The sequence below is a fragment of the Gymnodraco acuticeps genome, unplaced genomic scaffold (assembly GCF_902827175.1).
Source record: "Gymnodraco acuticeps unplaced genomic scaffold, fGymAcu1.1, whole genome shotgun sequence".
Classification (NCBI taxonomy): domain Eukaryota; kingdom Metazoa; phylum Chordata; class Actinopteri; order Perciformes; family Bathydraconidae; genus Gymnodraco; species Gymnodraco acuticeps.
The window spans coordinates 3,925,998-4,068,966 of record NW_022990023.1 but is presented as its reverse complement, the minus strand read 5'-3'; the positions used below and the strand labels follow the sequence as shown (position 1 = coordinate 4,068,966).

Below are 142,969 nucleotides of genomic sequence, written 5' to 3'. Positions count from 1 at the left end.
TACAGCATTTCACAAAACACATCACCATTTCACAAAACACTACAGCATTTCACAAAACACAACAGCATTTCACAAAACGCCGCAGCATTTCACATTGGACGGAAAGGGTATTCCTTTAGGGAGAACACTTCTTGTTTATGATTGGACAGAGCCAGCCAGAGAAGCACTGCTGTGATTGGTTGTTTTTGCTGCCAGTCAAGAAATGACGCTTCGTGATTGGTCAACGCCCGACAGCGCAATATGTCCCAACCGGTCCCGTCCCAACACATCAGCCGTTAGCACACACTCAGAGCTCACAGCTCCTCATATCTGTTCAGAAACTGGACAAAAGTTAAACATGTACAAACCACAGACTGTCTGTGTCATGGCGAATACAGTCGCTGCTTTATTTATGTCTGTATGACGTTGTTGTGAGTGTGGACGGAGCAGCTACAGGTTAGTTTAGCCTGATGGATCCGATTCCATTCAGAAAACACGCATTTTAAAAGCTTTTCGCCTGCCGTCTTGTCTGCAAACTTGTCAAAGCGTTAATTCATGGTTTTTACTAACCGTTATCAGTATGTAGTTGCTTCGGCATCACTTTGAAACATGTATCACCATTAAATCACGGTCAAATATGTTCATTTTGTTGTAGTTGGTATCTCCCATAGATTTACATGGAGATACGCCACGCCCCCTCTCCAGCGCGTCTTGTTTGAATGACAGGAGCAAACACAGCTGACAGCCGCGTGAAACTCGAGTGATTAGAGCGATGCGAATATTGAGTAGTCTACCATAGTATTTACATGGAGATAAGCCCCTTAAAAACCATGAATTAATAAAGCATTAATTCTGTGTTTACTCCTGTCATTCAAACAAGACGCTGGAGAGGGGGCGGGGCGTATCTCCATGTAAATCCTATCGGAATCGGATCGATCAGGCTAAACTAACCTGTAGCTGCTCCGTCCACGCTCACAACAACGTCATACAGACATAAATAAAGCAGCGACTGTATTCACCATGACATAGATAGACAGTCTGTGTTTTGTATATGTTTAACTTTTGTCCAGTTTCTGAACAGATATGAGGAGCTGTGAGCTCTGAGTGTGTGCTAACAGCTAACAGCTGATGTGTTGGGCCAATCACGAAGCGTCATTTCTTGACTGGCAGCAAAAACAACCAATCACAGCAGTGCTTCTCTGGCTGGCTCTGTTCAATCACAAACAAGAAGTGTTCTCCCTAAGGAATACCCTTTCCGTCCAATGTGAAATGCTGCGGTGTTTTCTGAAATGCTGCGGCGTTTTGTGAAATGCTGTGGTGTTTTGTGAAATGCTGCGGTGTTTTCTGAAATGCTGCGGTGTTTTCTGAAATGCTGTGATGTTTTGTGATTGCTGCGGCGTTTTGTGAAATGCTGTGGTGTTTTGTGAAATGCTGCGGCGTTTTGTGAAATGCTGTGGTGTTTTCTGAAATGTTGTGGTGTTTGTGAAATGCTGTTGTGTTTTCTGAAATGCTGTTGTGTTTTCTGAAATGCTGTTGTGTTTTCTGAAATGCTGTAGCGTTTTGTGAAATGCTGTTGTGTTTTGTGAAATGCTGTTGTGTTTTCTGAAATGCTGTTGTGTTTTCTGAAATGCTGTAGCGTTTTGTGAAATGCTGTTGTGTTTTGTGAAATGCTATTGTGTTTTGTGAAATGATTGTGTTTTGTGAAATGATTGTGTTTTGTGAAATGCTGTTGTGTTTTCTGAAATGCTGTTGTGTTTTGTGAAATGCTGTGGTGTCTTGCACTTCAGGGCCACCGTAGTTTTCATTGAGAAAAGCATTAAAGGCTTAACCAGAGTGAATGAAAAACAAAGTTTCGGTGCAACACACTGATTGCCTCAACAAGAGGATGTGCCTGTACACACGTTATGATGTATATCCAAGACGTGTGTGTGTGTGTGTGTGTGTGTGTGTGTGTGTGTGTGTGTGTGTGTGTGTGTGTGTGTGTGTGTGTGTGTGTGTGTGTGTGTGTGTGTGTGTGTGTGTGTGTGTGTGTGTGTGTGTGTGTGTGTGTGTGTGTGTGTGTGTGTGTGTGTGTGTGTGTGTGTGTTTCAATAAAGACAATTTGTCTCCATGAAACATGTTGACTATGATGCTGGTCTAGTATTACTCGATGTAACAGCTAGTTGTCTTTTTATTGTGCTACCCTGTGGAACTAAACTTCAGTGTTATTATTTTATTTTAGGAGGTTTTAGCCCTTGTAAACTACCTTGCATCATACTATCATATTACCAAGAGCTGATATGTGTAAAGGCCATTGTTTTTTAGTTTTGTTGCTATAGCTGAAAAACTGAGAAATATCTAATAACTCATATTTTGCTCTTAGAAAAGTTATTAGTTCTGATGATTTTCAACACATTATGTCATTATGTGCCGTAATATAAAAGCGGCGCTGAAGGCAATATGAAATGTTCAATTTAACCGTTGAATTATAATTTCTGTTAATTTGAATACCCCACATTTAGATATCGATGTTACCCATCCTTTATACAGTATATGTTTTGGGCCTAAGAGTCGTTAAACATTCTGAGTCTTCAAGTGCGGAAATTTGTACTTTATAAAAGATATAACATGTGTAAATGTTTAATTGTAAAATGCAATCTTCTCCATGTTGTTATATTCCCCAAAAGTTGGACTCAGTATCTTCAACTATAGCCACAGCCCTCTGTACAACATGTTTGTTATAAGGGTTAAAAAGAGAAAACATAATTCTTTGAACTTTACCTAGGTATTTAACATCCTAGGATACAGAACCATCCCTTATTTCTGAAGCAACATCCCATGCAGAAATGAACCTGAAGCAGGAAATGAGCTACTGAATGGAATACTTATGTTTTATTTTTTATTTATCCTTTATTTATCCAGGAATGTCCTGTCCAGGAATGTGTGTAAACAAACCCTCTTTATGTGCTAAGCTGTGATGAAACACCAACATGTTTACACTAACTTATTTAAAAGATTAAGCTGATGGTAATGAGGATGATTGCAGCACGGTACAAAGCGCAGCGGTGCGTCGCTCCCTCCTCAACATGAGTGCAGTAGTGCTGCACTCTCATCAGGACCACATCAAAAACACAATTATTACATTTCTTAAGAGTGCAAAACTGTCCAGGGCTAATCAGCTTAGTACAAAACCCAGCACACTACTTACATCAATATATTTTGGGTTGTATATTAAAGGGTTTTAGAGAGACAGGATAAAACGGTTCATGCATGGAAAGAAAGGACATGAGGAAACATTTATGAAGTAGGGGACGTAGAGGATGCTAATAGTTTTTAACTGCTTTTGCATGCGTCTACCTTCTCCTTGAGAAGAAAAGAAACAAACAGAATTAACATGAGCAGGAAAATGAAGCACATCTATACCGTGAAATGGAGCAGATGCTATTTATTAACAGGGATGGAGAATTAATACACAGTGAATTACAATGACGCATGCAAAATGCTAATTCAATCCACTTGGTTGATAAAGCGCTTATTCATAATTGTTAGCATGAATTTATTGGCTAAGTTTTTGCAAAAAGGTACAACATTAATTAATCACATACAACAAATCTTATAAAAAGGGACACTATGTTTTATTCAAACTACAGGTAACAGCTAGATAGACAACTTCCTTTTTTACTTAACTTGCCACATGAATGTCTGGGAGCAAATTCATTTTATATGCTACACAAATATTGCCAGGATCCGTTGAATTTTCGGAATATTGTGTTGCAGATTAGAATTTTCAAAAGGGGGGTCCTTTTTAAATGAAACACTTTTATATAACTATTGGATAAGTTCAAAAAGAAAGTAGAAAGAAAGTCAGGTCAGAGAAAACTATTTCTGCTAAAAAGTTAGCAATGATTGAGAGTCAGACCTAAACATTTAAGATGTGTATCACGCTGCACTGTAACTTTTATTCATGTACCTTTGTTAATCATGTTTTATTATCTTTTATAATATGTTTCTTAATGCTCTTAATGTCTTTCATTTTTGTAAAGCACTTTTCCTTGTGTTGAAAGGTGCTGTATAAATAAATGTGCCTTGCCTTGGAAACCATATATCAGTGATGTTTTCATCATGATGGAAGTTATATCAGCAGAGCACCAAAGTCACGGTAGAAAATCCTCTGTGGATTATTACAGGCACCATGAAGCGAATAGATTTGTGCAGAACAAAAAGGAAAAAGCTCTATGCAGACTTCTTCCATTCATCCCAATAATTTATCCAAAACAGCGATGCCCACAGCTGCACTGAGGGTTCGCTGAGGAGAGCAAAGAGGAAGCTTGTTTTCTGACTTCTGCTGCTAGGCAACTTCATCTTTAAAGCTGTTGATTGGCAGCAGTGTGTGTGTGTGTGTGTGTGTGTGTGTGTGTGTGTGTGTGTGTGTGTGTGTGTGTGTGTGTGTGTGTGTGTGTGTGTGTGTGTGTGTGTGTGTGTGTGTGTGTGTGTGTGTGTGTGTGTGTGTGTGTGTGTGTGTGTGTGTGTGTGTGTGTGTGTGTGTGTGTGTGTGTCAGCAAGTCCATTTTACCCCAAAGCTACATTTCCTGTATGAAAGTTTCAAAAAATGCAAACATCCACTTGCCTGAAATGTAATCACCATCCATTAAGTGACGTTCACAATAGAAGCTCCTTCCAAATGAATCCTCTGAGCTCTGAATCTACTTTAATTTGGGCCAATGTTTTCCAAGTCAGCCAAGTTAGTCAGACACGCCAAAGTACTTTAAGAACGATTACAATTTAAACTCCTTTCCTGTTTCCTGCCACTGTACGTAGAGCGTCTGCAGCCCAGCATTTCAAGAAACGCTTACATAACGACGTGATAAAATTCAATCAACCACTGAGTGTGTTGCATAAGAAGCTTATAGCAGAAGCCCTGAACATATTGTAATTATATCTTGGCAACCTGAACCTGATGTAGAGGACATTATGGGTCATTTGATACTTAATCAGGTGCTGGTAATGCTTTCATTTTTATTGTGTGGACTGAGGTTATTCTCAGGTTCAGTTTGACCTTCCTGATCTCGGATCAAAACTGTAATCCACGGCTGTTCGAGGAGCTGGTATCTTTTTTCTGGTGTTACTGACGAAGTCTCATGTGAATTGAACCCTGTGAAACTTACATAATTAATCAGGTTAAGGCCATGTTTCTCATTATTCTTCAACATTAGCATAAAAGTAAAGCAGGATATAACATAATATAGTCCTTTACACACAATTTCAGTATAATGTCACATTTTACAATGTCACATTGTTATTCAAGACCTTTATCCAGTCTACTGGAAACTAAAGAAATATATAATTTGCACACAAATCCTATATGATATAGTTAATAAGGTCAGGTTGAATGAAAGTGCAAATCCACATACTGTATTTACTGTAAGTTGATAACAGTTAGTAGTGTTAAATGCAGAATTGAAGGTTAAATATTGTTATCAAAATCTGCTAAATGCACTTTAATTTATAAATGAAGGGCTCATTCTGCAGAAAAATGTCACCTTTTTTTCCTTTTCTCCAGCGCATTCAACACGATCAGCCTCGGCTACTGAGTGACAAGCTGCAGGCTATGAGGGTAAACTCGTCCACCATCTCCTGGATTACCAACTACCTCACGGACAGACCACAGTACGTCCGGCTGGGCAGTGTGCTGTCTGATGTGGTGGTTGGTAGTATTGGAGCCCCACAGGGGACTGTGCTGTCTCCTTTCCTGTTCACCTTATACACCTCTGACTTTCAATACAACTCAGAGTCATGCCACCTGCAGAAGTTTTCGGATGACTCTGCTGAGGTAGGGTGTATAAGGGATGGACGGGAGGAGGAGTACAGAGCGCTGGTGGGTGATTTTGTAGAGTGGACTGGAGGAAATCATCTGCTTCTGAATGTGGCCAAGACCAGAGAGATGGTCATTGATTTCAGGAGGAAGAGGACGACTTCTCCTCCTCTGCCCCTGTGCATTCTAGGAGAGGATGTGGCTGTTGTGGAGGACTCCAAGTACCTGGGAGTGCACTTAGACAATGGGCTGAACTGGAGGATCAACACTGACGCTGTGTACAAGAAGGGGATGAGCAGACTCTATTTTCTGAGGAAGCTGAGATCCTTCAACGTATGCAGCAAGATGCTGGAGATCTTCTACCAGTCTGTTGTGGCCAGTGCACTCTTCTTTGCTGCAGTCTGCTGGGGGGGGGGGGCAGCATAAGAGCCGGTGACACCAGCAGGATCAATAAACTGATCAGGAAAGCTGGGTCTGTCATCGGCATCAAGCTGGACCCCTTTGATGCTGTGGTGGAGAGGAGGACACTGAACATGCTGTTGTCCATCGTGGATAACCCCACCCTTCCTCTCCACCTGCAGCTGGACAGTCAACGGAGCTCCTTCTCTAACAGACTGCTGCAGCTCCGCTGTCACAAGGACCGATACAGGAACACATTCTTGCCCACTGCAATAACTCTGTACAACAAATCACCTCTGGCTGAAAGAGAACTCTCTGCTCCATAGTTTCTCTTGAAATAAAACCACGTTGTACATTTACACATATATAATCTGTTCAATATTTAATATTCCATATTCATATGTCATATATTTTTGAATATATATATTTGTATATATCTACATGTATATTTTCTATCTCAACATGTATATTTTCTATTTTCTTTTCTTTTCTTTCTATTCTTGTTTATTTGTAGTTTTGTTTTATTGTAAAATGCCTCAATAAAGTACCATCTTCTCTTATCTTATATAAATATTTCTATTGTGTTGTACCTGCTGGAGTTTGGGAATTTAAATCATGTCCAGGGGGTTTATACCTTGGTGTTCGGTTGTCTCTAAAGGGTCACTGAACTAACCTGGAGGGTTTTGCGTGAGTTTTTTGTGACCAATTATCTATTAATTTTTCAAGCCATCTTAACAGGATGACACAAACATACAGATACAAATTATGCAAAGGTTTTTTGCACGAGTTTTAATGATTCAAACACCTTCCCTTTAGAGAAAAAGGCTATTTATATCTCCTCCTCTTCTTGTGCTAGTGTCCTCAAATCTGATGCTTCTCACGAGAAACACTGAGTCAGAAAAACACAAGTTCACACACTTCTGAGTTTTTCTTTTAGATTTAGAGACTCAAATAGGTGACGACACATTGAACCATCATCAGACAGGTAACACATTTGGTACAAAACATCTTTCGAGATTTCCTCATTTGAACGACAAACCTGCATTTTCTCTAAATGTTTTATCCATCCCTGAAATGTCAACTTCATAAGCTCCATTTTGAGCTTGGTGACAATGGTATCTTCATAAACTCGGATGGTTTATTTACTTAAAATAGAAGAACTTTCTCATCTCATAAGGGAATACTTCTGAAAATACATCTAAATAAAGCAAGAACGCAGACATTCAAAGTTTTCATTCATCATCAGCTGTAATTGTATTCATGGTCCTTCTCCTTTTTGTTCGGTAGCCATGGTTTAAGACTTCAAAAGAAGGCGTTACAATTTAATTAACATAAAATGTATTGTAAAGTGTTAAATTCGTTTTCAGACATCTAAAAATGTATAGAATTTACTTAATTTAAAGAAGTACATGTCATGTCTTGTTTGATTTTTATAAAAGAGTCCACTGCTAAGACGAAGATACTGTATGTTCTCTAAGAACCTGTCAGTGCTAGAGAAGCAATTAATTGGACGCGTTTTACTTTGATATTAGTTCACTGTGTATTGATAACCGAGTGAAATTATTCATGTCTCTCTGAATCAAGCTCAAAGACTGAGCTCAGGCTTGATAATCAAAAAGCAGAAACTAAATGTCCTCCTTTCTCTGTGGGCACGTCACAGATATGACATTGGAAAGGAACATGTTTCTACCTTACATAATACATCTGTGTCTTGATGTGCTGCAGTGAGATTCTGCATTTACGTAAAAACTTGTTTTGATGAGTTCGGCTTTCAGATTTTTTCTTCAATTTGACCTTCAAATGTTTGGTGACCTCATCAGCCGAGCAATCTCCGGCGGTACTGAAGCAGACCCTCGGCTCGCTTTAATGATGTGGTAAAAGCGAAGAGTTAGCAGAGCTGTCTTAATTACAGTATACACAGTCAGATAATTAATGAGGTAGTGTATGCCGCATGTATTTTTTGTGTTAATGTAGTTCATGAGATATACTGTAGAGCTTTTGTGTCTTTCTTCTCCTGCCTTGAGAAGCAATTTTTCTCCTTTTATTAACACAAAACATTGTCAGTCCCTCAGTCAATAAGAAATCCTTCAAGCTGCTGCTTTTTCATCCTTTTTCATGATGTGTTATGTATTTGAGAAGGACTGAATGTCTGTCTCAGTGTGATTCCTGCTTGCTTCATAAAAGTAATATCTCCCCTCAGCCGTTTTAATGACAAACAACGAGCATCAGTCATATCCTGTTACCCACCACGGCGATGAATTGAGATTACCCTGGCAACATGGGCGGGTGTGTTTACGCCAGATGCAAAGCAACCACTTCAGGCTGCATGGGGCTCATTTTAATCACCTCTTGGAAACCGGCAGAGTTGTGTTGTCGGGCTCAATCAAACTTTGTCTTCGCAGGAACAACGCTGAGTTCAGAGGTTGTGACAAGAGATCCAGAGCGGCGTGAAGCTGAGAGTGAATCACTTCTTCACTTCATTCACAGGGGTGTAGTATGACTCACTCAGGCCTCAATCTGCAACGCGTCAACTCATAACTTTATTCACGTCTTTGCTATTTTCAGCCGCATCCGCATCTGCCTCCGCTCTAAACAGCAAGTGATATTTTATATGCATTTTATTATTGTATATGTTATTTTGAGATGCCTCAGGTCACTGTAGAGTATTGTTTTTACTTTATTTCCCGAATCTCCCCCTCAGCCGTTTTCAAAATGTACCATATTATACAAGATATTAACTTGGTTTGTTAGTGGTACTGTGTTTCTGTTGTCACAAGGCGCAAGTAAACCTGTTCCCAAATGTAGAATGGAGGGGAGGCAAGCGAGTTTTCTTAAATCAAAGCTAGTACAAAAAACTAAAACAGAAGGAGTAGGCATGGTAAAACTAAAGGAAAGTGACAAAACAATCCAGTATGACACAAGGCAGAGAGATCAGGGAATTGACAGCGAGAACACAAGGAATTGAGCAGAAACAGGAAAAAAAGAAAGCTAAACAAGGGTACGACATTGACCGGGACATTGATTGGCACATTGACAAGAGAATGACTAGAAAGCTTGGACAGACAGGCATATATAGAGACAGGACTAATTACTTTAATAAGACACAGCTAGAGAGGATAGGCGAAGACACCGCAGCAAGGAGATCAAAGACATGCAATCAGTGCAGGGCAAACACTTACAAAGGGGGGGGGGGAGACAAGGAGTAAACAAGATAAGACCCAACGAGAAAATGCAACAATATCATTTGCCACTTAAATGTGGAGTGCAAACACATTATTTTACCATAATTTCTGTAGTTTCATGGAAGTGATTTAATACTGATTGAGAAAACAGAGACTTAATTATGTTATTTCAGTTAAAGCTTAGTTACTTGCATTGGCTCTTGTGAGAAGTTGTTAAGAAGAAATCCCCCGATAGATTTGCTCCATTTCTTCCCTATATTGGACACTTTATTCCTAATACATGTTGAATTGTACACTTGCCTGTGTACAAATGTCAATTCTCTTCAGCTGGCCTGCTGTGAGCTAAACTAAGCAGTAAATTGTGATTATTAATTGGAAGTTAATCAATGTAATACTGTAATAACAAACCCATAAGAGATTAAGCAGTATTTGACAGCTGCTGTAGCTATATCGGATCATTGATTAAAATGTTGGATAATCTAATCATCTCCACGTGACTTCCTTAAAATATGAATTGATATGGAATAAACTAAGAAAGGATCGACCCGTGAAATAAATAAAATTGTTACCTGAGTTGAAATATTGGAAGCACAATACTTGGAAATGTTCTATAACCACAACGTTTAAAACAGCTATATAATGACAAAAGCTAGAATTTGACAAAAAAAAGTTAATCCTAACTAAATTAAGATGGTGCATTTTGACGTGAAGCAATACTTTTTTCAAATTTAGCCCTACAACTTAATTACATTTTTTTATTTAACCACAAATTCAAATGTATGAAATTCCATTCTCTCCTGGCTCTAATCTGCCTCCATAAGTATGTCACACGGTAATGGATCTGTATTTCCCTGGCAGTGACTGCATGCAGGCTGAATTATCTGCAGCAGACAGGAGAGTGTGGAGAGAGTGTGTTTCCCAGGGAGTGTCTCTGGTGCTCTCGTCTGATGGAGGTGCCGCAGGTCTTGAGGTGAGTAAATCTGGTGTGCGACATCAGCACTGAGGCTTCTTCATTAGCTTTTGGTGCAGCGGGGCACCGAGCTTCATCATCCAGCCTCATAAAAGCTGCAAGCACAGGAAATACAATAGCAGACAGTTATTTGATACGGGCGAGAAAGAGTCCAGTAAATGTGTCCGAGAAGGCTGACTTTCTCTGTCCATCCAGATCACTGCAGCTTTATTATGTGATGCAGTGTCGCTTCAGGCAACACAAACAGTCAGATCCAAAAGATATCTGCAGCTGAGCCTGGTTAAAATAGACTTAACCTAATTAAAAGATAATGTTTCAAAATCAAGGCAGATTTATTTTGCTGGGTGAAAAATGTTGCCTCTGTATTATATCACTACTTGTTAAATATGTGGAGCGGCTCCAGCTCCCATTTAATGTATTACGTGTATGAAAGTCACTTCGAGAGACATTACATTTCCAGCTCCCTTAGCCAATGTGTGAAAACATAATGAATCTGACGAACTTTTGACCTTCCCTCTAGAGCCACTTTGATGGCGAGACTTCAAACTAATTTGCTGTGGACATTCATGGCCCATGTGCTTTTGTGTTTATGTAACCTCCTAAACTGTACGCTTAATGTACGGAGAATTCATGGAGAGCAGGTTGGCGTGAATGACGTTTCCAACACGGCAGGAGCAAAAATAGAAGAATCAGGGAAAGGTGATAACGGTGTCACTTACACAAATCACAAAGCACATAAAGAAGAGGTTGGAAGATTTAAAACAAAATTACGATCCAGTTAGTTGATGCAGTGTTATCCAGGTCACGTCACCCCTAGATTTAGATCTGAGGACCACAGATGGAAATTAGCTAGTTATAATCTGGCATATTGCATCTCTTCTCTTTGCTGAGATTAATGTTTTTGTATGCATGGTCCTTCTATAAATAAATAATAAAAAAATAAAAAGACTTAATCAAACCAGGTATTTCCAGTAAAAACCCGTCTCACAAGGACAATCTCCTGTTGTGTTCAAAAGGGCATCTTTGAACAATGTGCGACCTGATCTCTAGATATTTTCTGAAGGTTCATTTGAGAAAAAGGGCTTTGGCCTCCCATTGCTTTGATAAAAGACAAATACATACAAGTCTGATCATGGAGCAGAAGAATAAACTGCTGTGGTGTTCATTCACAGCGGGGGGCATTCACAGCCTCACAGTGTTTCAGTGCCTTTCAACCACAGCATGCAGCAAGGAGACCTCAGTAAGAGCTCGGCCAACAGGCTGTTTTCTCAATAATATAAAATCCATGTCCCTGCAGGTGTCTTTAATACCCCTCTCACTAATTGAGAGAGTCACTGGAGGAGACTCACTGAATAGGCTGCAAATGAAAGCATTGATGGAAAGTGTTTCCCACCTTTTAGTTTGTTGGTAAATGTCACAGCTATTGAGGTGGGCAGCCCAAGGATTGGCTCCCTTACAGCAATGTGCTCGGGTCCACTGTAATCAGGGGGAATGATTAATCTTTGCTTGTTTTAGCCAAACAAGAAGCCATTGAAATGATCCAGCGGAGACAAAGCAGGGAATCATCCACCATGTCCAGCCGGAGTTGGCCGTTTGCTTTTCTGCTATCTGGGAGTCGGTGGACATGAATCATCCCCGCCGAGCTACAAGCTGTAAATCTTCTGTCACAGCTGCACCTCTTGTTTCCCCACTTGTTACAGAAACTCATTAGTAGATAATTGAAAGTAACGACACTGATTATGAGGAGCACTTCAGCTGCATCCCAGGGGTCTTTGCAATTTATACGCTGGCAATGACATGCAGACGACGCTATTGTCTACCACAAACCAAAAGGGAGTTGTGCTGTTTACAGGCAAGAGAAAATGAAAAAAAGTTTTGTCTAATTATTATGGCCTTTTCAATATCACCTCCAAGATTGGGGTGCCTTCTCACTTGTAAAAACCTATTTAAGTTAAGGAAGTGAAATTAAAACGCGTAGGCTACCATATGATAAAGAAAAAAATATCCCCAAGACATTCAAAACAGAAGAAAAGACTGAAATGTTTTTGGAAAACGTTGTTGTGCTCTTGCTACATTGAGATGAGAAGATCCCTATGTAAAACTTGAAAAAATAAAGTTCCAGTTCCAGCCAGCAGTTGGTTAGCTTAGCTTAGCAAAAAGAATAGAGCCAAAGTAGCGGTTTTCCTTAGTCTTTGTGCTACGCTAAGCTAAGCTAACATGCAGCTAGCTGTAGCCGTATGATTCTGGACAGATATGAAAGAGTGATATCAATTTTTTCTTCCAACTCACATCAGAAAAAAAATCTAATTTTCACATTAATGCTATTAGAGAGAGACAACTCCTTGGCAGTTCAAGATGACTTCTAGCTTACTGTAGCTAAGCAAGTGTTAGCTAACTCTAGATATCTGGTCACATACAGTCAGTCCTGGCAGTTGTCTACCGCCCTCCCAAACCAAACCCATCATTCCTCTCTGATTTCTCTGAATTTCTGACCCAGCTCTGTTCTTTCTCCACCTCAGTCCTCCTACTTGGTGATTTCAACATCCACATGGACTCCACTGACTCTACAATAACTACAGACTTCACGGACATGCTTAACTGCTTCAACCTCATTCAACATGTCAACTTTCCGACCCATAACCGTGGCCACATTCTGGATCTTGTTTGCTCGACTGGACTAAACCTTCACCATCTGTCTGGCTCAGACCTCTTCCTCTCCGACCACTTAGCCATCACCATGACCATCAACATTCCCACCCCACCACCAAAGCAAAAACGCAAAATCAACTTCCGTAAATTAAGCTGTGTTTCAGCTACCTCGCTCTCATCCTCCCTCTCTGAAAAAATATCCACCACTCCCTTTGTGGACCTCCATAGCCCCTCTGATCTCACTGACTACTACAACAACATTCTGTCCTCCTGCCTTGACCAACTTGCACCCATAAAAACCAAAACAGTTTCCTTCACCCACTCTGCTCCCTGGTTCACCCCTAAACTCCGTCTGATGAAAACCCGTGCCCGGCAACTTGAAAGACTTCGCAATAAAACAGGTCTCACAATTCATTCTCAAACCTACAAGGACCAACTAGCAATATAAAGATGCCCTCTCCCATGCCCGCACCACCTACTACTCTCAGTTAATCCACTCTGGCTCCGGCAACCCCAAAACACTCTTCTCCACAATAAACAAACTCCTCAGCCCCCTGGACACGACCACTCAGTCATTCACAGTAGACAAATGCAGCTCTTTTCTCACATTTTTTCAAAGCAAAATAGACAACATTTACAGCAGCTTAACCACTACCACACCAGCTCTCCCTCAAGCCACCTGCCCCCCCTTATCCTGCCAACCCCTGTCCCAGTTCTCCCCTGTCTCCCCTACTGACCTCTCTGATCTCCTCACAGGAATGAAAACTGCCACCTGCACCCTGGACCCCATTCCCTCCAGCTTTGTTAAGGCCTGCCTTCCTACTCTCTCTTCACTCATCACTACAGCAATCAACTCCTCCCTGTCTTCTGGCACCGTCCCACCGTCCCTCAAAATAGCTGCTATCACCCCTATTCTGAAAAAACCCGGACTAAACCCTGACAACCCTAATAACTTCAGACCAATCTCGAACCTACCCTTTCTGTCAAAAGTTCTGGAACGCGCTGTAGCGTCACAACTCAAGCATCACCTCTCTGACAATAACCTCTATGAAACTTTTCAATCCGGATTCCGCTCAAACCACAGTACCGAAACTGCACTCCTCAAAATTACAAATGACCTTCTCCTCTCCTCCGATGCTGGTAACCTCAACATCCTCATCCTCCTTGACCTCAGCGCTGCCTTCGACACCATCAATCACGCAATCCTCCTCACCCGTCTTGAAACCACCTTCAACATCACCGGCACTGCCCTCTCTTGGTTCACCTCATACCTCTCTGACAGAAACCAGTTCCTCTACATCAATAACTGCAAATCCCCCACCGCTCCTCTCCCCCAAGGTGTCCCTCAAGGTTCAGTTCTCGGCCCCCTCCTCTTCATCCTTTACCTGCTTCCCCTTGGTCACATAATCCGCCGTCATGGACTTCAATTCTACTGCTTTGCCGACGACATCCAGCTTCTCCTCTCCACCAAGTCCATCTCCACTGCTACCCACTCCATTCTGACAAACTGCATCACTGAAATAAAATCCTGGCTCCAACTTAACTTCCTGAAACTCAACTGCGATAAATCTGAAATAATAATCATTGGACAAAACAAGCTCACCACACCTATCCATAACTTCACCCTCAACATAGACGGCTTCCCAGTTCAAACCTCCCCTCACATCCGGAACCTATGCATCATATTTGACCAAACCCTCTCCTACAACAAATACATCAAACAGATCACAAAGACATGCCTTCTTCCACCTCAAAAACATCGCCCGTCTACGTCCATCCCTCTCTCCCACTGCTGCCGAAACCCTCATCCACGCCTTCATCACCTCTCGTCTAGATTATTGCAACAGCCTCCTCTACGGTTCACCTGCAAAAATCCTCAAAAAACTTCAATATATCCAGAACTCCACCGCCCGTCTACTCACCCACACCCGAATCCGTGAACACATTACACCCGTCCTCATCAAGCTCCACTGGCTCCCCATCCCCCAGAGAATTCAGTACAAGATCCTCCTGATGACATACAAAGCCCTCCATAACCTGGCCCCATCCTACCTGACTGACCTCCTCCACAGACACACTCCCACTCGCTCCCTCCGCTCTGCTACTGCCAACCTCCTGTCCCTCCCCACCCGGACCAACCTCAAGTCCTGGGGCGACAGAGCCTTCTCCGTTGCTGCACCCACCCTCTGGAACTCACTACCCCAATCCATCAGAGATTCTTCCTCCCTCACAACATTCAAAACATCACTCAAAACCCACCTGTTCAACACTGCATTCAACCACTGACCACCCCCCTCCCCCCCTATTTTCTGTTTTGTTTATCTCTTTTTGTATTTCTTTGTTATCTATTTTTTTATTTTTTTTGTTTTCTCTTGTCTTTATTTTTCTTAACTCTCTGTCAAAGCGTCTTTGAGTTTCATGAAAAGCGCTATAAAAGTCCCATGTATTATTATTATTATTATCTGCTGACCTGAATCAGTTTTCTAACATTATTTCTATGTGCGGTCATGCTTAATTACATTCTTTTGTTTACCATGATATCTTAATTTTCACTTTTCTCCATGTTGAATGTGAATAAACAACCGCAACCCTTATAAGAGGAAGTGAGAAGTTTTGATATCAGTCTCCTAGAATCAAACCACCGATTTTCGTTGAAGTCACAAATTGGACAAACATTTAGTAGAAAATTCATCCAAGAGGCAGGTTTATCATTTTTACTATTACGCCTCAGTAGACCATAATAAAACGCTGCCAGAGGCAGTGGCGGCGCTAGGGGAAGGCTACTTGGGCTCAAGCCCCGGATGTTTTCTGAAAAGCCCCGGATGTTTCACTTAATGTTTTTGTTGTTGTTGAAAACGTCTCGGGAGTAATGTGCAGTACCAGGAGTCCACCAGAGAGGCAGCCGCTGCGGGACAGTAGCCTGCGTAGCCTTCCCTGCCAAGAAGAAGAAGTGATCCTTCCTAGTGCCTGACGAGTTTTAAGCTAATAGCCTATAAAGTTATGGATATTAGAAAGTTATTTTCATCGAAGCAGGCGCCACAAGCTGCAGCAGCAGCAGTATCAGCAGCTGACAACAATGTCATCACCAGCAGTGAAGAAATGAATGATGTTTCAGGTTTGTGAATCTAATGGTGATATCTGCACTCTGGCTGACTGAGTAAGAAGTGAAAAAGAGTGATGTAACGTTAATGTTATAGCTAGTAAACATGGAGTAACCACACTAAGTATACCCTTATATGTTAGTTTGTATACAGAACATGACTAAAAATTATCCTAAAATGTAATGTTAACCCTTCATACCTCAGTCTACTTTTAAGACACTAAAATAACGTATTACAATTTTTATTTAGTTTTCGCGCGTGGAATTATACCGGCTCTCGTTTCAGTACACATAACAACGGAACCATAGCAACGGAACTGACAGGCAACGGAACTGACAGGCAACCCTCTGAATCAGACTCCGATTGGCTGTGACTGCATCCACTCAGAGTGTCCGATTCAGAAACGTGACTCTTACACTCTTTACGTCACAAACAAAGATGGTGGATGAGAATAGATCTATAAAACCATAGATATATATAAACACTAGATGGCTCATGGGAGATTTTCCAGCGTAGTTGACCGGCCGCCATCTTGCTACAGTTAACAGTTACTCTGATTCGCGTTATGGTAGCTGTTGTAAGGTGAGTGATCTGCACAAAAATACTCTTAACTCGCTGAAATCTTGACTGATTTACAAACGGTTTGGTTTATTATAAACATTATTAGCATGGCTATGATACAGGATGCTTGGACATGTTGAAAATGCAGCTTTTCTTTGTGTATGTGGTTGTATTTATTAGCTGGCTAATAACAAGAGGCTGTGAGTGAGACCTAGTATTACAAAGTTGACCCAGCAACTTTACACCAGTGGGAGAGGCAGAACTGCTCTTTCTTTTCAACATAACTTAAGTTACACATGATTTCTTCCAAGTGGTTTGGCTTGTTAAAAACATCTTGCATTATGATACAGGAATTTTCTGGCTTTGTGTTTACAGAAGTACCTGACTATGCCGGACTTTTGTGCAGCATACGGATGCTCTAATCACGGCAGTCTGCAAACAAGAACCCGTGGGATTACCTTTCACGTGTAAAATATGACAATATTATGACTAAAATTAGGAGAATCGTTAATTACTTAGTGGATGTATGTACCTTACAAGTCCTGCTACACAGGATCAGTGGGGCTATGTGAGATAATAGTATTGCAAGATTGTTGTTGACCCAGCCTCTTTAGAATATGTTGTTACCATTTCTTTACACAATTATTTAATGTTTCTTTTGGACACCTTTTTTTATTACTCTTAGTGTGGTTGTCTTATTCTTAAAGTAGGCTATACATACATTACATGCATACATACCAAAAATATGATAATTTCGGTGTGTATTTTTGTCCTTACCCTTAATGTTAAAGGAAAGAAGGGAGGAAAATGTTGACAATAATTTATATATCTGGCTACCTTTCTCATGTTTTTAAGGTTTCCCAAAACCGAAGAGAGGAGGAGGCAGTGGGAACTCGCCCTAAGAAGGGACGTTTTTTTTTCCTGTGACAGGACACTGCTCTGCAGTGAGCACTTCAGGAGTGAGGAATTTGATCGGACAGGGCAGACTAATGGCGAATCGCTACCACTAGGAGCATATATCGCCACCTGCTATGTATTTATTAAATCTTCATGTTCCATGAGACGCAGCACTATGTTCCCCACATATGTTTATGTTTGCTCAGTCTAATAAACCCATAACATGGTTGTGAAAGAATACCAAAGCTGAGGCTGGACGATGATTGATTGTTGGTGTGCCATGTGTCACCGTGTGTCTTATTGGTTTTGTGTTATACTGTATTTTATTGTGTGCAGCTGGTCCTTATCTCCAAGACACATTTAAAACAAATAACCTTGAACCTTGAAGCCCCATCTCTCCCCACCTGCTCCTGCTTCCTACATCCCCTCCACACCACACCAAGTTGTTCTTCTTAATAATAATAATAATACATTTATTTTGGGAGGCCGCCTTTCCCAAGGACACAAGGACACCTTACAGGGGCATAGGGGCAATATAGGGAACAATTTAAACAGTGGATTTTGTGATATATCAGCCGGGGTGAGACAAGACAAACCACAAATGGACTACAGAAGGACACAAAAGGACACATGGTACAGTTTATATTATTCTTGGTCTTTTTTCAACATATTTCAAAGGTTCTGGATTTGTTTACAAATCTAGAAACTAAATACAAAACTAGTATAGTAATATGAAGATCTCATGTCAAAAATAATTGTGATAAATTAGACAGAACTGGCCTGTCTGTGAGCACATTTTATGTTGGTTTGGTTCTTCTGATAAAGGTGTGAATATCTAAATAATATACCAACATATGCTATTGTCATTAGTTGTGTCCCTGTTCTTAAAGCTAAGGCATTGCTAAATTAACAACTCTTGGCTTACAGAGTGGTAACATGAGACCGATTTTTATATATAAAATATAAATGTATTTTAATTTTATAATTTATTTTAAATATTAACAATAAAATAAATGGAAATATATACACCGGCAAATATTTAATATAAATACCTTGTGTGTGTGTGTGTGTGTGTGTGTGTATAGCTATTGCTTTATCTGATTAATGTTATTTTCATATGAAAGTCCATGATTATAAGTATGCAGTATCATAACTACATCTTTGATGTTTATAAAAAACCAAACCGTTTGAAAATTGGTTGAAAATTGAGCAAGCTATGGTTATTTAAATAGTAAACCATAATGTTATGAATGAGAGAACTCCCTGTAGCAAGATGGCGGCCAAGTGGCAACGTCGGTCTCCATTGGCCAGCAGCGCGGGTGAGTCATCTAGTGTTTATATATATCTATGTATAAAACGATAAGCAATGCGCCAGAATCATCCTTTAAAACTCTACGCACATTCGTTTCACCGAAATAAGTAAACGACTGTATTTGAGTGAGCTGTCGTGGTTTTTTTGTTCACGACACTGTCTCAGGGGATCTTAATATTTAAGAACCTATTAATGTGTTATACCAGATTAACGGGATTAATCTCAACTAACTGACAATACAAACCATTTTTACCAAAACAAAACACAAGTCTCATAAGAAGCATCTAAATGACCCCTTAGTGAAAAATGCTAACGGACATTGGCACAGAACTCAAGATAAAAGTACCCTTATTACTTATCGTAGCTGCACATACAAGATATCCGATTAAAGTTGAGGTTCCACAGATTATTTAGGTATATAGTATCATCACTGAGTCATCCGAACTCGCGACAGGGGAAGCAAACACAGGCATCACAACACGTACCTTTACGGAGCTTTTAGGGAGATCGTCTCACCGTAGCTGTCAATCTGATCAAAAGACGTGTTCAATGGCATTAAAACGAGAAAAAACGCGGCTGAATCGGTTAATCCATAGGTTTTTAACGTCTCTGTATAAAAAAAGTATTTCATTTATAATCCATAATTCCATTTTTATGTAAAAATCGGAGAGCAAAAGTTAGCTGCTAATGGTAGCCACCAGAGTGGCTGCTGCTTCCGGTCTTGGCTATTCAGCAGTCTAACACACACACATTACCAAATAAGGACTATGTGGGAGTTCCCCTCGATTCCATTGGCTCTGATGGTTAGAAAGAGATGTCACATGTCAAAATCCAGCAAGGAGGGCCAGAGATATGAAAAATGGGTGGATTTTTTTGTGCTAAATCTGTCTAAAAAGGTCAAATATCACTTGTTTTGCATCAATCTTGATACAGGGCACTTATTATATGTTGTACTTTGGATTCCTAAAGCTTTTAGTCTACTAACCCATCATCCAAGGTTAGTTTTCACTATAAGTACAAAATATTTTTTGGACGAACACTATAATTTACAGATTTTTACCATGTTCAATCTGAATTTTCTTTAAAATAAATAAACATCTATATTGAATCTGACTTTTCTACATCCAACTCACAGGTTTATCATTACTTTGAGAAAAAAGATTATTAATTTAACCATTTTAGAAGGGAAGATATGGTCAAATGTTCTGGGAATGTCATTTTCGAGCCTGAAACCTGAAAAACAGGCTCGGGGCTTAACAGGTTTTTAAGGCATTAGTTTGCTTCATTAAAGGGTGTTAATTAATAAGTGTTCCCCAGTGCCTTTTGTCCGCTTTAACGTATTATTAAGGTAGGGTTAATGTTGCTCTCAAAGTGCACCAGATTGATGCTTTTAACTTCAAGATTTAAGCATACCCCCGGACCCCCCTAGAGGAGGCGATGACCCCCCTAAAGGATGTTCGGTCCACCCCCCACTTGTAAAAAATAGCACTTTACCCCTGCACCCCCCCCTCAACAACTCCTGGGCTAACCCCCGGATCTCCTACAATCCTAAATCTGCCACTGGCCAGAGGCAGCATATCCTATTTGCCTTTTCTCAAGTGGAACATGTATTGGTACTTGTCTGTCTCTCTTGAGACCTTACATGAACCATGCATAAATAAATGTATTATTTGAGGACTTAGAATCAGCATGTAATAGGTCCTACTCTTTTTGCATTTACTTGAATGGATCCAGTTCTCAAATACAGTTAATACCTATCATCAGATTTACAGAAAAGGATTATGGTAATTATTAAGATTTTGCAAAGCTTTATACAAATCTTTCTGATGCTGTGAGGTAACACTCAATTTTACTTATTTGAAGTTGTTTTGACTGTAAATTCTAACATCTCCTGAAATCAACAACTGAGACAAAAATACCTCTGATACTTCAATAAAAAAAAAAACTTTCCCTCCTATAATTTATTTCTTTTGTCAAATGTTTTCTTCCAAGTCTAAAAGCCTCATATTACTTGTTGTTTTTTTCACATTTATTTCAACTGTGCATTTAAAGATGTTCAGGTATACAGAGTGAAGAATGTATTAAGCTTAAAACCAATGGTGGTACCAAAGCCATGGATTTGTGGGCTTAAGTTAAACAGCTGAAAGTATTGAAGCATGGCAGATGACAGATGTTGTTGGGTAGCGGACGATAAGGCTTTCAAAGTGCAGGGATTATATCTGCCCCGAGTGGTATTGGTATAAATTAGGATGCTTTCTGGTGTCATGATTGACAGATTTCAAATGCGACTCCTGAATTAAAGCGAAATTAAGTTTGTTTCAATCTGAGCATATAACATATTTCAAGGGCCCTTTATTAACACTGCAGGACGCTTCCATATTGAATTGAAAATCCATCTATTAAACCCGCACAATCTGCAATCTGTCTATTCATATCTTGATTGTTTAATTTAAAGCATTACACTTATTGGTACATTTTTTGGCTATAGTATTTGATCACATTTAGATTTTTCATTATATATTTTTGGCCTGATTGTGGCGCTAGAGGACGGACTAGGAGGTCACACAAACACAATGATTCAAAGGGTCATTAAATCCATTATGTAGCATACACTGGAAATCATAGCAGATTTAATATGTCAATCTTCTCAGTAGTAGGATGATTGAAAAATAAATGTAATTCACCATGTCTGGAGGCTTTGATTTTGGTTGCATTTTGGAGGAAACAGCACATAATCTGCACAAATACTGAATTGTGTTGCCTGTTGATAACACCTGTTTAATAGGCTGATACTTTCACAGTCTGTTACTTCTCCTTACCTGCTGCACTTTAGTACTTTTCCAAAACCCCCACCTCCACCTCATCTCTGCTCCCAGCTGCATCTCATCTGCAATCAAGCCTATTTAAGCCTCTCATGCTCTCACACTCACTGCCAGATTGTTCTTCACCCTTTCATGCAAGACTCTACAGCATTTGGTTCTGGGCTGATTTCCCATTGCCTACCTCTGACCTGCTTTTCTCGTCTGATTCCCCATAAACCCGTAAATGTTTTTGCATTTAACCTGGTTTCACGATTCCTCTACTTGTCCTCGAACAACCCTCTGCCTGCTCCTTACTGGCCTGTCAGCTTGGACTTCTTATATATCTCTGCCCTGCTCTGTACCAGCTGAGTATTTTTAATTAAACATTATTACAAGCTGTTCCTGCTGCATTTGGGTTCAAACACTCCTTGTAACAGATACACTTCATAATGGCTGGTTTGACTGTACATAATCTACTGGATGCTTGCCAGCTTAAGCACGTTTTGTCCTGAGGAAGAGATTTGCTAATATGCAGCAAAAACAGCTTAATGATCCCTCCGTGCTGGAGAGAGAACACCCACTCTGAACATAAAGGACAAAATGTTTCAGTATCATTCACCGCATCAACAAAAATACCCAATGAAATACTCAGTAAGTGCTCATACAGTGGCTCCACACAGAGGAATATATTGGTGGTTTCTAAAACCAACTCTTCTAAACTGGGACCGTCTCAGTTGCTATAGCAATGGTGGCAGATGACCACACACTGTCTTGAGAGTTTATATCTGGCACTGACAAAATTTAGACGCATAGACATCACACACACAAAGAGGTTTCTAAAGGGATACAGGTTTGCAGCTGCATAAAAACTGAGAAAATTCAGTATAAACAAGATAATTTTTAATGACTCCACTGTTCTGAGTGTTTGATGTCCTTGTGTGATTTCTCCTCTAACACATTCGTCCCACTTGACAAATTTCTTCCTTTTCTATTCTCCCGCTCTCTTTTTTCCTTCTCATTCCCAGCGTTCCCGCTGTGATCGGACTCTATTTAGCATGATGCCTGAGTGTAGATCTGAGGAAGCGGGGAACTTCCCTTCTCAGTCAATCCCTGCTGAGAACACTATGCAAGTTTACAACATCTTTAAACATTTTCAGCTGCATTTCCAGTGTCATGCTTGCAGCTGTTTTTCTAAAATACATCAGGGACAGAGGAATAGTTCATGCTGCATACGAGGGTTTCGGAGTGATTCATCTGTAGGTGCAGAGGCAGGAAGCTGAAGTGACGCAGGAGGTTTTAATACTGTACAGTATGCTCCCTGTGGTGTTTCAATGAGCTAAAATTACATTACTCTGCAGTCTGAGAAGAAGAAAACTTAAAAATATCTCTGTTCTTTGTTTACTACTATGCATTCAACCTCTAGAAGAATGCCTTGCCTGCACTTGTTTTCCCACTTACAGCTGAATTTCCTTTGAAGCAAACCACATCAGGTGGTTTATGTAGGGCATACACAGCAGCTGCATATTTTTGTTGTTCACCAGCAAGACAGAACTGTTCAATAATTACATGTCTGTGACATCTGTTTACACAAAGTCTGTGTAAGATATACAGTATTTGAAGTGTTACCAGGCAGAATTTGGAGGTTGCTAGCTACAAGATGTTTGAGCTGACAGTCTCCGTCCAAAGTTACAAAGACATTTGAGAATTACCTTGTTTCATTTATATGTTCCTCAAAATGTTAAACAAATCAACTCCACATGCTGCTAGACCATCTAAATGATTTATTTCCCGCCCTTTGATTCAGGTACACCGGCGAAGCAGCAAGGATGTGTCAGATTCCTCTTTCTGACAAACATTTCATGCTGAGATTTCATCAAGATGAGTGAGAGTTGGTTTTGGGAGGCTGGCACTTCTTTGGAAACGTTGTCATATTTGTCAGCGCTGCACATCACAGAGATAATGGTGACATGAGGACAGTGAATGGTTTCTCCGTCAGTCACACAGTCGCCTCATGTTACCGACATCAGCCCTTGCTGAGAGAGCATGACTGAAGAGGATTTAACACTTGGTCTCACGGAGAGAGCTGCATCCAGAGGGATCACTTTCCTAACCGTCCACGCTCCTGGACCACCTACTGAAGGCTTTACATCCAGACTCCTCCAGTCCTGGGAATCAATTTGGTTTAGTTGATGGTCTTTTGAAACCTGCAGCAAGAAAAAATCCAGTATTGCTGACACTTCAAAGGGTCTTTTCAATGGAAATTGGCAGGGGGAAACATGTTCCTATTAAACCTATTGGTATTTAGCCATGGAACAAAGCTACATAATTATGAATTATCCTGAGAAATCTGATATTGTTTTCGGTATGATGAATCTTTATTGTTAATTGAAGTTGGAAATTGTCCTTGCGTCACAGCAGATTTATTTGCAACATCAACAATGACTCAAGAAACAAGAGAACAGACATTTAACATAACATTATAATCAATGAAGACAAATTAGTTCAAGACCTTTTTAACATACATTGGATCTGGGATTGAACCCTCTATTTAATTGTAACTTAACTTGACTGGTGGACAAAAGAGTGCTTTATTCAAACATGTGGCTTTGTATCTCATATTTGATGGTTAAAAGTCATATTCGCTGTTGAGGACATGGTTGAAGTCAGAGAAAATGTTGATGTCCAGCCTTTAATTTGTCAAAATGGAAAGATGTTGTAGGGTTAGGGTCAGGGTTAGGGTTGTCCCTTTTTCATGCTTTATAAACAGAGAAAAGTAGTTTTTTGACATAAGGGATAAATGGGGGCAATGTGCCTTTTGTGATTTAAGTGACCTTACCTTTTAAACCCAAGTGTAGCCTCTTTTAATTCCCTCCACTTGTTGTCTTAGCCTTAGTTCAGCCTCTTCAATCTTCATGGATCAAACACAATTAGGACTCTTACACTGACACTAGGCGGCTGTAGCCTTTAAGGCCAGGGAACAGGCTATCACAAAGAACAAGCTTCCACTCACTACACAAGCCCTGCGTGTCATGGCTGACCTTTCCGTCCTCTTGCATTGTCCGAGCTGATTAGCTTTTCTCCATGGCAGATACACCACAGCCTACTGCCACTGTATTGCCTCTGTCTGATAACAACTTGAGCAAACTCCGACACAACAGCTGAGTATGAAGGGGCGTCGGGCTGATAACTGTTCTCGTCTATAGTGCCATATTCGGGCTGTCCTTGAACTCATTGGAGGGCAGCAGATAACTCATACAGATGTGTTGATTGGGGTTTCAGAAATAAATCAGCATATTAAAATAGTCTGGAGGCTTGCTGGTAAACCAGACCAAAGCCTCGGGAAATAACATGTGATTTAAGCTGACCTTCATCATCGTACAGTCTGGGGACCGTGCAAAGCAGAGCTGAATTAGCCTTGCATACACAGGCAGAAATAAATACCACCACAGTAGTTATAAACACACAGAGAAATATCCCGGAGCCATGAGATGTGGTGCATCAATTTATTTATTTAACATATATGAACATTGTGTTTATTTAATTTTTTTGTTAAAGACACAGTACATTTAGTATTTACATGAGATTCTACAACAACACTTGCTGGCAGAAAACAGCTTGATCATAGGATCAGGATAAACCGGGCAAAGGGAGGCTACTCTCTAAAGCTTCAGTATAATAATGAAATAATTTGACACCCCATTATTAAACTTGACAATCCTGTCATAACAGTCCATGAGAAACAGTCTTGCACATTGCAACAACTGATAGTAGTCTAATAATCCTAATAGTATGATGTTTAACAAAGCCACAGCTGCTCACATCAAATCACTGTGACACGGGCTAAATGTAATGATAAGTCATGTAATGTGACATGTTATGAAGCGTTGTATTATAAGTCATGTTATGTTGAGTCATATAATGTTTTGTCCTGTCATGATGCTTTGTGATATGATTCCTTATGGTCGAATATGCCTTAAGATGAGTCATGCTATAATACTTAATGTTACAATACGTCATGTTATGATGCGTCAAGTCATGATGTGTCATGTTAGGAAGCTTCATGTTATGATACGTCATGTTAGGATTTGTCATGTTATGATGCAACATGTTATATTACGTCAAGTCGTGATGCATCAAGTCATGGTGCATCACGTTATAATGCTTCATGTTATCACTCATGTTATGGTATGCAATGTTGCACTCAGTATTGTTAAGTTGCATTATGTTGAATTGCATTACTTTTATATTATCTTTTTATCGTCCATCAAGTCTCTGTCTTTTTCTACTATGTAGATTCTACATCACACTGACAGAATGGCGAGATGTAAGGCAGGGCTAATTCACATTTCTCCACAATGGACTGATGGATTACCTTTTGACAGATCCCATGGGGCCTCTCTGCACACAATACATCCCTTTGACTAGTCTTCAGCCTCAATCAGGTCTCCTTTGCAGCATCAAGAGTAAGTATGGAAAGAGACAAGGGACTGATGGGGACTATCAAAAGCTTTGATTTAGCCTGATGAGGCTGGATAAAGACTGTGATGATAAAACGCAGGATAATGTAGTCTGGAGAAATGTGTCATCCAGTATAATAAGCTAAGCAGCTGTCATGAGGAGCGGTGGGTGACTTGGAGGCAGGTCGGCGACCAGTTGTTTCATTTGGGCTAAGTTAGACTCGGTTTTCAAGAAGAGGAGAGAAGGGGAACCAGAGGAGAACCAGCACTGTCCCTATAGCGACAGAGCTGATCATGGAAGGAGTGTAAAATGAAGACCAGCACACACAAATATGAACACACACACACACACACACACACACACACACACACACACACACACACACACACACACACACACACACACACACACACACACACACACACACACACACACACACACACACACACACACACACACACACACACACACACACACACACACACACTAAACTATAACTCATTCCAAGCCAAACAGATAATGGTACGCGTTGAAGCATTCACATTAATCTTACGCTTCTTTTTTAAAGCTTTTATCTTTATCAGGATCTTCTCTTTGGAAGCTGAAGCTGGTCAGGCTTAATCATCAGCTCCCAGAAATTCATACGTGACACAGAGGTCATCCATCCAGACAATAAACACCTGGGCTCTGCTGTTCGAGTGATACTTTTGGATGAATTCCCAGAGAGAGGCAGGAGAATAAGAAATAATGCCAACATAACAGGTGCAACAACATATTCTGCGCGGTTAGGATTGTGTGATAATGTCGCATCTTGATAATCAAATATTGGAACACCTTTTGTAGTGTTGGGAAATTAATTTGCCACTTCTCAAAGCAGCCTTTCTGTATCTTTAACCGATTGAATGAAGAAGAACAAGCTATTCATTGACAAGCGTGGAGCATGATGATTTGACACAGGAAATGAATGTTGCTCATGATGATAGGAACATTAGTGGTGTCTATTCACCAATTTGTGTGGCAGATCTCTAAAAGAAAACATGATAAAACAAACACAAAAACAATAAAAGAGCAGCTGCTGCTACCATATTCAACATTGTGATAGGCTCTTGATCATATTTCTATATATTTAATTTGTTGTCATATACTGTACATTCTGTCTTATTTTGTTGCTACATACAGTGCATTGCCCCAACATTAAAAGTTAAACCCTAAAACATCTTAATCGGTCATAGAAAATTAGTAGTGCTACATAGTTGAACTACCTGATAACACGGTGTACTCCTAGAAATATCAAAAATATTTACAATACATAGTGGTAGTTTTCACTAAGAGTTCTCCCTCTTTACAAAATTCTTGTGCTTGAGCATTTGAAACACACACACATACACACCCAAATAAACACAGCAGGTAAAAAAGAAATCATAAAAAACACATTTCTTCTCCCCGTCTTTGTTCACCTCCTTTTCACTCAGAAAATGCTCGGTCCCTGTAGCCTATTTTTTTTACATTGAATTGAATCTCACTGGGAGCAGTGCAGAAGTGGCAAAGATGTGTTTTTCAGCCAGTCAATCTATTTCCATTAATAATAAAACAGAAAGTGACCCACTGAGGTGTCCTGAGGTGATGCCTATCTCTAGTCTAGACACGGACATAAAAAAAACATCTCATACAAACTGCTACATATAGGTTTTTTTCTATTTTTAACACTTTTACCTTGAAAAAAGACACATTTTATGCATTGGGAATTGGAAGAAAATCTGAGAAATGGCAGTCGAATGAAGTTGCGTAGATTCCCCTCAGATCACCGGCCTCTAACATAACGTCATCAACAGATCATTTTGGCCTCCCTGGAGCTTGTACTTCGGGATAAATAAAGACCAGTAAAGAGACATGGAGGGATGAGTGAGAAAGAAAGTCTAATCATAGAATCATTAGCACCACCACAGTGTATGGACAGAAAACACAAAAGTCTGGATGGCAGATTGAGCTGCTGAGAGGAGCAACATCGGCGGACTCTTAAACCGCTTCTCAGCTCGGGAAGAAGAGTCTTTGGTCACAAATCAAACCTAAACGGCATGTGCCAGGGATAAGCTGTCCAAGTGTGTACCGCTGATTGATGATGTCCATTTCCGCAGGTGGGGATGTGATCCTGAGCTTCTCTTTCATGGTTAAAGTACCTCTCCTTTTTCACTGAAGTCTCAGTGGCTGTCATTAACACCTCTTCACAGCTTGTTATTACTGTGAGGAGCCAGCGAGTGTCCACTGCTAACATTTGTGTGGTCACACACAGATTTCGATGGCAGTTGCCATCACCATCTGGCTTTTGTTCTTGTCTCGGCCTGGCGACTGGTGTCCAGACTCCTCTCTGGGAGACAGCGGATCAGACAGGACGCTGCGTTTGAGCGGCGCCGGGCGGAGGCAGGTTGTTCCAGGGGGGGTGGAGGGCTCAGGGTGTCTGTGGGAGGACCGTGATGAGGTGTTGGACGAGGAGGGGGTGCAACTGCCAGTGCAAACTCCTGAGCTTGACCTCTCGCCTCTCTTGGCTCGGCAGGATGTTCTTCTCCTGAGCTCGCTCACCAGCTCGTACTTGACAAAGCAGAAGACGTCCTTGACTCCACAGCGTTTTTCTGGCTCAGCAGCGAGCAGGCGCTGAAACATGCGCAAGGCATCATCCGTGAAGCGGCGCCACTGAGACGGGTACGTCCCCACAGGACACCCTGCTTTCTGCCAGCGCCGGAACTCCTCATAGAAAGCATCAGCCGGCAGCGCGGCCTCCCAGGGGAAGTTGCCTGTCAACATACAGAAGACGAGCACACCGAACGCCCACACATCCAGACTGGTGGTGACAAGGAAACCCTCAACACGGCTAGCGCGGCACACCTCTGGCGCCGTGTAGGGGATGGTGCCACTCACTCTTTTCACACGGCTCCCCACTCGCCGGGTCATGCCGAAGTCAGCCAGCTTGATGCGACGGCACTCACGGTCAAATAGGAGCACATTCTCAGGTTTCACATCTCTATGCACCAGGTTTTTACTGTGCATAAAGTCCAGGGCCAAACCCAGCTGTTGCATGCAGCGCTTGACCATCTCTTCCGGCAGACCAGCCTGAGAGAAGAAGAGAGTGGAGGGAAGGAGAAAGTGTTGGAGAAAGGAAGGCAGAAAAACATAGATTTAGATTGATGCAGTCCAATAGATAATATATACAGCTGTGTAGGAGGTAAGATACCGGAGGCAATATCTGTCAAAAGTTTCATGGTGAGTAGGTTAGAGTTCAAAAGAGTAGGTGATGGTTATGTTGAGTTGAAGAATAAAAGATCATGGTAAAAAGTAAAAAGCTCAAAAAAGGGAAACTCAAACACAAGTTTTGAACCATTTTTAATGAGTCGTAATAAGAACCTTGAAGTCCTTCAAGCGCATGAACTGAAATAGCACTAAAGCAAAGAGAGACCCCTGTGCAGTGAGGAAACCGGGACAAAGACAAGGCTCCAATCCCAGGAGAGCTTGTTAAAACTGCTGTGTGTGAACAAGGCGGGTGATTGGAGCAGCTCTGGCTGAGTGAGGATGGTGATTGGTGGAAGAAAGGATGATAGCTTTACCTGTGGGGGGATGATGTCGAAAAGGTCCCCAGCGGGCGCATATTCTTGTCCAAACACATAGCTGTCCTCCGTCTCGAAGAGCACGTCCAGGATTTTGATAATGAAAGGGCTGCAGCTTAGAGAGCCCGTTAGACTGTACTCCCGCAGGAAACTCTTGAGCTTCGTCTTGTTCTTGGTAACAAACTTCAGCGCTATCTTGGTCCCTATAAAAAAAATCATAGAAATACATATAGATGGTCACATTTAAGCTCTGGTGTACTAAAGCCCAATGTAAATGCTAGCAGAGTGCTATTAAATTATGCATATTAACCAGTGAAAACTGTTAGACATGGAGGGCATGACGCAGATATTTAATGGCGTAAAGAGTAGCCAATAGCGCTACATGTCCATTACAATCCCTCCCAGCAAGTTTCAGATGTAATAGAGTGGGGCACACATCAAGTCATAAAACTCGTAAATAACTTAACATTTCATTACTTCCGGTTCCCTTGTGTCAAAGTCAGTGTTTTTTTGAACATGTGGTTAGAAGCCTGAAATAAGGTCTGTGGTTAAACCAGCCTAAGGGATTTTAACGTTTTGTTTTATATATCAGTAAATACCCCACTCGTGCATGTCTGAAGCTTCTATGTGTCATAAAAATGGCGGTTGCTAACAAGTGACTAGAAGACACTACACAACGTCATCTTGCCGATACGAGACCGCCTTTAGCTTAGTGGTGGTGATGCCATGTGACCATAAAGTAGTTTGTTTATGGACTAGCGATTTTCACTTTTAACATTTACGCTTCAAAAATCACAAAGTAGTGTTATGACATGGAGATTATCTTGCTGAACTAAACATGTTAAGTATCATGAATGTGTGTGTGACCCCTTTGCAATGCTAACTTCTGGGTCGGCCTACAAATGTCATCACTGCATCACTCTATTCATCTACTACTCAAAAAGGAAGACAGCCTCTGTCTCTCTCTACCTACGCCAATGGATTTAACTGACTAATCAGACAGGGATGAAATAAAGAAAGGCGACAACCATGAATAAGTCGATTTTGAACTAGGCCATACATGTGCTGCTGGTAGAAGTGAGACACAGCCTCATCACCAACAATTTTCTATCGTTTTTCACCAAATCACAAACTAAAATACAATCAAGAACTCCTTCTAAATGGGCCTGGTGGTATAGGCAGGGCATGTCCCTGTCCAAAGCATCGTAAGGGAATTTGGAAGTGTTACCTGACACTGTCAGGGAGTGGAGAGATTTCCAATCACCCAACCCTGTCTTTGCAGCAGCTGCTATAGCACATTCATTCATATAAACAAGTACAGTAAATGAATCTTATTCCCATTACACAACCAGCTGTTCCTAATCACAGCTGCAGAAAAACAGAAGCTTTTGAGAGTGCTCAAAATATCTACTGCCCCCTCAGCCCCTCTTCACTACTTTAAAGTGCTGAGCCTCACCGCTTTCAGGCTGCGCCAGCTCTCTAACCCTGATTTTCTTACAACCAAGGATTAAACATTAGACCTAAAAGAAAATCCTTTACAAAACCTTTTTACTGCCGCGACTTGATTTGCCTTAGCCAGTTATCTTCATACAGGCACAATGTGGAGATCTTAACACTGCTTTCCAAAATGACATTTTGTTTTTGTATATTAAGAACAGTGGTGTAAAGTAACAAAGTACTGTACTTAATTCAAGTGTTGAGACACTTGTACTTACATTTTTCGCTACTTTGTACTTCTAACCCACTATTCAGAGGCAAAACGTGTACTTTTACTCCACTACATTTATTTAATACCTTTAGTTACTTTTGATGATTTAAATTATATTTTATATTTTAGTTGGAGTAAACTCACAAGCTACCCTGCAGTATACAAAGTAAATAAACATGCTCAACCTTTACCAGCTTTGATAAACACATTAATGCATAGATAATTATAAATACATATTATTCTGAAATGGGCCAATTTGCATAATGAGTACTTTTGGCACTTAACGTATATTTTGTTTCCTGTCTGACTTGAGTAACATTTTGAATGCAGGACTTTTACCTGTAACAAAGTATTCCTACACTCTGGTACTTCTACTTTTACTCAAGTACAAGATCTGAGTCCCGTTTCCACCACTGATTAAGACCCTCTAATAAAGCAGGGAAACAGATAACTCACCCTGTGTCCGGTGTGCCACCAGGTCCACCTTTCCGTACGTCCCCTTCCCCAGTTCGCGGATGTGCTCATACTGTTTGGCTACATCTGCTGCCGACAGAGAGGTGATGGCCAGGGCCTGCATGTCCTCCACTGGAACCCCCCCGCAGTAGCCCATCTTGGAGGTAGGTGAGCCCCCACCGCTGCCCACCCGTCCCGGCCCAGATGGAGAAAGAGACAGGCACGCCTTGACGCTGTGGGGCAGACTAAATGAAGAGGAAAAAACATGGATCAGAGTCAGATTCTCTTCTGCTTTGATGATGGCAGGCGATGTAAATGTTATGCAGGATTGTGTTTATTACAAATCACTATTTTCAATTTTTGTCGGCATCTCCATGTGTCTGCACGTTGTATCCCAAAGGGTGGTTAAATCAGGGAGGCTTTAACAGAGCTTAATTTCCATACAATCAATTCAAAGATGGCATCAACAGGGGAACTGCTTTCAGTAAATGCATTGGACTCTCTGCTGTGCCTCCAGATTACTCTGGCCAGCTTTCAGATATAGCCGGTCTCAGACAGCACTTACTGGCAGACAGCTATGGGAAAATCAATATGGCCAGGTAGAGGGACTAACAAATGGAAAAATCTGGAAAGAGCTGACAGTTTCAAGGTAAACATGCACTGGTAAGGCGAGCCCCAGATCATCATATTCATACGTTTACAAGCAGAAACAATCACTGGTGGTTTCAGAAAATAGGTTGTTTAGCCTAGAAAACACATTTGGTTTGCACAGGAGGTGTTCGGGTGGAAATGCTGAAGAGGGAAAAAAAAGAAAAAACACTGCAAAAGAAAAGTTATCGCTGATTTTTCAAAAGTGCCAAGTTTCAAATAGGTCAAACTGATCCTAGGAGGGGGGGAATACAGCTGCATTAATTGCAAGCTCAGATGGAGTCAGACTGGCACCAAATGAACCAACTGACAACAAATTAAAAATCAGAGATCAGTGACTGTGCAGGTAAGCTTAATTTGCGGTGACAAAAATATTAAACAAACAAAATGGACCCTTTGGAGGAAATGAAGTGCATCACACTAATGATCTTACCCATTGTCTCTCGTCAATCCCCATACACACACAATCAAATGCAATCATGCAAAGCACGCACACCCATACGACGCACACTAATAGGCATCAAATCAGCACAAACAATTTCACTGATGGCCTTTTTCATCCATCATTCAAAGGAAAATGCTTTGTTCTTGTCTCCCTGCAGCCCGTTTCTCAGCATCACTGCTTCAGACAAGAGCAACCCAAACATGTCGACTGGCAGGAGCGTTTTTGGTAGAAAAAGGCTGAATTAATGTACGGTAACTAATGTGTAGATGATAAAAACATGGTTATTTTCTGAACTTGTCGAGTTTCCTCAGCTATACTGTTGGACGAGGGTGATGCAGCTATTAGACGGAGAAAACGAAAATAGGATGCAACCATTTTTAGCCCTCTGTTCTTGGCTCATCATATACTTTGTCCACTGGAAATAGAAAGTGCCTTGTGTGTTTCTCTGTAGATAACTTGATGTTATCACGGCCAGGGAGATGCTTATGTAAAGGACTATGAATATTGTAGCCTACTCAATCTCAGCGTGCCCACTGTGTAGCCTCCAGCGAGTCAACACACAATTTGATCATTATCAGGATGAGTTTGTGGTCAATGTTTGGAGATTAAACATTTAAACAGGACAGAGGGGCGGACTGGAAGCACATTTCCTGGAAGCACGTTTTCTATGCCTATAACACGTTGACTTTAAATAAATGTTTTATGTCAACAGATTTCACATAACTGTATTAGGTTATTTAAAAAGCAATAATATTAAGTTTAAATACAAAACAATTAGGTTCAACTTAATATTATTGCTTTCAACTAACCCAATACAGTTATGTGAAATGTGTTGCCAAAATACATTTAATTAAAATCAAAGTTTCAGTTTGAAACTTCAAGAGTGAATGGAGTGCTGGATCTTAATCACATTACTCAGCTCCCACAAAGACAAAAGCAACCCCCCCCCTACACACACACTCTCTCTCTCACACACACACACACACACACACACACACACACACACACACACACACACACACACACACACACACACACACACACACACACACACACACACACACACACACACACACACACACACACACACACCATGTATACATCACTTCAGGGGACATTACATTGACTTACATGCATTTCCTGGAGACTTATCCTAACCTTAACCATAACCAACACATGCCTAACCCTAACCCTTACCCTTAACCTTACCCTTACCCTAACCCTAATCCTAAACCTAACCAAGTCTTCACCCTAAAATTAATGATTCCCCTCATGGGGACCTCCAATTTGTCCCCATAAGGGAAGCCAGTCCCCACACGTGACTATGTAAACAGATTAGGTCCCCACAAGTATAGTAATGCTAGACCACACACACACACACACACACACACACACACACACACACACACACACACACACACACACACACACACACACACACACACACACACCACACACACACACACACACACACACACACACACACACACACACACACACACACACACACACACACACACACACACACACACACACACACACACACACACACACACACACACACACAGCGCAGGATGCCTTGCACTCACTTCCTCTGCAGAACTGGATTAAGAGTCTTGAAATGTGATGAGTGGTCAGGTTGTGATGATGACGCTGTGAATGGGAACCAGAAACTGCAGCGTAGTGCCCCTGAGGTGCGGGGATGAAGTTATGTGGTCTCTTTAAGTGTTTGTGAGGGGGGGGGACTGGTGTATCTGTCGCACAGTGACACTCTATCAAAGGCCCTTTGTGTTCCCACCTCTGAGAGGGAGCAGCTGTGAGCCTCAGCACGACTCAGCATTCGTGCTCGACCACACATGCCCCACTGATCTCCCACGCTGCCCTCTGCTCCTCCACTGTCCTCTGAGGCAACCAAAGACAAGGTAATAGCAACACGCTTCAAATGCAGATAAAGACTTGGCTTAAAAGAAAGAAACTGCTTTGGTTTTGAGCCAGTCCCACTCATTGTAGAAGATCTGTGAACATTTTCCTAACAGATCCCTGGACTTCTCACTTATTCCTCTATAACTGTTTTTGGGCAGACCTTGTAACTTCAATATTTGGGTGTTTTAATTGTGATCAAAAAAGCTCTGATATTTTAGTGTCAGAAAACCAAATTCAATAAACAGACCTTGACAAATAAATTAGTCCACCTTTTTAGTCCAGAGACTGAAATAACTCAACAACTCTAAGATGGGAACTTTTGTGACGAGATAATTTCAGTTTATAGACTTACTTTGGTGATCCCAGACTTTTCTTCGAGCACAAAAGGTAACAAAAAAATTGGTTTTGAACTACTGGGTGGATTGGCATAACATATGGTGCACACATCCATGTTTTCAGTATAAAGTGAGACTTTCAATTTGTCCAATATTTAGGTTTCTGACTTAAAATAGTGTAATTCCCATCAGCTTCAGTTGATTTGTGCTAACATGCCAAACTAAGATGGGAGTCTTGGAAAAGTGACAACTGCTAAACATCAGCGTGTTAGCTTTGTCACTACAGTATGTGCATGTAAACGTACTAGCATTTAGCATGAATCACAGCTTTGTCTAAGTGCAGCCTCACAAAGCTGTAGCATACTATAGAGCAGATGGTTGCATATTTAATGCATTCAATGTTGTCTTCAATGACAGGGATATTTGTTCTCCAGAGAATAACTGTCTCTACATTAAAAATGCATTAACATTGGAAGCTGAGATTGCAAATGGACAAATATCTGAAGTATTGTCATGTGACTCTTGACAATAAGTGTGTATTCAGGCAGTTTTCCCAGGGTGAACCTTCAGTTATACAGCTGCAATGAACTGTGACATGCTGATTAACCCATTAAGACTTCACAGAGCTCTAACATGTATACAGATTAATATATAGGAAATTAGCTAAATTATGTTGAGGAAAAATAATAACATCAATAGAGTGGATGTTCCACCTTCAACACATATTTTACAATTTCTACACAAAGCATATCAGCCGCTTTGGCCTTTTTAGTCCAGCCTTTCCTCCCTTTCTCTTGTCTGTTCCAGAAAAAGCAAATGAGGGACTAATGAAAGAAAGAAATAGATTGCAGAGCTCGCCTCATGTTGCTACTATGCTAATGGACTAGTTGCTTTGCTCTCGGCAGAAGAGTCATTATGTGTGAAGACTGATCTCCTGTGTCCAATTTACTGTAAGAATGCCCAGCGTGCCATGCCAAGGGGTCAACGTGAAAAAAGTGAATGAAATAGGATGTGACTGATGTGTTTTCTCTCACTGAAAAAAACAACACATGGATGTATTTGAGTTCTGTCTGTCCCCTTTCAATGTGGATGGGATACAGAATTGAAACAAATGACTTATATCAAACAATTTTTTTAACAGGATGAGTGAGGGTAGAATTACATTACATTCAAGATTTCATGACACCAAGAAATTAATTGACAACAACATTTGCCTTAAATGAGATAGTACCAATTAATACTTCATCCCTGCTCATTTTTTCAAGACAAACAAACACTGACCAAACCATATCAAACCATTTCTCATCTGATCAAAGACAAAAAAAGCGCTACCTTGTGAAAGCCAGTTGCAGTCGGGACACTCAGGTGAAACAAACTGGATGACCCTCCTCACACAGAACATCAGTTGGTCAGTTAGTAGGGTTAGCACACGGCTGAAGGAACACCCCCTGCTGTGCTGTGATAGATGAACCAGGGGCCCGGGCCACAGTCACTCACTTTAACAAATCACATGCTCTCAGCTTTGCCCGGCTGCCCATATGGAGGACCCCTGCTGTGTAACCCCTTCTCTGCTCTTCGCTGCTTTTCCCATCATGCCTCACTCTCTCTGGCTACTGTATGTCACACATCCAATGGATCTGCAGCCCGCTGGCAGGAGCACTGGCTGCTACCCGCCTCCTGCTAGGATGACCTCCACTTCGGGAAGGGATATCCCAAGGTTAAAGGGATCCAAACAATGACTGAGAGTGGAAATGTGCGACAGGAAGTGAAGGACACTCAGTTATAGTACAGTGCAGTGTCCACAAAAGCCTCACAAAGAAGAAAATGGGCACACTGATAAAAAAGAGACATCTCACCACAGAATAATAATTGCACTATATACTGCACCTCATTAAAGGCTACATTTATTTAAGTATAGTGTTAATACTGCTGCTACTTATCTACCTGAATGTGTCTTTATGATAATAGTGCATGCCTTTTTTATAATAGTGTTTTCGTCTCTGTCTATACTCTATCTTTAAATGTCCTTTTTGTGGGATGAATAAATAAATCTGATTCTCAATAAATCTAAATGTAATATGGGATTAAGGCTTCAGGATTACAAACTAGAGCATTAGATTTCAAATTTCATCATAAACATAGTCAACATTGCCATCACTGTGATCATGTCCTGTATAGGAATCATTCCACAGTGAAGCATCACTGCAATAAAGACTAAGGGAACATGTACTGTAACCCCCTCTCTTACAATCCAGTAGCCTCAAGTTTAAAAGGGAGGCTTCGTGTGACAAGAAAGTGAGAGAAAAAGGGAGAGTGAAAGAGCAGGATTGGGGAAATCCAGTGAGACTAAATTGGAGCATCCCTCCCTTTGTAGCACATGCTGAAGACCATGTCCCTTTGATGTCAAATACATGGGGAAATGTGACTCTGAGCTCCGGAAGAAAAAAATGGGGTATAAAAGGGGGCGTGGCAAAATGATGTAAGAGCCTCGCTAAGGAGGACACTGCTCCCGTTTTGTTTTTTTCAGACTATTTCGCCCTCCACTTCAAGGCACACTTTATGGTGATTTGCATCCGGCTCATATACCATAGCCTCTAACCACAATCAATGCACTAATGGTGATTGCTGAGGCTGCAATTAACCTCTCTGTCTCTCCCTCTTTCAAATCCAGCTATGCTTTGTTTGCAAATTGCTGCAAAATATGGACTACCCAAACAATCAAACAGTGGTAAATAACCATCTTAGGGAAGATATAAAATGTAAAATATATACCAGCATGGCTGCAAATTATGCATAACACACATTAATGCTCACACACACCCACTCACAAATGCATGTGCACATTATGTACATTGTGACTGGCAGGGGTGTCATTACGCAGCTGCTTTCTCACTAACATAATGGCAGGTTAGGAAGCAGATATTATGTGGTTCTTTATTTCCACCCAGCAGGGCGCATACTTTTATGGATGAGAATTAAAAACAAGTCCTCTACATGTGTTTGCCTCCTTTCTGTTCTCTGAGCAGCCATGCTTTCCTACAGTATAGCAGCTCAGCTATTGCCAGACTGTGATTTAGTCTGATTTCCTTTTATCAGACTGATTGTGTTTGGACCCCATTTCCCCATCATTTTTGTGAAACCGTGCATTATTTAGAGGTTAGAGTCTATGTGAGATGCACCAATGGGTTAATCGGTGTGTGTGTGTGCGTGTGTGTGTGTGTGTGTGTGTGTGTGTGTGTGTGTGTGTGTGTGTGTGTGTGTGTGTGTGTGTGTGTGTGTGTGTGTGTCAGCTGTTGGATTGGAACATTGTCTGGGATCTCCTGTTTCCATATAAATCCATAAAATCGTAGTCCTTTCATGTGTTAGCTGTGGTGGCAGATGCCCTCCTATTTCTGCAGACCATGTTTGATGGAGGATTTCGCAAGGAAGATTTGGTGAAGATGAAGTTGAAGTCAGATCCTGAGGCATATTTGTTTTCAGATTACTGCTGCTGTGTTATCAGTGCAGCAGCATTTTCTACAATTTTCATGTCCATTCAGGAGGAATTGAATGCTTCGTCTGATTGCTGATGTTCGAACAGTAGTTCAAAAATTAAACATTCCGTATGTTTACAGTTTGTACATTGTTTGGAGTCATTATAAGCTACACATACCTTTCATAAAAAAAAGCAACTTTGACTCTGAAATGGATGTGATTTTGGGATAAACTCCTTCTTTAAAGCTCTCAGCCATCACTGCTGCCTCTCTCCATCAAAACAATGTTTCTGAAAAAGCCCTGTGTATTAGGCTACCTCCCTTTCATTTAGAGTCCATTACCATCCTCCAGACTTTGCTTTTACGAGGTCTGCTCTATCAAGTCATCTGCTCATTTAAATGCATTAGACAGCATTAACGATGAGAGATATCACCTGTCTGCCCCGGGCAAATTATAAAGGGCCATTAAGTGGATTCCCACTGATGTCCTCACATCCATCTAGCACATGACCGTATCAGAAAAGCATGGGGAACGCAAAAAGGTGCTTGTTTTACGAGTACATGCACATTAAATCGCTTAATAAGCTCAACCATTAAAAGAGTTAATGATAGTTGTAAATAAAGCTGCTGGCATTGATGCTTTATGAGCTACACTGTATAAAGGTGAATGTATAAATATTGTCCATGAGTGGGTTCAGAACACAATAGTCAGAATGATGTGTTAAATTGAAGCTATTTAAATAAAAAACTACACAAAATGCAAAAAATGTGTGCATTAAAGATGGAAAAAAACACAGATTTTCACCCCTGTTTTGACTCAGGTTTTTTTTTTTTTTAAACATATATCAGTTTCTTTCAGACTTGCAGACACCTCAGGGTGCATCTAGGTGTTACACACTCACCTGCTGGCGACCTGTCTCTCTCCTCCATGGTCCTGCATCACAGCTGCTCTGCTCCACCGGGCTCTGCAGGAAGCTGACGGACGAAGCTCCTCTTTTATGGATCAGGTAGACTAAAGGTGCTTAAAAACACGCAGGTCCATTGAAAAAAACAGCTTGACTCAGATTTCTTCAGTGCCTTCTGCTGCCCGCCCAAGAAGAAGAAAGAAGATGCCCGTCCTGCTTCTGGAGATGCTCTTTTTTTTACTTTTTCTATCGGAGGCGGATTAACTCATCTGACGCTGGAGGCAGAGATGAGGAGACAGGCTGGGATCCCTCCTCTGAGCGCCCACCATCTCAACCTGCCAAGCAGCGGGAGGAGGAGGAGTGTTTATCTCTTGCTCCTCCAGTGGTCCGCATGACCCAGTTCAGCACCACACACGCGGAGGCAAACCCATTCACGCACATCCACGCATGCAACACCTCTGCGCCCTGCAGCATCAGCATGCATGGACCAATGTTCCCACTCTCTCCAAAAACGGTGTCTCTCACTGTCTGCGGGTCAGCCTGCTGTGTCTGTCAGTCCAGCGGGACTCTGAGGTTGAGTATGGGGAGGGTGGGGCGGGGTGGTGTTGGGGGGGGGGGGGGGGGGGGGGGTCTCGGATCCTCTGCTGGTCCTACCAGTCAGCTCCCTCATTGTTCACCGTCTCCACCCTCTGGCTAACTAATACGCGCACGTGTCCTGGGTCCTAGCGCCTGCCCAATTGGTGTAAAGTTATTAATTTACTCAAGTAGGCTACTTGTAAATAGGATTTTGAGTGTCTTTTAATTTACTGGAGTTTTTCAATTTGTTGCTACTTTGTACTTGGGTTAAGGTCAGATCTTATACTGAGGTGAAAGTAGAAATACCAGAGTGTAGGAATACTCTGTTACAAATAAAAGTACAAAACTATTGGGTTCAAAATAGACTTAAAGGGGACCTCATGCACTTTGTGATGTCTTTTATAAATAAATATGTGTCCCCGGTGTGTCGGGGAACTCACGCAGCGTCAGAAAATAAAACCCTCTCTCTTTTCCTCCGTACCTAAATCTTTTAAAACGGGTGTACAGCGAGCGGATACATATTTCCATCAGATTTCCATCCGCTTTGACGTCGGCGGACCCACAGAAAGTTGCTATCAGAAACAATGCCTGAGGTGTTTTGGACGTAATCTCGTCTTTGTTTACATTAGCAAGCCTCTCTAACACTCAGAGCTAACCTGTACTCAAGAGCACATGTGTTTAAAAAGCAGGAAATAAAAAAAGGAACTCACCTTGTGATAAACCTGCAAGAGAATAAGCATTTGAGCTCCATACTGTGTCAGAAATAATCCTTGACGTGGTTTGAACAGGATGGCGTTTTATCACAACCGAATTTAACTTTATCTCTGGTAGAATTCTGATCAGGCATGAGCTCCGCCTCCTCTTCTATTCTTTTTTCAAGCTAAGGACCCAAGATCCGCGTTTCTCTAACAGGGCTTCAAACGAGGGGTTTGAGCAGTATGAGGGATGGCTACGCTGGTCTGTTTGGTATTTTGAAAAAAAAAACTTCACAGACATGTTTTATAGGTATGGTGGCCCTACAATATATTTTTCAAATATAGCATGGGTCCACTTTAAAGTAGGCTATATGTAAAAGTACTCCTTATGCAGATTGGCCCATTACAGAATAATATTATATGTTTTGATTATAATTATTGATGCATTAAAGTGTTATCAAAGCTGGCGAAAATACAGCTAATTTAAATAACTTTGTATACACACGGTATCTTGTGAATTTACTCCAGGTGTAACTAAAGACTTATTTATGTGTTGATAGTATTTCACATCATTAATCCAAATCTGCAAAGTATGAGTAAAAGTACACGATTTACCTTTTAATTGTAGTCGGGTAAAAGCAGAAATTGAAATTCTCAAGTAAAGTATAAGTACCTTAAAATTGTACTTTGCGACTTTTCACAACTGCTTCCACCCCACTACAAATTAGAGGTAAATTGTATACTTTTACTCCACTTCATTTATCAAACACCTATACGTATATTTTGATTCTATAGAGTATTCCGACACTGTGGTATTTCTACTTTTCCTTCAGTACAAGATCTGAGCACTTTTCCCACCTCTGCCTTCACACAACCACCCAGCCTCAATGCCTCCATGAGGTTTTTTTCTTTACTTTTGATTCATGATTTGAAGGAACAAGCTGCTCCACTCTTGCATAATTCAACAGCTTATGGGCTAGGCTTATGGGCTAGGCTACTTCGCACTGTGACTTTGCCAACTGTCCTTATTAGGTAAGAGCCAGGCAAGACTTTCAATTAATTCAGCGCCCTGGCAGCCACCCGTATACTGTACATGTTTAACAACAGGCCTCATGCCAGACAAAGTTTGCCAAGCAGAACAGATTGGACTGAGAAAACAGCATCGACATAACAGGGCAAGGCAAGGCAAGGCAAGGCAAGGCAAGGCAAGGCAAGGCAAGGCAAGGCAGGCAAGGCAAGGCAAGGCAAGGCAAGGCAAGGCAAGGCAAGGCAAGGCAAGGCAAGGCAAGGCAAGGCAAGGCAAGGCAAGGCAAGGCAAGGCAAGGCAAGGCAAGGCAAGGCAAGGCAAGGCAAGGCAAGGCAAGGCAAGGCAAGGCAAGGCAAGGCAAGGGCAAGGCAAGGCAAGGCAAGGCAAGGCAAGCAAGGCAGTTTATTTATATAGCACTTTTCAACACAAGGCAATTCAGGGATAACCTTAATGCTCCATCATTAAACACCACTGATCAGAAGGGTTTATGGGTAATGCTCATTTAGATCCTCTGAAGAGATAAGTTTCTTCATCTTATTTTGGCCTCAGGCTATCAAATGTCAGTCACATAATACATACAGAGGAGCAGCTTTTTATTCCCTATATTAATGGATATACTTGTTCTGTTTTTCTCTTTTCTTCCAACCCAGATTTACTTTAAAGAGATGCAGGTCAGGCTCATGAGATCATGTCTGGATTACTGAACAGGTCTGACGGGCACAGGTCCAGGGAACCATATTGTCCCCCAGGGCCCCCCTTGGCCTTCACCCACAAAATGTCACTCAAAGAAACACATACCGGCCGGGATGAGACTCAAAATGGCCCGAAAGTAATCACATCATTACCACTAAGAGAAATAACTGGATCACAAATTAGCCTCTGTGGCTAAATCTGGCACATGTACATGATGGACTCAAGTGCTCATGTTAATTAATGTACATTGTCTCTTCTTAAATAAATACATTCAAATACAAAATGACCCAAAAAAAGACGTGAACAATTATTTAAAAATTACCAAAAATGTGTCACAAGGGACACAACTTTACTGTAAAGTGATCACAACGTGACCACACATAGTAAAAAAGAGACAACAAACATTCACTAAATGACCAAAAAGAGACACAAAGTAAATTAACACAAAATGACCTAAAATATATACAAAGTGACTACTGCTTCTATGTGGGCATTCAACATGCCCGGGGGCCTATTGTCTCACACTTTGCCCCTGGCTGAGGCTGTAAAAAAGATTGAACTGTTTCCAGAATAAGTCTAGTATCAGGAAGATAGGGAGAATGAAGCCTATGAAAAAAAAGAGAATTAAATGGAAATGGGTGGATATTGAATAGCTTAGTTGTCAGCACCTCTTTGAAACATTCAGGTGTCTCACACACTGCAGAACGGACTAACAGGCTGAGAGTTTCCTCGGGGTCCTCTCATAAATCACAGAGAAGGTCGAGCCCCGTGGGCTGACAGCAGAGAGCATCGGGGGTCAAACACACTTGGGGGACACACACCTCTGAGCTGGGAACAAATAGAGCAGAGCTGCTCCTCCTCTCTGCACTTCAGACACCACGCTCATGTCCTAGTTTTTACTTTTTTTGTGTCACCTCAAGTTTCTTGTTGTAAAGGGGTGGCCTTGTTATTTCACTGCTCTCAAATTCATCTTCATACGGAGGAAACTTTGTGTTCTAGCTGCCCTATAAACAGAGGGGTTGGGGACAGTGCTCTGTTTTTTGGGTTAGGGCTATCTATAACAAAAGTAAAGAATATATCTTGTTAAAAAAAAATTCAAGGTTCTTCACTTGACGAGAAAATCCAATGAACATCATTTTACTGCAAATAATGTATGGCCAAAACTGCCAGTACAGGCCACAACCCCAAAGTAAAGTGTCTGAAAGTATTCAAGTCTTATTTGTCTTATTTAAGCATAAGGAAAAGTGTGAAGGGAGTTGTCTAAAAGTTAACAAGCAGTATTTACTTAAAACACTTTCCCCTATCTTATTTGTGAAATGTTCCAAAAACAACACTGTGCAAAGAAAAACTGAATTCAACTAAATCTCTGGAGAATTTAGCAACATTTGCTCCCAACAGCAGGTACCTAAACTTTGAACAAAAGAGAGATTTATTTCACTTTAGCGAACATATGGCGTACCAGGAAAATAAAAAAATGGTAAATATTATTGCTGCTGGCGTACAGAGCACTAAAGCACCTGCTCCAACACCTCACACATTGGTGTTTGACGCTCCTCAGCTGCCCCTCTCCGTCTACTTTAGCTCGAGATTTAGCTTTTTCACTCTTTCAGTCTCCCTCGTTTCCTCAAAGGCAGAAATAACTTTCTGACTGTAGTCACAACATAATACATTTGACATTCGTCTTTAATATTCAAAAACAGGAGAAACAGTTATTTAGAGTCACACCACTCACTGAGTCATATGGTCCCCCTCTTATCTGTCTACATCCTTCAATAACCCTCCATTTAATTTTGAATTTCATAATCCCAATTGCGACAGACACAGTGAATTTCTCATAGAGCCAAATGTAACACATATAAATGCAATTGAGTGATACAAATGTACGTTTTTAATGATAAAAAAATAATAGTATATGCACAATAGGCAGTTTATATTCCCAGAGCTCTCATAAATATAATATGTTAAAGCAACCACTAAAAGTAATTGTACAGATTTGTTTCATCCTGAATACATTGTTCACGGTACAATTTAGTAAAAAACACACTAACATTTATTTTATTGCTTCTTTGATGTGTTTAATTCAATTGGGACTACATTTCCCACAATTCCACTTGGTATTTGCTCCTCGCTGTTGGTTGGCCCCAGTTGATGACTCTGAAAACATGCGCATGTAACCTTGTGCTAGTGTGCAGTGTTGTTGTAAAACCAGCTATTGAAACGGCACTAAAACATATTTTAATGTTATATTTAGCATTCAGAGATATTCGGTAGTTATGAACAAATATATTTTACCAGTTTCTGTCTTTGGGACAGTGTTTGGAGTTGCTGTTTTACTGAAGTGAGTACAAATGACTGTCTCTGTATCATGATGTAACTGTACATTTCACACTGCATGTGTCACATTTGCTGCTGAATACAGTGTTAGCTTTACATTCAGACTTAGTTAACAATATATTTACTTAAAATAATGTCTAGTTGTTGTACTGGGTTGAAGGTAGCTTAATTGGTTTAGGTTTTAAGTATGCTCAAGTAGTATGTTATTTCCTCCCATTATGAGTGATTAACACTTAAGCTGTTGTATACAGTCCAGTTCACAACATCTTCACAAAGAACAGCCCAGTTATATAAATATATTTTCTTCATAAAGGCAGCGTTTATAACAGGGTGGATGTATTGGATTGAATAGATGTAAAGGTGTTAATGACATTCTGCTCACTCATTCACAGTTAATAAGGATTGTGTGAACGCTGGGGAATTCTTTGTTTTTCTGTGTTATCTCACTTACAGTTATGAGCCTCAATAGTTCATTCAGTTCAAGTCAAGGAACAAACACCTTTTTTTGAAGGTGAGGTCAAAAGTTCAAGACTGTGATGAAAACAAAAACATTGTGTGTGTCAGTCACAAAACTGGATTCATGGCAGAATAAACCTATGAGGGGTTTTCTTGGATATAGTTCAGCTGGTTGGCCCCAATTCCTCCCCATCTGTATGCAATTTGAACAGTATTAATAGGCTGGTTGTCCCCAAGTTTGTTGTGCAACCAATTGAACATATCCAATATGAACCACAACACTGAAAAAAGGACCTTAACTTAGATTTTGACACAGGTAACTGCAATAAAGCTTGGCCCACTTTAAAAACACTTCACAGCCATAGTCAATCCGTAGGGGTTGTTTCCCTTATGTTTATGATTAGGAGTCATGCATACATTTTACACTTAGCTACAGCCCTTATTGCATCAGTTAATATTGTGATTAAGTGCTGCATATTCCCAAACCAATTAAATAGCACAAATCAGTGGCACAGTAAACCCTGAGCTGTACTGGACTGGATATAACTTGAGTATGACTTTCCTCAATATATGTTAATTTCAGCCTCCGGTACAATATTTTATCATTTCCCATCTGACACAGCTTGTAAAAGGAGCTCTCTATCCTGCTGTATAAAGATTGTCCTGAGTAAAAGCATTGGGCTGATCAATTGGCAGCTGTTATAGTATGTAAGCAGACCGGTAAGGTAGACAAGATATAAAAAGTTGAGTCCAGGCTCATTAGGAAGCAAGAGAGACAGAACTGACATTTCCTGGTTTCCATGCTGAAATAGGAGGCTTGTTTAAATGCAATGGCACTAAAGTAATTATTCTTATAGGGAACATATGACTGGAGGCCGGTGTACTAGTAAAGCTACCTTAACTGGGAAGACTGTGGTGATAACGGGAGCCAACACCGGCATCGGGAAAGAAACCGCCCGGGACCTGGCAAAGAGAGGTGTGGAGCAAATATCTGATTTGGTCATACAATCTTCAGTTATTATTTGGCTCACAATAACGTGCTTCTTTCTCCATTCTGGTATCATCAGGGGGTCGGATCATTATGGGATGTCGAGACATGGAAAAGTGCGAGACCGCTGCCAAGGAAATACGAGGGAATACCCTGAATCCTCACGTTTATGCTTGCCAACTCGACCTGGCCTCAATGAAATCCATAAGAGAGTTTGCAGAGAAAATCAAACAAAGTGAGGAAACAAAACAAGTCACCGTCACTACAGTTATGTGTTCAGTTATAGAGATGAAGCACACCATAAAAGCTTATTTAATATGATTGTAAGTTATAGTTATACCATTTTAAAATCATATGGCTGTTTTTATCAGTAAGTGATTTATGTCTGTTGTCAAGTTTTGTGTGGAAACCAGGAAGAGTGGCTTTACATCAGATAATGGGGATCCTAATAACTTCCTAAAATCGATGTTATTGTCTTGCAGAGGAGCAGCGTGTGGATGTTCTGATAAACAATGCAGGGGTCATGAGATGTCCAGAAGGGAAGACAGAAGATGGATTCGACATGCAGTTTGGAGTTAACCACCTAGGTACCTCATTTAAATCAGACTGAGTTTTTCTAAACTCTCCGAATGTAAGCTTTTTTGAATGTAAATATCTGAACTCGATCACCACCTGATTCCGATAGCTTCTGTCTTCCTCCAGGCCACTTTTTGTTAACAAATCTTCTACTGGATAAGTTGAAAGAGTCCGCCCCCAGCAGAGTGATCAACCTGGCCTCCCTCGCCCACATCGTTGGAAAGATGGACTTCGAGGACTTGCACTGGGAGAAAAAGAAGTTTGATACCAAGCAGGCGTACTGTCAGAGCAAGCTTGCCAATGTTCTGTTCACCAGAGAGCTCGCCAAGCGATTACAAGGCGAGTCCACTGGCTGCTGCCTATGTGGGCATGTGTGGGAGGGAGTATGGACTTGTTTGTAATTGGCCATTGGATATGTATTTTTAAAACAATGCTCTGTGTGTGTGTGTGTGTGTGTAACAGGCACAGGAGTCACGGTGAATGCTGTGCACCCGGGCGTTGTTGCCACGGAGCTCGGGAGGCACACCAATCTGCACCAATCACGGTTCTCCACCACTGTGCTCAGTGAGTATCCTGCTTCCTTATTGGAGTCTAGAGTTTAGAGAAATCAATAAATGTTAATCTAATGCAAATGCACAAATGACCTTGGACTGTATGAACTCTGTTACATGTCATTAGTCTATTCTCATCTACTCTGTATGTATAAATACACTTTAACAGACTGCACTGCTGCTATAAAAAGTTTCCTACTGTCAACCAAGTGTAGATGCTATTTGATTTAAAATTATTTCCATGGTTTAAAGTCAGTGTTGGATTAAGTATTTAGATTCTTTGCTGAAGTAAAGGCAGCAATACCACTTAAAAAACTCCATTAACCACCTTGAGATATCTTCAGTAACAAAGGTATCTGTTCATGTATTACATATGTATACATATACACATCATTAGTCTATAGTGTTTTGTTTTACAGTACAGTATTCCAGTACTTGTTACATCCTATATTTTCATACTCTACTCATTCCTGCATTTTATCATTGCATTAACTAATTAGGTATTCTCTATGTTGCATTGTTGGATGAGCTTTGGATTTAATATTGTTATGTCAACAACTATGCTCTAACTGTATGTGATGTAATAAATATAAATAAAGCATTTAAATGTTGAACCCCCCCTACAGGTCCTTTTTTCACGCTGTTGGTGAAGAGCCCAGAACTGGGGGCCCAGCCCAGCATCTACCTGGCCGTGTCCGAGGAGGTGGAGGGAGTGACGGGGGCGTACTACGATGTGATGACAGAAAAGGAGCCGTGGCCTCAGGCTCTGGACGAGGACGTGGCTCTCAGGCTGTGGGAGGTCAGCAGCAGGCTGGTGGGTCTGAAGGAGGAAGGACAACTGAAGCCCCCGACAGAGGTCCAGAGCAGAGCTGCCCAGCCGGCCCTCACACAGCCGAGCGGACAGAGCGCAGATGTGGGAGCTGAGGGGCTGTAGCTGGCCTCTGGACCTGCAGGGGATAATGGACCTTTTATGGCTTGAGCTGAAACAACTCTCTGTCTGAGTCTGAGTGTCTGCTTGTCTGTGTAAATGTATTGTTTTGTACAAGCCTTCATGTTCCTGCATCAGGATATTTTCTTTAACACATGGCAGCCTTTGAAAGTGGACTCTGACTTATTTTTTTAAATCAATCAGAATCAAAATACTTTATTTATCCTGGGGGACATTGGGTTTTGTGACAGTTCATTTATTTTGAAATTAAATAAATAAAACATAAGAAATATAAATGAAGTAAAAGTAAAAAGGTCCAAAACAAGATCAAATAAAATCAGCACATTGATATGAACATAAGAAGTTTATGTAAAAATGTGCACAGTGTACTCCAATAAAATGACACTATGTAATATATTAGCACTTTCATTACCCTGCAAATGAAAATGTCATAAACAAACACACTCTTTAATATACTCCGGGGTTTGCTTCTTCCGCCTCATTTGGTCTGATATGACCCGTAGCCTATAGAGGCTAATGTTGGCAATCTTTCAAACAGACATTGCCATGTAATGAACATTAGTGAGTCACTTTGTTTCTTTGACTTTTCTACTTATTTAAGGGCTACTTTTACACAATACATTGAGTGTTATGCCTCCTGGAGAATTCCTCCCTGAAATCGCATTATACATAAGCACAGATAGTATCTCACACAGACATAAGGAAAATGAGTGAGTCAAGTCTCAGTCAGTCATTTGAACCACATGTATTTACAGCAGAAGGCATTATACTTATTTACTGCAGGTTGAGAGAGTTGCAAATGGTTATTATTGTGGATTGAAGCAGAAAATAATGACAAATAGCGCCATCTGGCTGCTAGAGTCTAAATACAGACGGTAGTTTTATGTTTTTGTAATTTGTCTTACAGATCATGCAAACAACACTGCTCACCATGTATCTAGGTGTGCAGATTTGTTCAAGTGTGTAAATGTTTTCTTTATATTGAAAGCCTTTGATTGAATGTATGTAAACCTGATAAGGAAGTCAGTTTGTAGATTACTTTTTGTAATCCATAATAGAAATATGATCTGCTTTAAACGAAAATTAGATGTGTAAATGTTGCATTCAACATTGCAGATTGCATTATACTGCATTGGACTGCAAATCACTTCAGTACAATTTTATTATAATATTCACAACAAAATCAGAAAAAGCTAAATACTTTTTCTAATTTTCTGGAATTGTTTGTGTAATGTATTATACTTGACTACAAATATTGATATTGTAGAAAAAGCTAACACATTCAAACATATAACGGTAAGGTAAGAACAATAAGGTCATTTGAGGTAAAGCCACACTGTTTAACCTTTCTCTGGTATAAAATGAATTAGCACTAAACTAATTTAGTTAACTTTTTGTTTTGCTTTTGCTCTTGCCTCTTAAAAACAAATCAAGTTACAAAAGCACTCATCTCATTTTCTAATCGTCTCAGACCTCTCAGTGCACAGAAGAATACCCATCCCAAAAGTATTTGAGAGATCCATTGCATAGGGCTTTTTCCAACGGTGAATCCCAAAGTACAGATCAATACGGGACACTCTCTGCTCTAATGCACACCGATCATCATTTTCCCTGAAACTGTAAACCCTTGATCGTTTATTTCAGTGTTGGTTTACCAGTGGAGGCTCGCGCTGGTGCCTTCCCAGAGGATGATGGTTATTGTAGACGAGCAACACAATCACTGGGCTCTTCTAAACTGTCCAGACTGTTAGAGACTGTACACTCCCTGGAGCATGGTGCTGTCAGATATACTTTCTAGAATTAAATAAATCAACACTGACATCTAAAGTCTACTATTTTCTAACCCTGTTTTATGGGTGTATCCTTCACAAAGTCGACGAATAACTCAAATGGTTTACTTTTAAGTACAATTAGTTATACCACAGTGAAGAAATACTGTTTTACAATTAAAAGTCCTGTATTCAAATGTTATTTCAAATACGGCAAGAATGAGCAACTACAAAAAGAACTCATTCTGCACAACAGCCCATTTGAAAAAAATGTATATCTGAATACTCACTACTTTTTTTTTTACAATGTTCATACATACTGCTGGGTAGCTTGTAATTTTAACCTATAATAATACATGATCTGTTATGATTAGATTCTCCAAAGAAAGTAAAAAGGATATTATTTGCCTCAGATTTTCTGTGGAATACCTAGTATTTAGTAGCAGGAAATAGAAATACTGCATTAAAAAACAACTGTCTCAAATTGTACTTAAATACAGTATTTAAGAAAATATGTTTAGTTACTATCCAGCACTGACATTCTTCCTATATTAACTTTGTCTGAATCAACAGTTGGACAGTGAGGTGTCAGTGCTCTTGAACATACCCCTACCGGACTTCATTTCCCAGAATGCCTGGCTAAAGAGGCAAAAGTTAGCGTCCAAGGTACAAACAATGTCCCCTGCACAGAAACGCCTAATGAGTGAGTAATACATGTGAAGGTGGCTCGTCAGAGAAACGTCTTGCTTCGTGTGGAGGTCGTGTGTCTTTGAAAGGAGTTGGACGGTCTCAGCGCTAACAAACTAGCTTGGTTTTTTAAAGGTAAAACTACAGCAGCAGCTAGCTTCAACTAAACTTCACTGCGCAGTCCTTACATTTTAAAACCGTTTGCACTCTGCAGATGTAGAAAGCATTAAAATAACTTGATATGTTTACAGGGATAGACCAAATAAGACCATTACATTATGACACTTTGTGCGTGAAGTTGATTCAGTCAGTTGCTAAAGCCTTGAAGTGCATCGTTGTGATAACTGCCACCATAACCTTTTGTATGTAACTGGCTGCCTTGACTCACTTATTAAATATGAGTAAGTATTGTCACAGGAGGTGTTACATGTCTTCTGGACAGTTGCTGCCTCTGTGGTTTATTTAGTAGGTAAATGACAGAATGTGAACACAAGTGCTTCGAATCAGAAGTTTAAGAGGAAGTTATGCATTTACAGCCCAGTCTTATACTGCTTTGTGATTAAAGTCAATGTAATTGCTAAACATTTATATGCATTATCTATCAGCATGGCAGAGCCACAGAAAAAAGGAGAAATGCTCCCTGAAGATGTTGGATCAGATGACTGCCTGACTTCATACACACACATCTACAGTCCAGATTTGTTAAAGTACGTATGAAAATAATTGTCCATTGACTGGCCAAAGTGAGCTAGTTGTTGACATGTTTGTTTCTGTTCTAATTACATTATCTATGATGGTTTCCCCCTTATTTTCCAGAGATCAGGTGGCTTTTATCACAGGTGGTGGATCTGGAATTGGACTGAGGATAGCTGAAATCTTCATGAGGTGAGAACACGTATTGTTTTGCCATAACATGCCCAGTGCAAGAACATCACAAATATTTAAAGCAACACAATCACTGGGCTCTTCTAAGTCATACATGCACAGGTCTTATGAGCGCATGTGTTATATTAGAATACATCCATGTTAAGGAATAAATGCTCTCTCAGCAATATGTTACTATTTATCAACAGCAAAATGTGTGACTGAGATAGACTGTATGTACTTTAAACCTTCTGGTTGTGTTATCTCACAGCCTGACATTCATAATTATGCTTGAGTGACAAAGTTGACAATACCCTACTCATGTGGTAAAAGTCTCTCTTGCTAAATTGGTGGAACACTTTGTAACTTTTTACCTGTTGTCTATTTTACAACATCAAATGAAACTTCTGCTCTTGACACTAACATTTATCAATTATTGTTATTTTTTGTGTGCTTTTATCCTTTTTTTTTTTTTTACCTTTCATTCACTTACTTCTGTCCCTCACTCTGTTAACTATTTCATCCTAAATGAATCCCCCTGTCATCCCTTCAGCTGAATCTATTCAAGCATTACATACTTGTGAAAAAAACTTGTGTTGTTATTTTTAAGTCTTTCTTTTCTTTCAGACATGGCTGTGACACAGTGATTGCGAGTAGGAACTTGGACAAGCTCAAAGAGGTGATTCCTCTAACTTATTCTCCATAAATTCTGTATCTCAAATTATAATTAAATGCATTGGCCTTATACAATCTGATTTGGTGTAACTCTAGGCAGCTACGAAGCTGTCTGCAGCATCTGGACGCCGCTGCCTCCCTCTGTGTATCGATGTGAGGCAGCCTGAGAGCATCGCAGCTGCTGTGGAGGAGACCCTGAAAGAGTTGGGCCGCATTGACATCCTCGTTAACAGTATGTAACACTTTCAAACATGTCTGGAAATGATCACCTAGTTTGTGTTGCCAATACATTTAAAGTTGTCTAAATGGTGAATATGTGCAAATGACCTTTAAACAACTATGAACGTTTTGGTTTAATCAACTTTTCTGATTCTGTGTATCTTTATCTTCTATCTTTGCACCCTAATCTCCTTAACAAACTATTACGTCACTAGCTTTAATGGCTTTGGTTAAAGTCATGGTTACTATTGTTGACAGATGCTGCTGGAAACTTCCTCTGCCCGGCTTCGTCACTCTCCTTCAATGCCTTCAAGACAGTGTTGGAAATAGACACTATGGGCACATTCAACACCAGCAAGGTGGTTTATGAGAAGTGGCTGCAGGTACAGTATTCTTTCTATCTATGGGACACAATATGTCTCAGTTAAGGACACACTAGTCTTAGTTAAGTGTTATTGATCATTTCAATAAGATTCGCTATTGCAATTCAATTTGGTCACCAATAGAGGACAGTATGGATCAGAGATTATTGATTACCTTGTGTCTAAATGGGATTTAAAGTGCTGCTTCTGCTGTCTGAATCTCATTTTCATCATTTACCCATGGCATTGTTTTTGACACTCCCATCATTTTTGTGTGAAGGATCATGGTGGTTGCATCGTGAACATCTCTGCAACACTTGGATACAGGGGGCAGGCCCTTCAGGTGCATGCTGGCTCTGCTAAGGCTGCAAATGGTAAGAACTTTTTTAAATGTTATAAAATAATATTAAAATTAGAATCTAATGACTGAATTGTGCCGCTCTTGTCCCCCAGATGCCATGACCAAGCACCTGGCGGTGGAGTGGGGCCCCAGTGGGGTGAGAGTCAACACCGTGGCTCCCGGTCCTGTCTCTGGCACAGAGGGCTTCCGCAGACTGGGTAAAGATTTAACACTATATCGACAAAAAACAGCTGATTTATGGGTAATCCATTAACACTTGTGTCTCACGCTTAAGGAAAAATGGTCCCCATAAAAACCCATGTAAACCACACTTTGATTTGATCCCATGGCCATTACAGCATCATCAATTGTGTTACATCAAACTTTTAAATGAATGGCCTTGGCTTAAAAATGTTGCTTTTTTTTCTACTATTTCCTACAAGATTGATCCATTATATCATATTTTTTTAATTTATTGGACAACTACATGCTATATTCCTAGACACAAACAATGCATACAATTCAAAGTTTATGCTTCTGAAAAGAATCACACTAGAATATAGTAATAATAATAATAATACTACTAGTTATCTTTTTTAACCCTGACCCTAACAACAATGGTATTTTGTCAAATAAGTGGCATTTAAATAGATATTATTCATAAAACAAATGATCATTTGGTAGCTAGGATCAGCACATATGTTTGTTAAATGATTAAACTTGTGGAATAGGTATTTATATTTATAATATTTTTATGGCATGTTTAATTTAGAGGATTAATTAGCAGTCTTTTATAAAATAACAATAAACGGAAGCAGTATTTCAATGTAATTGAGCTTGTATTTATTTTTCTCTTAATGCCTCAGGTGGCCCCAGAGGCGAGGCTGCTGGTGCGTTTCAGTCCATTCCTCTGCAGCGAGCGGGCAACAAGACCGAGATGGCCCACTGCGCTCTCTTCCTGGCCAGCCGGGCCTCCTCCTACGTGACGGGGGCCATCATGGTGGCTGACGGCGGAGCGTGGCTGACTTCCGCTAACGACGTCTCCATGCTGATGGGTATAGCCTCTAAATCTGCTAAACTCTGAACAGGGGATACTCTGTCCTCCTCCTGACCCAGGTGTGTAGGAGGAGGTGCAGCTCTCCATGTGGAAAGACTGTGTGACTGAAAATGTGAATGTTCTGTGCATTGTATCACATCTATCTCTGATATAAGTTCTGATGACAGGAATATAGTAGTGTAACCCCTATTAATCCACTTGTTTTTATTTTCTTTCTTTTTTTCAGGTTATTGGTCATCTGAAAAGAAAAGAGACAAGTGAATGCTGAAAAAATACTAATTTAGGGGCCATCTGTTGGCCATGTACAGTATTTGCTTTAAGTATGTATTGCTGGTAGAGTTTAACACAAACATATACGAAATGCTATATTTTATAATCTTAATAGTTCAATTATATAACAATTCCGGGTTTTTTACCCATTACAATGCTGTGTAGCGTCATCATGCATTTCATGTATGGTCATGTTTATCAAATGCCGTTTAATGTGATTTTTGTAATACATTTCATTTATAAATAAAACATTAATAATTACAGTTTACTATGGCAAATCATTTTGTTTGTTTTAGTAATGTACAACTACTGTCTCCATCTTGCCTTCTTTTCTGTTTGACTGGCATCAGGACACGTTTTACTTCATACCTATTTTATTGATGCTATGAATTTGTACTTGTTTTTTTACTTTATACCTCGTTATTAAGTGACACTTTTACATTTTTTCCCTTGTTTATTTATATCAATAGGGCGAATATAAATTATATAAGTGGTTCCCTACCTACCAAATCTAAGGTGCCACAAGTTGATTAATGAGAATATGACATTGGTAGTACTGTTCCCTTTTTTTTGTTATGACTTTTCTCTCGTGAAAATGTGGATGTTATAATATTAATATTTTAATTATAATTTAATATAGTTTGTTCTGGTGTTCCTCAGACTGAAACATTTTATTTGATGACTAAAATAGGATACAGCAATTGCACACCTGAAGACAACAAATACTTCTGTAAGTCAGATGGGGGCGCCAAAACATTACATTTGCAACCACTTAACATGACCAAAACACATCTCTCTCCACTTGAGGTCTGCCAACTATTACATATTGTTTTAAATGTACATTTATATTATTTTACTGAATAGTTCATGCTTACAAGCAGAGGTGGGATAAGTTCTTAGATCTTGTACTTAACTAAAAGTAGAAAAACCAGAGTGTGGGATTCCTCCGTCATAAGTAAAAGTCCTGCATTCATAATGTTACTCAAGTAAAAGTACAAAAGTATTAGCATCCACATATACTTAAAGTACCAAAAATAGAAGCAGTCATATGCAAATAAATTGGCCCGTTTCAGAATAATGATGTGTTTATCAAACTGGTAAAGGTGCAGGTAGTTTTAATACATTTGTATGCTGCAGGGCAGCCTTTGAATTTGAAGTCTTATTTAAGTGTTGATTATATTTCACAGACTGAAACTTCTACCATCCTGAAGTCCCTGAAAGCTCCTCTTGCTCACCCTGAACTTTAACCTATGTGGTGCAGAGATGCTTGCCCACAATGTATGCATATGTGTGCAGGAAGATGGCTAGAATAAAACCCTTGGGTATTGTGCAAAAATAAATCATAAGGCACCATTTGATAGCTGCTATGAAACCAGATACTGCGGGGTGTTTTGTACGCTTGCGTGAAACGTCAGTGGTGTGTATGCGGCTGGAGGAGGAGGAGGAGGATGGGACACTGCTGATGCTGATGCGAGAGCTTTCCGTTTTCTGTGATCAACATCGGAGGACTGACTGCCAAATGATGGAGCTTTTTAGTCCTATTTCAACCCCTTTTTGTTCCGTTGTTGACCTCAAAATGGGACGCAGTGGCTGATGTGTTTTGGAGACGGATATCACAGGAGAATTTGAGGTGGAATCATCGGTTTCGTCTCGTCACTCGTCTGGCCTGACACAGGTGGATTTGCCGCTGGAAAACGGTATCGAAATGAAGACATAATATTGGACTATAACAAAGGCAACAGTGTCTTTAGCTTCCTGTTAAAACAGTGGAATATCCTAGCTACCATTTGGTGTAATATAACATGGAGAGGTAGGAGATAGACTGCTTTTCGTGTCTGCTAGCTAATAGGCTAATTTCGCTAGCTAGTCAGTTAGCATCTTCTCTGGCCAATGGCACGGCAGAAGTGGGATGCTCGAAGGAGGAGTTAACGTTAGTTGCTAGCATAAATTCATTGGTAGTTCTCACTGTCGGTGTTGTATTTAGTTTACCGCTTTCTAATGAGGGATTTGAGGTTTTAACTTGAGGTTTGTTTAGCTTACATTAACACATCGCTGCTCTTTCGACTCCTGAGCAAATTAGCTTGCGATGCAGAAGATAGGATAATCGGCTAGTTTGAGCTAATGTTGACAAACTGTTGACTGAACGTGTTAATCTGTATTTGTTCAAATTGGCTCACGGTTGGATATGTTGTCAGTCGTTTTTGTTAGTTAATTTCTGAGGAGTCATTGCTGTGATATGCCAGTTTACAGGCCGATGTGAAGCATGTTGGCGTTGGATGGCGTGAAGCGGAGACATTTGGAAACAACCAGGAGAGGACCTGCCATGACAGAGAGTCACATAGTAGGTCAAAACTCATTAAAATCAGTAAGGGTAAGACAGTAATTTAGTTCGAATTTATTATACATTTGGGTAACAGTGTTGTCAATATGTGGATGGCAATTGCTGAAGTTAAAACACAATATACTATGTGTTAATCCGTTGCCTTTCTGAACCTCTTATTGCAATTACCCCTACCACTCTACATTCTTAAAAAAAAAATACAAAGCCTCCCAGCATTGTTTTAATGAGGTAGACAATGCTTTATACTTTCATATCATATCTGAGATGTGTAATGCCATTTAAAAACATGGCATTAAAGTTGAAGAGCTGGATCTGGACAGTGAGATAATACACCAGCTTTTGTGACGTTTCTAAAGTGGATCAACTTTATACATGGAAGCGACTGTCCTGTCTGGCCCTTTGGGGCACACACAGTGGGAGTCAGAACTGCCATTTCCTCTCGGATTTCACTCTCTGGAATCAGACAATGGAGGTGTGCTCTGTCAAAACAAGGGTGGCCAGACAGGTTTGGATTTCTTAAACGGCGATCAAACATCACAACAAAGTGAAGAAGAACACATTTACCAGGACAAGCCGGCAGGGTTGGACAACCTCATAAATATCTCTGCTTTTTCCTGTGGAGATTTGCAGTTTGAGGGAGATCAGTCCAATATTTCCAAAGCTTCTCTCCATGGTTCTTGTATAGAGGAATTGTCCTTCACAGAAAAAACTGAGCCACCTGATGAACTAAGTGACTACACTTTGTCATGGTTATTTTCTCCTAAACTCACTGATGTGGTTGGAAAAAACACAGCCCATGAGGAATTGACTTTGACGCAGGAGACCCCTCTTGAGAGCTCAAATTCCCTTAGTGAATCTGGGCTAATAAGTCTCAGTGTACCGGGCTCTCCATCGAGAATTTCCAACACAGGAGATCCATTTGTGTTGGTAGATCTCCTCTCATATGAAAACTCTTGTCCCCCTGCAGAGTCCTCCTCGGGTGAGTTGAACCCACAGGGTGTCAGTGAGGAGCTGGTGGACCTGTCACAGGAGGAGCAGGCAGGACTCCCTCCCTCACCGAGCAGGGAGACTTTGTCACCTGAAACCGGAGACAAAAGTTTATTCCCTGATCAAGTGACTGATCTACCTGTTACCTGCAGAATAGGTTCACTTGAGAACTGCCTCCCACATGACCACGTCAACAGCACACCACTGGAGAGTTTGGAAGGATCTGTGCCTTTGTTGGATTCAGAGGTTCCAGATTGTGACGGCAGTCTCAGCCTGTGCCCCGCCAGTTCTGCCTCTGTTATCTGCACAGGTGCGCCATTAGATTTATCAACAGAGGAGTCGGAGGTGGAACATGCAGGAGCTACCGTAAATAGAAATGTGACTTCAGACCAACAAGGTGAGAATGACTCATTTGCTCTGGGTCTGTCGGCTGAACCTCCGTCACTAACGGTGCCTGCGGCTGAAGATGCCTTCATCCAGGGTGAATCCACCAGTGAGAGTTACCATGTGGAAAATGAATCGAAGGATTTAATGGATGAGAATATTTGTTCTGAAGCCAAAAATCAGGGGAACGAGGCAATGGCTTTGGATCTGTGCCTGACTGCTGAGGAGGTCCACGACGAAGACATTTGGGACTTGAAACCTCAGGAGGATGTACAAATTGGAAGTATTTCCGATACAACAACTAAAGAGAAGGAAGAGGAGATGTTTACGGACAATAACCAGCTTGAAGGATCAGATTGTCACGACATGGCTTCTTTTGATTTTTCAGTTCAGGACTTACACAATTCTTCTCCTGAGGCAGGATGGACTAGTGAGCAAACTGTGGAGACATTATCGCTCTCTAAGATGGTGGGAAGTGACTCACTGCCAATGGTTTCAGCTGAGAGTACGAGGGAGGAAGATGTCTCCCCACTAAAAGCTGTGTTCGATGCTTTAGACCAAGATGGCGATGGATTTGTTCGTATTGAGGAGTTTATGGAGTTTGCTGCTGCCTATGGGGCCGATCAGGTGAGATGCCTTCCTTTTCTGTTGACTTGTTTGCCTCCTGCCTGCAGCTACTGGGTAATGCATGCTGAGTGAAGTTCTGTGCAAAACCATATAAAGCGCCATATACTGTACGTAAATGATTTATAATTGATTTTCTACTTAACCTCCGTGAGCTTCCTGCAAAAAGCCTGCTTAATTCAATCAGCTGAAATCCGTCTGGCCGAAGTCAATTTGCTACGAGTGTTTCAAGTCCTTTAGGATGTTAATCTCTTTGTTTTAATAAGTAAAGTGATTTGAAGGTGGTACAACTTTATATAACATTGTATAAAGGCATTTTAGTATGTTGTTTCTAAAACTCTGTGTGATTTTGAACCCCCTGTTTGGTGCTTGCATGCTTCCTACAAAAGAAAGCAGCTCCTATAATTTCAAGGCTCGACATTAACGACTGCCCGATGGCCCGGGGCCATCTAGTATTTAGCTCGGGCAATGAAGCCTCACCTGCTGGTTGCCCGATCGGGCAATCTATTATGCCAGTATCATGCAGCTCGCGGATCCAGTAATGAGTGACCCGACAGTAAAACTAAACATATCTATAACTAGTTTAGGTAGTTTGAGAGGTCATTAAAATAGCTACGTGTGATATTCTAACCTGAAGTGTGTGTTTTGTCCGCTCACCGCTGCATGTGATCATGCAGCGCTGCGTGTCCACTCGTCAGCCTGCTCAGCTGATCTCTCTCTCCCGTCAGATTAGACTTCACTCGCGTTTATGTCCATATCGATCAGATCCAGCTAGTTCTAGCTAATGATATTACTACCTGCTTATTAAAAGACACCTACACAATAAGTGTCGCTATGCAACCGGATGAGGCCACAAAGTATAGAGCAGCATTATGCATTTGTTTACATGCCCACCGGAACCCCGAGGCATTACCAACAGATCAACGCACAATCAACCCATACAGGACATCTCTTTCTCCACATTAAGTGTTAGACATTAGAATACTGTAGTACTGTACAAGCTGTTAATAAACTTTTCAATCAATCAATCAATTTGCCGGCTAATGGGAACTATGACGTCGCCATTTTGTGTGCTTCGCGGATGCGCTCGGCTCCTCTCGACTGCTGCTCGGGTCTGCTCGGTCAGCTTCCGGATGAGGCATTCGTTCGACCAATTTACAGTAGATAACATTACAAACATTTTTAACAGGGTTCATGCTAGTGTAAATGTTTGTTTTGGCATTCATAACTGAATGTAATGTGTTCTGCTTTTTTACATCTGGGAAGGCATTTGCCTTCATCAGATGGAAAGTGTCTTGACCAACAACTTAAGTGTTTCTTAGCTATGCAGGTCATGCAAGCGAGCAAACACAAACAAGAACAAACAAACAAGTGAAATGAAGAATAAAATTGAAATTGTACAATATATTATTGTGGTGGTTCATCTTATAATTCAGTCTAGAGAATGCACCAGACAGCATCTAAGACCTGCAAAAATCTAAATTTTCTAGGGGGACGGAGGCCCCCCAAACCCTTCGTGCCATTTCGTCCGCGCGCATTTTTCAGGGCAATCTCTATTGGGCTCAGGGCCATCTGTAAAATAGCTTAGATGGCCCACTGGGCCATCTCCCAAAATCCTTAATGTCATGCACTGAATTTGGTGTTATAGATTTGGTTAATACTGCGTCATGTTAATAAAACCATGCCTGGATTAGTTTGTCATCTATATTTGGCCAGTTTTCAAGAGTCTGGATTTGGGTTATCATCCAGATAAGTATGTCAAGCATATTGGCTGTAATTAATTCTCTCCGGCCCGTCACTTCTCCATATGTCAAATGACAAACCGCCATCGCCACATTTGCATATCCTGTGGATTGGGGATAATCTCTAGAGAAATGGCGGATGAGCCTCTCTCCACCCATCACCCTCACCCATGTGTTGCTTTTGTGAAATAGTTTCACTGTTACTTGCAAGTGAAGGGACAAGGAACAACTCCTAAACATAGGGCTGCTCGATTATGGCAAAAATCATAATCTCGATTATTTGGGTCAATAATTCTAATTGTGATTATTCATTGACTTTGACAACATCCATTTATTGGAGAAAAAATGTGAACCGTATGTTTTTAACAGTTGATTACCCTGAACTTTAAATATAATTCAACTGAAAAACCAAAAAAAAAAAAGTAATACAAAAATAATCGTTTTATTTCAATTACATTGTTTTCGTAATCGTTGCAAGCCGTAATCGCGATTTAAAATACGATTTTTAATTGAGCAGCCCTACCTAAACATGAAACCTTTTGAATCAGATGGTGTCACGTAATGATTGAGATTTATAATTGTACTTAGTGAATCATGTATGTAACATTATTGCCATACTGTATTGCATTGGTCTTTTGAGCATGGTAGACTCATGCTCTGGGGTAAAAAAAAAAAATGAGGTCAGTTTCTTTTCCTGTCAGACGTGCTTGTCTGTCTGGATGTTTACAAGAACTGCAATGAGCTTCAGCATGTGATCACACCATTTGTAAATAACAGTTAAAGGGTGGATGCAAACGCAGATGTAAATGGTAGCAGGAAATTACCTTAACTATAAAGTGTGCCCTGATGAGCATGTATGAGATATCTTTTCAACAAATTCTATTCTATTTGTTCATGAAGCAATAAGAATAATAGTGTCACTTAAAGCATTTTTGATCCATTTAAACATGTTTTGTTTGTCTTGTTTTAAATATGGGGCTGATTCAGGCAACATATTTCATTCTGAATATATTAACCAGCTTAGTTTTACCTCTTTTTGTTGAACATGGCTTTTGGGTTAGGATGGGAACTAGTTGGTACTCCACACACAAAGTGTATTGCCGGCTCACTAATGCTTTTTAATCCCTTTTCCCCCAGTTCAAAGCGCCTCTGTTGCCCCTGATCTGTCCCGTGTCTAGCCGTAGGTATCTGTGCCTCCCCATGCAGACAATTTGAAGGATTAAGAGTAAAATGTATTTTCCTGAGTCAGAGGGACTCCATGGTTTAGGTACAACTGCCCATGACCTTGTTTTGAGGGACAAGAGTGGAACTTTTGTTAGTCTAATGTAAATCAAATCCACCTGCTTTGCTAGGCAGTGTTGAACATGAGACATTTACATGACATCTCTCATAGGTGTGGTCTGTGTTACTGTTATTTCAGTGTTTGGTTTCTGAGTTCTCCCCGTCTCTCCTCCCAACTATCTAGGTTCCAGCTGTTTCCTTTGGTTCTTTGTCTCTTAAAAGGTTTTCCTTGGACTGCCAACCAGATTGTACAGATTGATTACTTGTGCGTCTTTTTAAAATGTTTCGGCTATCTGGTTTGCAAGTGCTAATTTGTGCCCTTGCAAAAACTCCTCTCAGATTTCTATCCTTCCGTGATCAGAGACGGAGACATAGGCTTTGGCGTGTTTGCCTTTTTCATTTACAATAAGTAGGCATGCAGGAGACAGTCTTATCTTCAGAATGTGTGGAATGTTATATAATGGATGTAACATTTCAGTGGATTTGGTATTCATTAGCTGAACTCAAGCACCAGTGGGAAAGTCAGGTCTGATCTAACAAGAGTGTGGTTTGTTTCTTTGCTGAGCTAGAAAATGGTTTAATCTTTTCATATCAGCTTGCAATATGTATATGCTTTTCTTATTTGAATAAGCCCTGGTATGCCCTTGTATTTTATCTGGAATTTAAAGTGGTTTCAATAACTTTCAAGCCTGGATCAGATTAGTGAAATTATACTCTTGCATCATGGTGGTAAAACAGGTATTTTAGCTGTATGGTTGTGAAAACCAAAGGGCAATAGGTGACTCTAATTTATAAGGACATCCATAAGTTTGCTTAAAAACGATAAAAGTTTTAAATTGCACATTGGATGTAAGCCAAGTGGAACTGGCGTTAAGAGCTGCACTTAAGATGTCACAGGGAGTTTTTTTAGCAGGATTTATTGTGTGATTACTGATTAACCACGCTTGGTTTAGTTGTGATTTTCTTATTACATTTTCTTTTCTGGTGAGCATATACACAGGTTTTCATATTTAAATGGTCAGAGTTTGGTTGTTTTGTGTTTTATTGTGTACCACACTGCACATTTCCCAGCAACCTGTCAGGCACAACAGGAAGGTATTCATGAGGTATTTGCATGGATGTTCAGCTGCTAAACATGCAAATATTTTATCCAGAATAATTCTAGGATATGATTGTGACCATGGGCAAACACACATTCTGCTTTGTGTGTGGATTTGATATGAGCATCCTGCCACATAGAATCATAAGAAGACAACATAGTCTATTGATAATGGGGCTGCAACTAACGATTATTTTCATAAACAATTCATCCGTAGATTATTTTCTAGATTTGTTGTTTGGTCTATAAAATATTTAAAAATGCCTATCTATAAAACTGCCAATACTCCACTAATCTAGTCTCTCCTGGTGTCCCTCAGGGCTCAGTCCTCAGTTCCCTTCTTTTCATCCTGTGCAAAAAACTACATTTCTGAGGTGTTTGATGTTATTTTCTGCAATTTTTGCATCAAAATGTAGTTTAAAGATGATTTATTCTCAAAACGGTATGTGAATTTCTTTTTATTGACTTCTTGTTAAGACGACTAATTGTAAGTGTTGCATCTCTAATTTTAAATACTTTTTTAAACACATTTAACTTAAAACATGCCTTTTTAAACACGTAGCCTTTACCACTTTTCTTGGTGAGACGTCTTTTTCAGGAAAACCACTTTGACATAGACTTACTATAAGAATGTTAATTTGCAACCTTTAGATATCCAGTCAGTGTCATAAAACTATATTATGTACAGCAGTGATGTGTTTTAGGAACACTTATGAGGAGTGAAAGCTGGCCTACTAATCAGGTACTGATCTACTTTTTGATGAATACCAGAAAGAAATGCCCTCAAACATGAACTGTCCTGCAGGCATGTGCCAAATCTGTGAATTCAACTATTGAAAAGATTTTCCTAGCCACCACTGATAGGATTCACTCACTGGTTTTGACCCTAATTCTGCACAATAGCCGTACTGAACTGCATTGTGGTCGTGTCTCTCGTCAGTCGACACTCCCGACCCCACTTTGGCCAGCCTCGCTCCCCTCACCCGCTGCTTTTATGTTCTGCCCCTCTAATCCACAATGGAATGTCCCAATCCCTGAAACATCCCCCTCTCTTGAGGTCACTTTTGTCTGTTATGTGTGTCAATGTTTTATATCCTAAGATCATTTTTTTTTTCATCATCTTTTGCCAGCCCACTAGGCTTATGATCACGGTTATCAGAGTTTTGTGTAGGAACTATTGTGAAGTCCCCTTCAGGAAAGACTCTTACCAACGGGTATTCTTTTCGTGGGGTTATGCACAACGGCGGTCTGTGTGGAGGCGGTCAGGCGTGCCCCGGCACTGATTAGACACAAATAGAGGAAACAGAAAAACGACAGTGCCTTGTCTGCACCGCTGAGCAGTGGAACTGACAGTTGCCTAAAGTTAGTTTAGTTTGTATCTGTCTTTCCACTGTCTCTCTGGGCTGTGCTTGTTAGGTGTAACAATTACAATTATTACATGATAAGACTATCAATTAAAATACTGTGAATGAAATTTAAGAAAACAAAGAGACAGATAAGACATCTTTTAATACAGTATTCAAATAAATACTCATCCAGAAAGTACCAGTTTTTATTAAGTATAAAGAAAACAAATGAGGCAGGTAAACTATAAAGTAACAATCAAAACAAAAAAAGAGAACACAAATTGACTATACGTAACAGTGTTTTCAACAACATTAAACTAATGCATTAATAAGTTAAATTGGTCAATTTGCACTCACCCCTTTTTTATATTTGGGTTTGCAGTAAACATTATCAATAATATGCTTAAATGTTTTGTTTCTGTTTGCTAAAAACGTTTGAATAATGGCGACCAAGGATCATATTACAAGACCCAAAATAGTTGTGGTTCTACAGTCAGATTTTTGTACTCCTTTTTTAACAGAAGATAAATCAAGTGGTTAACCAATTACGTGATAAATGGATGCCATACTTCAAAGAGTCCATCTTCTCTCAAGTAGAGGCGAGAGGCTTTCAGTTTGCCAGCTTAACATCTGTGGAGAGGCTTTACCAGGGTCCTGGAGCAGAAATAAAACTTTACTGGAATTACTATCACCTCTAGTTTTTTAGGTTAGACCTAGGAATAGCCACTACGCTCTGCTCACAAGGCCTGAGGGGCCTGGCACTGCTGCACAGGCGTAACAACTCTGATGTAGGCTTCCATATTATAGTAGGTTTACAGTGCTCTGGTTGCTTTGTTACATTGGTTTTTCCAGCCGTATAAGTTGTATGTTATCCAGCACTGGCTCACTATTTTACTGCAGATGCAAAATCTAATAATATTTCAACTGAATTATAACACTCATCACACCTCAGTTTTCTCACCTCACCCAGCAGAGGTGTTTCTGAACAGCTTCATGGAACATTATTTTCAGTCAACTCTGATTCTCCATTGTGACACGAAACTAAAAGCTAACGCCCACCGTTGAGCACAGCCGCACACTTCTTTTCACAAGTTCAATCCTTTTAAAGAAGTCATTTCTTCACCCTCCCTTCTTCAGCTTACAGTATCTTCTGTAGCAAATCTACTGTAGGTTCAGAATTGCGGAGAAAGAAGTACCATGCGTCTTGAATGCAGATGTTAAACTTAACATTTCAGTGTGAACATCCACTCAGAGAGAGAGGAGGGGAGTGGCTGAACTATCTAAGTACAGCTGGCCTTAATTAACCAAACCCAGATCATAAGCCACAGGGGTTGTTGGAGTCAGTTTATTAGGAGTTTCAGCCTTCTCAGCCTCCCTGAGTTGGAGCTCAGCGTTGCTAAGCAGATCATCTTGTTTTCATGTGTAACCGATACATAAAAGTGTAGGAGAGAGGCCCACACTGAACATCTCGGTGAAAGGACCGTGTTCTCGTTGTGTGCTAAGCTTCTTCGAGGAATAATATGAGCTGAAACCACAGAAACCTCGCCCGACATACTCCCAGGCTCCTTCCAAGTTTGTCAGTCATACACCCCTTAAATTATGCTGTAATAGTGGGTTAGCATAATTTCGTGATGAATGACATTTGACTTTGGTCTGTTATTTGTTTAAATAGGTTTCGATTGCTTGGCGCCTCCAATAATTCTGCAAAGAACAAAGCGCATATTTAGTTCCCAGGTCTTTGTAAATAGGGCAATCTGCCAACACACAGGTGAAGGCTCAGATCAGATTTAATTTCACCTACAGGAGTCCCTTTTTTTATTAAAAAGAAATAGTTGATTCAGGGCACACTTGTGTTTTATCAATGATCTGAGTTCCTGTTGTTACTTAAGCGCACATCCGCCCGTTGCCAGGTTACAGACTGAAGAATATACAGTATGTACTGTAGGTGCAGTTACATAAGCATTAAACCCGAGTTCAGCTAAGTTGTGTGCACACAAGTCTTTATTGCTTTACATTATATAATGTTCATGCATGCATTGTAATACATGTCCTACTTACTTGCTTCCATAAGCTCTTTAATTATATTACTTCAGATGGTGGTAAACGGCAAAGCTTTCAGTAACTGTTTGCATGTTCAAAGATAATAAAAGCTGTACCCTTTGCAAACCTCTACCCTGTTAAACTCACTCGACGTCTGCTAAACTGGTTTCATTTTAAAGTTCAGAAGTTGTGTTTATTGTTGCCGTTTTGCTTCTGTAATCAAAATCTTTGCAGCTCACGTACTGTAACTCTGCATGTTACTGAGATGACCTCAAGAAAGAGTTCTTAGTAGATGTACGTAGAACAAATCAGATCAAGTTCTGACTGTTTCCCCTGCATGTGCTGTTTTATTGACGTCAATGTGCCAACAGTGCAGTTATATCATTGTATCCCATGGGCTGAAAACTTCCCTTTTACATAAACTTGAAGCATCCAAGCGGGACATATGCTAAAGCTATGGATTAAGGATTTTCTGCAGCTGCTGCCATGATGGAATTGAAGTTGTAAATGTCGTGTTTCTTTACTCTTTCAGGTGAAGGACCTGACCAAGTTTCTGGATCCTAGTGGTCTGGGAGTGATCAGCTTTGAAGACTTCCACCGGGGAATCACTGCAATCAGCAATGGAGGTGAGTTATGAGACTTTATTTTCATGTCATGCAAGTCACATGTCTCAATGGTTTCCCTTCAAACGTATTATCTTGTGTTCTCTTGTCGTGCACCTTTCGGCCTGCTGTGGAAGACTGTGTTCTACATTGAATGATCTGAAAAACCTACCTACTCAAAAAAATATGTTGACATAGAAATGTTGCTACATGGTGAACTTCTGCGTCCTGATGCTGGTATTCTATCTGTTTGTAGTACGCGGTGTGTGTATTAGAACATTTATTTTCCTTTGGCTAACCTGCCGTTAACCCAATTCTGCTGTAAAACGAAAAAGCTGCCCAGGCAGCAAATACTTACACCTACATTTAGTCTCCAGCGTCTGGCTCAATCTCTCCGCATTCCCCATGGCACTCAAATCATGTTGTCAACACAGTATGTTCACATCCATCGCTTAGCTGAGGGATTTTAAAAGGAAAGGCCGAAGACTGACCCAAATTCTGTGGACTCAAACTGCTGTTGTTCTGTCTTAAATCGCTTTGTTCCACTTTATACTCTTTAAAACTAATCTTGTAATGATATTGTATTTCCTCCTTAAATAGGAACACTTTATTAGCCCTTCTTCACAGTTATGTTATGGATTTAGAAACCCCAAAGTGACATCACTACCAGCAGTTTACAGCACACGCCGGTGGTGTTGACACGGTGCACAGGTTGTGTTGACGTAACAGCGATAGTGCCCTGTTCGCCTGGATCCACCCCGCATATTGATTGGTGGCCTTCTTTCCCAAAGCTTTTCTGGGTTGCACAGCTCCGGTTACTCTTTTCATTAATAAGTCATGCGCTGGAAAGCATGAGATGCACGGACACATGGGCTCGTTGGCGAGGTATCAGAGCGGGAGTGGCAGAGAGATGGGGTTTGGGTAGAGAGTCCTATTCAGCTAAATAATTCACTGTCCTCTCCCTCTGATCTGGCCTCTCTGTTTCACCCGTGTCACTACTCGCAAAGCTTTGTTGTTAAGACAGAGCACTCAGACGGGTATAAACATCTACTAAAACACATTGTTGCAGAAATAGGAAATAATATGACACATTATATAAACTCCTCTATTCATTGTAGTCGTGTGTCCCTGAATCTGTTTGTTTTGTTGCCTTGTTTTCCTAACTCGCATATCATGTAACCATGATGTAATGAGTGAGAATACAACTGGGGATCATTGACAATGTCCTCCTCTCTTAGCTCCCTCCCTTTAGTATTTCTCTGTGTAATCAGCCATGTGGAGAATGCATCGGTTACTTCCTCACAGTTTCCCATTAGTGTGTGAAGACCAAACCTGAACTGTAACTTCCCAGGTCGTTCACACACTGCTGAAAGAATTCCACTATTCTTGTAAAGGCATTTTTTAGACCAATGTTATGTTCCCTACCACAGTTTCTTCCCCATCTCTTCTTTGACCAGTTCCTAACCAGTCGTCTAGTTTTAATATTAGCTTGATTGCACTCTGCTAAATCTTCAAAGATGGGTCAATTTATCCCTTAAAGGTAGAGTAGGTAGGAATGGAGAAACCAGCTCGAGCGCGCTAGAATTTGAAAGTACGCAGCCGAAAAAAATCTGCCCCTTCCTTCAGACTTCCTTACAGAGCCCCTCCTCCAACACACACGAACACGCACATGACCAATGAGGGCACGAGATACGTTTGTGCACAGATGGAAGGCTGACAGGCAGGTAGGCCATCCAGTTACTTTAGCCGGGCCGGCTCAGGTGATTGGTCGTGCTTTTTACAGCGCCACAGCTTCCACAAATGACATTTTTTGTATGTATTTATTGTCAAAGCATTCAATATATTCATTGCTATCGGGATGTTAAGAGCATTCCATGGAATATAACAAAGTGTTTCTGAAGTGAATTACCTACCCCACCTTTAATCGACAGACAGATAAATAATCCCCAACTGTTTCGATAGTTTCAAAAATGTCAGAAAATGCTCTTTTCAGCTTCTCAAATATTGAGATTTCCTGCTTTTCTATGTTTTATATCAAATTAACGTGAATATATTTTAGTTTTTCGGACTGATGCAAAAGGACATTTAAAGACTTTGCCTTGCACTCCGAGAAGCTGCATTAACATCTTTTTATTTTTCTGACATTTTATAGACAAAACTATTTATCTACGGATCTAGAAAAAATATACTAGATACTCTGGCAAGGCTAGAATAATCATTGGTTGCAGTCCTTCATTCCACCAATTTCCTTCCTGCACAACTATGTAGTGGCACCGGTTCCTTTTTAACAAAGAGAAGCCTGCAGGCCATGGAAATGCCTTGCTCCCTGTAGTGGCTGTGGCATGTCTGCAACAACAAAAGTTGGTCTTGGAAATATTCCTGATATTTTGACATTGCGCCAAGAAGCTGTTGTTGTGTTGCTAAAACAGAACCTAGCGTTTTGCCTCACTGCACTTAAATGGCCTGCGATGTGTACGAGTCTCGAAGAGCAACGGGTTTATGAGACCAGGGGGCGCAAAACCCTGGGGTCTGCTGGCAGCTCCTGAACACAGTTTGTGCTCCTTTCTCTCACCAGGGTGCTACTCACAGCTCTGTTTACTAGACACAGGAGCCGCAGTGGCTCCATCTTGCCGCTCCGCCTCAGGTTACACTGCTTGTCTGCAGGTGCTCCCAACAGAGGCCTGTATTGACAAACTTACATTGGATATGGGTTGCCTCTTGTCCTTTGTGTATTGCTTTATTTCCCCACATATACTTATTACATGATATTCCTCGCCTTTTGAAATGCGAGTTTAAAAGTTACATAACGTTACCTGTCACATTACGCTCAGATTGCTGACTGTAAATATGCCAGCGTCGGGCAACTAGGACATGCACTCTAAAATGTGCTGAGCAAACGCACTACAGGCAGGGATATCAGTTTGACAAACAAAGGTTTGACGATTTATTCTGTTAAGAGTTCAGTCAAATGTATTACTACTTACACCAAGAGATGACTTCACCTGAGGAAAAACAACAGCATGTACTTAATGGCTTTTATAATGCATTCACACAATACTTTCCCTTTTTGTGGGTAAGAAAAGTTCATTTTAAATAACTACAAATTGAAAGGATACATTATAAAACATTCAGTGATAGTACTATACTGTAGCAGATTGATCAGGGTGAAGTCTAATCATAGATCTTTATGATATTGGCAGACTTTTAAATGTACATTAAAATCCAGTTAGGCATCTCTAAGCTCTTACAGTCTCCTTTGCATGTAATTGCTGATCATGTATTCATTCACAACACAAATGGTTATTACATTGCAGACTGCATATGAAACAAAAACAATTGAGTTTATGTTTTCAACCAAAAATGTTATACAGTAGATAAGAAGCAAAGCTCTCGGTGTGTTAGCGCTAGCATGAACCTGCTGGGACACCTTCTTTCTTCATGATGCCTGCGTTGTTTGCACCAGTCCTGTTTAGGTGGAGCCTCCTTTCCTGTTTGACTTAATGTGTTTGATCTGCGCACATTAAACCTTCCTCCTTCCTCTCGTATCCACAGGTCCGGAGCCACAGATCTACAACTACAGTCCGGGCGACGGAGCGGTGGGCTGTCAGGAGGAATACGACGAGGTGAGCGCCGCACAGGAAGCTCCCCCCCCCTCTGTAGCCGTGCATGTGGTCCAGTCTGTGCTCCCAGTTGTTGCACACAGCAGCGCAGTGTGACGCTCGCAGGCTGAACTCCCCGTGCACTCTCACTCTTCCCACTGAAATCCACTGGGCTATCATTACCACTCTGGTTTGGCTGACACTGAATAGTTTCTGGCTGGCTTTTTGAGTATTCCTTGACAAATATTGAATTAGCTGGAATGTGCCAGAGTTTTTTTACATGCGTGTATGTGGACTTGGTGTTTTTACAGTGGCGGTTAACATATCTGGAATTCCTCTCTCCCTGGAACTTGTATATTTAACCATCATTGTTGCTGGCCTCTGCAGAATTGAAGTGTTCCTGAGAGCACTGCTGGACGAGGACTGTTGTTTTCATGGCTGAACACGGCGCCCTATCAGCTCCCTCTCTTGGTAGGGTTTAGAAGTACAGGCCCATGAGTCAGTGTGAATGGGTTCCCAGTAGGGCTGCTCGACTATGGCAAAAATCATAATCTCGATTATTTGGGTCAATAATTGATATTATTAAAAACGATTATCAATTTACTTTGAAAACATCAATTTATTGGAGAATTGTTTTTTTGAACAGTATGTTTTTAACAGTTTATTACCCTGAACTGTTAAGCTAGTATAATTCAACTGAAAAACCAATACAAAAATAATGGTTTTATTTCGATTACGTTGTTTTCGTAATCGTTGCGAGCCATAATCGTAATTGCGATTAAAATACGATTAATTGAGCAGCCCTAGTTCCCAGCACTTTAATCTAGTTTATGAGTTCATAAGATGATCATTCTTTGAAAGAAGCAGGCATTTGTCTGACACCTACACAAAGCCTGATTTGATTAAATGACCGCTCAAGAACACAGTGAAGGTTGTTGTTAAATAAGAACATTTCGATTTGTATCTTGAACTATAAGGGATAGGGTGAAATGAACATGATTTGAATTACTTGAAGTTGTTAAATAATCAGTTTATCATATTGCTTTATCCATAATCATTGTAAACAGAAATAGATCTTCCTCTCCTACATTTTCTTGAGAACTGATTTTTGTCCTTATGTTTTATTCAAATAAAAAAAGAAATGGACCTGAAAATGAACAATGAGTGAAGCGCAGTGCTTTATGAAGCGTCCTTGCTGTTTACTGGAACCTGTGCGCAGGGTTTTTGAGGAAGTTTGTGTTTACGCTTGAAGTAGACGCCACACCTGTGTCCCCAGCCTTGTTTTTTCCCTCCAGTTTCTGGCAGAAAAGGGTTCCTCTCTCTCAATGGCCGCGCTGTTCTCCCCCTGTTTGCTTTCAAAACAGGCAAGGTGAGGCTGTTCCGCCTGAGCCTGGCATCAGAGGAAAGCAACGCCCCGTCCACCACCCCGGTTTTCCTGCTACTAAATATGTTCTTCTGCTGCTACATTTCCCTTTTGGATTCATAAATAGAAACATAAAACAGTCATTGTTTACAGGGATCGAGGTTATTCACCTACCTGTTAGTTTGTCTATTGGCACACAGTCCAGAAGTTATGACTGTTGTGATATCCTACACTCTTTAACTGTGCACTCTGCAACATTAAAGAACATGGCTTAATGATTTACTGTCACACACCGGGCCAGGAAGGGAAGCTCACGGGAGCCAGAAGAGATTATTCAGCTGATCGTGTGTCATTTGAAAGCGTAGAAAGTCGGCTGGTTGAGCGTTACAGCTGACTTCTGCCACTCTTTGGTCTCCTCCCCTCTGACCACCCAGTGGAGCTCAACGAGGTGTTGCAGTCTTTTTCCCACTTTTTTCTTCTCTCCCTCTGAGAGCGAAGAAGCATTAGTAGTTATTAGCTCTCATGGCAGGCTGGCTTCTCTTCCTTTGAGAGAATGGTTCTGAGCATGGTGGATAGCCCTCTGGGCCCTGCTTCTCCCAACGCTGCATTTATAATGGTACGTTATGTTTTCTAACATGACTCACCTGTCTCGGCTTTATTGCTGCTTCACAGCTCTGATACCTGATAAAGTGTCTCTTGTTGCGAATAGCTTCAGATGTTCTTCTTGGCATGCCGCAGTGCTGCTTACTCATGGAGTTTGAACTTGTTGCTTATAGGTGTTTATGCAGCAGGTTTTTTTGCTTGGAACAGCCATCTGAATCACAGCAGAGCGTCTCTGAAGTGTGTTCTCGCTCTGTGATGCGTTTGGGCGTAATTGGCATCTACCGAGTAGACCTGAACATTCAAAATAGATCATCTTTGAAATGGCTGTTTTTTAAACTGTATCAACCCGTAGGGGGGGGGGGGGGGGGCGATCTGCCTTTCGCTTCACAGGAGTGCACATAATCCTGATTGCTGCTGATATTTAAAAGCCAGAACCAGAAGTAATTGCTCGGCTTGTTTATAATTGTAATGATGATTGCGGCACTAATTGTTTATCTGCAATATTGCTGCAGCAAAGCAGGATTGCTGTGTTTTATTATTTATTTGTAAAATACTGTCTTTTAATGCCCGGTTGTTGCCATGGTGAAATAGAGATCAGTGTTGTCTGTTTACTGCTTAATGAGCATACTGTAATGTATTCTTTGTTCTTCAGCAAAATGAGGTGACGGACAGTGCGTACCTGGGCTCCGAGAGCACTTACAGCGAGTGCGAGACCTTCACCGATGAGGACACGGGGGCCCTGGTGCCCCCCGAGATGCACGAGGAAGTGGAGACGGACAGCGGCATCGAGGCCACGCTGCACGACCCGGAAGATAGTGGAAATAGGTCGGTAAAATCTTCAGCCGTTTACACTACATGTCTACGTCTTTGTGTTAAACGCTAAGAAGGCGAGTTGCGTCCCTGAATGACTTCTGCGATGCAATTGTGATCCCCTTGTCTTGAGATCAACGTCATAATGCTGTGCGTAATCACTGCTGGCTGCAGAACTTTATCGTAAATGTGTCAAATCTCCAGCTAGGGGTTGGCTCTTGCCCTGCGCTGAACTTTCACACAGATCATATGGTGCTGGATCACTTTGGCTCACTTTGGTCCAACAGACAGACAGATCAAACCTTTGGTAGAAAGTCGAACATAGAGATATTTATCCTACTCTTCTTTCTCTTGGTTTCATCCATTTAAGTGCAGCTCCTCGTGTATTGATACTCAATGTATTGTCAGGGAAAGTCTGAGGCCACACTCACCCAGGCAGCATAATCAGCGGGGACATTGACTGTTGTTTTCTGTCTGAACAGGAACAGCCTATTCAGAGATAACTTGAAATGAGCACAGTGTGAGCGCCAATGACCTTGAAAACAGCAGACGCCTTCCACCATTCAGTGTCTGAGAGGATCATCATTTTGTGAAGGCTGAATAGGACTGCAGACACTTACAGTCACACTGAGGGAAATACAACTAAACCTAAGCATTTTCTAAGATTTCTTGTCACATTTTGTATTTATCTCGCATTCTTTGATTTTGGATTCTTAACATTATAAGAAAATAATATGAGAAGTGTTGGCTATTATTATTATTATTAGCTATGTGCGCCTCACAGCCTGACTTAAAACCACCACTGTCCACTCAAAGCAGTCAAGATAGTACTGCATTTCAAATCTCTTGCTAATGAGCCCTGCTGCCTGTGTCATGAGGCTTTTGTCTATTAATAAATAGTCTGAATAATAATGGCCTTTGTTGGACTCTTTTCCATTTTAATTATACCATATTAAACAGAGTAGCACCACAGAACAAAATGTGCTTCTGTGATCCATTATTTGCATCAGACAAGTAGGATGAGCAAGAGATTTGATACATTTTAAGGTGCACATCAAACCCTGATTCCTATCATCTTGATTCCTTCTCTCCTATTGTCTACGATAGGTAGTTACTGTATATGATGTCTATATATCTGGAACCCCTTGTTGCTGTAGTGTTAGGTCCAACAGGAGTGAGGAAGTGCACAGCGCTGAGGCCGTTATCTGCTGACTCTGTGACCCGCCTGTCCGGCTTGGTGACGGCTCTGAGTGTTCTCCCTGACAGGGATGTGTTTGGACTTCCTATTCCATGATTGAGCCTTGAATTCCAGGAAGTGTTGAGTCGGCTCTTTTTTTGTGTTGTTTTGCCTTTTTCTCTTTCTGTGGCCCTGGATAATCTCAGTCTCTCCATCGCCTCTGCTTACGGGAACACTGTATGACCCTGTGACCTTTTTCGTATTCTCTCATTTAGGCAGTCTGTTTGTGTACATCAAATTGTGATGACTCATTGCTGACTCACATCCTTGCCATGCATAAACCTTCTTTACAGGGTTTTGCAAGTCACAAACAATTTGCTACTGTGAGTGGGTTTAATAGCTAGTAAATGCAACAAAAGGATCAATACCTAAACTTGACTTTTTGCCATGCTAGCTCTCGCCATATTCAGCGTTGGATTATACTGTATGCACTGGACGGGGGATTAAGACTGTAACAGGATTAACCTCCCCCACACACATTTGGCCCTTAGAAGGTCAGCGGACTGTCTGTTGGCCGTTGCTTAGCCTTAAATCTGATTAGCCCACTCGCGGTCAACCCTCCCTGGTACCGCCTCCTTCGGGTGGCACAGACGATGCAGTCATATGGCACTGATTGGCAGCTCATTAGGAACACAGACTAAGCCGTTTTACAAAAGCAGACCCCCTTTTTTTTTTTTTTTTCCTCCCAGCTGGAGAGCCGTGGTTTTGTTTTAAATCGGTGTAGCCTGTGAAACTTCAGAATTCCACTTTGGTTGTCGGGGTTTTTGACTCCAGTTGCTCCACGGCTTTCACGCCAGAGCAGCGGAGGGCCTTTAAAGATGCCTTCTCTCTCCTCGCCGTCCCCCTTTGCAAGGGACCTCAATATGGGGCCATGTTGTAAGAGCCCGGAAGAAGGGTAAGTCTCCAAAGTTGGTTCCGTTTTTCCTAGTGGAGCACAGTGTTTGCAGAAGAAATTGCTGCAGGTTAAACTGCATTGATGTCTGGTGAAAACAAATTAGAAGACATTTGTCTTTATAACAGTTTTAGGTTTTGGTGGTGGTGTTTTAGCTTTGAAGTGAGCCCTTTTTCGTCTTGTAATCAATGAAAAGGATCTTTGTCGTTGTGTCATGAAAGGGCAAGCTTTTCTGCTGATTTAGACTTCCTCGTCCTGTGTTTGCTTAAGACATCTAACGTATCCTGTTAGACATCAGGAAAGGCCATCTTTCCAGCTTTCCTGTTAAACAAATACAAAGGATTTTATTAACTTAAACCTCACCATTCCAGGCAAAGACTTCCAGAAGAGTTTTCCTCAGTTGTGTTAGATACCCGGCCAAAGTCACAACCTGTTTTTATCAGCGATGTTAATAAAATCTCTTAAACGTGGGGTAGGTAATTCACTTCAGAAACACTTTGTTATATTCCATGGAATGCTCTTAACGTCCCGATAGCAATGAATATATTAAATGCTTTGACAATAAATACATTAAAACATGTCATCAGTGGAAGCCGTGGCGCTGTAAAAAGCACGACCAATCATCTGAGCCGGCCCGGCTAAAGTAACTGGATGGCCTACCTGCCTGTCAGCCTTCCATCTCGTGCACAAACATATCTCGTGCCCTCATTGGTCATGTGCGCGTTCGTGTGTGTTGGAGGAGGGGCTCTGTAAGGAAGTCTGAAGGAAGGGGCAGATTTTTTTCGGTTGTCTACTTTCAAATTCTAGTTTACTCGAGCTTGTTTCTCCATTCTTACCTACCCCACCTTTAAGCCAGACTCACATTTAATGTTCTTCTCACGTTCTTCCCTCGTGGTTTTGCATTACCAGCCAGGAGAGATTTAGTTTCAACCGAAGCAGACTTTGGGATTAATGTGAATTAACAGATTACCTTTGAAGTGATCGTTGAACTTCAGACTGCCGCTCTTTCTGGGTGAAGCAATTGTACTTGTTTGAGATTTACTAAAGCCTCTAGTTATATCCCAACTATTGGGTCCAGCACACACAACTTGTACTATTGCTCAAATATTATGGCATCATGTCGTTTTTCTCAACTCAAAAGACGGGGCTTGTTTGTTTTGGCTAATGGTTAATGTGTCTCTCTATATCCAGTCAGACGTCCATTTTTATCCCGTCTAAACTTGACACACTTCCCTCTATTTTTGGCCACTGCCTAAACTTAACCGTTCCGTTGTTGTGTACACATCGGATCACACACGCTCACACAGTAATCCTTTCTTCTGTGCCCCCTCAGGTTCTCCCTGAACTCGGAGTTGCACAACCACTCGCTGGTGTCGGTCATCGGGGGAGAGGAGGAGCACTTCGAGGACTTTGGGGAAAGTAACACCTCGGAGTTACTGGAGAGCAGCGTGGAGGGAAGGGAGGGGGAGGGAGTCTCCCCTCTCGAGAAGACACCCGCACAGAACAATGGCTCCTCACTGCTCTCTCCCAGGTATGACCTACACGACTAAACCAGAGTACCTCTTTACGGACATGTTTAAACGTTCTTATATGAGGTATTGGACTAAGCACAGGTAGCACAGGTGACTATGTCAGTTGGCTGCACAAGTAAATATTTGGTCTTTTTTGGGGGGAAGTTTGGTATAGATCAGGGGTCGGCAACAGGCGATCCGGACCCAGACGCCGACCTATACGGACCCGGACCTATAATCAATACATTAATAGGGGATTTCAATTTTGACGGGGCGATTCTATTTTAACCGCCGCCGACAGGGGGCGAAAGAGACGGGTGAGCGATACAGGGAGAGAAACACAGAAGAAGAGATGAGAGCGCAGCAGAGAGAAGCGGAGAGGAAAGTGAGTGAAGGCAATAATTAGCGATACAGGGAGAGAAGCGGAGAGGAGAGTGAACAGGCGTATTAGCGGCAGACAGGGAGAGACAAATAATTACACATGGCGCTCTCCAAGAAGAGGAAAGTGGACAGTGAGAACAGAGCTTTTAACCCTGAGTGGACGGACTCATTCATGTTCATCCTGCCCACTGGGAGCACAGAACCAGTGTGTCTCATTTGTTCAGAGACTGTGGCGCTCATTAAAAGTGCCAAAACACCACTATGAGACAACACACAAAGTGTTTGACCAAACATTCCCTCTCAAGTCAGAACTGAGGTCACAACAAATAAGCAGTCTCAGAGCCCAATATGATCAGTCGACCAGGATCAAAATTAAAACTAAATATCGTTCCAGGGCAGGCTAACCGGGGCTAACCAATGAGCACCTGCATGTGTGTATGAGAATGGCCCTGACACAATTTCAGCCCAGATTTAAACTCCTGGCAGGACAAGCTCGAGCTCAATTCTCGCACTGAATTTAAAAAAAGCGAGTGAGGGACTGCAATATAAGAGGGAAAGAAAGAGAAACTTTAAAACTGTTCAATTGTTATGATGTAAAGACTGATATTGTTCTATAATCGGCTGAAACTGTTAAGTCATGATGTGAAACGGTTAACAAAGAGAAACTCAAGCTGCTGCTACACTTTATTTTATTTATCTAAAATGAAGCACTTTAAGATGCACACATTTTCACAATCTATTTTATGTATTTTCTCTATTTATTTTTAAATGCAGCCCGAGAGGAACATTACACATATCCACAGTATTTACTGTATATCTGTACATATTGTTGTTTATGAATTGTACTTTCTTTATTTGATTGGCAGTCAGTTGTTGATTACATGCAGACGTTGATAAAGCTACAGCTACTTCAATATATATCACACTAATTCATAAAGCAACTTAGACATTTTGATGTTCCGGACCTTTGCATGGGGAGATTTTCTCTAACTGGACCTCGTTGAATTTGAGTTGAATACCCCTGGTTTAGATCAATGACAGTCGGTCTATCGCTGCCTGAACTCTTTATCAGTGGAGTCAGTACGTCTGGTTGTCCTTTACTCTCTCTTCTCATTTTTTTAAATAATTAGCCATAGGCTGCTATGTTTTTAAAAACAATGACAGCAAATGGATTGTTTCTTAAACCTTTACGCCAATGCTTAAACTGTACAGACCTCTGGTGTTTAAAAATGAGTTTAGGTTGTACTTTTTCAAGATGTGAAGGTTGGTTTATTCAGTTCACTTTATCTACAGTATGTTATTGAGGTCTTTTCACTGCTCCCACAACTGCTGTATGGAAAAAAATACTTTACATTATATCTTTTGATCAGCCATAGACCGCTTTACTTTTGAAACACGTTAACAGCTAAATTGATTGTTTGGTAGAGCTCTACGTACACCGTATGTTTGAACTGGTCTCAAAACCCACACAAAAGAAAAAACATGCTCGTGTGGACAAGTGATCCATTTACACATTACAGTAGCTGTGAACGGAAAAGCAAGCAAGGTTTTCTTCTCAGAGGCACTAATTGGGTCTTGTGAGCTAGTGGCTACGAAGTGAGCACGGCCCTCCCTACGTGCTTAAAACTGGTTCACTCATTAAGTTGAATGTTGAGATTTTGGAGGCGGTGTTGGAATCGAGAGTGTCTGAATTGGACCGGGTCCCCAATGATAATTACGAGACATTTTTAACTCCCCAAAAATTGATCGGGTATGCAACGATTTTGGTCGCAGTCTGGAGCTCTGCATTTTAAAGTGTTGGCAGCCTGAATATTATTAAACTAAGACTTTCTTTGACTCATCCCTGCTGCCTGATACGAGGTGTGACGCTGTTACATTCTCAGCTCCGGTTTAAATGTCCTTATTTACGTTCTTTGTAGAAAATGTTTCTCTTTTAACAAAGACACGGAGGACACATGTTGATAAGAGCTTTCTGGAGACTTGCTTATCAGGCTCCTTTTCTCGTGAAGGGCGAAGATAAATCAAGTGTATACAAAGTTCATTCCATCAGTGTTACTCTCACTGTTGCAATGTTGTTGAAAGTGTGGGGCCAAATCCTAAAACTGTGCCTTCTTTTGCTCTTGTTTGTGATCCTGAGAGTAAATGTTTCACACGGTTTACTTCAGGGTGAACAAGACATGTAGGACGGACAGGAGGTGGCTGTTTTGTTGGGCTGGGTTCAGACACCAAGAGGAATATCTAACAAACTGGGCTGGTGGACAGAACTATTGGGGGATATTTCCGTGATCTGCCTTACCGGGATGCTCTTAATGTTCTGAGCCTAGTTTTTGTAGCTCATTGACAAAATGGAAATACTCCTTTTTAAAAAAAAATTAAAATAAACTTTACTTGCTTATAAGTAGTAATCTGAATTCGGTATATATTGCCAAATAGGTTGGTGTATAATGGTTCAAACATAAACACAGTTATACAAAACTGTTTAGAAGGTGTATAACATTTGAAAAATGTAAATAAATATACACAAAATATTCTAATATTTTATAGTAAGTATTAATTAATAAATATAACTATTAAGGATTATTAAATAATGTACTATTTATTTGAATATACAGAAAAGTAAGTATAACAAGATGATGACAAGGGCAATATATTAGAAGATGAATTATTAGAGTTAATTAGTAATATTACAGGTACAACAGTCTTAATGGATTTTTGATCTTGCTTGGTATGTTATTGCATATTTTTTACCTTAAATTATGGTTGAAATAAAAGTCATCATTGAATCACATACTGCCTGTGAAAGATCACATGGCTTACACGTTGTTGGTGGTTAGGCTAAAAAAGAAAATCATGCTTCCCACAAACTTCACCCACTCACTGTGAATGCGTCACTGTGTTTTGAGCCAATCGTGCTCACTGATGGCGCATGTACCGACGCTGCCTACACACACACACACCCCCCCCACACACACCCACATGTATCTACATATCACAGCGCTTTGACTTCTGCTCAACAGAAATGGCTGTAAGCAACAAAGTCATCCTTCACACTATCAGGGAACAACAGCGCGTACGGCCATCAAGTGGCAAACACTTGAGAAGTCTGCCCCGCCACGTTTCTCTGCCTACATAAACAGGAAGCTGTGCCAGCGTGTTGCATAATGAATGCCTGGCTCTCTGCCTGAATAGACAATCAGCCGGCGGAGGTGATGTGAGGAGAGGCCGCAGAATCCGGAACAATGAAATAATCGTCTGCGTGTTGCCTTGATTTGCTCGAGAGCTTAAGTTGTTAGCTTAATTTTAACCATTCTGTTGGCTGTCTGCAAACAAGCCAAGGTCAAAATGAGAAATGAACAAAACGGCACACTGAAGAAAAGCAACACAATCTTCCTCTGATAACGTTTTGTCTCCTTTCACAAAGAAACACAGCCACACTGCAGCCTGTTTCACGTCTCCCTCCCACTTTACTCCCTTAAATTCTCCTGTGGATTTCACGATCTCCTCCTGCACCCCCTCAAAGGTGTTCCTGTCCCACCTCACTCGCCACCTCACTCACCACTTCCTCCCCCTTGTTTCCTCTTTCCAGTGCCACCGCTGCCTTACCTGACTGCTTTCAGAGCTTCCTCAGGGAGGAGGCGCTGGACTTTTTCTGTAGCCAGTGCCACAAACAAATAAGTCGCCTGGAGGACCTCTCCACTCGCCTCAATTTCCTAGAGATGACTAGGTAACCCGTCATTCACACCCCACGCCGACTGCAGGCTCTGTGAATGTGTTTGCGGTGATTAAACGCAGTGTCATGCATGTTCTCATCGTGTGTGTTATGTTACAGATTGCACTTTTCACAGTGTTTTTTCATCTGCGCCCTCTTGTTGTGTGATTTGCAGTGTGTGTGAACATTCAACATTTAGTGTTTAATGATGGAAAATCTATTTCAGTCGCTCCGATGAATTTTTTTGGATCATGGTAGTCCATTGTTACTATTTTGGTTTGTCACTCATGCATAAAATACATATTGCTCATCTCAAAACAAGCTTGTAAATGTATTGCGTTATTAAAAAAATAATGACCCCAGGTATTGCAGGTGAGTGGCGTCTGTTTCAGTGTGTTCTTCTCTCCACATCATGTCATCATGCTTCATTTGAGTTGTTGCTGAATGACTGCTGGAAGTGGAGCAAAGCTTTTCAAATAACTTGTTTTTATCGGAACAGCTGATCCAGGATTACTGACCAGTAGTTGTGTTACAGAAGCGTACTAATACTGAAATCCTATTTGTTGGTTCAGCTACTTAATGGCATGATTCCGAACTTTGGCATTTCCAAATTTAGGGGTTTCTGTACTGCCGTCACAGGTCAGAACTGATCCTTAATCAGCACTTGATAGACATTGTTAATACATGTGTTTGTGTGGGATTGCTGTGAAACAAGTGATTTTTAAGTAAAGATCCACATCATCGTGCCTTTTTGTTTTCTGTGGGGTTAGCAAATCGAGGGTCGGGGGGTTAGATACCAGGAGATGGTGTCTCTTTCCTTTTATCCTTTTTCTCTTCCTGACCACTTTTCCTGTTGTTCTGTTTCCCCGTCCAGTGCTGGCAAGAGGCTGTCCAGCAAGAAAGTAGCAAGGTAAGCCAAATGGTTGCTCTAATTTCAGTGGGCAGGGTGTTCATATTTCTACAATCATTGTAATAGATAGTCATGTTTGGCACACAGAAACAAAGCAGTGTATGAAATGTGAACTGGCTCTATGGATTTACGTTTTCTCCGTTCCTCGTGCAGACATCTCCTCCAAAACAGCTCGATGACTCTGGACACTGTGAGCGACCTGACGCGGGACATCCTGGAGCTCGCAGATAACGACATCACAGACAAGGTGAGCTGTGGAGGAAGTTAACGGATAATATTTTTCCGCAACGCTTTTTCACAATCCTCCCGTTACTTATTTTCACCTGTTACAGTCGCTGTTCCAGATACAAGGAGCTTTTCCTACTGTCAGTTAAAGGGGCCTTATAATTATACTTTTTTTTGGGTATCTTTCCTCTCCTGTAGTTTGTTATTTAGGTTTATGTATTCATGTAAATGGTCTGTAAAGTCTAAAATCTCAAAGTTCACTTTCTCCCACAAACCCCCCCCCCTCCCTGAAACGACTCCATTGGACTCCTTTGTTTACATCCAGAACACAGTGACAACACTATGTTACACTTGCACTTCTATTGGCTAGCGCTCCAACACATTGTACGTGATAGGCTAAAGGGTGGGACATCTCTTAGCGGTTGACCAATCACAGCCTGAAAATGATCAGAATAAGGCCCCTTTAAACACATGCTTTTACAATACATTTCAATGTTAGTCACTAACCTTTTAAAAAATGTGCCTATTCCAGGTGTTGCTCCTGGAGCGTCGAGTGGCGGAGCTGGAGAAGGAGTCGGAGGCTTCGGGGGAGCAGCACATTCGGCTGCGGCAGGAGAACCTCCACCTCGTGCACCGGGCCAACGCTTTGGAGGAGCAGCTGAAGGAGCAGGAGGTCTACGCAGACGAGCAGGTTCAGCAGGAGACCCGGCGCCACAAGGAGGTGCTGATCAAGCTGGAGAGGGAGAGAGGAGTGGAGCTGGAGAACCTGCAGGCCAGGTGAGCGGGGGAGGAAAGACGGGTTAACGTGTATAGCATTTAACATTCAGCTGTTAATATCTATGTGTTCTATGTTTTTGATACTTAGTGATCATTTCAACATGATATTGCAAACAAAACATTTCGTTTTTGATACCCTCACTAGTTTTAAGGTTGTACCGTTGTTGCGTTTGCTGTATGAGGTTTAATGGCGTACTAAACACATATTTGATCATGTAACACCAAACGTTTTCTGGTTGTTGGAGGAACCGTGGCTCTACACTGCCACCCTCTGGCACTAATCTGCTATAGCAAGTGTCCCTGTGGTGTAGTGTTGTTTACAATACTCAAACGGGATGTGTTGTTTCATGGCTGTGCTGTTGGTCTCTGATGAGGATTGTGTGTGTCTCAGGCTGCAGCAGCTGGACGAGGAGAACAGCGAGCTGAGGTCGTGCGTTCCCTGTCTCAGAGCGAACATCGAGAGACTAGAGGAGGTGAGAGAAAACATATCTCATCTCCTGGGTGTTTTTGCTTTTTCAGATTTCATTAACCATGTGTCTGAACACTGCTCGTCCTCCTCACATTTATTTCTGTGTTTGTGGTTGCCAGGAGAAGAGGAAGCTTCAGGATGAGTCAGAGGCGCTGTGCGACCGGCTGCAGGAGGAGACGGAGTCCCGGAGGAAGATGGCCGACAAGCTGAGCCACGAGCGCCACCAGAGCCAGAAAGAGAAGGAGAACACGCAGGAGGTGGAGCGCTTTCTCTGTGTGCAAAACAAACAGTCCACAGAGCTCTGCAGCATTTCAAATAGTTGTATTCTCCTAGTCTTGTCAAGTTGAGACCATTTGTAATACTTTGAAGCATGTGTATTTTTACATGTAATAAGTAGGTAAATCATTGCAGTGCAGTAAAACGTACAACATTTCCCTCTGAAGTGTCCTTAAACCTTGATAGGAGTTATCATTTTTGTTTCACAGCTCCCCTGTCTCCAAGAATAGGTTTTGGTTAGATGCCTGAAAAAAGGTCTTGTGTTAACACCTTCCTAAAATATTTAGCTGTTCTACGGCAACACAAAACATGTGAGTCTGTGCGATGCCCCTCATGTCTCATCAGTGGAGAGGGTGTGGCTGTCCTGTCTTGGCTGCACTGATTGCAGTAACTCAGGGCACCTGGGTCTGGTGCTCTGCAGCTATTTAAAGCCTCTCTGCTCCCGTCTGTTCTCGCTCTGCTTTTTCCTGCAGGCACCCGGCTCTGATGAGTATAAACCATGAGTTGACTTGAACAGTGTGGTGCAAATAAACACCTTGACCTACCCGTTGACATGTTGCGTCTCCTTTTTGTTGTGGCCTTTTGAGCCAGGTCGCAACAAATGGGGGCTCGTCCAACGGGTTATTTGTTTAAAAAGTTTGTGTAGTGCTCAGCCTCAGAGCACATGGTGTCATTGAGCAGCTGATTCATTGTTGTGGTCCAGCTGTGTGCTGGCTTGTCACTGCTATTGGGGGACACATCATGTCTTTTGGGTTTCAGGAAGCTGTAGTGTTTGACATGTCGTCAGGTTTTGTGTGCCAATCAGAGGGTAAGATGTTGCCGTTTGTTACGCTTTTGTAAAAGAGATGTTCCCCGCTAGGCTTAAGTGGCGTTTCCCCTTGGGTTGCCTGTTTTTTTTGTTTTCATAGTGTTGTGTGGTTAGTGTCAGCTGTTTTCGGACAGCTGTCTCGGGGGCAGGTCCGTGTGAGTTCTTGGTGTTACCTGCGTGCAGGTCGCTCCATAACTCCGCCGGGTTCCAGTGCGTAATTACCCGCCGCAAGCCACATGAAGACTAGGTGAGATTAGGAAGATTTAGTTTAGGCAGTTAGGGGGAAATTCTCTGTTGGGTTAATCTTATGCCCATGCGTGTTGGCAGGTTAATACTTTGCTTTCTGATTGGCTATTATGGCTTCTTTGTCAGCGTTTGTGGATGCGCCCTCCGTGTCTTTCTTAGATGATTGCCAGAAGGCGCAGTTGGTTGAAATAGCAGAGCACTATGACATTCAGCAAGCGGAAACATGACATTAAAACTGTCATTGTGTCATCTTTGTTTGAGCAGGGGGTGTTGCAGAAGAGTGAGTCTGGTGCGGCAGGGTTCGTGCCGGTAGTGGTTCAGGCAGCTGGTTTGACGTTCGAGCAGCAAAAGGAGATTTTGGCCATGCAGTTTGATCAGGAGAGGTTGGAGCAGGAGAAGTTGGAGTTGAGGTTGGAGCAGGAGAAGTTGCTGTTGGAGATGAGGGGTCAGCAGCCGGAGGTAGAGAAGCGTTTAGAGGTGGAGAAGATGCTGGAGGTGGAAAAGATGAAATGTGAGGTGGAACATGCTAGATTACGGCTGATGGGAGAGGGCAAGTTTTCTCCAGGGGAGGATGTTGGTGATAGGTCGGCATCAGGCATTGGCGATATCATTTCTTACTTGCGATTAGTGCCAAAGTTCAATTAGCGTGACCCGGACAATTTTTTCACTCAAGAGGCAAGAAACTGGTCAGATTCGGACAGAGTGCTGTTACTTCAGTGTGTACTCACTGGGCGAGCACAGGAAGCCTATTCAGCTGTTTGTGGCGAAAATGCTTTGGACTATGATAGAGTAAAATCAGCGGTGTTGAAGTCTTACGAACTGGTTCCTGAAGCGTATCGTCAAAGGTTCAGAAGTTGGGTCAAGGGAGATAAGCAGACGCATGTGGAGTTTATCCGTGATTTAACTTCTCATTTTCAGCGGTGGTGCGCGGCAGCAAAGGTTGCAAGTTTTGACGGTCTTTGTGAGCTCATTGTCTTGGAACAATTTAAAGACATTCTCCCTCAGCGTGTGGCCACTTATGTGAATGAACAGAAACCTTCCACCGTGTTTGGAGCTGCTGAATTAGCGGACAATTTTGTGTTGACACATAAGGGCAGTTTTACTGAGAAGTATTCTAGGGGTGATTGGAAACGTGGAGAAGACAATGGCTATGCCCGCAGTGGTGCAAAGTTGTCACCAGGCTCCTCCCGTAGATTTGTAGGTACAGGGCGACCCGAGGGGGCCAAAGTGGACCTATGTCATTATTGCAGAGGAGGGGGTCATTGGAAGGAGCAGTGTCCGTTGCTGGAAACTAAGGGGAAGCCTCGTTTGTCACCACATGCTCCAGCCATGTGTTGTTCTGCCGTGTTGGATAAAAAACCGTTGGGTGTAGGCTCGGGCATGGTGCCTGATAAGAAGCCGGTTTGTGCCGACCCGGATGCGGGTTCTGGTTTTGAGCCGTTCATCACTGAAGCTGTTGTATCAGTAGTCGGTAGTGACAAATATGTGCCGATTAAGGTGTTGCGTGATACAGCGGCTAGATACTCATTCATTGTTGAGTCAGTGTTGCCTTTTTCGTCAGAGACAGAAACGGGGGATTTTGTGCTGATGAGGGGCATGGAGATGGGCTTGATCCCTGTGCCACGGCATACAATAGTGCTGGATTGCGAGCTGGTGCGGGGAGTTGTGTCTATCGGCGTGCGTCCCGTGTTGCCACTTGATGGGATACATATGATTTTGGGCAACGATCTCGCTGGTAGTGCTGTGTGGGCTGGTGTGCCACCGCCTGTGGTGGTTTCCAGGCCGGTGGCATCTGGGGAGCAGGTTATCAGAGACATTAAACAAATTATGAAAATCAAATTCAAACCAGGGCGATGCTAACTTCCGTGGTAGACATCAAATATGTCTTGTCTGCAGCCCTCTATACTGTTTAAAGCTTTACTCATGTGTCAAATGTTCCTGTCTAAATTATAAAGTGTGTTTTTTGCCTCATTCTGTTATATTTCTATCAACTTTAATAACTGATGTGTCTTGATTTGTTCGTACCTCAGCTGATTGAGGACTTGCGTAAGCAGCTGGAGCATCTACAGCTCTACAAGCTGGAGGCCGAAGCAAAGAGAGGACGCACACCCGGGGCCGGGCTGCAGGAGTACCAGACCCGCACCCGAGAGGCCGAGCTGGAGCAGGAGATCAAACGACTCAAACAGGTAGCACGCACATTCTGAGAAACCCGGAGTATCCATGTTGTTCTCATTCTATCACTTTGACCAGACTGTTTTGAAATGGAAGAATGATTTAGGATGCTGTTTTTACGATGTGTTTCATTTGTGTCATCCTCTCCAGGACAACCGCAGCCTGAAGGAGCAGAACGACGAGCTGAACGGACAGATCATCAACCTCAGCATCCAGGGAGCCAAGAACTTGATGTCGGCGTCTTTCTCCGACTCGCTGGCAGCTGAGATCAACAACGTGTCCCGTGTAGAGGTGTGTTTCAGAGCACAGGAAGGGAGATGCAAAACATATTCCTTGTTGGTTTCCCTTTTTATTTATAGGCAGTTGGAGAATAAGTACCGATACATTACTGAGGTAAAATAGTGTTTGGAAAAACTCCATTAACAAGAAAAGTCCAGATTTAAAATATTGAACTACAAGTAAAGAAGTATTGTCATCAAAAAAGTGCTTAAAGTATCAAAAGTTGAAATATTCATTGTCCCAAAAGTCTCCTTTCAAAGTATTATAGAGCAGTAATATTCAGTTTTTACCACCAAATATTGCATTTTAGAGAGTTGTATTCTTCTAGTCTGGTCAAGTTGAGACCATTTTAAATACTTTGAAGCATAGCATGTTTATTTTTACATGTAAAAGTGGGTAAATCATTGCCGTGCAGTAAAAATTACAATATTTACCTCTGAAGTGTAGTGAAGTAAGTCCATAGAGTATCACAAAATTGATCAAATATATCAGGTTATGTCAAAATAGTAATTTAGTACTATTGAGTAAATATCCTTAGTGCAATCCACCACTGGATATGGGCAAGTTTTATTCCGTGTTTTCACTGTTTTCTCCTCTGACTTCTGCCTCTCTGTCTGTAGTTGATGGAGGCGGTCCACAAACAAGAAGAGATCAACTACAGACTCCAGGACTACATCGACAAAATCATCGTGGCCATCATGGAGTGCAACCCCTCCATCCTCGAGGTCAAATAGACTCCAAGCAGCCAGACGGCCGCGCACAGTGACTCCTCAGGCTGTCGGAAACAACCGGAGACTTAAAGAAAGCTACCAAGAGAGGATGTAAAAATACTCAGACACCATTTTGGTAGGAAAACAACGACGCACTCGACTCATCCCCCCCCCCCCTTAAAGAGAAGGATCTAAGATTTCTAAGAAGTCTGACGGTGAAAATCAAGCAGTTTTCAGTTCCATATCCCTCAAGTCTGTGCTTATTTGTGAGTGTGTGTGTGTGTGTGTTAGCCCTCCTGAATACACTTGGGTTCTGGTGACCTCCATGTATTTGGCTAGAGGGACCCGAGTCTTACTGTTAAAAAGTAGAGAATCTTCAAAGTGTCAATGTCTGATTGAGCTGAAACTCAATCAGACAGGTACCGAAAGGCCTTATATGAAAGGTGATCCATTATCACATGCCTCAGTTCAGTCAGTGAAGTGTTACTGAGATGGTGGTAAGTAAGAGGCTTCGATCCCCTGAACCAGGCTGAATTGTGTTTTATTCACAAGAGAGAAAGCCGTATGAAGCTGGGCGGGAGATCGGAGCGGCAGTTCCTCTTTTGATTTGTCTTTAACGTGTTTAAAGCTTGCGGTGCTTCCTTAATTCTGTCCTCTAACTGTCCTTTCCATCGGACCCAAGTGAGGGACGTTTCTAGGCGTTGAGGATCAGAAATGCCCTGAGGGATCTTTGTGTGTGTGTGAGGTGTTTGACATTTATTTTGCGCAGTGTTGCTTAAAGGTTTTGTAAAAGCTCGGTGACACTAGCGAGTAATATAAGCTTCGATGTCCCAAATGAAGGAACTGGGTTGTTTATGATTTGCTTCAATTTGTTGTTTTACGATGAAACAGAGTCCCGGAGCTCAGGTGGGCTGGAAACCTCAAGTGTTGGACAAAAAGACTACATTTCCCATCACTCCCTCTGGCACAAATATTCAATAAGTCACTAAGTGAATGGGTACTGTAACTGACAAATATAACCTGCTATACTGACACGTAAACACTTGAACTACGCATGAAGGGAAACTGAAGAGTGATTCTGGGATTTGTAGTTTTTTGTTTGTTTTTTTAGTTCAGCCCACCTGACCCCAGTGTTCTCTTGCTGAGTGAAAGTAATGGGGAGCAAGTTAATCCAGGTAACCAACCTTAATTTTTTGCTGCACAGGTGATTTAATGTCAGTCAAAGTAATTGATGACTGAAAAATGCTGACATTCGACAAGTTGTATGTGAATAATCAAATGGTTGTACTTTGCACTAAGTTTTGTTTTGATTTCATTATTGTTTTGTTGATGTATATAAAAGGAAATGTCTATTGTGAAGGGATCAAATCATAAATGAAGATAGTTTTGAAGACTGTATGATAGTGAAACCCATTTCATTTAAATGTCATATCAAATCGATTCAAGAATACTACATTTCGCAGCCATGTCCTAAAAGGTTTCGTTTCAGTTACATATTGTATTTTTTCAGCCGTCGAGAGTTCAGGTGAGCTTTTTTCTGCTGGTTTTTGGTCAGTTATATCGTTATTCAGACCTGGAGAGACACGGCAGACTTTGGTAGCAATAACGCTTGGCAAGAAGTGGACATTGGTGGAGGGCAGATGGATTCTCTTTATTTCCTCTGCCGGAGCATCATCTGCCTTTTCCAATCCGTACGGACTGATTCTGGACTGAGGCCGTGCTTATCGGTGCTACGCAGCCATTGGTTTTGGACAGACATCTTGAAGGATTTCTGGTTTAAAGGAAGCCGGTTGATGTGTTTCTTCACCAATATGCTAAGAAGAAGTCCTATTTTCTCACCGCTCTACTTCACCTGCCACTCCATGGAAAAATGGCCTTGGATGTAAATGACTTGTACATGTAAAGTTTTTCTACACTCATTCTAGATTCTAGGTATTTTTATAGTGGGAAGAACATTTCTTCTTGTCTTATGCTGAGAGACAGCTGCCTGTATTCTTCTCTAGCATGTAGCGTGTACAGTATCTCTTTCCTTCTCGTTTTGAAATCACATGCAGATATTTATTCATCAATTGACACAAACTCGCACTCTGTGATCTGTTCCGCTGAATATATATATCTTTGTACATTATTTTTTTTGAATTCACAAGGGGAGAGGTTGAATGAATCTTTGGGAGAAATTGACTGGATTTAGAGGAAGCGTTTTCCGTCGTGTGCAAAACGCAGAGTCGAGGTCGCGGCGCTCTTCCATAACGCTGACGCCGCCGCGGCCTCCTCAGGGTTGTGATTTCAGACGTTCTGCAGTTTCTACTGTTGTCTTCCCAGATGGAGTCAGGTCCTGCATGGAAACACAGATTTGTATTGTATATCTCTGATTCAGACCCTTTGGTTTTGACTGAAAAATCTAATTATGAGACCTAATAGCCCCAACTGATTTAATTCTTCATTATTTATGCTAATTCCTCCTTCTTTGGGAAGACACTTGAACGCAGCAGGTGATGCTTCACTTAGTTCTCTCCCTGCTTCTTATTTTTGTGTCTGACAGATAGTTTGAGGCAACAGAATAAGTAAACGCAGAGCTGACAAAACATTCCCTTTGAGCAGAGCTGAAGGTGACTGCACTTTAACCACCAAATTTACTCCGAATGACCAAAGACAGATTCAACGTTAACTGATTATTTGATCCATCAGGGTCCGTGATCTTTCGGTAACTGTTCTAATAAATCAACACACTCTGAAAGGAAAGGAAAACTGGCCTGCTAGTCTAAACACTGTGCCTCTGTGTCTCAAACTCTGCCTCTAAACTAACTTGACGATGAGCCCTGGGGAAAGCACTGACCATGTGACTCTCAGTCTGTTAAATTATAATGATGATAACCTAAACTGTAAATATGAATTGTCATTTTTTTTTGGTGAACTTTCTCTCTCGCTCACTTCCAGTGTCCAAAGAAAGTCTGCTCAAGGCACAAACATCACTACTGGAGTAGTGCATGGCTTGCCATTATGCGACATGGGAAGATTAAAAGAGAATATTGTAGAAAAGAGAAATTGTAAAAGTTACATTTATTCCTATTTTCAAAGATAAATGTATAAATTATAACAGTATTGGTTACAGCTGTATATTATTTTTCAATATCCCCAAATGAGCTAATCCTAATTGTTACTGGGGCAAATATCAATTCAGTCATTGTAAAAAAAGAACAATTTAAAGGTAAGCAGTGAAAGTAAGATTAGAAAAATAAATGGAATAAAATTAAACTGTTGTCTCATTTCTTGCATGTGTTTAAATTAGACTGTTTGCATGTACTGTACCGATACTGGCAGCACAATATGGGTTTGATTTTAACAAACATACTATTAACACTTCATTTTACTCAACAATACACGTTTATTTGTGCAATAATTCCACTGTGCAACTCTAGCATAAATACTGTATTTATTTAAGTATATTGTACCTCTAAACTAATATTCTTATTTATACATTTCTAGCATTTCAACACTTAATCATAGATCTCACTTCAGCATTCATGTGTTTTACATCGGAGTTATGTAAGTTGTTCACAATTAATCAAAAGTAATTTTCCTTTTTTATGATTAGTATGTAATCAATCTTATCAGGTTGGTATTTCAAAAATATTCGATATAATATTAGCACATTCACTTCCACATAAACCTAAATAACTGAATTCCACATTTCAATGTTCTAAAAGTTAGATTTATTCTGCTCTTCATTTTCGCCCATATTTATTATTTCACCATTCATGTTAAAGCTCCATAGGCCCCCCCAGTCTCCAACCTATCAGCGCCACCTGCAGGTTGTTGACATACTGCATGGACCCTGTCAGATTACTCATAAAGTAATAGTTTTAACTTTTGTAATTCGTAGTCCACTCATATGACTGTTAGGAAAACCTGAACCCTTTATTTCAGATTCTGAAATCACCTCTTCAATGTAAGGGGATTATTTACTGTATCACTCAATGTTGTGTTATTCTTAAACAAAAATACATGACATATGTAATTGTGTACAGTCTTTTGAAGAAAATATGATTCCTTACTGTATGTATAAACGTCTTACATTTAATGGGGCACAACCGGCACAACATCTAGAAGTATTACAAAAACCGTTGCTTTCTTGAATGCCTCACGGGTCAGACGGTCCCGGAACCTTTCTTCTCCTCCCTGCTCACTACGGACGTATTTTGATGGAGCACACAGAGTGAACACGGCGGGATGCTCATGTTTAACAGACAGTAGGAACATAACATTTAACCTAAAAAATTACGTTTGAATGTCAAAGAGACTTTAAATGATATCCACCATATACTATTTGTTGAATTATGTTGTTGATCGGTTAATACAAATGCCCAGGTACGTATCAATGTTGACAGGAAAACTGTTGAAGCTAACATTAATTCAGTTATAACGTAAATTGTTGTGTGTTTAAATATTGACATTGATAGTTAACGGTACTTTGTGAACAGAAATTAGTCGCTAAATGACTACATGGTTAACGTTAAAAGGAGAGTTACCATAAAACACAATTCACTTGATTATTCTGCGTTAAGGCTTAACATCCACAAAGTGTTGGTTTGATACTTTGATATTCAATTTAATTCAAATAGTTGTATTGGCATGACCATAATGACATACAGTATTGCCAAAGCTCTATACATATTAGGACATCTATACATACATGTATACATTTGGATTGTACTGTTATGTTCATAAACAATTTGAACAAAAGCAATAAGTACATGTTTTCTTTACAAGGAAAACAATATACTTTCTGTACATGAACTAGAACTATAATAAACAATATAACTAGATATTGCCTTCAGCTAAATACACATTTGCAAAATAGACTCATAGTTACTTATTTATATCTACAACGGTGAATTGTTTTGAGTTAGTTTCATACTTATTTTTTGGAATACCTGTTCTCAGTGTTTTTGGTGTGAATAACCCATTTCTCATGTTTATATTTAGCAGGTAAAACCAGCTTCTTACCATTTTCAAGATGGACTCCCTTGCCCCGCACACTGAGGTTCGTGTGGCCGTGGCCCAGTGTTTCCGGACCCTCTCTACATCCACAGAACCCGAAGACATTATCAGCTCTCTTCAAACCCTCCACTCTTTCCTGGATGAAGGGCCAGAGAGCAGAAGCACCCCGGATCAGAGAGCAGAGTTCAGCAGAGCTCACTTCACCCGCACCCTTCAGTTCCTGCTCAGCAACATCCAGGCTGACTGGCTGCTCGGCCTCTCAGCAGCCCAGCGCACTGACCTGTGGGACGGCCTGTTCCTCAGAGGCCCCCCCGAGCAGGCCCTGCTGGTGCTGATGGAGGGAATATCAGAGCTGAAGTGAGTAGTGCTGCAGAATTTCTTCTATGCTAGTAAAAAGACCATTAAACTACAATTATCTTCAATGTTGTAAATTGTGATATCGTATACATTCATTTTTCTCCCTCAACCTTAAAGGTAAGGTACGTTTATTTATATCAGTTCATAGTGCTTTACGTTATCATTAACATACAAAATAAAATGACACAGAAAACAAGACAATACATAAAAGACAGAGAAAATACATACAAATAAACATTGTTAATAGTACACAAGAGGTGGAGTAATACAATATTATAACATATTTTAATAAAAGCCTTTTAACTGTGAATCCCAGTGTCCTGCACTTCTTCATAGGTAACACATTTCTTATTCACCATTGCAGGTTATATGAAACTGTGATTGTGCTCCTTAACACATAGAATAAAGCAGCAATCTATTTAGTTTATTTATAAGCTCTACTACGAAACATTTATTAGCTATCTTTTTTAGGTCACAGGACAGTTTAACATCAACTGTACATCTTGATCACAGTGAAATTGGAATTATCATGCTGCTTCCAAATCAAAGGAGCTCAGGAAAAATGTGACGAGCCGTTTCCTAGTTCACTTTGACATTTTAAAAGAATGTATCTGTGTATTTGCAATCACACTTGTACTGCACTTTGCTTCACTTTCTGTCCATGCTTAAACAGTATTTCAAAAATGATTTTGTACACAGGTCTCTCTTGAAAAAGAAAGCCCAGATTTCAATGGGACTTCCTCAATGACGGACAAAATGGAGGATGATATCATGTTAGCCATTAACTAATCATTTCTCTTTATTGTCTCTCTGCACAGAGCCAGCACTAGCCTGGACCTGTTGATCAGCATCACAGAGCGCTTCCTTCTGAGCGGCCGCCTCGCTGCGCTGCTCTGGTCTTCCTGTCTGCAGACGGCCCCCTCCGACTCCCCCCAGCTCAGGGAGACTCTGCTGGCTCGGATCGTGGCGCTGCCGGACCTCACCGCCAACCGGTTACATCTGAAGAACAAGCCCTGTTTCTGTCCTCAGCAGTACTTCACCCTGCTGGCCTCAGAGATGCTCACTGCTCTGGAGCGGACCTGCCAAGCACTGAAAGGTGAGGGCACGTCTCTTACCTATAATAAGAGCATGTGATGGATTTATGTAGAAGATATATTTTTAGCATATCAAAATGATAATTTCTCACCATTTCTATTTTGAACAGATGGCACAGACTGCTCCTTGATCTTCGTGGCTCAGACACTTGGAAAAGTGTGTGTCCAGGGCCACAGTGGTGAGTTCACTGTACATTTAGCTGAAACTAAATTGAATAGTGGTTATAATATGTGCTCGCAAATACAAATTCAACTCCAAAGATCTTTTTAAATAAAAAATAATTACATACATAATCTATGTGTCGTATCGAGAAAAAATGGCAAAAACATTGTTGTAGATGTTTTACATTAATTTAAGATGTAATGGTTTTGTATTACATGTATGTTTATTTTTAAAATATTTGGTTTGTGGTAGATGTCACCTTGAGATCTGAGAAATTATTATAGTATTTTTGACATATTAAAGACCAAAGAGGGCATTGATGTATGGTTATTGGTTTATTTGTTAATTTCATAGTGTTTTATGAATCCAGAAGCTTTGAATTGCTCTAGATAATATTGATGACGTCTGATAGGCATTACTAGCATCCATAAAACTGAAATGACCATTTACACTCTCTAGGAAATAATGAGAATTGTTTATTGAGACACAGAATGCATGTTTACTTCCTCCCTCCAGGTCCTGTGTTTGCGGTGATGGCCCCCCAGCTGTCTGTGTGCACGCGCTCCGACATGGTGTGGCAGAGGGTCTGCTGGAAGCTGCTGCAGAACGTTCCTCAGCGATGGATGGAGAGCGTGCTCACCGGGCTGGTGCAGGCCGTCAGAGGGTAAACAGCTTGCAGCTTATACAGCCTGTAGTTGAGTTTTCTATTTGCCCTTCATGACCCCAGTTTCCACCTCTTTTCTTCAGGCCTGAAGCCTTTGGCAGGATCATTGGGAATCTAGTGTTAACCAATAAAAAGGCCCAGTATGTGGTCACTCACAAACTCCTGTTACTGCAGTACAAGTACGAGGTAAGAAGATACCTTGCAGCCTGACAGTAAAAATGATAACTTTACGATGAACTAATGAAGATTTGTTGTTTCTCCCTAGACCCAGGTTTTGAGAACTGTCCTGGGTTACCTCGCAGCCGACAGGGAGCGGAGGCCACTGCTCCTCCAGGTGAGTGCATCAGGACATATAGCACCCAAATTGACAAAACATAATATTTATTGATGATTCTGACGTGTGTGTGTGTGTGTGTGTGTGCTCAGGTGCTGCGTGCTCTGTCCCAGGCCTGGGCTAACCCCAGTGCAGTGAAGCACACACCTCTGGAGCAGCAGCTGTATGTCAGTAAGGCCTTGCTGCTGAGTGTGAATCTGCTGAGAGACGCCGAGCTGCAGGAGCTACGCTCAGGTACAAGCAGTGTTCAAAGCCTCAAAGGCAGCACTCAGTAAACCAACAGTCAAATGAGAAATGAGAATGGCTCCACATCTGTTTTATCCCAATCTTTATAAGATGCTCTTGTTGAGTTTTCATTATCAGGACAATTTTTAATATCCGCACTTCAGTCATTTGAAAAATCTTTCTAGCTTGCTATCAGAGTAGAGAAAATAGAGCCTAAGAATATGATAAGAATTATCATGTGAGAAAGAAGAAACTCACAGAATGTATCCTTTTTTAATGTACCCTTTATTTATGCAGGGGGTTGATGATGAACTTATGCAGATGCTTTTTGTGATTATAGTCGACAATGCTATTTGCACCCAGAGTGTAGAATAACATAGCTACATTTGTTTTGTTTTTCTCTTAAAATAGTGTCCACTAAAAAGGAATCTGTGATGTAATTAAAAATATTTGCTTCCCAAGTTATTGCAATGTAAAATGATTCTAGTATGTTTGCTTGCATTTGAAGTGTGAGAGTATAAAACATATTTTGATGACTATTTAGATAATATTGTGGATTATTTAAGATAATAGTGATTTGAAATTGTCCCATGCCTCAATAAGACAATATACATTTAGAGGATAATAAAGCATGTTGCCTTCAGCTCTGCTCTCTCTGCTGTGTCTCAGAGTTGCTGCAGTGCATGCTGGGAGGCATGCAGAGCCACCTGGACAGCAGCGTGGTGCGGATCAGACACATGGGCATGGTGGTGGGGGAGTGCCTGAGCGCCCGCATGGACCTCAACAACACCAAGCTCAAGTTCGAGGTACGTTGATAAAAACCAAATATTGTATTAATAATCTGATTGAGACGTGTGTCTGAGTTTGTATTCTGTGTGTTGTAGTACGATCAGGACGAGGAAACTCTGGAGCTGCTTTCTCTGATGACTCCCATCTCTGGAGAGGAGCCAGAGGAGGAGCCTGAGAACGGGTAAGGGTCTTTTTCTAATAACTGTTACGCATCTTAGTCAGAATATCTGCAATCTTATTTATACTGCTTAGCGGATGATACACTTTTATGCACTGTGCTTTTACTGGATATCAGTTTTGTGTAAGATTTGAAAGAAGCACTTAAATATTATGAACTAAACATTACTGTTTGGTAGTTAAGCACTTTTTAATGTTGTGTTTTTTCTTTTTTACATATTTAATGAGCCTGGTGAAGGACGCCTCAGATCTTTTTTAATTAACCACACATTTCCATGCTTCTGTTATTGTTGTGCGCTTGACAATAAAAATCTAAGTAGCAATTATAAACCGTTTTTTCTTTTATTACTAAGTTTAACAGAGCATTTGAGAAAATGATCTTCCATGAAGGCAAACTGTACTCAAAAACAAAGGGTCATATCTCATAAAACTTGTTCCTTAGATATGTATTTGTAGGCATTGATTGTATTTAAGAGAAGGTCTATCATCCACAGAGTCACCTCTCCTCAAGAGACCAGTGAAAAAACTCCATCTACCCAGAATGCATCATCTCAAAATAAGTCCAAATCTGACCCCGGCTCCGACCTGGACAGGTAAATATGATCTCTTCTCTGATATACTTGATGTATTTATTGTGAGACGTTTTTTTTGTAACTTTGAGTCTTTCCCTGGTGCAGCGACGACGAGTTCTCTCCGTACGATATGTCTGCGGATCAGGAAATGACTAAAGAATCTCCGCGCTACCTACGAGACTGTCTGGAAAGTATGGCTCCAGAGATTCAATTCCATCTCATAGATCACCTTGTATTTTAAAATCTAATTTGCTTCCACTCTAATATTTTTCTTATCGGTTAACCCCTCCAGCTTTAATTTCCTCTGAGGACTCGGTGCGCGTGGAGCTCAGTTTGAGGGTCGCTGAGGGTTTGGTGAGGAAGAACGTCTTTGCAGCCAGAGAGGTATGATGGGAACACACAACTAAAATGACTGTACATATTGCTTTTAATAAGAAATCAGAGCAATCACTTTCCTTTTAAAGACGAGTCCCATATCTGTACCATAAAACAAACCTTTTTCCTGAAAATGTACTCTTACATAGATGACTTTGACACTATGTTTTATGATTGGTTATATGTTTTTTCAGATCAGTGTCCAGCTGACCAAAGTGCTTCTTCACACGGAGGATAAATACAGCATACGTGGCTTCCTGAGTCTCAGACAGACGACCATGGTGGCGCTCACGGTCACCGACTGCATCCCTGTAAGGAGAATCACCTTAGTTTCTACAATAATCATTGCCATTCAGCTTTATCGCCATATCAAGCATCTATTCTGCTTTTTTACATTTTATTTGATTGTATTCTGGGATAGGTGACTCAGTATTTGACCACAGAGTTTTACTCCATGAACTACGGTCTTCGCCAGCGGCTCGATATCTTGGAGGTAAATAGAAAAACGTCTACACTTTTGATTTGTGGGTGTGCCTGGAATAACAAAACAGTGATTCATTTAGGGCTGCAATTTAAGATGATTTATTATAATCAATTAATCTGCAGATTATTTTCCAGATAAATAATGGTGTATAAAATGCCCCAAAAAAGTAAAGTGATATTCAAAAAAGAATTACCAATATTTGAAAGTCTAAAACAATTTTTTTTAACACATTACAAAAATATTCTTTCTGTCGATCGACTCGTTTTTGCAACTCTAGATTGATTTGAACTTTTTGTTTTTCATGTCTCGGTTTTTGTTTTGCTCTCTCAGGTCCTTGCCCTGGCAGCACAGGAGCTTTCTAAGCCAATCAGTGAAGAGAGAAGTCCTTCAGTAGGTGTTTCTTCCTGCACTGATCTGACCCCGTACCCCGGTGACAACCCTGTCCACTGGAGACAGGTGGTAGAGCGGCGGATTCAAAGCAAGACAAAACGTCTCACTAAGGTAGTAAAAGTGGATCAATGTTTCCCCTTTTTTGTTTTTTCAGTGAAGTTTACTCCTTCAATAACTTAATATTCATTTATTATTTTGCTGCAGGGGGCCACACAACCTCCAGCTAAGGCCACACCTAACCGCTACGCCCCGGTTGCCGGACATTTCTTCTTTCCTCTTCTCAGCAACTATGACAAGTAAGTATATTATTTATGTCAGGATTAAAGCTCGAAACTCGTAGTGTTTTCTGTACAATTAAACTGGAGTGTAATACCTTCCTGCCAGGCCTCAGGTGACCTTTGACCTGTTGGGCGGCGACCATCTTGTACTGGGCAGGTTGATCCACACCCTGGGGCTCTTCATGCACCTGGCAGTAAATGCACCGGTAATATTATCCATTTGGCCATTTTATATGTGATATCATTTCAATGTATTATCTCTTCGATTTACACACGGCATCTATTGCACGTCTGTCCGTCCTGGGAGAGGGATCCCTCCTCTGTTGCTCTCCCTGAGGTTTCTCCCATTTTTCCCTTTAAACTGTGGGTTTTCTCCGGAAGTTTTTCCTTGTACGATGTGAGGGTCTAAGGACAGAGGGTCTAAGGACAGAGGGTCTAAGGACAGTGGGTCTAAGGACAGAGGGTCTAAGGACAGAGGGTGTCATATTGTCATACTGATATTCTGTACAAACTGTGAAGTCCACGGAGACAAATGTAACATTTGTGATATTGGGCTATATAAATAAACATTGATTGATTGAATGTTAAGCTTTTTTTTTAACCTCAACAGCACCCTTGAACTGCATTTCAATATGTATTTGATTATAAAAGAAGAAATTAGTCAAATGATTTATGAGCAGGTGGAAAAGTTGTATTTCTGTACCTTTTAAGACCAGAATTAGGGCTTGACACAACAAATCACAATGTCACACTTAGCCTATACATTTTTGAATATCAATTCTCCCAGCTCTACCTCTTTCTGACGTTTATTGTGTTGTTTTTTGTTGTTGCAGGTAGCTGCACAGATGGGTCGTGCTTTATTGGACTTTGTGTGGGCGGTGCGCTACCACGTTGACCAGTACGTATGATGCATATAAGTGTTGCAGACAGTTAATTGATAAAAAAGTCGGAGCCATTCATGTATGGCTGCTAAACTGGAAATGTGTCTGTTGCAGGATGGTGAGACGAGGCGTCCTCTTCGCTGTTTGCTCCGTGTTTCTGAGCATGCCCAGTCAGAACCTGCTGGTGGACCTGAACGAGCAGCTGTTTGAGACCAGAACCTGGCTTGCAGGTAAATAGAAAACTTTTGTCCTGCCAGGGACAAAAGTTAGTCTTCAAACTTTGACATACAGTACATCTATTGAAATCTCCCTTACAGTTATAGGACTGTTATTTTATACTTGTGGATTTAATTCAAACATTGCACATGAATAAAGCAATACACTGTTTATATTTACTAAAAATAGACTAGCCTTCAGTTCAAATGCATGATTCTTGTAAATGAGCGAATGTCTGAGGCTGCACCTGCATAGTGTAATTCTGTCAGGGATGTCCTTTCAATGACACACACACACACACACACACACACACACACACACACACACACACACACACACACACACACACACACACACACACACACACACACACACACACACACACACACACACACACACACACACACACACACACACACACACACACACACACACACACACACACACACACACACACACACAGCTGGACTGAGCATTTCTGGGAAACAGATGAGGAACAAGGATGTCCTGTACTGCAGGACCGTCCATGACGTGATTGGCCCAGCAGCAGTTTGATGTTTCTTTATCCCTCTGAGGATTAAAGTAGTTTCACATTGCAGCTGAATGACAATTGACACAGTTTGTCCTCCCACGTACGATTGTTAATTGTGCAAAGAAAATGCCAGGATTATATGCATATCAACGATTTTGCTTTCATTATCATTTCGAAAGATCTAGGTGGTCTTTGAGCTAAAGATGTTGATAATATTTTCGTGCTGTTAGAGGGATAGTTCAGATTTTTTTTAAGGTGGGGTTGTATGGGGTACTTACTTTCCATACTGTTAACAATACAGCTGTTATTGCCCCCCTTTCTTAACAAAATAGTTGCTTTGTTTTCTTGTGTTTTTGTGAGACTTCTATGAATCCAAACTAACCAAAGGAGTCTGGTAGAGAGCAAAGATAATTATTTCAGTTCCCCGATTGAAAGGCCTGTCTCAAGGCAAGGTAAAGCGGTCAAATCAACTGATATTGATTTTACTATGACGCTAAAAGAATGCCCCCGTCCACAGCAGTACATTGCTATTGTAGGTCATAGACTGACTATGAATAAGTACCTTATACAACCCCACAAACTATCCCTTTGTTAATTTCCACAGATGTGGCTGAAGGAGACCCTGATGAAGACTGCAGGAATCTGGCCATACAGAGTCTGGTCATGCTGGATAAGAGCCTGAAGAAACAGCTACAAGATCAACAAGCACTGGGCATGGAGACATGATCGCAGCACTAACAATGAACAATGAAACACTGAATGTGTCTCTGATGCTTGGGGGGGCTTCACTGTACCTCCGTCTCATCTTCACCCGGAGGACTGAGGTCAATGGAAGTGATGCTCCGGATATTTGCCGACACTATCCTGGAACACACAGGCAACACACAGAGAGAGGGCAGACCTTTTCCAAAGTGTATTTACCTTTTTGTTCATAACTAAAGCATGTACACACTACATTGTTTAGATGAACATAGTGTGTAATTTATGAACCAGATAAAATATTGATTGAATGGAGAATAGGATGCCATTTGTGTCTACCAATAAAGGTTATGAGGATATCCTTCTCCACCTCTTTCCTGCACTGGCATGTCCCTGTACTCTGGTTGTTTGTTTGCAAAGGACATCCTGTGAATATACAAAAATAATGGAAATACTACTACTTCACCCTGTGACAAATGTGTGTATGTTCCCAAACAATGACTTTTTTTAAATAAACTGTTGTTTATAGTTTTATTCTCAATTTCCTTGACTTGATTTCCTTGGCATGTTTAGTACAAAGATTGGCATTGATTATTTTGTAGTAAATACAGATGTAGTTACTACAAAAGATATGTTATGATTGATTTTCACTGGGCAGTAGTGAACAGTTCATACCAAATGTGAATCAAATAAAAACAATTACATTCCATGTAGTTAGGGTGTGAAATACCCATACCTGGCACAGTAATATAATTATGTATGAATAATTTACACCACATCTCAAAACCAACAACATCAAATCAATTTTGTTTGCAGGTTGCTCCCCTTGAAAGGATCTGGATACATAATGACTATACATTACTGTTCAATTTAGACTGAATTCATTTTTGTGCTCATTGCATCAGGAGAGTTATCTTCACATTCAATTTGAAGCATTTTTTTTCATAGGAACAATAGCAACAGAGTAGTTGTTGCCAATAAAAAAAAGTCCAAGCAGTACAACATACATAATACATAGACGACATAGGGAAGTGAAAACATGCACTTGATACAATGGTACAAGTGAAATAAAGGAATACGAAATGAGCAAACTATGTACATAATGGTGGTAAAGAAAGCTGCTGATTGTTTCAATAACATATTTTAAAATCCCTCTACATTAGCTAACCAGAGGCAGAGGGAACAACATTAAATGGAATATTATTTGTATGGATTAGAACAAGGATGCCTACTACCTACTACTGCCCCTAACCTTCGACACTGACTCGGGTTTCTTCGTTTTTTCCCGTTAACTCCTCCTCCCGTCCCGCCTTCGAGGTTGTCAGGGGCAACTGGAAGAGACGCTTCTGCTCACACAGGAGGCTACACAACAACACCAAGTGACAGACGGTCTGTTTAAGTTGTTTTGAGATTAAACAACTACATCGACTGTTACCTGAAGCGAACGGCAGTAAGGTTGGTCTTCTGATAATTTAACAAATCGTTGAATTTCATTCTATAATAGCGAGGGCTGGACAGGAGTGCTAACTTTGGCTAGCTAAGCTAATGTTAGCAGCTGAAGCTAACTTACTCATTAGTCACATAACGCTAGTAAATGAAAATAATCCATAGCTAAATGTGTACGGCGTTATTTATCTATTCCAATTGCTGTTTTAGTCCTAGTTCAGTCCAATTACCGCTACATATGAAGTGGAATTATAATGAAGGTAACGTTACTTTTAAGAGATAACTAGTAATTACCCAGATTTACAACACGAATTAGCCAGTCAGCTAAGCAGCTTGAAAATCGACATTAAGCCACAAAACAGATAAAAATATGTGAAATCAAAGAATGCACCATGAATAACAACCATGTATAATATTGTGGGAGTTACCTGGCTTCTCCTTGTTTCTTCTCTCTTATCCAGGGAGGAGCATAAGGGACATGGCGGTGTATTTTGACCACCGTATCGATGCCCCTGAAGGCAGTGAAGTGCCCTCTCAGTTGACATGGCACTCGTCCCTTTCTGTTCTGGCTGTTGCCTCGAGCAGCTCCACCAATGGAGGCAATGTAGACCTCTACCTGCAGCAGGTAAACACTTTGCAGATTACCACTTTGATTACCATTTGATATGAGTCCCTGTGTGTGAATATGATCAATTACAGCATACTTGACAACGTTCGACATACTTCATCCTTGCAGGGAGAGTTTGTGGAGAGATGCCATTTAGAACGTCTTCACCCGCCCACAGTGATGCACTGGCATCCCACAAAGCCTCTGCTGGCACTAGGCTGGGAGAATGGAGAGGTGGTGCTGCTGACACACCCCTCTGGAGATCAAACTGTCCTTCCAAGCACACACGCAGCCTGCATCACACTGCTGGAGTGGAGCAGCTCCGGCAGCCGCTTAGTAACTGGTGATGAGGTGAGTGTATTGCAGTGAATATGCTGGTAGGCCTGATTCGCATGCATTATAAACATGCATTTTGTGCACAGATGCCATTTGAATTGATTTAAACTTTACATTCCTTCTTTTAAAACCACTTAACTTAAGTGTGATTATTATTATTAAACAGACTGGAGCGCTTGCTCTATGGAAGGTAGATGCTAGAGGGAGACTTCAAGGAAACCATCTTGTGAAGCATGAATACAAGAAACCTATCACTTGCTGCATCTTCAGACCGGCTTCACCTGGGGAGTAAGTCAACTGGATTCAAAGCTCAAAGTTGGTTATTCTTCTTGGCGGGGAGATAATATTGAAAACATTGTCATATCAATATGCCCTCTCGATCTGAATGATGTGTTGCTGACTGTGGGTCCTAACTCATGTTACAGCGATGTGGCAATGCTGGCCCGGGCGTCAGTGAGTGGAGATGAGAGGGCTCTGGACAAGTTCAGCTGGAAGGGAGCTCCTCTCAAGATGGGCCCACAGGAGGGGCTCGCATTTTACGTCAGCACTGCAGATGGTAAGAGATTTGTGCAGCATCATAATGGTAATGCTTAAATAATTAAGTACAATATCTATTGGTGATAATCAACGTTTTTAAATGGCCTTTCTCAACCTCCTTAAGGGTGTGTCATGCCATGTTCTTTGTAGCACTGTGCTCCATTTTTGAGGAGTTAAAAATGTTTGGGGGGAATACTTCTTAACATTATTGACTAAAAGAACATCTAAGGAGATTCCAGATGGCTTTTCAATATACGTTTTCATGTTAAACCATACTAAGATCATTTGCTGTTAACAACATATCAAGCCCTGTTTAGAAGGATTTAGATGAATTTAAATTATGAAAAGTAATGCATCACAGAATACTGTTATTGATCTACAAAGCTGTCAGTTCATTAAAACAGATAATACTGTTTGGGCTACAAATATGTTACTTTGTTCATCTTTAACCCTGTGTCCCTTGTGTATAGGTAAAGTCCACAGTGTGGATGAGAACTGTAAAACAAGCACACTTCTCAGTGTCGATGGTTCAATCAAGAAACTGCTCTTCCTGGAGAAACGAGAGGTGCTCGCTGTGATCACAGAGACCATGATGCTGTCACAGTACACGCTTGGGCCTGAGGGAGGGGCCCAGGAATTTATGAAGGTATACAAACATCACCAAATATGTAATTTAGTTTTATCTTCAGGTCAGTTTAGTTTGTTAACGTGTTTTTTTTCCTGACAGGTGAAGTTGAGCAGCAAGAGCGGGCAGAATGTGGATATTGGCTGGACAGAAAACGGTCTCCTCATCACAGCAACAGGAGAACAGGTTATCAGGTCAGTGAACAAATATGGTTTGTACACACACACACACACACACACACACACACACACACACACACACACACACACACACACACACACACACACACACACACACACACACACACACACACACACACACACACACACACACACACACACACACACACACACACACACACACACACACACACACACACACACACACACTTTAAATGTCTTCTTTAAACTTGAATAACTGTCTTTTCTTTAGGCTGTGGGACCTGGACGGAGACGACAACTATGTTTTGACTCTCGACGAGACTCTGGGGTTTGAGAGAGGAGAGATGATCAACTGTGTTTCATACTGTACAGGAAAAGGTAACTGCTAAATATATATGGTGACACACATAATCAGTCCCCGGCCCTTGATTAACAAAATGTTCCAACTGGTTTGTGTATTTGTATCTAACCTCATTGTATTTGTATATCTTCAGAAATCTTAGCAGCTGGTACTAGCCATGGACGCATAGCCATGTGGAAGATGGTGCTGCAGCCCGCTGGAAGAGGTGACACCAAGGCCTTGTGGAAGCTACAGACACCTACAGAAATAGAAGGAAATGTCCTTCAGCTTCAGGTACTGTGTGGACCAGCATTTTTACACATTGTAATAAATGGAAAGTTTTGTACAATTCGGTAATATGCTGAAAAAGTTCATTCAGACCTTCTATTTCAGTGGGGCTCGAACCTGAATCTGCTGGCGGCCAACAATTCGACGACAGTGCTGATCCTGTGTGAGCATGTGATGTCTGCACACTTCAGCCAGCAGGTGGCAGCGGTGCAGCTCACCCCGACGCAGCTCAACATCACTCAGTTCAGCTCAGGAGGGCACCTCCCTCTGCAGTCTGACATGCACATCAAGGGAGTCTGTGTGACTAAGGTGTGTGGAAAGAAAGTGCAGAATTGAATCATCTGTACTTTAAAAGGTGTTAATTATATTGTGGTAACTTGATGTGTGTTGTCATACCAACAGGATACAGTAACAGTATGGAGTGGCAAGCAGGTGACTGTGTATGAGCTTTCAGGAACAGCTCTTCGCAATACAGGTACAACCCTTAAGCAAAAGGCCCCCGAACAGACCAAATAACATTCTATACATTTGACATTTTAGAAATTCAGCTGCTGCCTTTATTTAAACCTTGTGGTTTTCTTTAAACTTTCTTTCTTCGCCTATCTTTTTTCCCAGGATCGTTTCCTTGTGACTCCCCTGTCGTAGCTACACATGGTGAGAACCTCTACACTGTGGAACCAAACAGAGTCCAGATTCGAACACCACAGGTCTGTTGTCTCAACTTATAAAGAAAATAAATAGAATAGAATGTATGAGCTTATACACACAGCGAGTGGTATCTATCTATCTATCTATCTATCTATCTATCTATCTATCTATCTATCTATCTATCTATCTATCTATCTATCTATCTATCTATCACTAGATGTAATCATTTGTTGGATTACTTTCTCCTCTCTTTTCTTTAGGGCACCGTGAAGCAACTGCTGACCTTCTCCAAGGCAGAGGGCAACCCCGTGCTGCTCAGTGTGTGTCAGTCTTACCTGGTGGTGGGCACAGACACTGCACACATTAGAGTATTTGACCTCTCTCGAAGGTATGATGTTAATGTGGATTATGGTTACCTTCAATTGAAAAATAAAAGCATCTTAACTTCTGTATTGCAAAAGTCTCTTTGTCGATATTTTCTATATTCCAAGTTACTTTTTGTCCAACAACAGCAGTTTTCTGTATGTCTTTACAGAGATGCCAAAGCTCAAAGCAGTGCTAAGAACCTGGCTGACCAAATATCCAATCTGGGGGCCCTGAGGTCGGTCAAATGTAACGCCAGCGGCAGCCAAGTCAGCATCCTAATCTCTCAGGTGAATATGTACTTCATACAATAGTCACCCTCTCATTTAAATGTACTTCCAAGAGCTGAAAATGTAAGTATCTTAAGATTTCATATGAATATTTCTCCTAACTTGAGCTGTTGTTACTCTTCCTCTCAGCTAAACGGGCGACCGGATCACAAAGTGTACTTTTATGACGTTGAGATGGACACTGTGACACACTTTGACTTCTTCGTTGGCCGACCATCCAGCGGTTTATTACAGACAGAAGAGAGTGAAAGGTAGCTGACGTTGAAATCTATGGACTGTATTTCTGCCTGTGTGGAATGTTCTAATGCCTCATAATGAACGTATATGCTGTGTTGCAGGCAGCAGTTTCAGGGGACGGAGCTCAGCGGCCGCTGCCCTGTGTCTCACTTCTGGGATGAGAGTGAACCTCGACTCTTTGTTTGTGAGACAGTGCCGATCAGCTCTGAGTCTTCGTCAACTAGTTTCCTGGATTCGGTAAAGACTGCTCCTAACCTTGGTTGTGTTTGAAATCGTGCACTAAAATACTGCATACTAAATTCTCTGCATGAACTGTGTCGTGGCTTCCTTCCTTATTTTCTTCCACGCCAACAGACATTTCTAACTCGCTTTCTTTCCTTTATATTTGTGTCAATCACAGTTGATGAGTTGCTTGGCTTCCGATGGTGGGATGATATTGTGCAATGGGTTTGCTCAAAATAAAATAACAAACTTTTTACACATGTAACAAAGAAAACAGGCCTTTACAATAGTCAAAACAAATCAAACAAAAGAGGCAAAACTCAAATAAACTAATAAACAACGTTCTTTCTTGCTTTCTTTTAAACGGTAGTTGAACGGTTAAAAACTGCCTCGACGGGGTCTTTCTACCCAGAAATGTCTCTTTAGAGGAGGCGCCGTGGGAATTGTAGTCTTTTATACTGTGTTGACTACAGACGTCACCATAGAGGCGAAGTCCCTCCCTTTCCGGTGACAACCATGGGACCTTATTTCGGAAAAATTATGTATTGAAGTCAATGGGGAGAGAAAACGTATCTCTCGATTACACATATGATGTTTGTCCATCTTAAAAAATAATTTCCATGTAAAAAAAGTCACAGTTTGTCGTAAAACTGAAATAGACTACAAATCCCAGAATCCCGGTCCCGCATGCTGGCTCTTATGGAACCGACTCACTCCCCTTGTGTGTATGTACTGCTCTCAACACGCCCAGACTTGTAGTGATTTTCACCTCTTTTAATACTTTCCGCCTCATTCTGAAAGAAAGAAGTGAAATGGGCCAACGTGACGGCCATCTTGGTGTTGGTGCGAGACGGGAGATGTAGTTCATGGAGCGGTTTCACACAAAAAAAGCGTTACTTCACAGTTTTACCACACATTTAAAAAATGTAAGATTGACAAACATCCTATGTGTAATTCGTGGCAAAATTTGAAAATCGAAAGATAATCTTTCTCTCTCCATTGACTTCAATACATACTTTTTCCGAAATAAGGTCCCATGGAGCTCCCCCGGAAAGGGAGGGACTTCGCCTCTCTATTTGGTGGCCTTTTTTATAAAAACAAAATACTGGCTCTGAAAAACTGCACACTGCCTACTGAACTAATTGAAATCAAAGTGAATTTAAAGTTGTTAGAATGATTCTTTTCAGTTAATTCTTCTTTCTGCTCAGATGGACGTGTCGGTGGTGACGCTCTTCTGCACGCAGGAGCACGGGATCCTCCTGCAGGACTGCTACCCCAAACCCTCCGGCCTGCAGGCGCTCCTCGCTCTGGATGTGCCTTATTATTATTTCAGCTGCAAGGTGAGGACGCAGTGTTCTGCCTCTTCAGTGGGGGGTCTTTCTCATACTGAAAAATGTACAGCAAGTGTTTTCAATATGTTTTCCCTAACACATTTCTTGTGTCTTTGTTTGCATCATCACTTTTTCTTATGTTATACTGTGTGTGTGTTTGGTCTTACACACCCCCAGCTATTATTTCGGAGGGGGGGTGTCTTTTTACCAGAAGTAAGTGTCTGTCCCCCACAGTCCGTTCAGAAGCTTCAGTGTTCCTGACTCCCAGCAGCTGTGGTTGTGTATGCCTTCTGCTGCAGTTTACCAGCATTCTCTCAGCAGCACAAGTCCCTGAAGTATCTAGATGTCATTCAGCCGAGTCCAGTTCCCTCCACCTTGTGAATAGATTTGTTCTGTGATGCTTCGTTGTTGTCTGGTTGCCTCTGCTTCTTATCCGTTACCCCTTTAAAGCGTTTTACCTTTTTAGTGGGCCTCATTCACCAATATATTAAATGTGTTTTTGAGAAAGGTCTAAGAAGATTCCAGGTCTGATTCCTGACAGTCCTGAGTGGAAATGCACAGTTAGCAGTTTGCAGGTGGACCTGGGTCTGGGTGTTTTGTTAATGCAGATTTGTTGAGAGTTCTGCTGGCAGCATATGCTCTCTTTATTATTATTTTATTATTTATTATTTATATACATCTTTATTATTGGATTCTAGTGCTTTTTTAATTTAATATAATTACTTCTGCTTTTTATAGAAAAGTCTTGTTTTTTGTTGTAGAGCTATCATGTCCAGTGACTCCAAATCAATGCAGCATTGTATAACTACCCTAAACAAGTAAGACACACCTCTTTAATTTAAAGTCAATTTAGGTCTATTTTAAACGAATATTTTAATCAGAAAATCTGTAGTTTTTTTTAATTAAAAACCCTTGATTTTCTTTCAATAGCGTCCATTTTATGTGACCGTATGACTCCAAATCAATGCAAAGTTTTATTATTTCATCATACGTGTAGGACACATCTCTTTTTTAAAAGGTTTTTGTAGTTTGTGAAAAAACGTAAGAGTTTCTTTATTGAAAATGCTATTATAATTTCAATAGCATCCATGCAATATAACCTGGACAAGTAGGACACACTTTTCTTTGTTGAGTTTTACTCCACTTTTCATTTGATATGATTTATTATGAATAATCAGCAGTTTGGCATTTCACCCAGTGACTCCAAGCAAATCCCAAATAAGAAAGCATTGGTGTTAGTCACCACCCGAGTGGGTTTCCAGAAGACTTTTGTTCTTAAAACCGTTTGGTGAATGAGGCAACTTGATTGTACCCCATGCTGCATTCATTAACTAGCTGTGATTCACATGTTGATCATATATTTCCCTTACTGGTCTGCCCCTCGTCAGCACGGTGAGAAGGACCCAGGGTCTGCAGAGATTTCAGCCACAGCACCAGCTCCTCCACAGAAGAGCCAGCTCCCCACCATGGTGTCCAGACGAGCTCTCAGAGACTTTGTGGGCCTGGAGAACTGCGAGAAGGCGACCCGCGACGCCATGCTCAACTTCAGCTTCTTCCTGACCATCGGAGACATGGACGAAGCCTTCAAGTCCATAAAGCTCATCAAGAGGTAAGGCATTCACACCATCATTACAAGAGTCAGCTCACAGAGAGGAGACGTGCACGATGGCATGCCTCTGTTCGATCGCTGCTAACACTTCTCCCAGCATTCCTCTCCACAGAAGCTCAAGTTCAGGGGCTAAATAAAGGCCACGGGGATAGCATTGTTGCTACGGCCTTCACTATTTTCACAATGCTCCACAATGGTTTGCAGTAGGAGAGCTCTAGCTAATTGCTTGAATTGTTGCCTCTTGCTTTTCCTCACCCCTTATTTCATTCAGCACCTATGTCTTTGGAGGTGGACATGGAGGAAAACGTACAAATGAGGGTCATTGTGGTTAAAAATAAGTAAATACGGAGCCGAGGGAGAGGGTAAGATTGCGAGAAAAACGGATACGTCGTGCTACCTATTTTTCTTTAAAGTTTTTTTTATCCTTACGTAATATTAACAAAACTGGCACTTCACAGGTGAATTAAAATAAATGGTAACCAATTGTTTATGTATTTGGAAAACGTGGACCATTTAAAATACTGTAAAAGCAAAATCCAGTATCAAATACATATATAAAGAGATATCAAATATATAAAATGCGTTTGTCTTTGGGTGTATCGTACCATGATGCAACTATCACATCAGATCCACCAAAGCATCACTTTTATTTGTGCATGTAGGGTAATTACATATGATTTAAAACACAGGACATGATTAAGGACTTTTTCTGTGTCTGTGCTTGGGGAAGGAACTCTTCAATGTGTATGTTTCTGTTGGTGTGCGGAGGGGATGTACTTTTCTAAACACACACACACACACACACACACACACACACACACACACACACACACACACACACACACACACACACACGTTTGGTACAAAAGGAGTGCCCTTTCCATTCTCGCAAACATTGTATCAGGTCACTAAAAGGATGTGCGCGTCTTGTCCTGTATGTGTGTGTGTGTGTGCGTGCGTGAGTTTTGTGTGTGTTGGGGTAACGTTTACGGGATTCCAGCAGAGATCTGATATCATCTCTAGCAGAATACGTGATTCAGGACACTCGGTCTAAATGTTGCTGTAGCGTTCCTTTCGCACTTCGCATTAAAACAAACAAATAGGAACATAGCATATCCCGCTCGCCGGATATTCAAAAGAGTTTAATAGGCATGATGACAGCTTTACTAAGTTCCTCATTGATGGCTATTTTTACTGCTGCTTTTTTTCGACATTGTGTTTGATTCCCGCATATCTCCACCCACAGGAATATGCATTTCCTGCTAAAGTAACCTGTACCTTCTGGGACTTGTCTCTGTGATCTTTGAACAGATACAGGTTCTAATATGGAGAGCATATTTAATCTGGCGCAGCCTCATCCCTGGATGTCCTGAATGAAGTAGAAAAGCTATGACAATTCTCCTCATCCAAAGCAAATATTTACAGTATGAGAGTCCCTTTGCCTCCCACAGCAGATACAGGTTGGAATGTCTTTATTCCGTCCAGACTGAGCTGCTTCCTCTCATTCATGTTGTCCTTGACTCTAGCTGACATGCTGCAGGGTTATCAGCCCACAATGAGTGCAAGCCTTCTCTTACTGTCTTTTTGACACTGCTTCGGCTATTTAAAAGCAAAACTCCCCCCTTTCTGCCTTAGGGAAGTGTTCAGGGGTGAAGCTCAGACTGATGGATGATGTTATTCATCATAAGCCGCTGTACATGTGAACCCCATGCTCTCACTGTATGCCATTTATCAAAGGGAAGAATGTCATTCACAACATTTCTTTTTGGTTGTTAGTCCTTCGTTCTTCGATTAAAGGGGCCCTATTATGCTTTCTGGGGGCTTCCCTTTCCTGTAGGGTGTTGTATCGGTTGTTGTTAATGTAAATGATCTGCTATGGCTAAAATCACTGTTATCTCCAACACACTCCCCCCCCCTGCCTGAAACGCCTCCATTAGACTCCTATGTTTGCTTATATAACATAGTGACATCACTATGTAACACTTGCGCTTCTATTGGCTAGCGCTCCAGCACATTGAACTTTATGGGCTAAGGGGCGGGAGATCTCTAAGCGGGTGACCAATCACAACAGAGCCGGCCAGCTAACCAATCAGAGCAGACTGTGCTCTGGTTTCAGACAGAGGGTGAAAAGAAGTGCTGCAGCACAGGCAGTGTGAGAGAAATAAAGCGCTTTTTGAACATTAAAGTAGGGCTGCTCAATTAATCGTATTTTAATCGCAATTACGATGTTGGCTTGCAACGATTACGAAAACAACGTAATCAAAATAAAACGATTTTTTTTTAAAATTATTATTATAATTATTATAATTTTTTTAAATTTTTTTTTTTATTGGTTTTTCAGTTGAATTATACTTAAAGTTCAGGGTAATCAACTGTTAAAAACATGCTGTTCACATTTTTTTCAAGTAAATGGATAATCGTTTTTAATAATCGTGATATCAATTATTGACCCAAATAATCGAGATTATGATTTTTGCCATAATCGAGCAGCCCTACATTAAAGCATGGAGACATGTCACAGTAGAGGCACTAAATACTAATGTGAACCTGAGCATGAGCATCATAGGGCCCCTTTAAACTATTCCCGCTTCCTGAAGCAAACAATAGAATTTCAATTTAAAATGATACACCTAACACAATATACCGTATGTAAGTTAGTATGTGAACCTAAATCTAAAAAAGATCATACATCTTAGTCTCTTACTGAAGTTTAAAGTTATACAAAAGCAAGACATATCTGTCATTTTATAATGTCAAACAATTGAAGTTCTGTGTTGTCCATTTGTCAGGTGTGGTGTTGGACACCTTAACAGCAGCAACAACAACAAAAACAACAACCACTGCCTTTGAATATTGGCAATACATTTATTCCATTTATATAATATTTACCTTATTTAAGTGTGCCCCTATGTTTGGGTTATTTTCAAAATAGTTATTTTCAAAATATAATATACTCACAATAATAATAATACTAGTAATGACAACACTATTTCATTATACAGCTATATTATATTAATTTAATTACACAATATGTACCACAAGCAAGCAGAGTTTCGTATGGAAATGAAAATTGTATTTGAATCCTTTCGTCATTTCGAAATGCATTGCCCAAACATACCATTAATAACATTAATAAAAGTACTGCTATAACAATCCAATTTAAATACATTAATTGGCAGGTCATATATTTATTTATTTAACGTTGTATTTATTTATTTGATGTGTTAATGACATTAAGGAAGAGTGTGTTCATTGGATTAAAATATCACCTCTCATTGGCTGTTTTTAAATGGTGTAGACTCTTCTGGCTTTTACCTTGTTACTTAACTTACTTGCAACATATATAATTAATAGTAAAATAAGTCTAAAATGGATGAAAGCAATTATGAGGTATTCTGTTATTGCATTTCGAATATATTTCATACTTTCCAATTAATAAGTATGCTTGAAGCCATTTAAGTGCACATATAACACAACAGGTCAAGTTCCAGCTTGATCTTTTCATAAGCAGGATGTTTCATATAACACAGTCCTTATCCAAATTCCATATTTAGCTGCAAATGAGCTCACCCAAGTAAGAATAAATGAAACAACAGACCGTTTTGAATATGCCTAGCAGTTTTAGGGCAATCATTTGGGTTATATCTATGAATTTTGTGCACCAAGCAGCAAAAAAGTCGGATAGTAATGAAATATAGAGCTTAAAATGTGCAGGTAAAAGTTAGTCCAGCTGTTGCCGAATCACAGGAAAGTCCTTTTCTCTTGAGAGTGACATTGGAGTCTCCTAGCTGTAGTGAAACGGTGTAGTCTATATCCTCTTATTTTTTCAACAAGGCGACTCCACGTAGTCATTGTCTAGGCGCGGGTGGAAAGGTGAGGCCAGTGAGCGACTGATGATTATAACTCGAGGAGCGAGGCAGTCATCGCGGCGATGTAAAATGTTCCAGATGAGCATGGCCGCAGCCAACGTGGCCAGCAGGCAAGCGGCTATGTCCAGGTAGCAGGAGTACGACAGGTGTGTGTACGGCCCGATCCTATAGAAGGTCACGAGTCCAATCACCAGCACAAAACCTGTTCAGGAGCACAAAGGGGGAAGAATGAAGTCAGTGGAATAGCAGTGGTTGTAAGACAAATAAATAAAAGAAACATTTGTAAAGTTGGATTACAGTTAAATATATTTTCTGAATGATGTGACTGCATGTGTGGCTAAAAACTGGTCACAGAAAAGAAAATTGGTCCTGTAAAAGGTCAACATAGATTTGCGATTCCTATCCTAACTTTTGGCAAATCTTGGGTTACTTTTTAGCCAATCACAACAACACATTCACTCAGACAGAGCAAGGAGAAGACCTGAATCATATTTCCTTTCAAAACTATGCAAATATGTATATTTACATTTCTAGTTGTATACGTCTCCTATATTCTGAAAATCGCACTTTTTAATGTACTAGTTGATTTTGACAGAGTTTGGCTTCAATAACATTTCTTTCAGACTAGTAATAAGAAAACATCCTAGATACACATTACGTGTCTTTCTTACTTCCTCTTGTATGTGTGGCTATGGATTTCACCTAGTTTCACTTAAAGTAAGCATGAAATAAAGCTTAATTTCCATATTAAGAAATACAATTTCATAAAACAAACAGTCTTAATATCTGTAATAAACTAGAGAAGTCTCATGTTGATAACTGAATATTTTCTTTAAAACCCCATAGTGTATCTTCTTAAAGGTACAGTCACTCTTTGAGAAACTCCACATGTTCATGAAGAGATTTCCATCCCTTAACCTTGTATTCTCGGTTCAGCGGGAGCTCTGTGTGAGGTCTTTGAATGTAGAAACCTGCTTCCTCCTAGGAACAACTTCTGAGATGTGGAGATCAAAGTTCTGAGTCGCGTAAAAATATCAGAGCGTGAATATATGAGCGGAAAAGCCTTTGAGACGTTTTATCTCCTGATTTCTTTAATAACAGCGACTCACGCCATGAGGAACTCCTGTTTGCATGCGAAGGTAAAAAGCCTTTAATTCCATGCTGTTCCTTTGATCTATACTTTGTTTATCGGCAGTGTGATCTCAAGTGGAAAGCCATTCACTGTCTCCACAACTTTCCTCATTCTTTAGAGATGTGTATGAAAAGCCCACAATGACCAATGCTTCAGTATTCCTTGGATGTGTTCTGGAGCCATTAAATAGTCCAACAGTGAATACATGTCTCGCCCCATACACAGAGATATAAATACAGGGACTAAAAATAATCCCTGGAAATGTGGATGTTGGTCCTTAAGGATATGAATCAGTCAGTTTCCTGAATCAGTCAATAGGAACCATGGGGGGAATTTATTTGTATTTCTTTCTCTACCTCTAACGTGAGCGGACTGTCATTGTTTTAAATGCGGATGTGAATAATTGTGTCTGTGTATCATTGCGTGTCTACTGCCGGGCGTACGCAAATGTTTGCTCCATCTATTCATGTTTAACCAGTCTGGCTCCTTATCCCAGAACATGAATAATCTCCTGTCCAGGTTCCAGGCAGCCTGGGCTGTGTGAAACTCTTTTTTGGCACCGACTTATCTCCCAAACTTCCTTCCCCTTCTTCCCCTTTCCATCCTTCCTTCCTTCCCTCTTCTCCACACCCTAAGCTTGGAGGTTGATATATTCGCTGGAAATTTGACATGATCTGTCACAGTCTTATCTTAAAGCCTGGTCTTGGAAATTCATTTATTGGTTTGTTTTCCTTCCTGATAGTAGGTGTAATTATTTAAAAGGTACAACATTGATTGAGTGAATAACCTGCCTGCATGACTTGCTTAAACTATCACTCCATTGTTAGCAAGAATCTCCTGAGCCACATATTTATGGGAAATTAAACCCCCACAGTTGGAATTCCTTAAAAACCAAGAGTAACGCTAATGTGCCAAATGACCTGCAGTGTTGACTTTTGACATGTTAGAGCTTCGGCCATTCAGAAAACACATTCCAGAGCCGCCTCCCGGGCTCAAACAACCAATATTGAGCTTTCAGCCGAGACCTGCCAAATACGATATCACTGAATAATAATTTGTTCTTAATTGATTTTCCTGGCTAAATAAAAGTTCTGCTAATACTACTACTAATGGAATTGGATATTGTTGTTCCACAGCCTGCTTGTAATAGCTGAGCATTTTGGCACGTCTGAAAATGAAAACATTCCTCAGAAAGGGAGTGATGGGTAAAAATATCTCCATTCAGTCGGAGCTGAAGCCCATTCACTGACTCTGTGGGGGAGTCCAAATTAGGAAGAGGGAATGGATTAGCGATTGGTGTCCTTGAATAAATGTAGTGAAGGAAAGCCCTTATCAATGTATTTTGAAGCCTTCACTTTTCAAAATATTCCTTTATTTTTTAAGACAACTAATTGCCTGTTAGTCTGAGCAACAGTCCAAAACCCCAAACTATTCAGTCTATACTTTCAGGCAAATACAAAGAAAGGCTATGGGACAAAGGAAACCGCAGAGTTGAGAAGCTAGCTTTGGTATTAGCCATGCTGCTGTTGTCTAATGGCAATGCCAGTCTGATGGTTGACCTCTTCAAATGAAGAAGTCTCCTTTGATTTCTGTAGTCGTTGGTCTTATTTGTTAAAACTGAATCACTTATTGCCAAGAAATAATAAACACATCACATAAAGTGGTGCTTTTGGCATTCTCTGTGGAAAAGCTCGGCTTTACAGATCAGTCAAGATTATTTGAAGGTGCCTTTTTTCCAGAGAGAATTACTATTTGTAGACGTCAGGGAAATAGGTGTGGTACTGTTTATTAACGTTTAGATTTGTCACGAATGCGAACATGTGTGATCTTATGATGAGGTCATGATTCTGGCCGTATGATCGAAAGAGACATTAATGTCCACCACCCATGTTGGTGTTAATGATTTATGTTTATTTTTGCCATTGTCTGTGTTAAGGATGCTTTGGTGAGATGAGTTCCTGGTAACTGATGTTTGGCTGGTGCTGTTGTCTAAAATTGGAAAATACTGTAATGTTGGGTGGGTCTCAATCCTCTGCCAAGGTCTTCAGATAAAAGCCCTCCTCCCTGAGACAATGTCCGCCGAAGACGCTCACGATGGAGAGGAGATTCTTTATGCGTTGCTGCTTTTGGACATTTAGTAAACAGAGACAAAAAAGCGTATCTACACAGAGACAATTCCCACCCTGCTGTTGGACAATTCTCTACCAACACACACACACACACACACACACACACACACACACACACACACACACACACACACACACACACACACACACACACACACACACACACACACACACACACACACACACACACACACACACACACACACACACACACACACACACACACACAGAATCCCTCCTGCCAGTGCGCACACAAACACACAGTCCTTGTCGAAACTGTCTTTCCCGTGCATTCCCCCTCCCCTCTTTTTCCTTCTCCAGCTCGGGGGTTTGCATAACAGGTAGTCACAGACATTTCCTCGTCCTGAGCAGGGATATCCTGGCGCCCGACAGTCGCTCCCCGGCTCGCTGCAGCTCTGGCCCATGGACTCTGGACTAGGACTAAATTTAGACCCCGAGTAAACCCCTTCATGCCGCTCTGCCACAATGATACCAACCGGCTGAGGGTCCGCTGAACACAAAACAACACACTTCCTCAGCACGAGCTCTGGTACAGCCAGCTCTTTGTGTGGCACAGTGGGAAGGATGGTGGAAGGGGGGGGGGGGTTGTTACCATGACTGCGCTAAGTTATGTCCCCTATGTACTAATGAATCACCAGGATGGCCATAGTTTTGTTTTATAGTTCCTCTTATCTTCCTCTTTCTTATTTTAGCTGGTCTGTTGATTCCTTTGCCAAAGAGGTTTGTTGACGGGTTTTGGATTTGTAGGTTTGTTTTCCTATTGGTCAGCAGGATTATGGGAAATCTCATGGCACAATGTTCATGACACTTGGTGGAAGTGTGTAGCATGGGCCAATGAAGGACCCATTACATTTCGGAGTGGATCTGGTCCACTGGGCCGATACACTGATTATTTTTGGAAGATAGCGTATGACCTTGTTGGAGGTCCGCAATCTCTGGTATTTGGTTAGTTAATGATGCAGTCATTTTATATTAAGTTGAAGTTTGTCACATTTTACCCACATTATCTACATTTTCCCATGGAGTTTGACTTTCACCTCACAAAAAAATGTGTTCTAGCCCCAATATTACATTATTTTGTACTAATTTTGCTCAATAGGAGAAAGGTTCCTTCCTTTTTGCTTGACTTTTAAACAGTGTCTTCCTGTAGTACAGTAGTATCTACCAGAGAACATGTGACCTTTGCCCTTCGTCATCTAGATAAATGATGTTCATTGCTTGTAGGACAGAAGAATACTTTTGCATTTAGATCAGAAAAGTGGCTTCTCTGCTTGTCTTTCTGCTACGTAAAGAAGGTGTAGTAACGCTGGTACTCACTGGCTAGCTGGAACAGTGCAGCAATGGCCTCCTCCCACCACTGGGATTCCTGTGTGATGAAGGGCAGCTCCATCAGGCCCAGGAGGAAGATCAGCTGACCGACAGTCAGGGCCACCGTCGCCATCAGGTTGCATGCTCGCATCATGTCAAACTGCACTTGAGGGACAAAAAGAAAGGCTGTGTCATTTACTTTGCACTGTGATCTAAATGCATGGATCGGATTATGCAAGACAAAGACAAGAGGTCTTGATTTTTGCATTTGAATGTGACTTCACAATGTTATCATGAATGGTGAGGCCTTTCTTTGGCTGACGTTAGGCAGTGCTGCCCATTGTGCCCAGAAAATGCCTTCCTAGACTTTATTTCCTTGAATGAAATTTTCTCAATGGAGCGAAATTTAGTAACACCAACTCTGGCTGAAAACTCAAACATATAGGGTTTGTATTCAAAGCATTTCAGGAAATTTCCAAAACCAAATGATCCAATTGGCTTTCAAAAAAATCGACATACTTAGAATTGTTGGCTTGTTGCCATCTGTTTCTGTTTACAGTAATACATCAGACTGACATGACTTAAAGCAAAGCACTTAGGATTCATGGATGTTGTACATGACAAGTTGATCTGTTGTATAATTTATTTCTCACAGTGAAACAAAAATCACTTCTGCTAATACATGTAGGACGGAAAAAAATCTAGTTGTGCATTTTTGCCATTTAGACCTTTCTCATCTTGGATATACCAATCAACGAGTCAACCATGATAAGAAAGAGATTAGTTTGCAGGCGTATCTAGCACTGTTATGCTGAACTTTAAATCAAAACTATCTTGCAAACTTACATTTGACCGTGCTGCGGGACTCCTGGTAGCCTGAGTAGTCGGAGCCCCATCCCAGGCCTTCGCACTGCCTCCGCTGGCTTCTCCTGGCGGCAGGCTGCAGATCCTCGCGGCCCCTCTCCCCTCCGGTCGGGCACATCCTCCAGAGTCCCACACTGCGCTTGCGTCCGTCCTCCAGGGCCTGCAGCACCCAGCTGGGGGTGAAGGCTGCCACATTATTTAGCACCAGGGATAGCAGGGCTACCGCCACGGCTGCCGCCACCAGCCTCTGAACGGCCATGCGCCGCCTGACGCCCGCCACCTCTCCCCCTCCCTCGAGTCCCTCCTGATCCTCCGCGCTGTCCTGCCCGCTTTCTTGCCTCTCCTCTGGGGCAGAAGCACCAGCAGTCCTCTCCTCCTCCTCCTCCTCCTCCGCCACCACCTCCTCCTCCTGCTCCAGCTGTCAGCGAGTGTTGTCCCAGCTCACACAATCGGCAAGAGTCTTGTCTTGAGGCTTAGCTAAAGAACATCTCCATTCATCCTCATTCAGGAGTTGGTTGCCATCGCAGCAGATCCTCAGCCCTCCTCCTCAGAAAGCACTGCGGGTACGCGGGGGTTAATCCAACTGTCACCTAGGTCCATTCCCGTGGCTCCGACTGGCTGCAGCTTGACTCTTGGATCTCGTTGCTCCTTTTCCTTCTTCAGTGTGATTCCTATTGCATTGGTTGGTCTTCTGTGTGTGCAGCTGGCTTCTCTGTAGGCAGTAGATATGGTTTTCCCTTCAGCAACTTCACTTTTCCTTCAGAAGAGTACAGATGTAAAAAGCAGTTTGGAGCCGACTTGTCAGTTGCTTTACTGAGACATACCAAGACTGTCTCTCCACTAGAAGAGCCCCCACTGCCTGACTTGAACCAGAAGTCCTTAAAGCCACCTCCTTCTACTGTTTTCTGTCTTTCTTTCTCTCCCCTCACTCACTAGTTCTCTGCAAATCCTTGAGGTCACGGTTGAAATGTGGGGGAGTTGCCGTTCGTCATAGTCCGAGACATCAGTCTGCAACCATAGCAAGCTTTAAACAGGCAGCTCCCTCCTGCATGATCACTTTAAATGTGTGTGTGTGTATCAGCGTGTTTGTGTGAGAGAATGTCCAAAAGACCCCCTCTTAGACGTCACTGTTGTGTATTCTTTTGTCTGGAGCCCAGGGGGCGTTCGCTAAAGTCCTCTCTCTCGTGTGCAACAAACACATTGGCCGCCACACTCAGCCAGCAACAGGATGTGTTTCCTGAGAGGAAAAGAGGATGGGAAGAGAGGCCAAATGTAGACCTGTTCCTTCTCTTGTCTTTCCTTTTCTGGCTCTCTAGATCTTGCCGCCCAGTGTGCAGCTAACTCTGTTTTTCTCAGCATTTTAAACTATCTCACGCTTTATTTTCAGGCTTGGTTTTTTGTGACCATATAGAGTAAAACTTTGGCTAGCAGTCGCTGCTCTTGCTTTCTTTTTGTCCACTTGGCCTCCATTCCCCCCCCGCTTATAGCAGGGCCCCTAAAGATTTGGGGTATTTCCTGTTGCCTGACTTTAATAAACAGCCCACATCTGTATCAGCTAAAGCTATGAGGAGGGAGGTGGACGCAAATAGAGACCAGATGGCTGTGGAATCTGACATTTGGAATTGAAGCCAGAGAAAAGGCGGCCGATTTACGTCAGCAAGACAAAAGGAAATAAAGGAAAGACAGACATAGAAAAGTACACCTCTCGCTTTGTGTTAAAATCCTGCACACATGTTAGTATCTCCATATTTGTGTGCAAAAGGTATTTGGTGATCCTTTCTTATAATCGTGAAAGATGTTGAAATAATACTACAGTAATGGGTCTACAAGTACATTTTTGGACAGCTTTGTCACCATTTCTCCTTGCATACTAAGGGTTTGGTTCTTAAAATATAAAAATAAACTGTAAATATGCGTATCTGTCAAATAACACAATGCCACTCTAGGTCTACACATTGCGCTTACATTCGAGCCATTTCTCTTTTCCCTGTAGTGAAGCGGTATGGGAAAACATGGCGCGGATGTGTGTGAAAACCCGCCGGCTGGATGTGGCACGCGTGTGTCTTGGGAATATGGGAAATGCCAGGGCAGCAAAAGCACTGAGAGAGGTGGAGACGGAGCCTGAGCCAGAAGCACAAGTGGCTATGTTAGCCATTCAGCTCGGCATGCTGGTAAGATGTCCAAGTATTCATGTGTAAATGTACAAAGACACAAACATATTCTCTGTGCCCTATTTATGGAGTACCTTAAAGACAATGCAGATTTTTGGCTGTAGAATCTTTTTTCATTTTACTTTACAGCTTTTGTAGCTTCAAAATGTGACATGAAATGTTTATTTAGTGACATATTCTTCTTTCTTTTATTCAGCCATTCTTTCTTCTGTCATTTAACATCAGACAAACACAACATACATTCAAAAACAGATAAGCAGGACGATGCAATAAAGATATACAAGATAATAAAAGTGGAGAGACAATCCTTTTACTTCAAATCTTACTTTTCTATTCTTCATAAATAACCCCAACATATAATGCCACATCCTTTAGCTCACGTCCTCTTTTTAGGCCTAAGCAGGGCACCACACAGACTAAGGGACTTTCCGCACCAAAAGCATTTATCTTTCCGTCGTCTCTTCCTGTGCTCCAATAGGAAGATGCCGAAAAGTTGTTCAAGTGCTGTCAGCGCTATGACCTGCTGAACAACTTCTACCAGGCTTCTGGCCAATGGAAGCTGGCTTTGGAAACAGCAGAGAGCCACGATCGCATCCATCTGCGCACCACCTACTACAACCATGCCAAATACCTGGAGTCTATAGGCAATAAGACGCTGGCCCTCACATAGTAAGACACAATCTGATGGGGTTTTGTGTCAGAGATACAGTATACAAAAATGGTCAAATGTACAATGGAAACATAGTGTGACTGCCAACTTTCCGGCAGTGGCTCAGTCAGTAGGGGCTTGGACTGTGAGCCGTAGGGTCGCCGGTTCAAGTCCCCGACCAGACCTAAAATATGGAGTGTGGACTGCTACTTGGAGAGGTCCCAGTTCACCTCCTGCCCTGCCATGGTGCCCTTGAGCAAGGCACCGGACACCCCCCTTCCCCCTCTCACTCCCATTGCTCCCCGGGCGCTGTGCAATAGCTGCCCACTGCTCCTAGTGCTAGACTCCTGGTACTAGGATGGGTTAAAAGCAGAGAACACATTTCACTGTGTGTGCTGTGTGCTCTGCATGTGAGACCATTAAGAGGGTTTCATCCTCCCAATTCTATCTATTCTAACCTTTTTGTTACAGTTATGAGAAATCAGACACACACAGGGTCGAAGTTCCCAGAATGCTCCAGGATGACACATCGTCTCTAGATATCTATGTTAACAAAATGAAAGACAAGTAAGTCCAGAGCTTCTCTTGATAGACACAAATGTTGATCTGAACATTATGTCACGTGATTTTCATACTATATGCACACACTAATCATGTTTTCTCTTCAGGAACATCTATAAGTGGTGGGCTCAGTACCTGGAGAGCCAGTCAGACATGGACTCAGCGCTGCGTTTCTATGACAGAGCTCAGGATTACCTCTCTCTGGTTCGAGTCCACTGCTACATGGGCAACATTCAGAAGGTGACATAAGTTTCTATAACATTTGTAATATTTTATTAAATCAAATAATTACATTTAACTTATTTTTGGAATTGCACACAACAAACTTTGCTTTCAAATATAGATGCTCTTTATTTTGTAATTTAAGTGTGATTATTTGGTCTTGATCCAAAGGTATGTATTGCAGTAGGAAACACAGTAATTGTATTGACATAGTAAGCAGCACTTTTAGTTTATTTGCTCCATAATTAAAATACATAAAAATGGGTAAAAAAATAACACGTGCATGAGAGAAAAAACAAATATTTACTCATGGAAACAAATATTTTTTTACAAACTAAACGCAAATGACAACAAATATATAATAACACAGAACACACAAACTGAAGCATCGAGCCATGAGATTCAACATGAAATAAGCAATTGCTTTACTGTTGTTGTGAAAAGCTTTTCACTTTCATGTTCAGTCAATTTCATAACTGTGGACCCTTTAATTTCATATCATTTCATAATTTTCGAAAGTATTTATTTGTTACACCAGGCATCTGAGATAGCCAATGACACAGGGGACAGGGCAGCGTCCTATCACCTGGCCAGACACTACGAGGGCCATGAAGACATCAAACAGGCCGTCCACTTCTACACACGAGCCCAGGCCTACAACAACGCCATCCGACTTTGTAAGGTAAAGCTCTCCACTGCGCAGATTTCTCCACATTTATCTTGATGTTTACTGGCAGCAATGCTGTTTATTCTCTATTTCTTAAGCATGTTTTTTTCATTCATTGATCTTGTTGTGTTTTCTGTCTTACTCTTGGTTGGTTGTTGACGTGTGTGTATCGTGTGTACACAGGAGAACGGTCTGGATGACCAGCTGATGAATTTGGCTCTGCTCAGTAACGCGGAGGACATGATGGAGGCGGCCTGTTACTACGAGGAGAAAGAAACCCACATGGACCGAGCCGTCGCACTCTACCACAAGGTCCCTCATACATTTATTTAATTTCTGAATGACAGAGGTTACGTTCAGGTTGATGCATTCTAAATCATTCCACCAGGGGGCAGTAACAAGGCATATATTTTTCATGTGATGGGTCCATTTTGAGTTAGGGATATTTTACTTTAAGACTAATGGAAACAAATATAAACCAAATAACATTTAGCCACTTAATTCACTACAATATTTCTTATTTTGTCAGCATATTTCTCCCAAATTCCCTAAAAGTTAGTAAAACATAATGCCAAATTTGCATATTTAAACATACAATTTCAGAAAACTTGTAATGCAAAATATAATTGACTTATTGTAAGTAATTGACTTAGGAGGATTTCTATTGGTTAAAGATGTTTACTTTATTCACACGTAGTGTCCTACAAAAGTGTGGTATTTCACAATACATATATTTAAATACTATTTTAATTAGTTTTTCCACTTTCTAACAGTAGAATGTTTTTTTGTAATTTCTCCACTGCAGGCTGGTTATGTTTCTAAAGCTCTGGAGCTGGCCTTTGCCACCCAGCAGTTCTCTGCCCTCCAGCTGATCGCTGAGGATCTGAACGAGTACTCCGACCCCGCCCTCCTGGCACGCTGCTCCGACTTCTTCATCACGCACTCCCAGTATGAGAAGGCTGTGGAGTTACTGGTAGCAGCAAAGAAGGTGTTTGTTACACATGATCTTTTACACATGGAAATATCATTTTATATGTGTGTGCTCATATGTGTCTTTTCCTTTGTGTGTGACCAAAGTACCATCAAGCCCTGGAGCTGTGTGTGACCCAGAGCCTGACCATCACAGAGGAGCTGGCAGAGAGGATGACGGTCACCGACTCAAAGGATTTATCTGAAGAGGCTCGAAAGGAGCTGCTGGAGAGGATAGCGGACTGCTGCATGCGCCAGGGGAATTACCACCTGGCCACCAAGAAATACACACAGGCGGGAAACAAGCTCAAGGTAACACTGTGGTGTGAAGGAAACACTATAGGGATTCTCTGCACGCTTACAACGTGTTTGTATCTTGGCAAGAGGAATACTTTGATCTGTTCTGTCAACCTAATGTAGCATAATCAAAATGTGCATAACATGCGATTTAAAGGGATAGTTTAGATGATGTGGGGTTGTGTGAGGAACTTTTAATCACAGTAGATGGCAGTCGACACGTCCCCAGTTTTGTGAAGCAGACAATAGTTATGGTTCAGGATCAAAGCAACGTAATGCTGTTTAAGTGGATATTAGCAAATTGTGTTTTAGCCTTAGTAAGGCCCACGCTAGAAAATCTATATCAGTACATCAACTTCTGTGTTCTGCGAGGTAAACATATTGTTGTTGTCTGACTGCAAGATTAAGCAGTGAATTCAAAACATCCAAACCTTTCTCTTTAACATATGAAATATTTGTACCTATATTATGTTTGATTGTATTTTTTCCAAACAGGCGATGAGGGCACTTCTCAAATCGGGCGACACGGAGAAAATTATATTCTTCGCCAATGTTTGTCGTCAGAAGGAGCTTTTCATCATGGCCGCCAACTACCTCCAGTCTCTGGACTGGCGGAAAAATCCGGAGATCTTGAAGACAATCATTGGTTTCTACACTAAAGGCAGGGCACCGGACCTGCTGGCTGGCTTCTATGAAGCCTGTGCTCAGGTAGAGCTAAACCTCATAAGAACATCCGTCCATGTTATGTTAATTGGTACTTTCCTGGTAACAAATTGACATTAAGCATTTTTAAGCTGCTCAATTCAAGTTAGCATTCTTAAATAACAAGCATGTTCTACAGGTAAAACGTTGCCTTTGATAAACAGTAGGTTATACAATTCTACAGATGAGATACTGTGATAGATGTTCTTAGTTGCCACTTTAATTGAGAATGCTCAAGGAAAATGACAAGCTTTCAAAAAGTGTATATATAATATATTTGCTGCAGTTATATTTTTGTTGAAATGATTGACTGGAAAATAGACTAGTGTTTGTTTGTTAGTGGTGTTTTTATTTTTTTACAATAATTTATTATAAGAGCTTTAAGTATAGTCAGATGAAAAATACATACAATTGTAAGGTTGCTTTGAGGCAAATTATATTCATTTGAAATAGAAATGAAACAAGTTTCCTCTTTTTGATCATCATCAAGGTTGAGATTGATGATTACCAGAACTATGAAAAGGCTCTAGATGCTCTGACTGAGGCCTTCAAGTGCGTCTCAAAAGCAAAAGACCCTTCAGCGGGACAACAGGAAGTGAGACTGGCTGACCTGCAGCACAGAATCACACTCATCAAGAAGTTTGTCCACGCACGAATGTAAGAACACAACTCATACTTGTTCTCTTTTGTATACAAGTTATTTGTGTTGATCTTAATCTGAGTTTTGTCCTTTGTCTGCAGGTTGTATGTGGAGGATCCTGGTGAGGCGGTGCAGTTGTGTGAAGCGCTGCTGGAGGAGCCGGAGTTGGACCCTGCTGTCAGGATTGGAGATGCATATGGTTTCTTGGTGGAGCACCACTGTCAGCAAGGCAACTTCCAAATGGTAACTTTTTTTTCTAGCTTTTTTATTCGGTGAAATGACATGTTGGTTAAAGAAAATATCAGCAACCTGTCATAGGAAATGCTACCTTTTTTAGATGAATGGTTCTAAAAACTCCTAAAATAAACAGTCAGCTCTTTATCCTCTTTCCATGTTTCTTCTCCAGGCCTACCGTAAGCTGGAGGAGCTCCAGAGGCTGTTGCCCTCTCAGAACGTCAGGTACTACGTCAGCCCGGCCAGCCTGGAGTCCCTGCAGAAAGAGATGGGTGTACTCATGGACCGTGGCGACAACAGACCCATTGCAAAGGAGGACGATGAAGTGGAGGAGGACTTAAATGTATCTTAAATAGGTCTCATTGATCATTTTCTATTTTGTAAAACAATATAATATATTTATTTTCATATTTTTGGATTCTTTATTCATGTGTATGAAGAATCTGCATGTTCAAATGCATGAATATGCAAGAGTCTCAGACCGGGAACAACTGTGCAGTTTGGACGCTACACCTAGAGCACATGAGATTATTAAAAACACTTCCACACTCATTACGAGAGCTGACCTGAGAGAATGTCTTCTACCTCAAAAAAAAAATGCTTTGACCTGCAATACAGTGTGACTGAAAATCCCTAGTGTGACTGAGGACAAGTTGAAGGCATCAACACTAGAGACTATAATTGTAAAGCTTTGATTTATTTATGCTCATGTTAAAATAGATAGAACAAGATATACCAAATTCTACAGAATGTTCACTATTCAAAATGTTTAACACAAGTAATCCAGCCTGTTATCTGTGAAAATCCAGTCGGCTTTCAATTCAATCCTGGAATCCTTAATTTTAGAGCTGCAGAATTAAAAAAAAAAACAGGTTATACCTTTGAGCTTAATTACTTGATTTTATATCTAAGTTTTGCATTGAATGTGTGATTTTCTATCCTGGTTCTGATCATGTGGTTTTCATGCATTTGGTAAAAATGTTTTTTTGTTAAATCAATGCATTAATTGAAAGTATTCTCTCAGTGGCATATCTCTGTAAAGCATTTTTCAGCTATTTTTGATAACTTGTAACAAATTCTACTTAGCACATGTGAACCCAATTTGTTAACATTACAATGCATTGTTCTGTTACTTTAATAAAAATACTTTTTAAGAATGAATTTGCCCAGTTTGGCTTGGAAGGTTTTATAGCTGTAGAGGTATTTATATAATGTCCCTCCCCTGGTTGTTGAACCTCGAGCACCTGCATGAAAAACCAATGCATAGACCTCTGAACCACCAATGTGTTTTTAAAACAACGTACGCCCAACTATAGGTCTTGCTGTGATGTGATTTTGAGTGAATTTGTACCTTTATGCACACAACGAGCACACAGGTATTGAAGACAGAGCATGACATAAGTACAACATAAATAAATGTGAAAAAAACGGAAGAAATAAATACATGAATACATGTGAAAATAAATACAGGAAGGAATTAACAAGAGAACAAATAAATACATGAATAAATTAATAAATGTCGAAATAAATGTATAAATAAAAATATATGAGTTGTGAATAAAACAGAACACACATGTATTCATACATGTATTTTCACTTTCAATTTTCATTCAAATATACATGTGTCTGTGCCTGTTTCAGACCAAGTTGTTTTACTTGGTAGCCTTGTATTCTGTGGATACGACAACACTAAATGTACAAATGTACTTTCAATTGCTCTGAAAGTGCACGTGTCTTTAACAATATCTTTCAGTTCCTATAATATGGGACATAAAAATGGGACTAAAATGAATAAATAATAGAATAATATAAATAAATAATAATAAAAAATGTAATAATACAAATTCTAGAATAGAAAAAAATTAACAAATTAATTAAGAAACTTATAAACTAAAAAAAGAAAGTGATAAAAATAAGAATTATAGACATTACTTTTAAAAAAACATTTTTATATAAAAACTGATCCTGTATAGACAGGATTTACAGTGTCAGGCTCTTTATATATACAGTCTATGGTCAGGCTACAGACTATTTTCGTAGGAACCATTAGGCTATGTGTGGCCATGGGGAAATGATTGAGGAAGCCAATAATCCGTATTTTTTTAAGTCTTGAAAAATAACATTTATAATTTACACTTTCAAAAAGTGTCTCCAGCGTCCCCAGCGCAAATGACGCCCAGTATTTAACAAAAAGTTTCTCACAGTGGCTCCTAATGTGGTACTTTTCCAACTGTTGGCACAAGATGGCGCTGCAATGACATCTATCAACTTTCAGCCGCTGTTGTTCAGTGTTTCAGAAGCAGTGTCTCAAATGCTTTATAAAGGAGAGATGCTTGTTCTTCTCCAGGCTGAAACAATAAATTACTTTATCACTTATCTCATACTATAATGCAGCTGCTGAAGGTTCCTTTACATCAATTTGTTTGTGATCAAATACGGGCAAAAGGCTGTAGGCCTATGTTAGGCCTCTTAATCCAACTGTTGAAAGTAAAATACACTGGAAATTGATTTATTTTTCACTGTCATTTCTACAGTTCTTATGGTGATGTTTCGTGTCCTCAAATATAAAGATAGACAACACATAAAACAAAAACAGTGTTGTGTGTTGTTGAGGCCATGGCAATTTAGTGTTGGTGGATACAGTGAGTAAGTTAGCTTAATTAGCCGTTGATAGTGAATACAGATGGACAAACAGGACCACCAGCTAAGTTCAAATGAGCAACTTCGAGCTTTAACAGAAGAAAACGTAAGTACAAACACTACACTGAGTTATTTCAGGACCGTTTTGTCTAGGAAATTGGATACTGAAGTAAGCTAATTTGGCTTAATGGGTGAAATGGACTCGGGCCACAAAGTCAGGTGGTGCTATGCTAACATGCTAATTGTCCTTGATATGAAGCTGCAAACGATTGAAAACAATGGAAATCTTATTTTGAAAATAGGCCTTTGTCATATCATTGTAGACCAAGTGTTTCTGTTCACTTTACTTTAGCAGTAACTGAGAGAAAATGAACGCCTTTTCACCAAAGTGGGCTACCTGGAGTGCAGACTGGGCTACCTGGCCAGCTCCAACACAGATCTGTCCTGCAGATTGATCCAAAGTGAGGAGGACAAACTCAAGGTAGAGTTCATGAGCATATACAGTAAGTGTACAATGTGTTCATTATATAAACAGAATAAATTGTGTTCCCATCATCCAGATATCTAAGGAGCTTGTGGATGAGAAAATGCAGACAAACAAAATGAGGGAGCAGTTTGAAGAAGAGAAGTTTGAGCTGAAAAACAAGGTGAGGGTTTGCTAGAAGAAGAATGTATTTGCCTAAAAAGTTGGGATTTATCAGGGTTGAATTGGGTTAACTCTTCATACCCACACATACTGTGATGCACTGTATTTCCACTTCTTAGCTATTGAATCAAGCCAGTGCAATAACGGAGCTTGAGATGGAGCGAGACAACTTATCCAGGGCACTCCAGTCTGCTGAGGCTTGTCTAAAAGTGGGAGAGAAGAGTGGTCAAGACCTGACGGAGGAGGAGTACACTGCCCTGAAGAACAGTTACTTGGCTCTGGCTGATACCCATGATAAAGAGCAGAACCAGGGTGAGAAGCTGAGTGCTGAGCTGCTGGCTCTGGCCCAGGCCCAGGACGCCCTCCGTCTGCAGCTGGAGGAGCAGCAGCAGAGCGTGGAGACCTCCACCCGGGGGCTGCATTGTGAGCTGGACCGGGTGAGGGCCTTGATCAGCAGCATGTCACATAACAGAGTCAAGGTGAGACAGTATGTTCATTTGTCCTCACAGCTCTTTAGATGGAAATATAATTGGTTAAACGCACTTTTATTTTCTAGATTACTTCCTGAGTTCATGTCACTACAATAGCAGGAACTTTAGGGGCTTTTGTTGTACTGGCCGACAACAACATAAAAATGGTGTTGTGGTTTGAACTTCTCAGATTTTAACACAGATGTCGTTAATCCCAACCAGCTTTCCTAAAGAAATGTTGTTTGCATCTTTCGTCCATATATGATGGGATAAAGCTGAATTTATTTTTTAAAAAGATTATCTTTCTCACATTTCATGCAACCAGTGCAATATGATTTACTCTACCATTGGACATATATATTTTCCACATAATTTTACATGTTCTACTCGCAGAAAAAAGCATTGGTCGTGCAAGAAATTGGGAAAAAGATCATGTTTATAAAATACATTTTCTTTTCACTTAAAGAAAATAACATTTTGGGATAAAGGTAATCTTTAATTTGATATGTTATACTTGCCATTGGTTAATTCCGATTGTAAACATCACTGTTTTAACAGCTAGAGAATCTGGGAGCTTTGGACAAGGAGCAAAAAACTATGCAAAACACTGTAAGTCTTTTCATACAAAACACATACCTCAATCTTGGGAACAGTGTCCAACACATATGTTTTACGGACATCAGTAAACTAATAACCTCCTTTGCCTGTTCATTTATATGCTCTCCCAAAGCTACTTGGAAACCGAGATGAGATCAAAGAAATGCTGGAGAAAATGAAAAACAGCTACGAGGAGCAACAGAAGAAACTGGAGGAGAAAGTGTGAGTATGTCATTTGATAGTGCACAAGTTCAATTTGGATTAGACATCAATATCTTTACATGTCCATTGTCCAGTCACCAAACAACCAAACCCATCTCAGGATGTTTGTCCTTTGATCTGTGGGTTTGTTTGCTGTGTGTGTGATGTGGTCTCCCCCTGTGATGTGGCTGTCTGGAGTTTGGTTTGCTACTCTCTTGTTGTTGAGCCTGTGTTCGGTCATCAGGGTGGAAATGGGTAAAGAGCATCAGGAGGACGAGAAGAGAGCGATCCGTAACCGCCAGCAGGAACTGTCTGAGCGGAGTGATGTGAGCGTGAACTGATTTCCAGAACATTTCTGAAATAATTATAGATATTATCCCCGTTAACCACTCTCTGAATGAATGTTTACTTGTTGTTATTTCTACCCAAGGCCCTGATGTGCTCTCAGAGCCAAGTGAAGGAGGCGGAAGAGGAAAACTCAAAGCTGTAGCTTCAAGTCAAAGAGCTGAATGAGGAATATCGTTTAAGACTCGTGTGGTATTTACAGGACTTATCTGTGAGTTTCAGTCCTCACAAAAGCCTCTTTGCAAAGTATTACTGGACTTTAAGGTCTTAACATAACATCCATTTACATGTCTTTAATTTAGGAGTACATTGATGGACTAGGAGAGGGTAAAAGCCCACCAGAGGCTTCTAAGTTGAGGGCACACGTTGACAGCATGCTTCAGGATGTGCGTTCCTCCTACAGAGCGAGGGAGGAACAGCTGGCCTCCGATGCTCGCTCCTATAAGAAGAGACTTCAGAAGATCACCAAGACCCATCATGCTCTCCTTATTGCGTACAGGTATGCTTCACTGTCGTTTGGACACGGAAAACCGTATTTTATGTCCTGCGTTTAACTTTACCCAAACTTTTTTTTTGCATATCATCCCTAAAGTCACGTCTACTCGTGACCCTTTTTAAAAAGTTGCATATATACAAGTTGTGATTTTCCTTAAACAAAAACCTACAGTATAAAAATCTAAAATTAAAGGAAACTTTGTTTGTAGCAGAATTGTACTTAAATGTATTTGTATAGTCATCTGTATACCCTCTACATCATCTAATCTTAGGATGTCTGACCCCAGGCTGAGATAAACATTTTCAGCAATACTTAAAAATTAAAATGCCTTTTTTATATTTGAATTGCTCAACCTAATCATTAGACCTCTCAAGTATCATTTTGCCAAATTTGATTTAAAGCAGTGCTGTTGCATCAAAAGTAAACACAATTTCAAAAGACTCGGGCACTATTTCAAAATTAATGAAAAAATCCATAACTGCAACTCCACTGATTTAGCTTTGATAAACCAGAACGAGTACCAACCCTGCCATTAATAGCACATTCCAAGTGAATCCATCATGAGTAACTGGACACTTTGAAACATTGTGATCTTCAGGGTTCAGAGGGAGCAGATCTTGGCCCAGCCAGAGAGCGGTCTTGACCCTGGACCTCCAGAAGCCCCCTTCAGCCTGGAGCCCTCTGAGCTCAGAGAGGAAACAGAGAGGGAGCTCCAGCAGCGCCGTCAGGACGAGGCTCAGCTGCAGGTAGCTCTAAAGAAACATGGCCGCTTTGAAGTGGCTTGATCTGCTTTTGTTATGTCTGGTGAATGCTTTTATTTGGTCTGGGGGATTCTTCTTTGTGTCTAAACTTTCCATATAAAGCACATTGTTTGTTTTTGAGCGATGAACTGCACAATAAAGTGTGTATCCTACGGCAACAAAAAAGTTCAATGCTGCAGAGGAGGACTGCAGTTCATGTCAGAGCACTGATTGATGGGTAATTAAATCCTAACTGGGTGGTTGTCACAGTGACTGTCTGAGCATCTACTGCAGTCAGTGTTTATTTTAGATGTGTTTTAAAGAAAACTGTTTGACATTTAGGGGAAAAAAGTTATTATAATGTCATTAGATGACTTTCAAACAACAGTTTTCACTTTTTAGTAGCAAGTAATCGCAGCTCAGATTCAGGCATTTTCCGAATCTTATCTTGTATAACGTCATCTTTTTACATACATTGATGTGTTCTTGTTGATTCAATATGTTCACCTTGTTTCTGTGGCAGGTGGTTGCCCTCAAAATGCGCGTTCAAAATTTGAGCCGTCGTGAGTGTCAATTTAGCATTTTACCAAATGACAAATGTGAAATGTGGTCAGCTGTGGATCATGTCATAAAAAAGTATGACAAATGTAACTTTATCAGATTGGCATGCGAGGAATCCTGGTCGGACTTAAGGAAGCAGCTGAAGGAGATCTCAGACTCTACACTGGTAAACAAAGCTCTCTCACCCCTAAAGCTATTTTATAACCTCACTTTGGTTTGAAGGAATAAACGTTTTTTCATACTGAAAGTGGTTTGTATATCTTTCTTTCTATAGGTGAGTTTAGAGAAAGACCATTCCCTTCTCATCACCATCAGTTGCCGAGGCGCAGGTGTCGGAGTTGCAGGACTATATTGACAATCACCTGGGAAGGTCAGGAAGTCACCCACTGTGTAATTTTTTTTAAATGTTTACCTCTGGAAGATCATTATAGTGAGCTTTACCACTGCCTGCAGGTATAGGGAGGAGATCTCACACCTCTGCAGACTGCATGGCATACAGGAGGCCGGGCGTTCCCAAAGTGCTAATACAACTCTCCATTAAGAAAACTGGACACAAAATCTGAACATATACTGCGATATAACTTTAAATTACTTTTTTTTTTTTTAAATATAACTCCTACAGGAAATGATAAACACACATTTTAAGTTAAATCATACACAAACCAGTGATTATAACCTGGTTTTATTGAAATTAAAACACTTTTTAATCCTTTTTTAGTGGATATAATTAATCAATCTAACAGAACCCCTTGTTTAGACCAGAGAGCATGTATGGTGTGTGTTGACCCCATCACTAGGGGGTGCTGCTCATTCTGGTGCTTTTTTCTCTATGAAAGGCCCCAAAAGAAATCCGGCCTTGAGAAAAAAATGCGTGGAATGTTTGTAAAGCTTATGTCAATTTCACGAGCTCGGGAGAAGAAAGCGCGGTGACAATGAGGGGTCACCCTGGTGAGAATAATGTCATTACATGTTACCCAGACACATACACGCCTGTGAATACTTCCCTCTCAATGCCGCTCTGAGAACTATGGAGCAAACAATCCAGGCTTTTTCCAGAATGAGGGTTCATATTTATAACCTCAGGGTCAGTTTGAATAGACATCTATTCCCTTTAAACCCCTTTAACAGTGAAAGGGTCTGCATTTTTTTCCGGTGTGTTCGGTAGCTGGGTTTCCTGGGTTTCCTGGCATAGCTGGCATAACTTTAAAATATTAAAAGCCCTGTACTTTGGAAAAAGGTTTGGTCAAAAATAAATAGTGTCTGTAAGATTTATGTTGAGTTTTATATGGAAAGACATAAACACTTTAAGCTAAAATACTCTGGGGGATGCTGGGAAAAGTTGAGGAGATGGGAAAAGAGTCATACGCATGTCACCCCAATCCCCTTTTCAGGGGGCATGCCAGCCGTGGGAGGGAGGGAGCATGGGTGTGAAAGTTTGAGAGGAATGGGAAGTGGGAGTTCGGTGGTAATGTATTACACTCTCAGGGCCCTGGGAAAAGGGGTGGGGGGTGTTCAGCTTGGGCCGGTGCCAACATAGTCACTGTGCCAAAGCGCTGGGTGCTGGGGACCACTCCTCACTGCGGCAGATCTGTGGGAAAATCAAAACCAAGTTGTTCTTTGCTGCTCCGCCAACAAAGACAGAGACACGATGCGCCTGCAGCGACCTCTGCAAACATGCACAAAGTTTACTCTGAGTAAAGGTAAAGCAAGAAAAGTAGTGGATAAGTTTTTTAAATGGTTACATGAGTAGATGTTGAAGTCTGCGGCACCACAGCTGGTCCCGAGGCTAAGAGCCAAGTTTTCTTCCAGACTTTTGAAAAAGTTCACTTCTTTGGCTGTGAACAATGTTTTACTTACCACATGTGTTTCTGATGTAAATACAAATTTTGATAATGATTACATAAGATTCATTTGGTATCATAAATGTGGAACAAAAGCACTTTTAATTCAAATCATGATTTAGCTACCAAGTTTAGAATATAAAAAGTCAAGGATATTGTTTAAATCGTTAAAAAAAAGTCCCATAGTTAGCAAAGGTTGACGGTGCTGCTGTGAATTTATGAAACGCATGTTCAGAGTTCTGTAAAAACTAAAAAAGACTTGCGACGAGATTAGTTTTAAATCTAATTAAAAGAAAACTTAATGACGGGGGGATCCTCATTTCCTCAGCAACATTGTAGACAATTATAATGACATTGGTCACAGAAACTCCCAAAAATGCACCCAAATCTGTTCATGAGAAGTAGAAATTGAGTGATAAGATGTTACTATAAATGATTTAATTAACGTTGATTAAATGTTGTTGTCTTGGACATTTTGTTCCTTCTGTGTAATGCCTTTTTTTCTTGCTCATACATTTCGAGAAAAATGTACATCTTTCTGACTCATCAAAACTGAGCATTTCAAGCTTCACTAAATATAATTTATTTCAGGACTGGTGCATTACAAAGCCATATTAAATCAGGTTATGCCATTGTTGTAAATCATGTTCTGCACTCGACTACCATCTTTACCACTGAGATTGTTTCTCAACAGTTACACATTGTCTGAAATGAGTTAACAAAATTATATTCTGCATAAATCGTTATAATCTAATAGTTATTTCAGTCTATAAAAATGACCCATGTAGTCATGTGAAATAAAAATAACTAGGTGTGATATATTTAAATTAACACTAACTTTAGTCTTTTGGGAAAGAAAACCTATTACCTTCATAATATATAGTTGAGCTCGTCTGTGCGGTGTAAGTTTATGAAAAGGAAAATGCAGCAAAACACTTAAAGGAAGGTTAAATCATGAAATTCTACTAACAAAACTACACATACCATTAGCTGGTTTGTGTGAAGACCCTGACCTATTCAACATTTACTCTACAACTAAGTGTTTGATGCTTATTCTCTACTCTGTTGTAGTCGATGCTTTGGGCCCAGATTTTGTTTTGTGAGCAGCACAGTGGGAAAGAGGTTGGATGAATGTGTGGTTCTGAGGATGGGAAGCAGGGTGGAGCGGTGCAGAGGAAGTTCCTCACATGGCCTGCGATGGGCGATGGGTTCGTCAAGAGGCCCTTTGTTTTAGGAGGTTAATGCCTAATTGATACAGGCTTAATGAGAGCGAGCTGTGTGTGAGCCGGGGGGCTGGACGGCCCTGCGGTAATTGGAACGGACAAGCCTTGTGTGGAGGAGTGCACAGGGAAAGGATTTATGGGAACGTAAGGAAAGTAGAGGCAGAGTGGGAACAAGTGAGGAAGAAAAGGTGATAATAAATAGGAGGAATGTAGACGCAGTGGGAGAGGAATCCGGTGTGATAGTGAGAGTATTGCAAGATCATGAGAAAGAAATGTGACAATGGAAAATTGGGGATGAACCGTCCGCAACCAGGATGTTCCCATGGTTGTTTAGTTATTGCTCATTCGAGTTCAATGGTTTCTTGAATTCTCCTGTGAGACTAGAATGAATTTTGATCAATGTTAAGCGCATTAAAAGTGATGGGATTAGTGTTTTTATTCATGTTGAATTTAAATTGAGTAATGCAAAAAGTGCCTACATAACTGTCTGTTTTCTGAGACACCTGTCTTTTCTTTTCTGATGAGCTGTCTTTTCGACCCCCTCTTTTCAGTCTGACAGTCTCAGACTATTCATGCGAGAGACCCCAGCTCCCCCCCAGACAAGCTTTCAGTATGGAGGCTAGAGAGGCATTAAGAGGGAGGAGGGAAGGGGCAGGAGAGGGGAGCACAGAAGAACTGTGCACTTCAGAAAACCTTGAAGAATCAGGACTGAAAGATATGGAGATTCTGGGTGGCTGAGAAAGAGGGTGAAAAATAAAGGGGTCAGTGCATAATTAGAAATATGAGAGGGCAAACAATAGGAAATGGATTTTTTTGAAAGTGTGGCTTGAACAGAAAGACAAATTGGAAGGAATAAAATGTTGAGGAATTACAGAAAATAGGGTGAGAAATGGGAGGAGGAAGAGTTACAGTAACAGGGGGAGAAATACAGGGGAGGGAGGCAGCTTGATGAACAAGAGCGAGTGAGAATGAGGCTGAGTGTCGGTGAGGGAAGAGAGAGCGACAGAGCCTCTGTTTCCCACAGTCGGTCGGTTCCCACAGCGGACCTGGCTAATCCCTGTCTTAATTGGGGGAGAATTCCAGCGCACATGTTCCCCAGGAATGAGCGTAGAGCGAAGGGAGAGAAGGTTTGTGAGCTTCTGACACATCAGACAGGCCTCAGCGGCTGGGCTGGTGCAGTGTGTGAGGGCACTTTGTTGGAGTGTAAACACGCCGCCTGACTGTCAGCACGTCGGCTGCATAAATGGCTTCACCAGATTTCTGCTTCTTTCTCCGCTCACTCAAGCCGACGTGAAAAATGCTCTTAACAGCCACTTAGCATTGCTATGTCAAATCGCAACATGTTAAAAAGAAAAAAACAACCTCAAACTCTCTCACGCTGTTAAAGTGTCAGTTCACCAAAATTACAGAAATGACATGTGATTGTGTCTTTACCTCTAATGTAATCTAGCTTTAGTTTTCTGCCAAGACTTCTGGGGATATCCAACACAATATCATTTAATGGTGTGCAAAATCACATTTTAATGGCATTTCACTGGCATTTTATTAACTGTAAAAACTGCTGGTAGTGACGTCTGTGGCTGGACATCATTGTTATAATAACTAAGACTTCTGGAAAGACAAATGGAAACAAGTTTGCAACTAGCTGGTAAACATAGTGGAGCATTTAGCAGCTAAAAATACAAATATGACCTTCCTGGAGTTGGAGACCAAATCTGAGCTAAAAGAAGAGTGACCATTCATCAGGTGGACACAAATAAACGCTCATTTTGATCTACACTTTATCGTCTGGATGTGAAATAGGCATCTAACAACGACACTTTATCGATCTAACCAAAGTTAGCGTACAGCTTATTTCAGGGTTTAAACTGAAAATATCACTAGAGATAAACAAAATATATGTATTGTAAGTTTGGTGCTCTGGTCCTTTTGGAGTAGATCCTCATCAACAATCAAATACATGAGATGATGACTGTAACCATCAATAACTGCCTTAATAGAGCCGAATCCTCTGCAGCTGTAACACTTGTTGAGCAGAGAGTAAAAGGTTACCAATGCCACATGTTCTTTATCCCTGATGAAAAGACAAAACATCATGCTTTTTAATGTTGATCTTTCAGATGAATTATGGGGGAAATTATAATTTTCCTAGCAGTTAGAGAGGAAGAAAGAACAGGACACAACTAATCAATACCAGTTTATTGTGTAACTTCCATATTAAATGATAAACTGATAAATGAACACATTTCACAGACGAGCGCTATTAAATATCATGTTCTCACACATTTCACAACACTGCGCACCGGGCGTATCTGTTGACAAATCCTGCCCTGAGGCTGAGAAATGCAAGTAGATACTAGTAACCTAACAAAACCCCTGTGAGTGGCAGTTTCGTTCCAGCCTACCTGTTTCCCAGATAAACAAGTGGAACAATGGGCACAGTGCAAAATGTCTCCGAGGAGGAAACCCAAGAACACGGTTTCTCTGAGCAGACAGATAACAGGCGCAAAAAAAAGGGTGCAAACTGGGAGCCAGTTTTGCAGGATTACACGAGAGAAACGGAGAGGAGGTTTCCCCTCTTTGTGCAGACCCTCAGACAGGTTTAGTCAGAAAACCATAATCCGTGTGGTGAATTGTCGGAGTTATAAGAGCAGGTCCAAAGACAGGTGTGCTTCTTTTAGTGGGTAGACTCTCAGTCTGGGGTTCAGAGGGCTGACGTCATCCACATGGGGAACTAAGACAGGAGTTTTAGAGTCATTGTCGAAAGAGTTGTGTTTATAGATGAGGATTCTAGCAAATGGTTAACTCTAGGAAACTTGGTTATCTTTAGGAAATGTTCATAGTATTTTTATCTTTTAGAATGCTGGCAGCTTTATGGACTGTTAGTGGGTCCACTAATCAAATGTCTGTTGACAAACTTAATTTTGAACAGACATTTGTCCTCAGTAGGATGACCCTACATATGGGCATATGATTTTCATGGGAGGGCACACAAAACCGCCACGTGCTGCGGGCCTGCGGCAGCATTGCGTAAAGACGCACACATATCGCAAATACATACACAAATAAAGGGCAACATAGAAACCACTTTGAAACATTGTGTGCGTGGCAGTACAGACACTGGTAAATCACGAGCAAGGCTCACTGGTTAAGGATGGCAGCTTCCTCATCGCTGCACTCGGAGACAAATAGTAGAGACGGAGACGATGAACTGCTGTTAGCTCTATTATGGCATTGTGCATGTCGGGAGAGGTGTACGTTGCTCTGTGGGGAATGCTGTCCATTATTTTGGCCAACTCTGCATCTTTGTACTGCAGCGTATACTCAAACAGCGATAGGAAGAGCCCACTGCCTGACTCGGACATGCTGTGGAGTGAATCGAGTCACCTCTGAGAGGGAGTTGGTTGACAGCTAAAAAAGCTATAATATCAACGACAGCTGACACGTAATAACGGCTCCGTGCAGCTGATCTGCACCAAAGTACTAATTTCCTTATTTGTTTCCTCGCGTATCTGTCTCTCTCTCCGCACACTCTCACATGAAATGTGTTCTTTTGATGCAGCATGCCTTAGCAGTCCTTTATCAGTCTGTAATGCGTGTTTCCAGTCGCAAAAACCTTTGACAGTAAAAGCCGCATCAGATGAAGACGTATAGACTTTAAACTGTCTACAGGGGAAACAAAAGGCTGCGTCTGCTTTTAACGAATCTTCAAGCCGTGGTCTGTTGTTGTACCATGCAGCGGCAACAGTGCGCTTCTTTCCTGAAAACAATTCACCTGGATAACGATCCAGTTTCACCTGGTTGGGTTTATTAACCCCAAGATCATTTTGGGCTGTTGGTCTTTGAGCGGTTGCTGGCCCAATAGTACCTGTTGATGTGCTGCAAGGTAGCGTCTGTAGCGGAGGCACTGGCACGAAGCAGGAGGAGGAGGAGGAGGAGGAGGATGCTGGCGGGTGTGGTACAGGGTGTGGCAACGCAGGTGGTGATGGTAGGGGCACAAGGAGCTGTGCCTCGGAGGACAGCGTTAGTGGCGGCCGCCTTGATGAGTCAAGGATTGGGCTCGCTAACTCAGCCCCGGGGTTTGCCGAGGTCAAGCTTGTGACATTAAGGCCAGCAGCTGCATCGGCTGCAGTTCTTTCATCGCTATTTCGTTTTAATAAATCCTTAGACCTTTTAAGCCGATTTCTGATGTCCATTTTGTAATTCAACAGAAATGGGAGTCTACAGAATGCACAATAAACAATAAACAAATCCAGAATAGGCGGCAGAGTATGACGCTGTGATTGGTCTAAATGGGGACGAATCACAAATCACAACAGACACATGCATTTATTTGACGTAGCCTGCGATTATTTATTTTTTAGTTACTATCTGACATCACATACATCGTAGCATAAAAGTTCACAGTTTATTTATAATTTAAAAAATATATATATATTTTTTAATTTGTAGAAATAATAAAAAACGTGTTTATTAGTGGAAGGCAGGAATGTCAAATGGGAGGGCCTAGCCCTCCCACGGCGCCGGGTATGCCTACTTAAGGTCATCCTCTGACCTTTACCCCATGAGGTTCACATTTTTCGTTTTTAATGACTTCTTTCTACAACTATTGGATCAACTGCTCAAAAAAAGTTGCATTTATGTTGCACTCTGGATGAACTGTAGTAACTTTGGTGATCCCTTCACTTTTGAGCGCCATTACCAGGTCAGAATGTAAATGTATACTTCTATGTATACCTACAAAAGCTAGAGACATTCCCATCAGCCTCTGCTATACGTTTGAATTTAGTGCCAGAAGATAACATGTCAGCCAACATGGTAAACACACCTGTTAAACATCAGCCCCTATCTACCCATGCATCTTGTTTCTACTCTGAGCCTGTTCCCCCTCACCCTGCCTCAGTGAAAGTCTCTAAGTAGCCTTATTAGAGTATGATGTCAGCGTTTGGAGGGTTTGTGGTTGTGCCCCCTGCAGACCATGTCAGCCTCAGGATACGGTGAGGAGACGGCAGCTGTGTTCTTCTCAAACTGAGGGGTAGCGAGCAGGCCTTCCTTGAAGGGGGTCGCAATTCATCTCCTCTGTCTTTCCTACAATACTTTATTTTGGCGGGAAGCAGCAAAGACGCTTGTTTGACCCAAGTTTCTTTGCAGGACCCCCTCCCTGAGAAAAGTGTCGCCCGCCTCCACTTTCATACACCATGTCTACCCTGTCTTGATTGATTTTCAGTGCGCATTTTGGAAGGGATTACAGCCATCTGCAGGCTCTTGAGGAACAAAGGGGGCTCCTGGCTCTCCTCCTTTCAGTACTTCAGAGGGATAACATGCCAGATAAACTTGCTCTTGCACCGCTCTGCACTTGTTCTCTATTCTGCCATGACCTCTCAACCTACCCAAACTGCCCACTCAACTTTGAAGCTGACCACGTAATTCTCTCCTGCCCTCACTCAGCGCCGTGAATAGAAGCTAATCATCAGTCTTTGCAAACTGTTCATTATAGAAACACCAATCCCAGTTAGTGCCTTATACACACTGTTGCACTGATTTCAGCCATCTTCATTTTTGTTTGGTTGCAGTTTTGCATTTTCCTGGCTTCGTGAAAAATACTTATAAGGCAAATTAGCAATTTCCCAGATGAGAACATCCACAGTTTCCATTCGGGAATCATCACTCCCAGCTGTGCAAGGGTGTTATGGGAACCAGATATTGTCAGCTGGGATTCTGGGATGCCAAAGTGTGGTCATGGACTCCATGCTCACTGTCAGCTGGTGCTGAGAGGCAGCAGGATGCACAGACACTGAGTCACAGGAAGAGGTGGACAGAACACTGCCTAATGTTTGGTTGCATTGGGATAGATTATCAGTATGGCAAAATGACTTGTTCATGTGGAAAATATAGCCTGGCTAAATCCACAGCTGTTTGTTTCCAACTTCTTACTAATCTAGTTTGTGCACACACTGTGCGTCAAGTGTGTGGCAACCACTGTTTTGGATCCACAACAGCAGCTGTGGACCAAGCTGTGGGAAAGATTAGAGGATGAAGCCGTGAAAAGAGAGATCCAGGTGACGAAGAGTTTATTGAGCACTCGGACAGATCAGGCTATAAGACAGTAATAAAATGCTTTAAGAGATTATTCTTACAATGTCGTTAAAGAAGCTGAAGCAAAATCAGTGAAGTTCCTTTCATTTCTGGAAGTGTCTGGCAAGAAAATATCTCCATGGAGAAAGGCCATGACCGTGAAAACAGAAAAAAGAGAATGTCGAAAAGCTGAACGCAGGTGGCGAAAAACAAAACTCCAGGTTCACTTTGAAATCTATAAAGAGAGACTTGGCCTTTATAATTTGGAATTGAAAAACGCACGACAATCGTTCTTCTCTGACATCATTACCAAAAACAAAAACAACGCACG

At 41.1% G+C, this 142,969-nt stretch overlaps 8 protein-coding genes and 1 long non-coding RNA gene across 16 annotated transcripts; 7 read left to right on the top strand and 2 right to left on the bottom strand.

Moving 5' to 3' along the window:
* Window positions 1-16,025: 16,025 nt before the first annotated feature.
* Window positions 16,026-17,779, top strand: LOC117545123. Its single transcript, XR_004568768.1, has 3 exons — window positions 16,026-16,085; window positions 17,008-17,099; window positions 17,488-17,779. It is a non-coding gene; the product is annotated as an uncharacterized LOC117545123 (long non-coding RNA).
* Window positions 17,780-27,210: 9,431 nt separating this feature from the next.
* On the bottom strand, window positions 27,211-40,143 carry si:ch211-183d21.3 (serine/threonine-protein kinase SBK1). Its single transcript, XM_034214762.1, has 4 exons — window positions 39,584-40,143; window positions 31,861-32,102; window positions 29,697-29,899; window positions 27,211-29,205 (listed from the first exon to the last, which is right to left on the bottom strand). The coding sequence occupies exons 1-4, from the start codon at window positions 39,619-39,621 to the stop codon at window positions 28,381-28,383; spliced, it is 1,308 nt and encodes a 435-aa protein (XP_034070653.1). The 5' UTR covers window positions 39,622-40,143; the 3' UTR covers window positions 27,211-28,380.
* Window positions 40,144-44,740: 4,597 nt separating this feature from the next.
* LOC117545091 (retinol dehydrogenase 13-like) lies at window positions 44,741-48,886 on the top strand. Of its 2 annotated transcripts, XM_034214773.1 has the most exons (8): window positions 44,861-44,915; window positions 45,365-45,422; window positions 46,225-46,343; window positions 46,435-46,590; window positions 46,838-46,942; window positions 47,058-47,270; window positions 47,394-47,495; window positions 48,109-48,886. In XM_034214773.1, the coding sequence occupies exons 3-8, from the start codon at window positions 46,232-46,234 to the stop codon at window positions 48,414-48,416; spliced, it is 996 nt and encodes a 331-aa protein (XP_034070664.1). In that variant the 5' UTR covers window positions 44,861-44,915; window positions 45,365-45,422; window positions 46,225-46,231; the 3' UTR covers window positions 48,417-48,886. The 2 variants fall into 2 exon arrangements, with proteins under 2 accessions (XP_034070663.1, XP_034070664.1); XM_034214772.1 differs by lacking the exon at window positions 45,365-45,422 and having other exon boundaries at window positions 44,741-44,915.
* A 1,929-nt stretch (window positions 48,887-50,815) lies between these two features.
* Window positions 50,816-54,942, top strand: decr2 (2,4-dienoyl CoA reductase 2, peroxisomal). 3 transcript variants are annotated; one of them, XM_034214781.1, is made up of 10 exons: window positions 50,816-51,022; window positions 51,493-51,594; window positions 51,704-51,772; window positions 52,379-52,430; window positions 52,523-52,658; window positions 52,904-53,028; window positions 53,288-53,381; window positions 53,461-53,565; window positions 54,214-54,402; window positions 54,631-54,942. In XM_034214781.1, the coding sequence occupies exons 2-10, from the start codon at window positions 51,494-51,496 to the stop codon at window positions 54,663-54,665; spliced, it is 906 nt and encodes a 301-aa protein (XP_034070672.1). In that variant the 5' UTR covers window positions 50,816-51,022; window position 51,493; the 3' UTR covers window positions 54,666-54,942. The 3 variants fall into 3 exon arrangements, with proteins under 3 accessions (XP_034070672.1, XP_034070674.1, XP_034070673.1); XM_034214783.1 differs by having other exon boundaries at window positions 54,214-54,463; XM_034214782.1 differs by having other exon boundaries at window positions 50,856-50,903.
* Window positions 54,943-56,096: 1,154 nt separating this feature from the next.
* rab11fip3 (RAB11 family interacting protein 3 (class II)) lies at window positions 56,097-91,352 on the top strand. Of its 4 annotated transcripts, none has more exons than XM_034214726.1 (14): window positions 56,097-57,015; window positions 67,051-67,144; window positions 70,673-70,743; window positions 73,338-73,510; window positions 76,958-77,155; window positions 81,103-81,240; window positions 82,100-82,135; window positions 82,289-82,382; window positions 82,893-83,137; window positions 83,529-83,610; window positions 83,726-83,863; window positions 86,967-87,122; window positions 87,259-87,399; window positions 88,008-91,352. In XM_034214726.1, exons 1-14 carry the CDS (start codon window positions 56,938-56,940, stop codon window positions 88,119-88,121), a joined length of 1,758 nt encoding a protein of 585 aa, XP_034070617.1. In that variant the 5' UTR covers window positions 56,097-56,937; the 3' UTR covers window positions 88,122-91,352. The 4 variants fall into 4 exon arrangements, with proteins under 4 accessions (XP_034070617.1, XP_034070615.1, XP_034070616.1 ...); XM_034214724.1 differs by having other exon boundaries at window positions 56,097-59,013; XM_034214725.1 differs by lacking the exon at window positions 81,103-81,240 and having other exon boundaries at window positions 56,097-59,013.
* Window positions 91,353-92,313: 961 nt separating this feature from the next.
* On the top strand, window positions 92,314-101,862 carry telo2 (TEL2, telomere maintenance 2, homolog (S. cerevisiae)). Of its 2 annotated transcripts, none has more exons than XM_034214733.1 (21): window positions 92,314-92,465; window positions 93,087-93,455; window positions 94,274-94,551; window positions 94,660-94,728; window positions 95,229-95,376; window positions 95,460-95,562; window positions 95,642-95,710; window positions 95,803-95,944; window positions 96,605-96,741; window positions 96,820-96,905; window positions 97,396-97,494; window positions 97,579-97,664; window positions 97,766-97,857; window positions 98,043-98,159; window positions 98,270-98,341; window positions 98,663-98,833; window positions 98,927-99,018; window positions 99,107-99,206; window positions 99,834-99,898; window positions 99,996-100,111; window positions 101,234-101,862. In XM_034214733.1, the coding sequence occupies exons 2-21, from the start codon at window positions 93,115-93,117 to the stop codon at window positions 101,353-101,355; spliced, it is 2,505 nt and encodes an 834-aa protein (XP_034070624.1). In that variant the 5' UTR covers window positions 92,314-92,465; window positions 93,087-93,114; the 3' UTR covers window positions 101,356-101,862. The 2 variants fall into 2 exon arrangements, with proteins under 2 accessions (XP_034070624.1, XP_034070623.1); XM_034214732.1 differs by having other exon boundaries at window positions 93,084-93,455.
* Window positions 101,863-102,650: 788 nt separating this feature from the next.
* Window positions 102,651-127,964, top strand: ift140 (intraflagellar transport 140 homolog (Chlamydomonas)). The gene is made up of 30 exons (XM_034214720.1): window positions 102,651-102,783; window positions 103,236-103,399; window positions 103,511-103,732; window positions 103,884-104,005; window positions 104,143-104,273; window positions 104,725-104,900; window positions 104,982-105,073; window positions 105,312-105,418; window positions 105,535-105,674; window positions 105,774-105,977; window positions 106,071-106,143; window positions 106,284-106,375; window positions 106,577-106,704; window positions 106,852-106,969; window positions 107,099-107,220; window positions 107,308-107,443; window positions 108,637-108,768; window positions 110,148-110,368; window positions 121,685-121,862; window positions 122,341-122,531; window positions 122,983-123,078; window positions 123,180-123,312; window positions 123,833-123,976; window positions 124,145-124,273; window positions 124,767-124,949; window positions 125,039-125,242; window positions 125,723-125,935; window positions 126,420-126,586; window positions 126,671-126,812; window positions 126,976-127,964. The coding sequence occupies exons 2-30, from the start codon at window positions 103,253-103,255 to the stop codon at window positions 127,153-127,155; spliced, it is 4,323 nt and encodes a 1,440-aa protein (XP_034070611.1). The 5' UTR covers window positions 102,651-102,783; window positions 103,236-103,252; the 3' UTR covers window positions 127,156-127,964.
* Window positions 113,363-120,817, bottom strand: tmem204 (transmembrane protein 204). The gene is made up of 3 exons (XM_034214794.1): window positions 119,674-120,817; window positions 118,837-118,992; window positions 113,363-114,439 (listed from the first exon to the last, which is right to left on the bottom strand). Exons 1-3 carry the CDS (start codon window positions 119,948-119,950, stop codon window positions 114,195-114,197), a joined length of 678 nt encoding a protein of 225 aa, XP_034070685.1. The 5' UTR covers window positions 119,951-120,817; the 3' UTR covers window positions 113,363-114,194.
* A 1,425-nt stretch (window positions 127,965-129,389) lies between the features above and the next one.
* ccdc78 (coiled-coil domain containing 78) lies at window positions 129,390-134,137 on the top strand. The gene is given in 15 exon segments (XM_034214803.1): window positions 129,390-129,549; window positions 129,796-129,924; window positions 130,004-130,090; window positions 130,209-130,568; window positions 131,118-131,168; window positions 131,290-131,378; window positions 131,602-131,683; window positions 131,788-131,913; window positions 132,005-132,201; window positions 132,797-132,974; window positions 133,462-133,505; window positions 133,599-133,665; window positions 133,774-133,808; window positions 133,810-133,869; window positions 133,953-134,137. Coding segments are annotated over 15 exon segments (1,656 nt in total). The 5' UTR covers window positions 129,390-129,486; the 3' UTR covers window positions 134,041-134,137.
* Window positions 134,138-142,969: the final 8,832 nt, after the last annotated feature.

Excerpts from the sequence above, each read along its gene's own strand:
- si:ch211-183d21.3 (XM_034214762.1), bottom strand. The coding sequence starts at position 39,621 with ATGCAGGACCATGGAGGAGAGAGACAGGTCGCCAGCAG. Across the intron at positions 32,103-39,583 it reads GAGAGACAGGTCGCCAGCAG|TCTGCCCCACAGCGTCAAGG; the intron begins GTGAGTGTGTAA and ends CTCTTCATTTAG. Across the intron at positions 29,206-29,696 it reads TCGACATCATCCCCCCACAG|GCTGGTCTGCCGGAAGAGAT; the intron begins GTAAAGCTATCA and ends TTCTTCTCTCAG.
- LOC117545091 (XM_034214772.1), top strand. The coding sequence starts at position 44,851 with ATGAACAAATATATTTTACCAGTTTCTGTCTTTGGGACAGTGTTTGGA. Across the intron at positions 46,591-46,837 it reads TGCAGAGAAAATCAAACAAA|AGGAGCAGCGTGTGGATGTT; the intron begins GTGAGGAAACAA and ends ATTGTCTTGCAG. Across the intron at positions 46,943-47,057 it reads GTTTGGAGTTAACCACCTAG|GCCACTTTTTGTTAACAAAT; the intron begins GTACCTCATTTA and ends GTCTTCCTCCAG.
- decr2 (XM_034214781.1), top strand. The coding sequence starts at position 51,494 with ATGGCAGAGCCACAGAAAAAAGGAGAAATGCTCCCTGAAGATGTTGGA. Across the intron at positions 53,029-53,287 it reads TTTATGAGAAGTGGCTGCAG|GATCATGGTGGTTGCATCGT; the intron begins GTACAGTATTCT and ends TTTTGTGTGAAG. Across the intron at positions 54,403-54,630 it reads CGACGTCTCCATGCTGATGG|GTTATTGGTCATCTGAAAAG; the intron begins GTATAGCCTCTA and ends TCTTTTTTTCAG.
- rab11fip3 (XM_034214724.1), top strand. The coding sequence starts at position 57,388 with ATGGAAGCGACTGTCCTGTCTGGCCCTTTGGGGCACACACAGTGGGAG. Across the intron at positions 59,014-67,050 it reads CTGCCTATGGGGCCGATCAG|GTGAAGGACCTGACCAAGTT; the intron begins GTGAGATGCCTT and ends TTACTCTTTCAG. Across the intron at positions 83,864-86,966 it reads AGAAGGAGAACACGCAGGAG|CTGATTGAGGACTTGCGTAA; the intron begins GTGGAGCGCTTT and ends TTCGTACCTCAG.
- telo2 (XM_034214733.1), top strand. The coding sequence starts at position 93,115 with ATGGACTCCCTTGCCCCGCACACTGAGGTTCGTGTGGCCGTGGCCCAG. Across the intron at positions 95,377-95,459 it reads CTGGTGCAGGCCGTCAGAGG|GCCTGAAGCCTTTGGCAGGA; the intron begins GTAAACAGCTTG and ends TCTTTTCTTCAG. Across the intron at positions 99,019-99,106 it reads CTTCTCAGCAACTATGACAA|GCCTCAGGTGACCTTTGACC; the intron begins GTAAGTATATTA and ends CCTTCCTGCCAG.
- ift140 (XM_034214720.1), top strand. The coding sequence starts at position 103,253 with ATGGCGGTGTATTTTGACCACCGTATCGATGCCCCTGAAGGCAGTGAA. Across the intron at positions 104,006-104,142 it reads AGACCGGCTTCACCTGGGGA|CGATGTGGCAATGCTGGCCC; the intron begins GTAAGTCAACTG and ends CTCATGTTACAG. Across the intron at positions 121,863-122,340 it reads CCATTCAGCTCGGCATGCTG|GAAGATGCCGAAAAGTTGTT; the intron begins GTAAGATGTCCA and ends GTGCTCCAATAG.
- tmem204 (XM_034214794.1), bottom strand. The coding sequence starts at position 119,950 with ATGGCCGTTCAGAGGCTGGTGGCGGCAGCCGTGGCGGTAGCCCTGCTA. Across the intron at positions 118,993-119,673 it reads GTCCCGCAGCACGGTCAAAT|TGCAGTTTGACATGATGCGA; the intron begins GTAAGTTTGCAA and ends TTGTCCCTCAAG. Across the intron at positions 114,440-118,836 it reads TGCACTGTTCCAGCTAGCCA|GTTTTGTGCTGGTGATTGGA; the intron begins GTGAGTACCAGC and ends GCTCCTGAACAG.